The sequence below is a fragment of the Ceratotherium simum genome, chromosome 36 (genome assembly GCF_057802395.1).
Source record: "Ceratotherium simum simum isolate JZ-2026a chromosome 36, ASM5780239v1, whole genome shotgun sequence".
Classification (NCBI taxonomy): domain Eukaryota; kingdom Metazoa; phylum Chordata; class Mammalia; order Perissodactyla; family Rhinocerotidae; genus Ceratotherium; species Ceratotherium simum.
Genome location: NC_141935.1, coordinates 23,949,063 through 24,079,397, shown reverse-complemented (window position 1 = coordinate 24,079,397; position 130,335 = coordinate 23,949,063). Strand labels below are relative to the sequence as shown.

At 40.6% G+C, this 130,335-nt stretch overlaps 2 protein-coding genes, 1 non-coding gene and 1 pseudogene across 3 annotated transcripts; 3 read left to right on the top strand and 1 right to left on the bottom strand.

The window, feature by feature from the left end:
- The first annotated feature begins 17,408 nt into the window (after positions 1-17,408).
- Positions 17,409-18,495, top strand: LOC101399078 (isopentenyl-diphosphate Delta-isomerase 1 pseudogene; annotated as a pseudogene).
- Positions 18,496-29,224: 10,729 nt separating this feature from the next.
- LIN9 (lin-9 DREAM MuvB core complex component) lies at positions 29,225-112,710 on the top strand. Its single transcript, XM_087424427.1, has 15 exons — positions 29,225-29,352; positions 36,270-36,302; positions 37,876-37,970; positions 39,732-39,836; positions 48,299-48,432; positions 49,925-50,050; positions 53,441-53,598; positions 71,278-71,411; positions 73,059-73,178; positions 73,473-73,574; positions 77,425-77,505; positions 106,324-106,449; positions 110,308-110,487; positions 110,642-110,739; positions 111,226-112,710. The coding sequence occupies exons 1-15, from the start codon at positions 29,274-29,276 to the stop codon at positions 111,329-111,331; spliced, it is 1,677 nt and encodes a 558-aa protein (XP_087280553.1). The 5' UTR covers positions 29,225-29,273; the 3' UTR covers positions 111,332-112,710.
- On the top strand, positions 37,642-37,789 carry LOC147912368 (small nucleolar RNA SNORA57). Its single transcript, XR_015550039.1, has one exon. It is a non-coding gene; the product is annotated as a small nucleolar RNA SNORA57 (small nucleolar RNA).
- A 3,342-nt stretch (positions 112,711-116,052) lies between the features above and the next one.
- On the bottom strand, positions 116,053-119,155 carry MIXL1 (Mix paired-like homeobox). The gene is made up of 2 exons (XM_004439557.2): positions 118,559-119,155; positions 116,053-117,366 (listed from the first exon to the last, which is right to left on the bottom strand). The coding sequence occupies exons 1-2, from the start codon at positions 118,979-118,981 to the stop codon at positions 117,061-117,063; spliced, it is 729 nt and encodes a 242-aa protein (XP_004439614.2). The 5' UTR covers positions 118,982-119,155; the 3' UTR covers positions 116,053-117,060.
- Between the last annotated feature and the right edge of the window lie 11,180 nt (positions 119,156-130,335).

Below are 130,335 nucleotides of genomic sequence, written 5' to 3'. Positions count from 1 at the left end.
CCCTTCGTAGGGGAAGACGACGGGCCCTTGGCACAGCCTTCCTCTAAGACAGCCTCCTTATGAAATGCTCTCTCTGCACGCTGACCCCCTTGTATATCCCCGACCTGGCCAAAGGTTCTAAGAGTCATAGAACTCTTCTCAGACTGTTTCCTTTTCACACTATTGAATTTTGAAGTCTCCATCAGAACTTCAATCTTAACATCCATTTGCACACTCATTTTACCCTCACACCAACCCTATGAGATAGATATTATTATCCATAGTCTACATATGGGAAACTGAGGCACACTAAGGCTAAGTGACTTGCCCAAGGCCATAGAGCTAGTAGACGACTATTCTAGATGTGGCTTTCATTGCCTGAGTTCTGCACAAATCCTCTGAATGAGTGGACTGAATATAAACCCCCTTCACCTAACCCAAGGCCAGTGGCAGATGACCAATGTGTTCAGTAATTTGTACAAAGAAAAAAATCATTGCACCTCCAAGGAATCTTTTGGGAGTGATGGAAACGTGTATCTTGAGTGAAGTCAAAGTCATTGAGTTGCACACTTTAAATAGATGTAGTTTATTTTAAGTTACATTTCAGTAAAGTTGATTTTAAAATACCAACAGATTAAATAATAATTATAACCCCTTGCGCCTCAGTGGTGAAAACTAGAGCTGAGATGTCATTACGTAGACCTGGAATTGGGGCCACGTTGGACTCTGCATGATGAGCTGCGTGATGAGTCATTAAAGGGAAGAGAGGTGCCTAGCAGATTTCCAGACAAGCTAAGAAGAGGAGACCATGGGGCCCCCACCCCAAGGGGAAGAGAAGACTTCAGCTCCTGACTTCCTCCTACGTCCCACTTCCTATTTCCCACAGGGCCTGATCCTATTTCCTTCCATTGGATCCCCAAGGTCTCCATAACTTTATCCTAAGGCTCCTCTTTTCTTGAGCCATTCCAAGTGGGCATCTGTTCCTCAATCCAAGAGCCTTGACAACACGTGCAGCTGGGAGACCCAAGTTCAGGCTCTTGGGCCCGAATCTCTGCTTGTGTTCCTGTCACGTTTTTGCTGGGCTGGTAGATGGGGCATGAGGCTGTCCCTCTTTTTCTGGAGCCTGTATACACATCCAGGAACCCTGATATCTGACAAGCTCACCCTCACATCCCTACAAACAGCCACCAGGGACTCTTGGGAAAAGGGGCAGTGAACAGGGAAGTTTATGATGGCCATCTGAGGCCAGACACACTCAGCAGACAAGTGTGCTTCTGCTCAGACAAATGAGGCAGAGAGAAGCCACAGAGACTAACAAAGCAGGTGGGAGCATCTGAGCCTGCTCTGAACCAGGGGACAAGAGGGACAGAGCCACTGACACCTCTGAATGAAGCAAGCCGAACATGGTGAGCCCACAATCCGAAGCCCAAGGGGTGAGAACATGGACCCGAGCCAGACTGCCTGGGCTTGAATCCTGGCTCTTCCAGCTGTGAGACCTTGGACAGGTTACTGAACCTCTCTGTGTCTCTTATTCTCTATCTAGAAAGTGGGGATTGCAGGACCTACTCATGGAGTTGTACTGAGGACTTATGGGTAATTGCTATCTCTTTAGTTTTCATGAGTTAATAGGTGTGAAGTACTTAGGTCAGTGCCTGGTGCACAGTTGGTGACCTGTGTGGCCACAGCTGCAAGGACCACACGGCTTTGGAAAGTCTGACGGTCAACCCTGAGCTCTTCCCACCCCAGCCCCAAACACCCCTCCTCTCAGCTCCTCTGTCGATTTTTTTTTTCCTGAGCAAGATTGGCCCTGAGCTAACATCTGTTGCCAATCTTCCTCTTTTTGCTTCAGGAAGATTCACCCTGAGCTAACATCTGTGCCAGTCTTCCTCTGTTTTGTATGTGGGTCGCCACCACAGCATGGCTGATGCGTGGTGTAGGTCCACCCTACACGCTTTTCTGACTGGGAAGTTGGGTTTTGTAGAGGAAAAGTTCCACTTGGTCAAAGGTAGATTCTGAGGGGAGGGAATCAGTGAGTCTGCCGGCTGATTAAGGATAAGGGAGAAGGATCTGTGGAGCCGGCGTCCCTGCTATGAGAACGTGGTAAAGTTCTGGAACCTCGGGAACTTCCCCACGTTGGCCCTGACTGTTAACAGTTGCCTGCTCCCATAACGATTAGCAGGAAAACTCTTGCAATGCAAAAGGGTCTATTTGTTTGCCTTTAAGAGCAGCGAGAAAGAGGGAAGCACGGCAGCCTGGGCTCCGTCCTCATCCTCCAAGGGGTAGAGGGGCAAAGCCGGCTCAAGGCCTCCCGCAGAGGGGAGAAGGCTGGGGGCGGGCCTGACCCACGAGGCTGTGGGCCTGAGCAGTGGGAAGCCCAGGACGGCGTCTCCAGCAAAACTGCCCTTCACATTATAAATCCCACGTCCTAAGTGACCCCCGAGAAGGCTGGTTAAAACCCAGGATCTCCCCCTTTAGGGTGCCATGTGTCCAGTTAACCCGCCAGGCCCCACGGTGCTCCCTCCTTCTCTCTCCCGTTCAGTGATGAATGGTCTCCGCCGCGAGGACACACAGAGGTTAATTTCCCGTGTATGAGGGGTCAACGGGTGGTACCTGCTCCCCAGGAGTGGGCTCATCGTTCATTTTCCATGGCGCCTTCATGCCACAAACGCTGTCCACTCCCATCCACAGAGGGCCTGTGGAGGGAGGCCCCTCCAACAGACAGGCAGACAGATGCGGTTTTGCCAGCACCTCCCATTAACACTCAGCTCTCTGCTGGCGGTGCCTGAGCCTGAGTGCTCTCTCCCCAGCCCTGCCTGTTCCAAAGGAGATCAAAGGGGCGGCAAGAAGTAAAATCAGGAGCATTTCCAGGCCAGGAGAAACACCTGGACCCTGTTTTTAAAAACCCTTTGCTCCGCTGATAATTTGCCCCAAGTGCTCAGCTGAGGCATTTCAAGGGCGGGTAACCAAGCACATTAGAATTTTTCACCTTTGATCCATCAAAGCACTAGGTTGAGAAAGCCATTTTATATCCAGAAGCCTGTGAGCACTTCCCTCTCTGTTTTAAAAACAGAAAATCATTACCAAGAAAAACCATTTTGTAGAAAATCTTGAAAAACACCTAAGTAAAAAAATTAAATATATTCTGTTCTTTCTCGTTCCAAGAACCCTCTTGGAACCACCATCTTGGAAATTGCTGGTATTTAATGGAAAGCAAATAAATTAATGGACTGAACTTAAATAGGGTGTCAGGGAATGGGTGAATGGATCTGAGCACATGCCCTAACCCGCTGTCCTTCATTTTCTCTGACTGGACAGTGAGAACCTCCTTTACTCGCAACATTAACAGTCCTGCTTGTATTATGTCTCATGGTGAGGGAGGTCTTGAGACCTCAGCCAGTCTTTCCCTTGAGGTGGAGTCTCAACTTGCCAGTCTGTAAATATCAGTGGCTCGGCACCTCCGTTCTGCTCTAGAATGAAACACAGGGACACAGTAAGTTGCAAGGATCTTGGACTGAAAACCCAGAAGGAGGTAAGGAAAGGGATAATGTGAAAGCAGCGGCTTGAACTACAGTTGGGGTGGAATCCTGAGGTTTTTGTTGTTTTGTGGTGTTGCTGGTTTTTACCTGTCCTGGCAGATTTGCTGATCATGAGTTATTACATTACACCTGTTGGAGCTGGGAGGAACCGGAGGGGGCTACTGAACTTAGGGATTCCATGGAGGGGCTGCAGAATCTGTGAAACCTCAGCTTTGACATGTAAAATTTTGTTGAACGTGGGTGTGTCGGTTTTAAAATACGTCCACAAATTCTTGGATAATTCTCCCCTCAAAGAGTGGAAGCAAATTCCTCTCCCTTTTGGTTTAGACTGTATTCAGTGACTGGCTTCTAGCAAATAGGTCATAAAAGGCATTGTGGCTTCCTCCTTGCCCTCTCTAGTTTGCTCTGGGGGAAGCCAGCTGCTGTATTGTGAGGACACCAGGAGCCCTCACCAGCCACATGAATGAGCCATCTCGGCAAGAGATCCTCCAAACCCAGTCAGGCCTGTGGGTCAGAGTTTCTCAACCTGGGCGCTGTTAACATTTGGGGCTGGATCATTTGGGGGCGGGGGGCTCTCCGGTGCACTGTGGGAGATTTAACAGCATCCCTGGCCTCCAATCACTAGACGCCAATAGCACACACACACACACCCTTAGTGACAATCAAAAATGTCTCCAGACGTTGCCAAATGTCCCCTGGGGGGCAAAGTCATCCCCAGTTGCGTTACATCCCCTGCGTTACATGACTACAACCCTGCTCGACATCTTAACTTTAACCTCATGAGCCAGAATCACCCAGCTAAGCTGCTTCCGTATCCCTGACCCACAGAAACTGTGAGGTAATAAGCCACTAAGTTCTTGGGGTGATTTATTACGCAGCCATAAATAATCAATTCAATGGGCGTGTGAATTTTTCAGAGGAAAAGAAGAGTCCTTACCTTTCTTCAGATTCTCAAGGAATTCCTGACCCTAAAAGGCTTAAGAACCCTGGATCTAGCCCAGCCTCCTAGCCAATGTAAAATCCTTTCCACAACATCCTGGAGTGTTATTCAAATCAACACTGCTTGACTGTTTCCAGCATTCCTACCTCATAAGGTCGCTCAGTTCATTATTAAAAAATTTGACTTGTACTGAGCCAAAATCTGCTACCTAACTCCCGCCTGTGTGGCTGGGGCCTGTGTTTGTTCGGATTTCCCTTCCCGGCTCCTCAATCCCTATCAAAATGTAGCTTTTCTGTGCCCTTCTTCTTCTTTTTTTTTTTCTTCTTTAAGATCCTTGTTAACTAGTGAACTTGCTATTCTGAAAATTATCAGCTAGCAAGAGAATGCATATTCTGTTTGGCACTTCTGGAAATACAAGTGTCAGGCTAATTGGTGCCATGAGTGGTCCCTGCTGGTGGAGGTCCCCACGTGTGTTCAGGGCTTTAGCCAATTGCTGCTCCGTTCTCTCCAGATCCCTTGAGGTCACGGACGGGCTTCAACCAACTGACTGTTTGTTCCTGTCAGTCAGCTCCCTTGGGCTGCAATGATGTTTATGATTTCCTTCACAAAGTCAGAGGACTCCCACCAACCCCTGACCCACCTGTTGATCCTCCTTTCCTGGACTGTTCCTTGGAGGCCTCTTTAGTCTCTGTTGAAATCCAACATGATATTTTTCCTTTGCTACTTTGAAATGGATCCAGCCCTATTACTTCTAAAGCCAGCCATTGGGGGTCAGAACTACTTGCCAGAAACAAAATCGATGCAGAAAGAAAGGCCATGGAGGAATGAACCTCACTCTTTCCAGAAGTCACTCCACAAAGGAGAATGCATAGGATACTCATTGGCTGAGAGCTTATGGAGTAGAAGGCACTTGCTCATGCTCATTGGCTCAGGGTGCACAGCACAGCTTGTCTCACTAGCTCTCATTGGCTGAGAGCTTATGGAGTAGAAGGCACTTGCTGGTGCTCATTGGCTCAGGGTGCACAGCACAGCTTGCCTCACTAGATCTCATTGGCTGAGAGCTCATTCAGTAGAAGGAACTTGCTCGTGCTCATTGGCTCAGGGTTCACAGTACAGCCTTCTCTCATTGGCTAAAACTGCATGCATGAACAGTACTCTCAACAGAGGAAAGAAAGTTATTAACAAAGTACTGTAAAGAATTGTGTTGGTTTTCTTCTTCTTTTAAAGAAAAAGCTTTCTAAAGTCAAATAACCTTAAAATAAATTAGTGCCAGGCAGGCTGCTGTTATATAAGGGTATGCACAAATATTCCCTTTCCTAGTTAGACAATAGACTAACCAAATTAAAAGCATTTGTCTCCTGGAAAGCCATAAAGATTTAATCTAATGATAGAACTTTTAGATGCCTTCTACTGTTTTTGGCCACCCCTGATAAACTTCATAAACTATTAAAAGCAGTTGGTATGTTTACCTGTGCGTTTCCCTCTTTCAGACTGAGGTCCTGGTAAGTAGGACCCATGTCCTGTTTATCTTTGTATTCTTCAGGCCTCCATGTACAGTTAAAGAGTTTGTACACTGCACAAGGATACCCAGCCAAGGGAGTGAATGAGAGCTAGAATCCAGCCTGCTCTTTCCTAATCAAGCTCCATGCCCTGGGGTTGTGCCTGCCCAGAGGAGGATACTTCTATTTTATCTGAACTACAACTGCTTCTCATTCCCTAGCAGTGCCCTCTGACTTCTCACCTCCTGAACACTGTGGGAGCCCAATAAATGTTTGTTGAAAGAGGAAATGAATCAAGGAAAGAACGGACATACTTTGCTTTCAATGGAGGTGAATGGGCGAGGCGGCGCTATTTTTTTTGCCAGCCGAGTAATCATTCCTCTCCTTCAGGGCCCCATATTTTTTTCTGATAATCATCCCTCTCTCACTCCCCCTCACTCAACTCGGGGTAGATCCTGAGGAGTCTAAGCCAGTGTTTCTCAATCTTGGCTACACATTAGAAGCACCTGGGGAGATTTTAAAAGTCCTACGCCCAGGGCTCATCCCAGACCAATTCAAGTGGACGGTGAGGGGGTGGGCATCAGCTGTCAGCGGTTTTTAAGCTTGCCAGGTGATTGCACATACACGTGGCAGCTGGTTGATAACCTGACACCACTGGTCTAAGCCGATCATGGTGGTTCCATTCCCCTCGCTGGCACATCGGTTGGGAAAGAGCACGTGGCCCAATTCCGGCCAATGAGGCATGAGGGGAAGTCTGCCGTGGGCTTTTGGAAAAGAGATCCTCACTGATAAGAAGTAAAAGTGGCTCTTTCCCCTGGGCGTTCTGCTGTCTGGATGCCCAGACGTGCTGTAACCCTCAGTCACCATGAAAGGAGCTCTCTCCAGGATAAGCTGCTGTGCTGAGAAAGGCGGGGTGAGGAGAGAGAAGGGACCCAGGTCCCTGATTGCCTCCCTGAACTGCACATCCACCAGCCTGAAGCTGCCCCCCTCCGGGAGTCTCATTACCTGAGATGATACCTTTTTTTTTTTTTTTTTTGGTGAGGAAGATTGGCCCTGAGCTAACATCTGTGCCAGTCCTCCTCTATTTTTTATATATGGGACGCCGCCACAGCATGGCTTGACAAGCAGTGTGTAGGTCCATGCCCAGGATACGAACCCACGAACCCTGGGCCGCAGAAGTGGGGCATGCAAACTTAACCACTACACCACTGGCCAGCCCCCCGATACCATTTCTTTAGTGTTTAAACTCATTCAAGTGAAGGTATTCTATTACTCAGTTTATTACCATCATAACTGATACAGTTAAGAATTCTCAATATATAAAGGACTCAATACATAAAGGACTTTTAAAAGATTTTGCTTATTGGAGGGAAAATTCAGTGAGAGAGAGAGAGTGTGTGTGTGTGTGTGTGTGTGTGTGTGTGTGTGTGTGTGTTTTCCCTTAAAGGAACAGTGACATGTGAGGAGCAAGTGAAACAGAACGTGAGAACAGAGGAGGAGAGCGGAATAAAAAGCCAAGAGCTAAAAATAGACAAAAATCCATATACACAATCTGGGAGGAAATTATGCTTTAGAAGACGAATTAGAATGATACAGGAAGAAATTAAGAGGAGGTGCTAAATAACTTTGAGAAGTAAAAAATGCTGATGATTCATGGAGAGGTAATATGATGGGCTGAACACAGAGGCCCAGGGGAAGGATTAGAATTAAAGAACTAAGGTAGTGGGAGAGGAACGAGTTCCAGGGCCAGGGTGGAAGCCAGTGAATACATGAATAGTTATTAAATACTCAAATAGTTATTAAATACCACTCTGTGTTTGCTCATGCTGGTGACCCAATAAATCCAAGAACGTTTGCAAGGAAAGGACACGATTTGCTCTCAAAAAAGCAATTGGAGAGCAGTCTATCCCACACGTGAGACGCACACAATAAATATTGGTTGAATCAACTACGGACAATATATGATCAAGAAGCAGATTGCTGGGTCAGACTATTGCTGACTACTGTTGGGTCAGTCTTTAGAGTGTGGAGAGAGGAAAATCAGCAGTCGCTAGAGTGATTCTGGAAGGGACTGTGGAATACAGGAGCTGGGTCTTGAAATTTACAGAGGACTTATTTGGGCATAGAAAATGCAGAGAGACTTATAACATCATGGTGGGTGAATTCTCAATCACAGATCCCTGCAGTAGCTGCAGGCCAAATAATTCCTATTATTATGATCCAGGGACGAGGACATTATCGAGGCGGTAGAATTTGATGTGTGACTAATTGTTTTTAATTTGAAAAATGCAAAGTATTCCATTCAAACAGAAAAATGTATGAAAAAGCTTGAGGGTAACTAATATAATCCTTGTGCCACTCTTTCCAACGTAAGCAGTTTTTATATTTTTTAATTAATAAATGGGCACCATGTCGAAGCTTAACTGAAAGGGGCTTTGTGAAGCTTGGTGCTCATGTTGTTGAGAAATTGGAGCTGTCATGGTCACTCCGTGGTGAGGAGCATAAGCTGCCTGGCTCTGCCACTTGTTAGCCGTGTGACCCTGGGAAGTCTCCAACTCTTGGAACATCAGTAAAATGACGATAATAATGGTGTCTCTCTCAATAGGTTGTGAGAATTTACTAAGAAAAATGCAGGTAGTGTTAACTAGTGACTGGTCTGTAGTGGGTATTGTGTAAATGGTAACTACTAGTTATTTGTATAAATGCAAAATATTAATTACCACAGGCATGCAAAATCGTCTAAGGCCTAAAATCAAATAAGCCAGGAAAAAGAATAACCAAGAATTGCAAAATAATAACCAATAACCAAACCTAGCTACTATTAACATTTTGGTATATTTCTTTCCAGTTTTTTTCTATATGGAATGTTTTGGTTGTAACCCTACTGTATATTTTGCATCCCACTTTTCTGGAAGGAATTTCTTACAATCCACCACCTTCAAATCAATCTACAATGTATTTTGAGGTCTGTCAGTTTTCTTTTTTTTTTTTTTTATAACACTCTTGGTTTTGCAGAAATGCCCATGTCACTGGGGACTCCGAAGTGTCCGTTTGCCTCAGGTTCTGCGACTTCTCTACCCTGTTCTGTGATTCTGGAGGCAGTGGGCACCACCTGATTCAACTTTGCACTCCCAGCTCCAAGCAAGTGCCTGGCTTCTGGGCAGGACTGAGGACATGTTAGCTGAATGCATGAATGAGGAGATGTGTTCACAGGGGTGGGGGTTGCTTGAAGCTCATTTAAAGACTAAGGATACCATTTTAAGGTCAGCCTGCTTTGTTCTGAATTGGATAATCTTATTCTTCCTCTCTCTCTGTCTCTCGCTCTCCAAGGGAAATCTCTCTCTCTCTCGGTGTCTCTCTCTCTGTCTCTGTCTGTCTGTCTCTCTGTTGTTGCTTATGCACATGAAGCAAAACAGAATCATGCCTAGATTATGACACTCATTTTTACATGACTTTGGCTCTTTTCCCCCAAATGGACATTTTGGGTGCTCAACAGATGCACACCAGGGATCAGAAGGCCTGGTTTGGGATCCCAGGTCAGCGCCGACGAGCCGTGCCATTTCATCCCTCTTTCCCTTAGCCTGGAGTGCACGTCCCAGCTGCGTTGACTAGATAAATCATCCTTTACAATTCAGCTTAAGTATCATCCCTTCCAGAAGCCTTTCCTGACCCCAAATACACCCCCCACCCTGCACTGCACCCATTGCATCCTATACTGATTACATCCTGTCTGTCACTAGATTGAAAACCTCTAGCAGAAAGGGACTTCTGTCCTCTCAGTGCCTTGTACTTAGGAGATGCTCAATACACGTTCCTTGAATAAAAATGGATGTGATCTTGGACAAGTTACTAAAACTTTCTGAGCCTCAGTTCCTTCATCTATAAAGTGGTGATAATAATGAGATGATGGATGTGAGTGTACTTAACATAAAATGTAAATTAGCTCGTAAAACATGAGAACTTCTGTTACGTAGTGCCAGCATCATCTGGATCCAGAATTACTATCTTTCTCTCAGTGGTATTTACTGAGGGGGCAAGAGTGTCAGACAGTTACCTGAAACAGATGAGACCGTAGAGAAGTCCTGTACATTGGCTAATACAACCATCCACCATTTATAGGAGATATAAGCCAGGCACTGTGCGAGATGCCTTAGGTATCTTACTTTTCTATTTTGATTACAGTCCAATAAGGTGGGTTAAATTATAACCATCACTTAGCGTGAGGAAACTGAGGCACATAGAGGTAAAGTTGCTTGTCCAAGGTGACTGTGGTAGTCTGTTATATTGGTGGCCCCCAATGAACCAGGCCTCCCAGATGTACTCCCTTCCTCTTGCATCTGAGCTGGCCCATGGCTCGCTTTAGCCAATAGCATGTGGCAGAAGGGACACTGGGGCAGTGCCAGGCCTGAGACTCAGGAGGACAGGTAGCTTCCACTTTTTTGCTCTTGGAAGCCCTGAGGCACCACATAAGAAATCTGGCTATTCTGCTGGAGAGGTCAGGTGGGAGGCTACCTGGAGGAGGAGAGGCCCTGAGCCTACATGGAGAGACAGAGAAGGGCTCTGATAATTTGATAATCAAATGTATCACAACATAATTTTACTTAATTCTACTGGAAACATCTACTTAAAATCCTCAACTCTGAATTACAAAGAAACCAAGAGGGAAGACCATCATTTTACTCTATCAGTGAACCGAGGATTGTCCAGTTCACCTGCCAGTTTGGAAGCAGGTGTATCTGCCTTGGGTACAGTGAATTATGGATATGGTCAGTATTTATTCAAGGATAAACATGATTACTCAAAAGCAAAATTGAGATCTGACACATTTTGGAAAAGGTAATCTCGAAGAAAACAAAGTAGTGTTTACTCCAGTTGTCTTTTGTTTTATTCACTAATCAAGTGTTTAGGAAAAATAAGTACTAAAGAACCAAAGGAAGGAAAGCTAACATCAACAGGGAGTGTTAGTAGATGAAATGTTTAAAATTTTAATTATTGAAGGGGACTTTTTGTTTCTAGCCATGACAGAGTAACAGGTACCAGACGTGCTCTCCTTCTATAATGAAAATGGGCCAAATATGTGAAACAAATATTCTTAGACATTGTAGAGCAGACAACGCAAGACTGTGATCCTTGGGGCCGTCAGGTGGCATAGTGGTTAAGTGCACGCACTCCACTTTGGTGGGCCAAGGTTCACAAGTTCGGATCCCAGGGGCGCACCAACGCGCTGCTTGTCAGGCCATGCTGTGGCGGCGTCCCATATAAAGTAGAGGAAGATGGACATGGATGTTAGCCCAGGGCCAGTCTTTCTCAGCAAAAAGAGGAGGATTGGCAGATGTAGGTCAGGGCTAATATTCCTCACAAAAAAAAAAAAAAAGACTGTGATCCTTGAGAAGGGGAAGGGATGAAATGAGCCCAGGGTTCACCTAGACTTTCTGCCTGGAGGTACTTGCCAGACTGCTGTGGTGAAGAAGAGACCTAAGCAGAGTGGCAGTTTCACTGAGTTGAAGGACAGAGATCGGTTTCAGGAGGCTAAGGTGGCTGGTATTTGCAAGGCAGAGTAACAGAGAGAAAAGAGCTCAGAGAAAGAGCTCAAGAAATATGTATGGGGTCCCTTTGAGTCTTGTGCTGAATACTAAGCTGCGTATATCTAACATGAAACTCTACAAAGCCAGGTGAAAAATAATCATGGGAAATGTAAGTTGGACAATTCCCAGAGCTCACACTGTGCTGAGAGTTGTTTGAGTTCTGTCTTACTCCATTCGTGCTGCTATAACAAAATACCAGAGACCGGGAGGCTTATAAACAACAGAAATTTGTTTCTCACAGCTCTGGAAGCTGGGAAGTCTGAAATCAGGGTGCCAGCAGATTCCTTGTCTGGTGAGGACTCACTTCCTATTTCATAGATGGCTGTCTTTTCACTGTGTCATCACATGGCGGAAAGGGCAAGGGAGTGCCCCAGGGTCTCTTTTATAAGGGCACTAATCTCATTCATGAGGGGTCTGCCCTCATCACCTAATCACCTCCCAAAGGCCATCTCCAAATACCATCACATTTGGGATTAGGTTTCAACATTTGAATTTTGAGGAGACACAAACATTTAATCTATGGCAAATTCCGACAATCAGAGTGAAGAGACCTGATTAAACATCCAGGATATTCAGTAGAGATCATAGAAGGGTCACAACTTAGGAGTAGAGCTCAAATAGTCCTTAGAGCAGTGGTTCTCAACTAGGGGTGATTTTGTTCCCCTGGGGACATTTTGCAATGTCTGGAAACAGTTTTTATCATCATGACTGGGAAGATGCTACTGGTATCTAGAATATAGAGGCCAGGGATGCTGCTAAACATGCTATAATACACAGGACAGCCCCATAACAAAGAATTATCCAGTCCAAAATGTCAAAAGTGCCGAGGTTGAGAAACTCTGACCTAGAGTAAAGATTTCTCTAGAGCGACCCTAAGGAAGCTTAAAAACAAGACCTGAAAGGATCAAACAAGCCCACAAGTAATACAACTTCTTATCAAAACAAAATATAACATTGTTTAAAGAAGATGAAGATCCATATGCTCAACAATATAATATTTACAATGACCAGCATTCAATAAAAATTACTAGACGAGCAACGAGACAGGAACATGTGACCCATAACCAGGGGAAAAGTCAATCATTAGAAACAAACCCAGAAATGACAGGGACAAATGAATTAAACAAGGACATTTAAAAAGCTATTACCTGGGGCTGGCCCCGTGGCTTAGCGGTTAAGTGCGCGCGCTCCGCTACTGGCGGCCTGGGTTTGGACCCCAGGCGCGCACCGACGCACTGCTTATCTGGCTATGCTGAGGCCGTGTCCCACATACAGCAACTAGAAAGATGTGCAACTATGACATACACCTATCTACTGGGGTTTGGGGGAGAACAAGGAGGAGGATTGGCAATAGATGTTAGCTCAGAGCCGGTCTTCCTCAGCAAAAAGAAGAGGATTGGCGTGGATGTTAGCTCAGGGCTGATCTTCCTCAAAAAAAAAAAAAAAAAGCTATTACAGGGGCCAGCCCGGTGGCACAAGCAGTTAAGTGCGCGCACTCCGCTGCGGCGGCCCGGGGTTCACCGGTTCGGATCCCAGGCGCGCACCAACGCACCACTTGTCAAGCCATGCTGTGGCGGCATCCCATATAAAGTGGAGGAAGATGGGCACGGATGTTAGCCCAGGGCCAGTCTTCCTCAGGAAAAAAAGAGGAGGATTGGCAGATGTTAGCTCAGGGCCGATCTTCCTCACAAAAAAATTAATTAGTTAAAAAATAAAAAAGTAAAAAGCTACTACAAATATGTGCAAAGATTTAAAGGAAAACATAGACATCATGCAGAGAACAATGGAAAATATAAAAAACAACCAAATGGAATTTCTAGGGCTGAAAAATACAATATCTACTGAAGAAAGATCAGGTAACTTGAAGATACAGCAATAAAAACCAAAAAAATTAAAGCACGGAGAGAAATTACTGAAAACATGAACAGAAACGTAGTGACTTGTGGTACAATATCATGCGGTCTAACATGTGTATAATTGGGGTCTGAAGTGGAGGGTGGGGGGCAAAAAATATTTAAAGAAATAGTAACCAAAACTTTTACAAATTTGATAAACCATAAACCCATAGATCCAAGAGGTTCAACAAACCCAAAACAGGAAAAACACAAACAACACCATACCAAAGCACATTATAATCACATTGCTGAAAACTAGTGATAAAGAGAAAAATCTTACAAGCTGACAAGAGACATATTACATATCGGAGAACAAAGAGTTTTCATCAGAAACAACGCAAGCCAGAAAAAAAGGAATGTCATCTTTAAAGTGCTGAAAGAAAAATAGTTACCACTCGCATGAAATAAAGACATTTTTAGAAAAAAAAAGCAGAGAGGTTCATTTCCAGCAGACTTGTATTATAAAAAATGTTTAAAAAAGAGTTTCTCAGGTTGAAGAAAAATGATACTAGATAGAAAAATCAGACCTATACAAAGAAATGAAGAGTGCCCAAAATGGTAAATACAGGGGTATTTAATGGGACTTTAAAAAAATGTCTCTAAAAGACAACTGACCATTTAAAGAAAAATAAAATATTTGGGGGGCTTTATAACATACATGGAAATAAAATGTATTAAAACAATAGCACAGAGGTTGAGAAGGGAAAATGGAGATATACTATTAAAAGATTCTTACATTATATGTGAAGTAGCATAACCATATTTAAAGATATGTGATAAGTTATAGACTTATATTGTAAACCCTAGAGTGGACATTAAAAAAGAAGAAGAGGGCCGGCTCCATGGCTTAGTGGTTAAGTGCGCGCGCTCCGCTGCTGGCGGCCCGGGTTCGGATCCCGGACGCGCACCGATGCACCGCTTCTCCGGCCATGCTGAGGCCACGTCCCACATACAGCAACTAGAAGGATGTGCAGCTATGACATACAACTATCTACTGGGGCTTTGGGGGAAAAAAGGAGGAGGATTGGCAATAGATGTTAGCTCAGAGCTGGTCTTCCTCAGCAAAAAGAGGAGGATTAGCACGGATGTTAGCTCAGGGCTGATCTTCCTCACAAAAAATAAAATAAAATAATAATAATAATAAAAGAAGAAGAAAAAGAAACAAGTGGTATAGCTAATAATAGAGAAGAAAAAATGGAATCCTAAAAGATACTCAATCAAAGGAAGAAAACAAAAAATAAGAAAAGAAAAATAAAGAATAGATGAGACAAACAGAAAACAACTGCAAGTGGCAGACTAAAATTCAACCACACTGATAGTTACATTAAATATAAATGATCTAAATATTTCAATTAAAGGCAGAGATTGTCAGACTGATTAAAATGATTAAAGGAGTAAGACCAAATTATATACTGTCTAAAGAAATGTACTTTGAATATAAAGACACAGACAGATTAAGAATGAATGGATGAAAAAAAGACATAATATGCAAACACTGATCATAAGCAGTCTATATTAATGTTAGACAAAGTAAACTTCAGAATAAGGAATACCACCAGAGATTTTAAAAAAACATTTAATAATGATAAAAGGGGCAATTCATCACAAACATAAAAATCCTAAGTATGTGTATACTTGATAACAGAGGTTCAAAATACAAGAAGCTAAAACTGACAGAACTGAAAGGAGAAATAGACAAATTCACAATTATAGGTGTAAATTTCAACAATCCTCTCTCAGTAATTGATAGAACAAGTAGAAAGAAAATTGACAGGCACAGATTTGAGTACTATCAATCAACTTGACCTAATTGATATTTATAGAACACTGCACCAAACAACTGCAAAATACACATTCTTTTCACGTGCAAATGTAACGTTCACCATGATAGTCCATGTCCTGGGCATAAAACAAGTCTCACATTTAAAAGGACTGAAAAAATATAGAGTATGTTCTTTGACCACAAGATAATCTAGAAATCAATATCACTACACACCCATCAGAATGGCAAAAAAAATTTTGTGTGTGTGTGAGGAGATCAGCCCTGTGCTAACATCTGCCAATCCTCCTCTTTTCTTGCTGAGGAAGACTGGCCCCACGGCAACACCCATGCACATCTTCCTCCACTTTATATGGGATGCAGCCACAGCATGGCTTGCCAAGCAGTGCGTCAGTGTGCGCCCAGGATCCAAACTGGCGAACCCTGGGCCAGACAGCAGAGTGCATGCACCTAACTGCTTGCACCACCAGGCTGGCCCCCCCAAAATTTTTTTAAGCAAAAAAACCGACAATACCAAGTGCTGACAAGGATGCAGAGCAACTGGAACTCTCATACATGGCTGGTAGAAATGTCAAATAGTACAATCACTTTGGAAAACTATTTGGCAGATTCTTATCAAGTTAAGCATACACCTACCATATAACCCAGACATTCCACTCCTAGGTATTTACCCAAAAGAAATGAAAACACATGACCACAAAATCACTTGTATACACATATTCATGGCAGCTTTATTTATAGTAGCCCCAAACTGGAAACAAACCATATATGCATCTACATGCAAATAGATAAGCAAACTGTGATATTTCCATACATTGGAATACTACTCAGCAATAAGAAGGACAAAATACTGATACATGCAAAAGCATAGATGAATTTCAAAACCATTATTGCTGAGCTAAATAATCCAGACCTAAAAAAGTATGTCTGTGTGTGTGTGTGTGTATATATATATATATTTATATAAATGTGTATATAAATAAATAAATATAATAAATAAATTAAATAAATAAAAAATAAAAATAAATAAATATATTTATTTATTTATATAAAGTTCTAGAACAGGCAAAACAGTGACAGAAAACAGATCACTGGTTGCCTAGCACTGGAAGGGGGTGGGATTGACTGCAAAGGAGTATGAGAGAAATTTTTTGGTAATGGAAATGTTGTGTTTCTTAATTTTGGTGATGTTTACACACGTACGGAAATTCATCAAAGTGTACACTTAAAATGGGTCCATTTTATTATATACAACCTTTACCTCAATAAAGTTGATTTAAAAAGAAAAAAATTGTTGGGGCCTGCCCGGTGGCGTGGTGGTTGGGTTTCGTTGGCCTGGGGTTCATGGGTTTGAATGCTAGGTGCCAAGCGACACACTGTTCATCGGGCCATGCTGTGGTGGCATCCCACATATAAAAGAGAGGAAGATGGGCACAGATGTTAGCTCAGGGCCAATCGGATCCCGGGTGCACACCGACGCACGACTTGTCAAGCTGTGCTGTGGCGGCGTCCCATATAAAGTGGAGGAAGATGGGCACGGATGTTAGCCCAGGGCCAATCTTCCTCAGCAAAAAAGAGGAAGATTGGCATCAGATGTTAGCTCAGGGCTGGTCTTCCTCACACACGCACAAAAAAAGTATTTTAAAAAAAATGCACTTTACTAAATATATGTTATGCTTCAATTTTAAAAATTCTTAAAATTGGTTGTGGTGCAAACTATTTGTAGAATTAAAAATAAGGAACAACATTCACCCATGATCCCACCCCTGCCCCCAATATATTAAGCTGTTTTCATTTTTCGTCTTTGCCTCCCATCGTTTGCACATATGCAGTTTCATTTAACTACAGCATAGAAATATAGGTAGTGAGGCCTCAGGTTGCAAGTAACCCCGGGGGCAGGAGTGCAGCCAGGCCTCAGGAAGGCGGGAAATGGAACCAGGCCTGGGGACCCTGCGGGGGCTCTCTCCGCCTCCTCTCTCTGGGCCTCCTGTGAGTCCACTGCTTTCTTTTCTTTGTAGACTGGCTTTTTCTGCTGTTTCTAGTCACAGACAAAAGACATAGGCAGAGGAAAGGACGAGTTTCTGCCTTACTGTGTAGCCGCTTGGAAAGTGACTAAATCTATGCTGGATCCCATTCCACAATCCCTACAGAAGAGACTCGTAGATTTAGTTTCCCACCCTTGAACCAATCAGCTATGGCAAAGTGTGAGAAGAAAACCTTGGGTAGGAGTTACCCCTGAGCCGATCGATTGTGACCCGCCAGCCCTGGAGGAGACACATTTTAAGCCTCACAGCATTTGCTTAATTCTTGCTGTCTGACAGTGCCATGGGACCCTCTGCTACAACCAAAACAAGGATATGTAGGACAGAACAGACATATGTTACCAATTAATTACCTGATTACCTGAAATTAATACTGACAATTTTTTTTTTTTTTTTTTTGTGAGGACATCAGCCCTGTGCTAACGTCTGCCAATCCTCCTCTTTTTTGCTGAGGAAGACTGGCCCTGGGCTAACATCCATGTCCATCTTCCTCCACTTTATATGGGACGCCGCCATAGCATGGCTTGCCAAGCAGCGTGTCGGTGCGCACCCAGGATCTGAACCGGTGAACCCCAGGCCGCCGCAGCGGAGCGTGCTCACTTAACCGTTTGTGCCACGGGGCCGGCCCCAATACTGACAATTTTGATGAGCAACAGTTTCAGTTTCTGGCAGCGATGTGTACTCTTATTGATGAAAATGACCATAAAATTGGACGTAGAACCAAAATGAATTGTCACTTTAATGAAGACATCGAGAAAGGACTATTGCATCGAACCTTGAGTGTCATCTTACTCAACACAGAAAATAAGCTACTACTACAGCAGAGGTCAGATGCTAAAATTTCCTTTCCGTTTTTTTTTTTTTTTTACCAATACTTGTAGTTATCCGTTAAGTCATTCGGGAGAACCTGAAGAAAATGATGCAACTGAAGTGAAAAGGACAGCACAGAAGCCTGTAAAAGCTGAATTAGGAATTTCCATGGAACAGGTTTCCCCAGAAGATGTTAATGATTTAACATGAATTCATTCGATCTGATGATATTTGGGGTGAACATGAAATTGATTACATTTCGTTTGTGAAGAAGAATGTAACTTTGGATCCAGATCCCCATGAGATGAAGAGCTTTCGTTATGTATCAAAGGAAGAACTAGAAAAACTTCTGAGAAAAAAGCCAATAGTGAGATCAAGATACGTCCCTGGTGTAAAATGATTGCACAGACATTTCTCTTTACGTGGTGAGATACTGTACTTGAATCAATTTGTTGAAAAAACATGAACATGAAAGCATGGCTGAGTGATTTCACAAGTATGAACAACTCGTCCGTATTAAACTTAGAAAGATTGAAAAAAATCAAATCCGAGACCCAACGTCCTTTAAATCTTTAATGGTGGCACTAATCGTCACCATCTGCACCCCAGGATTTGATTTTGGTTTTGATCTAATATCTTGTGGGGGAGGCAGAGGGAAGTCTCAGAGCTTCCCCTTAGCCTTTTAACCTTCCCCACTCCGGCAGCTCTTACCCCACAGGCCAAGGACCCAATGAGGGGACTTACTCTAGCTGCCCAGTTCTGCTCTCGGGGTCTGGGGAACTGACCACGAAGCACGTCCACAGACCCACTGGATTCACTGTAAGCCAGACTCGAGTCAGGACTCCATTTATCACCTCCTGCCTCCACCCTGTATGCCTCAACTTTAAAGGGGGTTTATGATGACTTCAGGCCTGTGACTATCAGTGTCAACTCAGACCCTGTGTTCAATGGTCCTTGAAATGTCTGGGTATTCCTCGTTCCTCAGTGTACAGTCACCTGAATAAATGGTCCCTTCAAGGAATGACTAGGAATCAGTACAGTGTACACTGGCCAGAGTGTTGCAGGGTCCTTCCTCCTAGGGACCTGGCCATCTCTTCAATCAGTGAGTTTCAGATCTGAAATTTGGCTCAGGTCTAGGAACTGAGCAAGGCATCTTGATTTTTTATTGGGGTGACTGCCCTCACCCTCCTACTCCTCCAATCTTGCTACCCTTCTTCTTCTTCTTTTTTTTTTTTTTGCTGAGGAAGAATAGCCCTGAGCTAACATCTGTGGCCAATCTTCCTCATTTTTTCTTTCTTTTTTAATTTATTTTTTTTGTGAGAAAGATCAGCCCTGAGCTAACATCTGATGCCAATCCTCCTCTTTTTGCTGAGGAAGGTTGGCCCTGAGCTAACATCCGTGCCCATCTTCCTCCACTTTATATGGGATGCCACCACAGCATGGCTTTGACAAGCGGTGTGTCAGTGTGTGCCCGGGATCCAAACCTGCGCACCCCGGACCACTGAAGCAGAGCACGCGCTCTTAACTGCTTGTGCCACCGGGCCGGCCCCCCTTGTTTTATTCTTGAGGAAGATTAGCCCTGAGCTAACATCCATGCCAATCTTCCTCTACTTTATATATGGGTCACCGCCACAGCATGGCTGATGAGTGGTGCAGGTCCACGCCTGGGATCCGAACCTGTAAACCCTGGCTGCAGAGGGGGAACACACTCAACTTAACCACTACGCCGCGGGGCTGGCCCCAAATCTTGCCTTCTTTTGATTGTAGATATTAAGCAGTAGCTTTGTTGGCTGCCCGTCTAGTTTGCCCCTAGAGACACCATGTTCTGTTAACCATTTCCATTTCCACATGTCCCTCTGGGTCAACCTCCCTTGGCTGTCCCACAACCTTGCCAATTTTCACGATAAATGCAGCCTCCTGCTTTCCCATGATTAAGCACTGCCACCTGACCTCTATTACTTTCAGTGGAGCCCCCATCATCCCCATCACTCTTAAGGAGCCCAGCCTGTGACTGCCTCTCCTGCTGTCACCCCTGGCCTGTAGAAGAGGGCCACTACTGAATTTCTCCCTGATGCTGGTGTCCTCACCAGCATGATCCTGCTGGCCTTGCTGAATGATGTTCCTCTGAGCCTTCCTGAGTAACATCATCAATTGCTGGGTCTTCTGGCCTCCTATGATGTATCCATTCCAGTCTGTCACCTCCCTGAGCCTTTTTATTTCTTCCTCTACCACCTGCCACAGCAACTCAGGAATTTCCACTTCATTCAGTGTGGCTCATTGCTTTCTGCAGGTCTCTCAGTGACACTCTGGCATCCCTTGAGACCATTCCAGGCATTAAATCCTATGTCCCAAGAAAGCATCCCCAAGTCAATGAATTCTTCCTTATCCATTTTTATATTCTGGTCTTCTTGATCAACAACCCTCGAAATCCAATCCCAGGGGTACTTCTCTGGCTCCTACCAGTACATGCTACAATTCTGGAAGCTCCATTGGAGTGTAATATCCCTCCTTCCTTATCAGGCCCAACATGTCCTCAGCCAGGTTGGGCTGAGATTTAACCCTGGTTAACATGCTGGGATTTAACCCTGGTTATCAGCCTGGCAGCCAAGAGAGAAGGTAGAGCAGCTCCTGCAGGGAGCACCTGTTGTTTTGTCAGAGAGAAGATTCTGCAGTGTCTTCCGGCATGGGGGGAGTGCTAACTTTTAATCGAGGCCCAGACACCTCTGCAACTCTGGGGTTTCAGGAGAGTCTGCAGAACCAAATCCTTGGGGGCATCCCCCTAGATGTCTCCTTCCCATGTGTCATGGTCCCAGGTTTTCTCAACGAGGACCTTAGCATAACAAAGCTGCCTTGACTAAGTGTTTAAATGTCTCTGGAGCTTTGACTCTAATTACTAAGTCCTGTGATGACCCCTCAGCTGTGTCCACTCTTCGTGGAGGCAATAAGGGCCTCTTTGGTAGCTTATAAAGAGGCCCTCTGGCTCTCCACTTAGCTTTTAGGCGTTTGTTAACTCCTCCTTCATCATTCCTATACAGGGCATCAGCACAGCTTAGTAATAACCAGCCAACTCCACTGTCCTCGTAAGCATTGTTTCTCCCTTTCAATGCCTGAACCATCCATCGCACCAGCAAAGGTGCTGCCCTCAGGATAGTTTCCCAGGACACCACACGTGGAATCTTCAGTCACTTTGTGCCAGGCATTATCCATGCCCCACATTCCACTTGGGATGGGATGATCCCTGCCAGCCAGGTGTTGAATTATCCAGTCTGAAACCCCATCGTGCCACCTGCTTTTCCAGACTATTTCCAAATACCAAGAGTTCCAGCTCAGGTTCCTTGAGAAGCAGACGCTAGGACAGAATCACATATGCAGAAGATTTATTTGGGGAAACATGTTTTGAAAGACAAAGTAGAGAGGGAGCAAGAGAATGTGGGGAGAGCTCAGACCAGAGCGCAGGTCTGACCCCTGTAAGAGCAGAGAAAGGGCAGGAAGGGGCATTGGCTAAGAGCAGCCTCAGGCTGCACTGCGGCTCTCAGGAGATCTTGGCCAGGCTGGGGTTGGGGGGGAGGCTGTACTAATTATGCTTTAATCACCTCACATGATTGCTGAAAGGACTCACAGGACTCTAACAGTTTAGACTCATAGTTTTGTTTTGGGGGGGGTATGCAGATTTTTTTTTTTTTTTTGTGAGGAAGATTAGCCCTGAGCTAACATCCATGCTAATCCTCTTCTTTTTGCTGAGGAAGACCAGCCCTGAGCTAACATCTGTTGCCAGTCCTCCTCCTTTTTCTCCCCAAAGCCCCAGTAGATAGTTGTATGTCATAGTTGCACATCCTTCTAGTTGCTGTATGTGGGACGCGGCCTCTGCATGGCGGGACAAGTGGTGCGTCAGTGCGCACCCGGGATCCGAACCCGGGCCGCCAGTAGCGGAGTGCGCTCACTTCACCACTAAGCCACGGGGCCGGCCCTTAGACTCATAGTTTTTTTGTTTCTTTTTGTTTTTAGATTTTATTTTTTCGAGCAGTTTTAGGTTCATGGCAGAATTGAGCAGAAGGTACAGAGATCTCCTATATACCCGCTCCCCGCACACGTGCACAGCCTCCTCATATCAACATCCCCCACCAGAGTGTTACACTTGTTACAACTGATGAACCTACACTGACACATCATGATCACCCAAAGTCCAGGGTTTACGTTAGGGTTCACTCTTAGCACAGAACAGTTTTTTATAGGCAAAGGATATAGTACAGTACAGTAACAGCAGAAGTGATGCAAGGAAGGGGGCTGGAGCTCTCAGGCCCGGGCTTCTTGGTCCTCCCCTGCTGGATCTCACAGGATGCGCTTTGTCTCCAGGTCTCAAACCATCATCGACTACGTACCGAGAAGCCCAAAACCGATTCAAGGTGGGGGATCTCTTGGAGTGAGCCGACCATGTGAGCATATTCCTGCTCCAGGACCAGCCTTGACGGTTGAAATCCCCGAGGTTCCATCAAAGAAACAATTATTAAACAATGCTGACAAGCTGTTGTGTCCTGCTCCCTGAACAATCCACAGACCAACAGTCATAGAACATCATTTAATATCTTCCATAGTGTTGGCCGAGGGTCACCATCGTGCTCCAGGCAGCCCTTTAGATAAGCATTCCAGACCATGCCATGCAGGAGCCCCAGAACAAACAATGCCCGTCATAGGAGGCCCGTGTTGGGTGGAAATGGCCTGGCTCTAGCAGTTCTGTCACGCTTAGTTATTGGCTAGGAGCAGCCTGGGAAGAGCATGACATCAGCATGAACGCTGTGGTGCAGCAGTTGGAGGCTGTCAGCCAACCATGCTCCTTACAGCTGGAGATCTGAGAGGCATACCTCCATAGCTACCAAAACGCACTTCAGGAAAAGTTTATAAAAGCTCCCCCCAACTCTTGTGGGCCCCTGTTATCTCTCTAGCCTTACCTCTTGCCATAGCTTAAACTCTCCAGCCATCCTGAACTACTTAAAGTTCCTGGAATAAAAGTCATGTTCTTTCTCACCTCTGGACCTTTGCACATGACCTTCAGCCAGTAATACGACCTTTTCTTCCACTTCCTCTCCCTAACTTCTACTCATTCTTCAGGTCTCAGTTCAGAAACCACTTCCCTGAGAAATCTTTCTTGTTCCCCATTTCCAACTCTGTGCTCCTCTGGCATCCTGGCCTCAACCCCATGGTAGCACTCATCCCACTATTGTAATTGCCTATAGACTTTGTCTGTGTCTTCCATTGGGCCACAAAGTCTGTAAGGGTAGGCACTATGTGACATTGAATTTTGCCTAGTACCTGCCACATAGTAGGTGCCTAATAAATATTTGCTGACCAACTACTGGATAATTGTACCCTATTGAATTGCTTAGAATACTGGGGGTTAATAAGAGAAAGCAAAATCAACGATTATCCCACTCAATGTTTCCTTACATCCCATGGAACCATACATGTCCTGAAGGGACAATCTTTCTGGGTTGGAATCCACAAACCTACTACATCGAGCAGTCCAATCTTTCTGGTTTAGGCAGCTCTGATGACAAGGCGCTCCTGCTTGGGTAGCCTGGTCTCATGTGCTCCCGGGTTAATGTGTCCCAATTCATTGAGGAAATTCCGAACAATGATTGAGGTGTGGGGGGAATATGTCTTTCTACTTTTCTTCCCTTGGGATAATCTATCGTAACTTTTTCAAAGCTCGTTATGCAAGATATCTGGGGAAAGAGGTTGCTATTGCTTTTTCAAGGAAGTGTTGTTCTTCATTACCTTTAGCTCCATTTTGCAGACTGAGAAACAAAGAAAGCTCCGTAAATAACCTGGGATACACCAGCAAATTTTGCTGAGCATGTCTTTAGAAGTCGTGTCTCAGAAATACAATTAACAACATTTAGCTCCTTCAGGGTACAATTTAGGGAAACAGGATATAGGAAAGAGTGGCAGGGAGCTGGTATTTATGGGCTGGGATGTGGCCAGCTGTTTTACATAGTGATCTCATTTTATTCTTCCTACAACCCTAGGAAATAGGTTTAATGATCCCCACCTCTGTCGGTTTTTTTTTTTTTTTTTTAAACCAGATGATACTTTTACCTGGGTCTCAGGAGAAACAGGTACTTGATGACTCTCCTAGGGGTCATTCTAAAGAAACAGGATCTGTCAAGAATTCAATTTGCATCTTCTTGTAGCCACTCGGGTAAAACAGGAAAAGCAGCTTCTCTTTCTAGCATAGTTTGCAGAATAGTGAGTAGAACATTTGGCAGAAAAGACAGAGCAGAAAGAAAAAGCAGTTTGATATTGGGCTTTTGTTTAGAGCTATCATTTCAAATTGCCCAGCAGAGGGCTTCAAATTTGCATCTTCCTTAGTGGCTTAGGAAAAGATTCTGTAAAAGGTGACTACCAAAGATTTTAGATTGAGAAAAAACCCCAAAAGTCTGAAAATAAGATTTTTCTTGTAACAGCTTTATTGAGATATAATTCGTACATCATACAATTCACCTATTTAAAATGTACACTTCAGGGGCTGGCCTGGTGGCATGGAGGTTAAATTCTCAGGCTCTGCTTCGGCGGCCCAGGGATTCGCAGGCCTGGATCCCAGGTGCAGACCTATGCACGGCTCATGAAGCCATGCTGTGGCAGCATCCCACATAAAATAGAGGAAGATGGGCACAGATGTTAGCTCAGGGCTAATCTTCCTCACCAAAAAAATAAATAAATAAAATAAACGTACAATTCAGTGGTTTTTAGTATATAAACAGAGTTGTGCAGCCGTCACTACAGTCAATCAATTTTAGAACATTTTCATCAGTCCACAAAGAAACCCTTGTACCCTTTAGCAGTTACTCCCAATTCCTGCCCCCCCGCCCCCCTTCTGGGCAACCACTTTCTGTCTTTGTGGATTTGCCTATTCTGGACAATTCATATAAATGGAATCATACAATATGTGGTCTTCTGTGACTGGCTTCTTTCACTTAGCGTAATGTTTTCAAGGTTCATCTATGTTGTAGCATGTATCAATACTTCATTTCTTTTTATGGCTGAATAATATTCCATTATATGGACATACCTTTTTTATAAAAGTAATAAAAACTTTACTACAGAAAAATGATAAATACAAAGAAAATAAAAATCACCCATAATCCCACCACACAGGGATAGCCACCGTTGTATACCATTTGTTCTGGATTTTAGTCTATGCATTATGTACAATCACATTGCTGTGCAACCATGACCACCATTCATCTCCAGAACTTTTTCATCTATACAAACTGAAACGGTGTACCCACTAAACAGTAACTCTCCGTTCCTTCCGCCCACAGCCCCTGGCAACCACCATTCTACTTTCTGTCTCTATGAATTTGACTACTCCAGATACCTCATATAAGTAGAATCATACAATATTTGTCTTTTTGTGATTTTATTTTATTTAGTAGATTGTCTTCAAAGTTCATCCCTGTTGTAGCATATGTGAGAATTTCCTTCCTTTTTAAGGCTAATATTCCATCGTATGTGTATACCACATTTTGTTTATTCATCCATCGTTGGACACTTGGGTTGCTTCCACCTCTTGACTACTGTGAATGCTGCTGCTATGAACCCGGGTGTACAAATATTCTTCAAGACTCTGCTTTCAATTCTTTTGGGTATACACTCAGAAGTGGAATCACTAGATCATACAGTAATTCTGTTTCTTTTGTTGAGGAACCACCATAGCAGCTGTACCATTTTACATTCCCACCAGCTGTGGACAAGGGTTCCAATTTCTCCACAACTTTTCCAACATTTGTTACTATCTCTCTTTTTTATTATAGCCACTCTAGTGAGTGTGTGAAGTGGTATCTCATTGTGGTTTTGATTTGCATCTCCCTAATGACTAATGACGTTGAGCATCTTTTCACACGCTTATTGGTTTAGTATATCTTTTTGGTGTCCTTTGCCCATTTTTGAATTGGGTTATCTTTTTATTATCAAGTTGTAAGACTTTTTTTTTTTTGCTGAGGAAGATTCACCCTGAGCTAACATCTGTTGCCAATCCTCCTCTTCTTTTCACTTGAGGAAGATCAGCCCTGAGCTAACATCTGTGCCAATCTTCCTCTATTTTGTATGTGGGTCGCCACCACAGCATGGCTGACGAGTGGTGTAGGTCCACACCTGGAATCCGAACCCGTGAACCCTAGGCCACCAAAGCGGAGTGCTCCAGACTCAACCAATACGCCACAGGGAGGGCCCTCAAGACTTCTTTATATATTTTGGATATAAGTCCCTTATCAATATATGATTTGCAAATATTTCCTCCCATTCTGAGGGTTGTCTTTTTACCTTCTTGATAGTGTCCTTTAAAGCATGCAAGTTTGCACAGAAATAACTCAATATCTGATAAATGGGCAATGGGACTGGAAATGATCAAACCTGATATGCTCAAAATGTGGCAATGTTTGTTTTTCTTATGGTGTATTTTATCTAGATTCTTCATGAGTTAACGCCCTTGTCCAAATTTTGTTAGTTTTTTTTGTTTGTTTGTTTTTTGTTTTTTTTTGTGAGGAGATCAGCCCTGTGCTAACATCCGCCAATCCTCCTCTTTTTTTGCTGAGGAAGACGGCCCTGGGCTAACATCTGTGCCCATCTTCCTCCACTTTATATGGGACGCCGCCACAGCATGGCTTGCCAAGCAGTGCGTCGGTGCGCGCCCGGGATCCGAACCAGCGAACCCCGGGCCGCCGCAGCGGAGCGTGCGCACTCAACCGCCTGTGCCACCGGGCTGGCCCCTGTTAGTTTTTTTTTTTAAAGCAATGACTCTTATAAATCATGTCATTTTAAATTGAAATACACAATTTAAAATTTACCAGTCCTCTGATAGATGTTATCCTCACATCACAGAGGGGGAAACTGAGGCACTGAGAGTGGCCCAGATTCCCAATTCTATCACCTGGTCGATGTTGCCCTTGAACAAGTTATCAGGTTGTTGGGAGAATCAAGTAAACCAATGAATATAAAACCTGTGTCATAAATATTCAGTAAGGAACCTCACTGCAAATAATAGTGAAAGGCCTTGTTCACAGTCACACAGCTAATCAGTGGTAGATCTGGGGCTGGGATATAGCTTTCGGCTTCAGAATGTAAGACTCATTTAGGGTTTTTGTTCAAAATTCAGATTATCAGAGGAAGGGCCTAAAAACACTTATTTAAACAGCAGACCTGCTGTTGTGAGTGTGTGAAAACTGCCTTAGGATAAAACTTGGCTCCCGTGGGTCTCATGATACACTGACCACGGGTTACAGTCACAAAATGTCAACTTCTCCCACTCCGCTAACCTACCTACCTACCCTAACTTGGTTGTTTATTTCTATCCTTTCATTCTCAAAGGTTGACCTTTCCTTGAACTCATCTCCAGATTGATAGTGACCTACCCCGCAGGTGTCGACAACAGATCAGTTGTTTTTCGTCTTCTCAGAAGGTAGATCAGTGAAGGAAGGATTACTTTGTAAGATTACTTTGCCTACACCCTCCTCCCCCGCCTACTTCAAAAGTGGCAGCACCCAATTATCCAAGGCACAAAGTTGGCATCACCAATGACATGAGAGACCAAGTCACAGAGAATTAAGTTAAGAAATCAACTTGCCTGAGGGGCCGGCCTGGTGGCGCAGCAGTTAAGTGGGCATGCTCCGCTTCAGCTGCCCTGGGGTCCCATCCCGGGTGTGCAGGACGCACTGCTTGTCAGGCCATGCTGTAGCAGTGTCCCATATAAAATGGAGGAAGATGGGCACCGATGTTAGCCCAGGGCCAATCTTCCTCAGCAAAACGAGGAGGATTGGTGATGGATGTTAGCTCAGGGCTGATCTTCCTCATAAAAAAAAGAAAAAAGAAATCAACTTGCCTGAGATGATACAACCAGCAGCCAGAATCCTAACCAGGCCTTGGGGCACCAGAGCCCACCCTCTGAACCTCTAGGGTGGCTAGTGCAGACACCTCTCTCCTCGCTTTTGCCTGCCTGCCCCAACAAGCTTTCTCCTAATTTCCAGGATTCTCCTCTTGTCACACTCCAATCCGTTTCCCACATTTTTGTTCTACAACAAAGGGAAACATGCCATCCGCATTATGTAAAACCCAACTTCTCCATTCTCCCACGCTCTTAGCAAGTCCAACTCGTTAGCCTGGGCTGGCCTCTGTGTACTGCTCTGTCCTCATCTGCGTCTACCACCTTTCAACTTTTCAGCTCCTGGAATTCACCCATGTTGTATTGTCATTGACTAACTATCCCATCTCCCGACCCCTCATAAATTCCTGGAGAGCAAGGACTGGAGCTCAGTAACATTTGTTAAATGCATTATTGAAAAGCAACAGTGGTTTATTACTGGACAGCGTTACAGACAGGAATTGTGACATCTTTCCCCAGGCTTCTTTCAAAACGGGATGAATTCTCATCTAGCGTTCTCGTAACATTTCGATGGCGGTACTTGACCCTCTTGTCGAGTCACCGTCGATTTTTGTCTGTATCCTCCAGGGACTGGGTCTGCAATTCTCTCCCAGCTCGCTACCTGGTCGAAGTGTCGAAGGGACGGAAGAGCTGAGCCCAACAGTTCAGCTGCCGACCTAAATGACTAACTTCGCGACCTCTCAAGGTCCCCCTTCCAGGCTCCACGCAGCCCGGGTTCCGACACTCGGGAGGGGGTCCCCGGCTGGGGAACCCCGAGTGATGGACGGAGAGGCGGCGTCCCGACCCTGCTCCCCGCTCCCTCCGCCAGCTCTCAGCGCACGGAGGGGAGGGGCTCGCCGGGGATACGTGGGTTTGGGAACCGTGAGAAATTGCCTGGAAGCAGAGCCCCCCGGGTAACGTGACCACGAAGCCAGGGCTTCCCCCCCGCGCCGGGCCCACCGGTGCCGCCTCCCGCCGTCCCGCCCTCTCCCCGCTCGGAACAGACGGCCTGCAGCGCCCGCAGCTGCAGCGCGGGCCGCCCAGCGCGCGCCGGGAGGGGGCCGGCCGGACTCGGGAGCCCGCGCTGCGCCCCCGCGCTCCGGCGCCGGGCCGGGCAGGGCCGGCGCGAGACGGGCCTCGCTCGGCGGGCCGGCCGGGGCGGAGGGGCGCGGCGCGGCCCCCTCCCCGGGCGGGCGGACGGGCGGGGCCGGGCCCGCCTCAGCCGGCCGCGCCGCGGCGGGAGCGCCGAGCTCCGCATTCGAACCTCCCTCGCAAAGACAGTCTCCGCCCCACAATGCACCGCGGCGGGCAGCCTTTGAAAAAGCGGCGCGGCTCGTTCAAGATGGCGGAGCTCGACCAGTTGCCTGACGAGAGTGAGTAGCGGCTCCCAGCACCCCCCCTCTCCCCGCCGGCCGCCTGCCCCCGGGCTGCCGCGGCCGGGACGGGCGGCCGTGCCCTCCGCCGAGCGGGCGGGCCGACTGCCAGCGCCGCCGGGGCCCCCCGGTCCTCGCACCCGGCGGTTGCCGCCGCGTCGCCGCCTTTGTTATGGTGTCGATGTGCTGGTTTCTGGGGTTGTGGGAGCGCCAGGGCCGGAAACCGAAAGCCCGGGGGCCCGGGCCGGGCCGGGCGGAGGCGGGGGCCGCTCCCGGGCCCGACTCGGGGCCCGGCGAGGTGGGGAGGAGCGGCCCCGGCCGCGGGGGCCGTGCGCCCGCCTGCCCGCTCGCCCGGCGCGCGGGGCGCCCGGCGGGCTTATGTAACTCGCCGGGCCGGGGGAGGCCGGGCCGGGCCGGGCCGGGGGGCAGCGCCTGCTTCGGCCCCGGCCTCCGGCCTCCGGTGTCGTCCTGTCGGTTCCTGCCTCCGCAGGCTCCTGCGATCTGCACGTCCTCCCCCTCCTCCGGCGTGTCCAGCCCGGGAAGTGTTTCCGTGTCAGAGGGCTGGCCCCTTCCCCTGGGACCACAGGTGGCCGTGGACCTTCCCGGAGAGAATCCAGGCGGGGGGCACAGTGTCGAGGGGGCCCCCAGCCCGCAGACCCCCCTTCTGTGCGGGCGCGTCCTCAGCATCGCGGGGGGGCCTTGATAGCCGGGTGTGACCCTCGCAGGACGCGCGTACTGTCCCCTCCCTGACACCCTCCTGTCACTCACCCTGCCGTCTCGCACAGGTGTGCTCACTGGTGTTGTCAGTAAAAGCACGGAGGTCGTAGTCTCGGCACAAGAGAACTTACTGCTGTCATTTACAAGATTGTGTAAGGTGTGCAAAAAGGCGGATCTCCTAGTTAATGACAGAAGGGTCCTGATCCACACTCGCTCTTCAGTTTATGGATACGTGCCATGTGTGAGAGTTTGAGGATAAAAAAAAAAAAAGGCCCAATGGCTGTGAAATCTGTCTGTGCCAGAGGCAGATAGACGCTCAAAATGAGAGCCAGAGACAGCCGATTCCGTTTCCTCTGTGGGGTCATAGACTCTTAATGTGTTATAAAGTTGCACTAAAAGTTCCAGCTGGTGAAAAGTTGGATTGAAAGAGTTTATGTTTCAGATTTGCTCTAGACCAACGCTAAATTCCAATGGAACTTTCTCAGGGACGGGAATGTTCTATTTTGCAGTGTCCAGTAGGGTAGCCCCTAGCCACACGCGCTGTGGAACTCTTCCGGTGAGGCCAGAGTGGCTGAGGACCCAAATCATAAAGATCACGTAATTTTTGTTAATTTAAATAGTCACGTGTGGCTGGTGGCTACTGTATGAGACAGGCCACAACTGTAGACCATGCGTGAGTTTTCTTGTTTCTTGTTTGGAGAATACAGTTGACTGGTTTAAGATGCTCCTAGATGAGGGTGGGCCTACTTACTAAGCACAAGGTGCTTGTCATCGGAAAAGGCTCACTCTCTTTATCATGAAGATGTGTTATCACCTCGTAAAAGTCACAGCCACTAGAGCTGTTATTTTGGTTACCGTAGTCACGCTGGTGAAATGAGAGGTGTTTTAAGTGGCTTTCTTATAACTGTCATTTAGAATATCGGCTCATCATCATTAAGCGTTAATTGAGGACTTACTATGGTTCTTTGTAGAGACTTTGGGCTCATCCTAGGGTTCTAATTCCAGCTCCACTCGCAAACTATATAATAATCATTGATATTGCTTTGTGACATCTCTGGTAGGTTGGGGGGGTGTGGGCGTGCGTGTTTGTGTGCTGTGTGTCTCGACCTTGACCACAGCTCATAGAAAGCAGGGATCGCCTTACCTGGTTTGTCACACAGTGCCACAAATCAGGTATACGGAAATGCTTGATTATATGAAATTGCACGTAGGGTAAGAGGCATTATGAATGAAACTGGAGCAGAGTCCTGAAAAGGGAAAGTGATTTCAATTTGATATTGGAAATAGCTATATGTTTCTTTGCCAGTTTTAGTCAAGGGGGCTAGCTAATAAATTAGCCAATAGCCAGTATAAGATTATCAATAATAAAAGGTACCGTTTATTGAGTACTTACTATGAACCAGATGCTATGCAAAGCGTCTTACATACATTTGCTTGTTTAATCCTCATTTCAATTGAGGAAAGTCGTCGTGTTAGTTTGATTTTATATATGAGGACACTGAGGCTGTCTTCAGCCCAGGTCTTTCCTCAGAGCTCCTGTACCTGATATCTCTTGCCTATTTCACATCTCCTCTAGGCACCTCAGAGGCCCCTCAAACTTCCTGGGTTCAAGATCTACCTCATAATCCCAGCCCAGGACAGAGACACTCCCAGGGGGCCCCGTCTTAATGAATGGCTCCACTGCATTCAGCTGAGACCTAGAAGTTATCTTCAGCACTTCCCTCTTTTTCACTTCCCGTATTTAAGCCTTTACTAAATCTTGTCACTTTTACCTTCTGAATGTCTCTCAGCTCTGCCTACTTCTCACCATCACCCTGGCCCAAGCTGTCACCATCTCTTCTGCACTTCAGCCTCCCATTGACCCACCACCCCTCGCCTACCTCCCCCCCTCCAACCTACACACAGCCGGAGTGATCCTCTCAGAATGTGTGTGTGTCATCTTGCTGCTTAAAACACTTCGGTAGCTACAAGACCCTTTGTGGCCTGGCCACTCCCCCACTCCAGCTCCATTTTGTACCACTCTCCCTCTCGTTCTGTCCCTTTGAGCTAAACTTGACCTTTTTCATTCCCTGCACTTAGCAGGCTTTCTTTGTTGCAGGGCCTTTGCACATGCTGTTCTCGCTGCCTGGAGGGCTCTTCCTTCCTCTCACTGCCAGTTAACTTCCGCTTATCCTTTATTTTTTTATTTTTATTTTTTATTTATTTATTTATTTTAAAGATTTTATTTATTTATTTTTCCCCCAAAGCCCCAGTACATAGTTGTCTGTCATAGCTGCACATCCTTCTAGTTGCTGTATGTGGGACGCGGCCTCAGCATGGCTGGAGGAGTGGTGCCTCGGTGCGCACCTGGGATCCGAACCTGGGCCGCCGGCAGCGGAGCGCACGCACTTAACCGCTAAGCCATGGGGCCGGCCCCCGCTTATCCTTTAGATCCCATTTTAAGCTTCTTCAGAGAGCCATGTTCTGTCCTCCTTGATAACGATGACACACTCTTGTTAAATCTGTTCGTACCACTCTCTAACTTCTCAGTGGCAGCCGACACAATGCAGCCTTGCATTTGTTAATGTGTGTGTGTGGTTAGCTTTGGTTAGAAGCCCCACCAGAGAAGTTCCATTTCTTTGTCTTCGTGCTTCATTCCAGTTCCATGCATAACACCTGGCTTACTTCTCTGACTTGTTCAGACCACTCTTCCCTTGCTAGCTACTCCCCGCACCCCCTTCCTTGAGTAGTCTAAATGTTCTCCCTCGGGGCTTTTTTACCTACTCTTCTGCCCAGGCTCGTTGCTCTGACCTGCTCGCTCACACCTGGTCCTTTCCAGGTGTTACCTCCTCAGAGAAGCCTCCCCCACCACCGTGTGTAAAGTTACTCCCCCAGGCTGACATCACCTTGCTTGTCTCCTTTATAGCGACTGCCAGGAGCATAGTTCTCGTGTTATGACTTGTTTATTGTGTGTCTCCTCCCACTAGACTGTCAGCTCCCTGAGAGCAGAGGCTTTGTCTGTCTTTTCCTTCAGTAACCCCAGCCCCTAGAATAGTGCTGTGGAGGCATTCAGTGAATATTTGTTGAATGAATGAATGAGCATACCCAGTTAAAGCAGGATTCTAACTTAATCAAATTCACTGGTCTGTAAAATCCATGTTCTTAGCAGTTTTTTTGATTGATCACAGTAATACAGTGAGCATGATATAAAAATTAGCCATGTGCTATGTGCATTGTTCTCTAAGCACTTTTACATATATTAACTCATTTAATCTCCATTTTACAAATGAATCAGCACAGAGAGGTTAAGTGACTTGCTTAAGGTAACACAGCAAGAAAGTGGCAGAGCCAAGATTCAGACACAGTTAGGCTCCATCTGTGCTCTTAACCACTATACTATACTCTCTCTCAAAAAAGGAAGAAAGTTAAAGGTAGTAGGTCAGAATCTCCAAGATGTAGTTCCTGCCTTCATGGAACAGGAATGGATATGCTTGCAGCTCACACCTCTTCCTTCAGATCTCTGCTCAAGTATCACCTTTCAGAGACGCTAATCATGAGCTTCTTAATCATGAAAAAAAATAGTCTTCCCTCCCTCAGCCCCCACCCCACATTCCATATCCTTATTACCCTGCTTTATTTTTTTTCTGGTAGTGCTTATCATCACTTGACGTGTGTGTGTGTGTGTGTGTGTGTGTGTGTGTGTGTCCGTGTCCCCGTCCGTCCCCGTGTCCAATAGAATGTAAGTTCCAGGAGAGCGGGGACTTGGGCTGTTTTGCATGCTGTCGTATGCCCGGTGCCCGGAGCAGGGACTGGGATGCAATCAGCCCTCTATACGCACTCACTGAAAGAGTGGATGGTTACTGCTTTTTCTCAGATGAGCCGTACTTCTCTTGGTAGCTGCATCGATATGTGCCCTGTGAACTGATGCTTCCCGGTTGTGTTGTGTTGTCTTGTTTGAGGCCTTTTAGCAAGACTTCGTAGCATCTCTGCCCCACTTCTCCCCACCAATTTTACTGCCTTTGGTCATTAAACTTCAGTTTGCCATGTAGAAGCTAAGGTGTCCCGTTTGCCATGTAAAAGGCAAGGCGTCCCGTTACCCGTTCTCCACTCTAGGCAAGAGAGTAGGGTGAGCCCATCAGGAATGGCTTTGATGTTGATGGATGTCTGCTCTCCAAACCTCTCACTGCCCTGCGGAGGGAAAGTCAGTTGAGGTCTAGGGATCTGAGATACTTAAAAATGTTTCACAGCCAGAGCCAAGATACTTCGTGTTACTTCTCATTTGAAGTCCGTTGTTCATTTATAAAGGAGAATTAACGTCTTCTCTGATTTTTGTACCTGGTTCATGTGCTTCTTTCTTATCCCCTGAGATCATTCTTTCTTTATGTATTTTTGTGTAATGGCATAATGGACTGGCTCCTTAAGATATTTACACACATTTTGAACATGCCATTTAAAAGTTTGTCTTTTCTCAATGCAAGTAAACCAGCCTTTCAAATAACATCACAACTGCCTGATCTTAGATTATATTCTTTCAAACATAAGTGGATGTCACAGTAACTGAGATGAAAAGTAGTAGCTGGTTCTAAAATAAAACAAATTTCACAATGAAGAATGATAAGAAGTAATACATTGACTATAGTAAAAGAAGAAAAGGTGTTCTAAACAGTTTTTTTAAAGTTAAAAGAGGGAGATTTTGCTCATCTATAATTCTATGACTAATTTTTTTTTGTGAGGAAGATCAGCCCTGAGCTAACATCTGCCAGTCCTCCTCTTTGCTGAGGAAGACTGGCCCTGAGCTAACATCCCTGCCGATCTTCCTCCACTTTATATGGGACGCTGCCACAGCATGGCCTGGCGAGCGGTGCATCAATGCGCACCGGGATCCGAACCTGGGCCACCAGCAGCAGAGCGCGGGCACTTAACCACTACACCATGGGTCGGCCCCTATTTTGGAGCATAGAAAGGGTTTTTTTTCTGTTAATTTTTTAGATATAATTAACATATAACATTGTGTTAGTTTTAGGTGTACAGCATGATTTGATATATGTATATATTGCAAAACGATTACCACAATAAGTTTATTTAACACCCATCACGACACGTAGTTACGTTACAAGTTTCTTTTTCTTGTGATGAGAACTTTTAAGATCTAGTCTTTTAGCAGGTTTCAAGTATACGATTCAGTATTGTTACCTATAGTACCATGCTGTATATCACATCCCCAGGACTGACTTATGACTGGAAGTTTGTACCTTTTGAGCACCTTCACCTGTTTCGCAGCCCCCCCTTTACCCGCCTCTGGCAACAACCAATTTGTTGTCTGTATCGATGAGTTCGTTTTTTTTTTTATGCCACATATAAGGGAGAGAGATCATTCTTTATTATTTTTCAAATGACTTGAACTTCTTTGCAACATACATGTCCAATTCTGAGATTTTCAATTTCGTGTTCTCGTTCTCTCTAAAAACTTCTTTCCCTATCCATTCTCTGCCTTCCCCTCACCCGTAGATCCTATCCTTTATTCACACCAGAACCTGTAGCCCAGTGTTTCTCCAAGTGGACCTGAGGGTTACTTGCAACAGAATCTCCTGGGGAGCTTTATTAATCATACGGATTCTTTGTGTATGAGGAGCTTCTGGTTATTCTAATCCACAGGAAGGTTTGTTTTATCGGTGAATCTCTTCAGCTTTGTGCCAGCCCTTCTTGCTGTTCTGAACCCCCCTTTCCGGCTTGGATCTTTAAGTGTTGCATATACCTGCATTCTTGACTTCTAGGGGATCTAGCGCCTGCTGTGACGGCCCCTGGATCATTTCCATTCTCTGTTTTCCCCACTCTATTTCCACTTCTCATCTTGCCCTACTAAATGTCAGTTCCCTTTCTCTTTTCCTTCTCCAGCACCAGCACACTTCTGGATGAGGATCTAAAATTGCTTCTGGCCCTTACTCTTCCTCTTTCCTCTCTTTCTACATTTTTCTCTCGTGGGAAGGTCTCCAAGTCTCACAACTTCAGCAGGACTCCCAAATGTCTCTCTCCAGGCCTTCTTTACCGTATCTGAGTTCTAGTCTGTAGCTTGAATTGTCTGCTAATTATTTCTAATTGCACATCCCACTATCACTTCAAACTCAGCCTTGCTAAAACTAAATGGATCACTTTTACCTCTAAACCAAGTTCTTTTGTTCTCACTTTGATTATGAAATAATATTGATTTGTTTTAATTGCAGGCTCTTCAGCAAAAGCCCTTGTCAGTTTAAAAGGTAAGAATCATAGCATGATTCTTTAGGTATGGCATAAGTTAGAAACTTAATTCATTATATTAATTTGAATATAGTGTTTCTCTTTCTAAGTTATGCTTCATTATATCTGTTAAGTATTGGTTTTCACTGATGATAACTTTAAATGCATATGGAGAATTGGCCTTTGGTTTTTTTCCCTAGAATTATTGATTAAAGAACTTTCTCACTAAACATTTCTGACAGATCTTACTAGATTTAAAGCATTTATTAAACAACTGTGCAATGCTGTATTTTTGCATAATCATTTATTTTTTAAGAATCTTGCCTTCTAAGTAATCATGCAAGTCTCTTGAAATAAAAGAATGATAGTACTTTTCTTTTTCTGTGAAAAAAGTTAGACGTGTTCCTTGGCCTTGCTGTGTTTCTTTCTATAAGTACATTAGACCAACTCTCTTAATATAATTAATTTTGAAATTTTACCTCTTGAGCAGAATGCTCCTGGGTAAGTAAATTTAGAACCAATCTAGAAATTCTCAAAGATTCGTTAGTACTTTTAGTTTTTAGAGCTACTGTGTTGTGCTTTGAATGGGTGATTTACCAAATTAAGTTCTTCTGATTTGAGAATGCTTATCTTCCAGAATTACCCTACTTTATTTGCCTAGCAAGATCAACCCCATCTCACCTCTTTTCTTTTGTACTTCTTAAAATGTGTCTGAAAAAGTATTCTGTTATTCTTTTGCTTCCCAAATTAAAACCATTTCTCTTTTTTAAAAAATATATACAAGTGATATAAATTTCTTATAGAAAATAGGAAATGCTGATGAGCAACTAGAAGGAAATAAAAATAACTACTTTTGTATATTTAGCCCAGTTTTCTATGTCTCTCTCTATATAAACATATCCTTTTTGTAAAAATTAAACTCACCCTTCTTTATTTTCATAATATGTCTAATCAGTTACTTGATTGGATTTTTTCTGGTTGCATACAACTCTGAAGACATTTCTTTGAATTAAGGAAAACAAAAACACCACATATTTCATTTTTGGATATCAAGGGTTTCACATATTAAAGCAGAAAACATTTAGAAATGTGCTCTAAATTCAAGGTTAAAAGGAGCTTTTTCCATTGCCCTGCTTTCAGTCAGATTGTTCTTATGAGATAGTTCTTGGCAAAGTAGAATAGAAGAATTATTGAAAACCAAAAAGAAAGAAGCCACATGTTTTAATATGAAAATTTGGTACTTTCAAGATGCATTGCCTTGTCACATTATTTGGAGAGTTTGACCAAAAAATACGGAAGAGATTTTTATGTTAGAAGCTAAAATTATTGGTCAGTGTATTTTTTCCATATTGGTAAATATTTCAGATACATTGCTGTTATGAAAAAGGCACTGTTCTCCCCGTAATGTACGGAGGCAGAGGGAAAGGGCTCCGGCCCCCTCAGCGTCACGTCTTCGGTGCCGGAGGCTTCCAGTCCGCCGGTTCTATCCTCAAGCGCCCGGACACGGGGCCAAAAAAAAAAAAAGGCACTGTTCATACTATGAAATACTTTGAGCTAAACTTAAATCTCATTAGTAATAATTATTTATTACAGAGGGAAGCTTATCTAACACATGGAATGAAAAGTACAATTCTTTACAAAAAACACCTGTTTGGAAAGGCAGGAATACAGGCTCTGCTGTGGAAATGGTAAGGAATTAGTTTTTTTTTTACACTTTAGAATATGATAGCTAAATTCTCTGTATTATTGTTATGTGCAAGTTCTTACAGCACAGGAAAAATTTTCCAAGATTTTTCCCCAGCTCCAAGCATTTGAATCAAGTGTCATTGAGCAGTATTTGATCATATTTAGATAAATAATCTGTAGCCTGTAGAATCTAATCATTATTAAGCATTTGTTGAGTAACTGTAGTTTCTTTTTTTTTTGTGAGGAAGACTAGCCCTGAGCTAACATCTGATGCTAGTCCTCCTCTTTTTGCTGAGGAAGATTGGCCCTGGACTAACATCTGTGCCCATCTCCCTCTACTTTATATGGGATCCCGCCAAAGCATGGCTTGACAAGCAGTGCATTGGTGCGCGCCTGGGATCCGAACTTGCGAACCCCAGGCCACCGAAGCGGAGCGCCCAAACTTAACCGCTGCGCCACCAGGCCAGCCCCTGTAGTTTCTTAAAATAGGCAAAAACAAAAAACAACAACAATCCAAAATCTTACTTTTATTAGAATGTAAAAAATTTTACATTGCTCTAGTCCCTGCAAAAAGATATATAAATAAGTGGTAAGATATAAAATCTTGTGTAGGTCAAGGGTAAGTGCATTTAGGGGTGGGAAGTAGAGATGAGTATATAATTGGCATGACTAATGATTTGGGGGGATTCTGTGCTCCTCCCCTGCCCTGCCAAGTAGCCAGGAAGTTTTAGGGGTCAGTCATGGAACAAGCCTGGAGCTGGGAGAGACAGCAGCTGTCACAGTAGCCTGGGCAGCTGGCCACAGTGAGTGTGCAGGACTTTCCACACGCTGTCAATTCCAACCCAGCCATTCTCTTCCTTCTCTCTGACTGTGGTCAGGGGAGGGGAGCAGGATAGAGGGACTTCCTGTCAGGGCTGTGGAGTATTCAGACTCTTAATGGGTGTAATTTCAACGGTCCATACCTCTAGCCTTCACCTAATTGGGTGCTGGCGCTATGCTGCTAGCCCTCTGCACCTGCTTCCCTTCCAACTAGCCTGAAACTCCGTCGTGAATGATGGGAGAAAGATTTGAAAGAGGATCTGGGTGCTATTTGGATATTATTTCTGTTGTTCTTTATTAATTGAAGCCTCTGAACCTAGGATGAAGTGTAAACTTTATATTATAGACCCTTAAGTGTATGATGTACTGTGGGTACTTAAAAAAAATTTAGTCCTACAGGCATTTGTTAAGTACCAATTATAGGTATCTTCTGGTTTTATTTACAAATGGAAATTTGGGTAACGGTTTTTGACGGCAGATCTAGTATAATATTATATACATTTAGGTTTCCTCTCTAGCGTGATCTAGTAACTTCCTCCCAGCCCAGCCCAGCCCAGCCCAACCCTATACAGCAGACGTGTCATATGATACACCCGACTGGTATTAATCCAAGCGCCAACATAATGAGAACTGGAATTTCCAGAACTTATTTTTCTATCTTCACCATTCAAGGCTGCTAGTGTACTAAGGAGACTTGGGTTCTAGTTTTAATCATCAGCCAGGTATTTCATTTGTAAACGTATTGCATAAATATGTATCTTACTACTTTCTAAATCTGAGATTATTTTTATTTGACTTTGTGTGCTTTGTATTACCCATACTTCATCCTCCCGTACTGCTGATAATCCAGAGTTAGCTGTGTTTTCCAAATATAGAATTGTATTTTGGAACAAAAATGGGAAATGTTCAGCCTTTTCATTCAATAAAAAAAATTTCTATCATAGCCTTTTAGAAATTCAAAACGAAGTCGACTCTTTTCTGATGAAGATGACAGACAAATAAATACAAGGTCACCTAAAAGGAACCAGAGAGTTGCAATGATTCCACAGGTATGTGTGTGCTAAAATTTTGTTGCATTGAAAGAAAGTGAGCAACTGCTCAGCATATAAGTTTATATTTATTATTCTATTACATTTTGAGTAACAGGTTGTTTTCTTTAAATCAGTACTCCAGCTCAGCTCCTATTTTAGTTACCTAGAAAAGGCCATTGTTTTATTGATGGACTTAAACCAGAGTAGAAAGCCAGTCCTCAGTCTTACAAATGCACACTTTTAAGCATGGAGATAGTGGGCGTTAAGCAAATGGATTTGGCAATAAGAAATCAGTTTGGAGTTTTTCGTGGAAATGAGAGGGGCAAAATCGTTTTACTTTATCACTAGGGGAAGTATGTCAAAGACTTTCTTTATCGAAAAGAAGAAAACATATAGCATGGTATCGTATCTCCTTTTTCATTTTTGGTTTCTTTTTTAAAAAAATCATAGTGGACATGTGAGAATCAAAGGAATGAATGAAAATTGGACAAGGAAATATTAACTTTAAAAATAATGTGATTTTTCTATCAAATTTGTAATTTTTGATATAATTATTCCCTACTTCCTTTTCATTTTTTTCCAAAAGTGTTATAAGATTTTCCAGTAGGATGGGTCATAGTAGAGGTGATTTTGTCAACCAAGGATTTGGCATCAAATAAATTAAAGGTATGACCAGCAATATGCCCTACCAAAAACAAAAAAACTCTTACATACCTTTATGATCATTTCAAATAGTAAAATATGTTCATTTTCTGTAAAACAAACAAAAATGTATTTTGAGCTTTTTAACATCATGGACAAGTGTACATAAGTATCTAAAATTCAGTTTAAAAATTTGACCCCATTGTAACTAACACACAGTGTGCATTGCTTGGCTTGATAGGTGTTGGATACAAGGTTGAATGAATACAAGAAATAGTTAAATAACAAGAAATAATTGTATTGACTTTATTTATTTATTTATTTATTTTTGTAAGGAAGATCAGCCCTGAGCTAAGATCCATGCTAATCCTCCTCTTTTTGCTGAGGAAGACCGGCTCTGAGCTAACATCTGTTGCCAATCCTCCTCCTTGTTCCTTCCCAAAGCTGCAGTAGATAGTTGTGTGTCATAGTTGCACATCCTTCTAGTTGCTGTATGTGGGACGCGGCCTCAGCATGGCCGGACAAGTGGTGCATCGGTGTGTGCCCAGGATCCGAACCCGGGCCACCAGTAGCGGAGCACACGCACTTAACTGCTAAGCCACAGGGCCAGCGTCTGTATTGACTTTAGAAGAGCTGTGTTATGAGGATAATTTGGATGACTTAACTCTGTTTAGATTATTTAAATTTCCAAATGTGTGGTTTTTTTAAAAGTTCTTTTTTTTTGTATACATATATATATATATATATTTTTTTTTTTTTTTGGCTGAGGAAGATTAGCCCTGAGCTAACATCTGTGCTGGCCTTCCTCTACTTTATATGTGGGTCGTTGCCACAGTGTGGCTGACAAGTGGTGTCGGTCCACGTCAGGGATCCGAACCCAGGAACCTGGGCCGCCAAGGCAGAATGCGCCAAACTTAACCACTACGCCACGGGGCCAGTCCTAAAAGTTCTTTTTTTTTTTCCCTCCAACTATTTATTGGGAAGATTTTCAAACATACAGAAAACTCGGGTCTTTATGGCTGTGACACCATCCTGCCCCAACTCGATCCACTGCCCTTCTTCTCAGGCACATCATTCCTTCTAGGACTATTTTTACCAAGTCCTTCCTACTTCTGAGCAATTCAGAGCAACTATAACATAAGACACACAAGATATGAGACTTCTTCAAATACGTGAAAAGTTTTTATGTCCTCTGAGTTTTCTCTTTTCTAGTCTTAACATGCCTAGTTCTTTCAATCTTCATTTACATGATATGGCTTGTTCCCTTACCCTTGTAGTCACATCCTCTAAATCTGTTGTATTCTGTCTGTCTGTTTCTTTAAGGAGTACTATCCAGAGCTGAAAAATTATAAAAACCAACTTTTATTGAGTACTTAGATATACCAGATCCTGTTCTAAGCACTTTATATCTATTACTTTGACTTAATCTTTGACAACCCCAGTGAAATAGGTTACTGTTATTTCCCATTTTTCAGATGAGAAAACAGACACAGAAAAATATCTTGCCCCAGATCACAAAGGTAGGAAGTGAAGGCTGATACTAAAATGGCAGGCAGCCTGTCTCCGGAGCCCTCCTTTCTGTTGTTGTTTTAACAAATTTATTGAGATAGTTCACATATCATACAATTCACCTATTTAAAGCATACAGTTTAGTGGTTTTAATATATGCACAGAGTTGCGCAACCATCACCACAACCAATTTTAGGACATTTTCATCATCTCAAAAGAAACCCTGTACCCAGTAGCAGTCATTCTCCATTTCCCATTTGTTGAATAAACCCCCAGAAGTGTAATTGCTACAAGAATATTTACATTTAAACTTTGGAAGATACTACCAAATAATCTATTCATAAAAGTTTTAATAATTTATATTTCCACTAACAGTTTGAATATATTCCCCTACACTTGACAGAGGGATCTTTAATATAGTTTTATATCCAATGAGCCACCAGTACCCTATTTAAAAATCTGGGAAAATAACTCAATAGAATGCAAAATAGCACTTTTTCTGATAATAATGTTTTATAGTAATTTGGTTATTATTTATGCTAAACAACTCCTGGCATACAAAATTTTTTTTTACATTAAAAAGTTAATTTTCTAAATGCAATATGGTATCCTTAATTGGATTCTGGGAAAGAAAAGACATTAGTGGAAAAACTGGAAAAATTCAAATAAGGTCTGTAGTTTAGTTAATAGTATTATACCAATGTTAATTTCTTTGTTTTGACAAACCACAATTATGTAAGATGTTAACATTAGAAAAAGCTGGGTGAAGGGCACATGGGAACTCTACTATCTTTGCAATGGTTGTATAAATCTACAATTTTGCAAAGTGAAAAGTTTATAATAAAAAATAAAAAGTTAATTTTGACCTCTGCCTACCCTCCAGATCTACTTCCCTCATTCACTGGTAACTGCTGTAATTAGTTTGATTATCCTTTTAGACCTTTTTAATACTTCTAAAACTTTATATATGTATTTGTAGAAAATACATGGTATTGTTTAATATATGTAGTTTTAGAATTACATTTATAGTATTATTTTCATGATACTGTATCATGCATCATTCTGTAATTTTCACTCAACAGCCTGTTTTTGAGATCTGGCCATGCTGGTTGATTTAGATAGATAGATAGATAGATAGATAGGCAGGCTTCAATATTTCATTTCTTTTTACTGTTATATCGTATTCAATCTTATGATACCATAATTTATTTATAAATTCTCCTATTTATAGGCATTTAAGTGGTTTCTGCATTTTTACTATTACAAACAATGCTGTAGTGAGCATCCCAAGCATGTTTGTATATATTTGCAAGTGTTTTTCTAGGACAGATGCCTTAAATGTGGAATTGCTGGATCATAGGATATGCACATTTAAAATTTTTTAAATAGTGCCAAGTTATTCTCCAAAGAAATTGTACTGGTTTATACTTTCTACCAACCCTATATCATAGTGCCTATTTTCCCAAATGCTTGCCAACTGAGTATATAACCAAACATCTAGATTTTTGCTAATCTGATAATAGCATCTCACTTGTTTTAATTGGCATTTCATCTGTGAATGATGTTGAGATACTTTTCATATGTTTAAAAACTATTTCTTTCCTGTAAGCTGTTGTCTTTTTTCCAATTTTCTGTTAGATTGTTGATCATTTTATTACTAGTTTGTAAGAATTTTGTATATATTAAGAATATTAGCCCTTTGGCTGTTTATATTGGTTTTATTTTTTTTCAGAGTTTGTAGTTTTCTTTTGACTTTGTTTCTGTATTTTTCAGCATGCAGGATTGAAAAAAGTTTCAAGGGTCAAATATAATTGTCTTTCCTTTTTATGACTTCTTGAGTTTATGCTCAGCATGCCCTTCCCTAGTCTAAAATTTATCATTTTAGAATTCTCTTATATTTCTTCTTTTTCATTTTTTTTTTTAATGTTTAAATCTTCAGTCCATCTGGAATTTATTTTGGAGTAAGGAATGAGGCAAGACTGCAGCCTAATTTTTTTCCCAGAGGACTACTTAGTTGTCCTGGTAACATTTACTGAGGAATCCATCTTTTTATACATTGATTATGTATTAAAATGCTGCCTGCATCACAAACTAAATTCTTGTATGTATTTGGGATTATTTTTAGGCTTTCTGTCTCTTTAGGTCTAGTATATCTCTGTATGTGCTAGTGTCATATTGTTTTAATGTGACTTTATATTGTGTTTTAATATCTGGTAAGACATTATTCTTTTTTTAGATTTTCCTAAGTATTCTTGCACATTTATTTTTCTGTATGAACTTTAGAATCAACTTGACTAGGAAAAAAGTCCTGTTGCAATTTTTATTGGTATTGCACATGTGTAATTTTGAGACGGCCTATTCAAGAACTACCTTAATGTCTCTCAGTAGACTTCAGAAATTTTTTCCATGTCAATCTTGCGCATTTCTTGAGTGTATTCCTAGGTATTTAACACTTTTGTTCTTGTCATTTTTGCTGTCATAAACAGGATATTTCTTCTGTTTTATTTCCTCACCAGTTCTCATTTATGTATAGAAAAGGTAATTATTTTTTTAAGATACTGATTTTTGTATATCAACTTTGTATTTGCCCACTTTATTAAATTCTCTTATTCTTTTTAATGGCTATAGTTGATTTTCTTGAGTTTTCTCGAGCAGTCATATCACCTGCAAATAATGGTAGTTTTATCTTCTCCTTTACAATTTTTATTCCTCTTATCTAATTGGCTAATGTGATCAAAACAATGTTAAAAAAATAGTGGTGATACTCAACATCTTTGTCATATTCCTCATTTTAATGAGAATGTTTTTAGTATTTTAACATTGAATATGATACTGGGGAGAAATGTGTTTTACAGGTTAAGAATGTATCCATCTATTTTTATTTTTTTGGTCAGTCTAGCTAAAGGTTTGTCAATTTTTGTTGATGTTTTCAAAGAACTTTTGGTTTCATTGATTTTTACTATTGTTTTTCTATTTTCTGTTTCATTTATTTCTGCTCTAATCTTTATTATTTTTCTTCCTTCTGCTTACCTTGGGTTTTCTTTGCTCTTCTTTTTTGTTGTTTCCTGAGGTGAAAGGATAGGTTATTTTTTTTTGAGATCTTTTTTTCTTTTCTAATATAGGCATTTACCCTATAAATTAAATTTCCCCCAAGCACTACTTTAGCCATATCATTTAACTTTTGGTATATTATGTTGTTTTATTTATTTCTATTCTATTAAGAGTTTTTTTTTTTTTTTTTTTTTTTAATTTATTTTTCCCCCAAAGCCCCAGTAGATAGTTGTATGTCATAGCTGCACATCCCTCTAGTTGCTGTATGTGGGACGCGGCCTCAGCGCGGCTGGAGAAGCGGTGCGTTGGTGCAATGCCCAGGATCCGAACCTGGGCCGCCAGCAGCGGAGCGCATGTGCTTAACCACTAAGCCACAGGGCCGGCCCGTATTAAGAGTTTCTTTTTTAATGGATATTAAATTTTATCAAATGCCTTTAACATCAGAGGAGGTGATCATATGTTTTCTGTTGTTTTGATTTATTAATAATGGCAGATTATATTGATAGTTCTCTAATACTGGACCATCTTTGCATTCTTGACGTGAATTCCACTTGGTTGTGTTGTATTCTTTTGATGTTCTGATGGTGTTTATCTGGTAACTTTTTTTTTTAATTGAGATATAATTGACATATAACATTGTATTAATTTCAGGTGTACAACATAATGGTTCGATATTTGTATATATTGTGAAATGATCACCACAATAAGTCTAGTCTAGTTAGCATTCATCACCATAGTTAAAAACATTTTTTTTTGTGATGAGAACTTTTAAAATTTACTCTTAGCAACTTTCAAATATACAATACAGTATTATTAACTATAGTCACCATGCTATATATTACATCCCCAGGACTTACTTATTTTGTAAAAACCTTTTCAGTCATTTTGTCTACCCCCCATCCCTGTCTCTGGCGACCACCAATCTGTTCTCTGTATTATGAGTTCAGTTTTTTGGTTTTTTTTGTTTTTAGTTTATAGATATAAGTGACCTCATACCATGTTTGTCTTTCTGTGTCCCACTTATTCCATTTAACATAATGCCCTCAGGGTCCATCCATGTTGCCACAAATGGCAAGATTTCCTTCCTTTTGGTGGCTGAATAATATTCCGTTGTGTATATGTACCACATTTTCTTTATCCATTCATCCATCAGTGAACACTTAGGTGTCTTGGCTGTTGTCAATAATGCTGCAGGGCCGGCCCCGTGGCTTAGTGGTTAAATGCAGTCGGAACCCCGGGCATGCACCGACGCACCGCTTCTCCAGCCATGCTGAGGCCGCGTCCACATACAGCAACTAGAAGGATGTGCAACTATGACGTACAACTATCTACTGGGGCTTTGGGGAAAAAAAAAAGGAGGAGGATTGGCAATAGATGTTAGCTCAGAGCCGGTCTTTCTCAGCAAAAAGAGGAGGATTAGCATGGATGTTAGCTCAGGGCTGATCTTCCTCACAAAAAAAAAAAAAATGCTACAGTGAGCATGAGGTTGCATATGTCTTTTCGAGTTAGTGTTTTTTTCTTTGGATACCCAAAAGTGGAATTGCTGGATCATATGATAGTTCTATTTTTAATTTTTTGAGGAATCTCCATACTGTTTTCCATATTGCTATACCAGTTTACATTTCCACCAACAGTGCACAAGGGTTCCCTTTTCTCCACGTCCTCACCAACACTTGTTAAATCTCTTATCTTTTTAATAATAGCCATTCTAACAGGTGTGAGTGCTGTCTCTTTGTGGTTTTGATTTGCCTTTCCCTGATGAGTAATGATGTTGAGCATCTTTTCATGTACTTGTTGGCCATTTGTATGTCTTCTTTGGGAAAACGTCTATTCAGATCCTCTGCCCATTTTTTAATCGGATTGTTTAATCAGATTTTTTTTTCACTGAGTTGATTGAATTCTTGACATATTTTAGATATTAACTCCTTACCAAATGTATGATTTGCAAATATTTTCTCCCATTCTATAGGTTGCCTTTTCATTTTGTTGATGGTTTCCTGTGCTGTCAAAAGCTTTTTAGTTTGATGTAGTCCCACTTGTTAATTTTTGCTTTTGATGCCTTTGCTTTTCAAAGGTATCAAATCCAAGAAGTCATCGCCGAGACCAATGACAAGGAGCTTACCGATAGTTCCTTGTTATGTTGATATGTTTTCTTCTAGGCATTTTATGGTGTCAGTTTTTATGTTCAAGTTTTTAATCCATTTTGAGTTAGTTTTTGTGTATAGTATAAGATAGTGGTCCAGTTTCATTCTTTTGCATGTGACTGCCCAGTTTTCCTAACACCATTTATTGAAGAGACTTCCCTTTCTCCGTTATTGACTCCTTTGTCATAAATTAATTGACCATATGTGCGTGAGTTTATTTCTAGGCTCTCTATTCTGTTCCATTGATCTATGTGTCTATTTTTATGGCAATACAATAGTATTTTGATTACTGTAGCTTTGAAATATAGTTTGAAATCAGGGAGTGTGAGGCCTCTAGCTTCGTTCTTTTTTCTTAAAATTGCTTTGGCTATTCAAGGTCTTTTGTGGTTCCATACAAATTTTAGGATTGTTTGTTCTATTTCTGTGAAAAATGCCATTAGAATTTTAATAGGGATTGCATTGAATCTGTAGATTTCTTTGAGTAGTATGGATATTTTAGCAATATTAATTCTTCCAATCCATGAGTATGAAATATCTTTCCAAGTATTTTTAAAATTCATACAAATGAGTGGTATTTTCTGAGGTTTTCTTTTATTATACATCTATGGAAGACTTTGTTATCTATGTTATGCTGTCTTTATAAAAATGGCTGGGAAGCTTTTTTTTTCTTTTTTAGTGATTTGAAGCACTTTAGTGGGATTGGAGACCTCTGGTTTGATATAGAATTCACTAGTGAAACCTTCTGAGCCTGGGGCTTGCTTGCATGTTCTTTCACTCTCTCTCTCAATAGTAGCAGAGTTCTTAGTGGTCTTTTCTGGCCTAAGAACTCTAGGAATATTTTTTACCAGTATCTTCTTCCTGCATATTTAAATTAAAATTGTACTGCAGTGCAAACATGGGGGGAAATATTTCACCTTTCTTGTCAGAGTTTGTTTATGAAACTGAAGGCTTTAACTTTGTAAGAAATAATCACAATGCTTATTTGTTAAATAATGAGAAAAAATTCCATGTTGAATATTGTTGAATCTTTTTGAGTACTTGACCATAATCAGTCTTTTTACAAATGTGTTCAGTGTTATAGATGTTCATTTTTACTTAATGAAACCGTAATTAATCTCTTTTTTTACTGTATAGAAATTTACAGCAACAATGTCAACACCGGATAAGAAAGCCTCACAGAAGATTGGTTTTCGATTACGTAACCTACTCAAGCTTCCCAAAGCACATAAATGGTGCATATATGAGTGGTTCTACTCAAATATAGATAAGTATGTATCATCGCTGATATCATAAATCACTTGAACCAGAAATTTAGGGTTTTCAAATGTTATAAACCTCAACCTCTTCTAGAGATCTATTTTGATTCTATTTTTTTTCCTGAATTTCTTTTTCTATTCTTCATTCAAGTTTGATCCGTTTCCTTTTCTCATAGTTTTCTTCCCCCTTCCCCCTTTTGGGGAAGAAGTTGTTATACATTTTTGTGAAAAATCAAATGAAAGTATAATCTCTATATTATAATTTACAAAGACTATGGAGTGGAAATACCCTGAAACAAAGCACCATTATTTGCAGTGAATGAGACTTGTTTTATAAATCTTGGGATTTTAAATGCTAGTATAATAGTAGAGAAACAGTTACTAATGGTAAAAATGATTCATTAAGATTTTTAGGAGGATAGTCTTTCTATTTGGGGGTAGAAATGCACTTTAGTTATATGTAAATGGTTAAATAGAACATAGTGGGCCGGCCCTGTGGCTTAGTCGTTAAGTGCGCGAGCTCTGCTATTGGCGGCCTGGGTTCGGAACCCCGGGCGTGCACCAACGCACCGCTTCTCCGGCCATGCTGAGGCCGCGTCCCACATACAGCAACTAGAAGGATGTGCAGCTATGACATACGACTATCTACTGGGGCTTTGGGGGAAAAATAAATAAATAAAAAAAAAATTAAAAAAGAACATAGTAAGAGATTGGGTGAAATCCAATTATTCAGCAACAGAATTTACTGAGGAAAAATTTTTATTTCTGATACCTCCTAATCTAATCCATGCCAGTCATTGGTGCTTGCTTTTCTGGCTGCTTATCTTTACTTCCCTTCTCTGCTTTCCAAACCAATTGCCTACTCTGAAGCTTGTGAATCTCATGAATATTCATATTTAAGCCCAAGACATTCACATGTCATTGCTAAGACTGGTTCTTGGTTTCCCAAACTCATGAATAAAATTGTTTTATTTTTGTCCACAGATTTTTTCCATAAGCTTCAGAGAGCTCTCAGGGTGTCCTAGTGTGATCTGAGTTCTTCTGGAATTCCCAAGAACTAATCTAACCCTCTAGAGTCCTCCAGTTTTCTAAAACTGATTTAATCTCAAAGAAGACTCCTTGGTGATGGTATTACCTTTGGGACAAAGATACTTTGTAGCTAACATTGTTTATCCTCACCAGATAAAATGACAGTGCTAGGATAGCCTCCCAAAGGGTATACTTGTAGAGGAGATTTAACAAAAATCAGTGTCTCCTGGAATCTCAAGCACAGACAATGTTTCCTAAGTAATTTTTACACATTATTTGTTTCACAAACGCCAAGAATTTAGTTTAGTTTTAGCACTTTGAATCTGTGCCTGTTTTGTATATGTTTTGGGTAGGAGTGAAAGTTTGGCATTTTGTGATTAGTATGATATTGAAAATTGGATGCATTTTTTGAATTTTGTGTCTCTTAAGTAACACATTGTACATTAACCATTAAAATACCATTTCTATTTTACAGACCACTTTTTGAAGGCGATAATGACTTCTGTGTATGTCTAAAGGAATCTTTCCCTAATTTGAAAACAAGAAAGTTAACAAGAGTAGAATGGGGAAAAATCAGGCGCCTTATGGGAAAACCTCGGAGGTAAAAATCATGGTTTTTTTTTTAAATAAAATCAGTAGACTAGTTGGTAGTACCATTACTACATTGATTTTTTTCATCTTTAAAAGGAATAGTACCAAACTTTTCAGAATAATTAATTATATGTTAAACCAAATTTAATATAGGTGCTTTTTATACTTATGCATCTTCTAATTAAATAATTTCATTTTTGTTCAGATCATAGGCCTTGAACATAATTTTTTGTATTGTCTGTGCCCTGCTTTGTTCCAAAATATATTTAAGAATGCACTAAAAAGTATTTAATGAATTTAATAAGGTTAATAAGGTTTTATAAGTATTTAATAAGGTTTAGTAAGTATTTAATAAGGTTAGACATACATTATTGTTATTTTCTTTTGTAAAACTCTTCTTATCAGCTCAAGAGCCTTCCCACAAGTGCATATTTTACTTTATATAAAAACAGAAGTTGAGCCAGCCCCGATGGCCTAGCGGTTAAAGTTCAGCACGCTCCACTTCAGCGGCCTGGGTTTGGTTCCTGGATCTTCCTACTTGAATTCTCCTCTCTTAAATGTGAATTTTAGTTAAAAAAAAAAAGTCTACTGATATTTTTATTGGGACAGATTTTAATTTACAGGTTAACTTAGGATGCTGAATCTTCTTATCCAAGATCATGGAAGTTTTCCTTATTATTAACAAATAAACATTCTGATTATTTCTTACAAAGTTAAAGCCTTCAGTTTCATAATAAACTCTGACAATGAAGGTGAAATATTTGTCCCCACCATTTTTGCGCTGCAGTACAATTTCAATTTAGGTATGCAGAAAGAAGATACTGGTGAAAAATATTCCTAGAGTTCTTAGGCCAGAAAAGACCAGTAAGAACTCTGCTACTATTGAGAGAAAGTGTGAGAGAAAGAACATGCAAGCAAGCCCTAGGCTCAGAAGGTTTCACCAGTGAAATCTGTATCAAACCAGAGGACTCCAATGCTATTAAAATGTTTCAAATCACTAAAAGGAAGATATTCAACGTAGTTAGTCATTAGGAAAGTGCAAATTAAATCCACAGTGTCTGAAGTTTATAAGACTAAGCATACAAAGTGTTGGTGAGGCTATGGGGAAACTTGAACTCTTGTATGCCGCTGATGGGAATATAAAATGGTACAACCGGGACCGGCCCCGTGGTGTAGCAGTTAAGTGCGTGCGCTCTGCTGCTGGCGGCTTGGGTTTGGATCCCGGGCGCACACCGATGCACCGCTTGTCAGGTCATGCTGTGGTGGCATCATATATAAAGTGGAGGAAGATGGGCACGGATGTTAGCCCAGGGCCAGTCTTCCTCAGCAAAAAGAGGAGGATTGGCATGGATGTTAGCTCAGGGCTGATCTTCCTCACAAAAAATAAATGAATAAATAAATAAAATGGTACACCCACTTTGGATAACTGTTTGGCAGTTTCTTTTTTTAAAGACTCAGTTTTAGGTTCACAACAAAGTTGAGAGGAAGGTACAGAGATTTCCCATATACTCTCCACCCACACACATACATAGCCTTCCCCATATCAATATCCTCCACCAGAGTGGTGCGTTTGTGAAAACTGATGAACCTGCATCAATACATCATTATTACACAAAGTCCTTACTTTACATTAGGGTTCACTCTTGGTGTTGTACATTCCATGGGTTTTGACAAATGTATAATGACATATATCCACCGTTATTATAATGTCATACAGAGTATTTTCACTGCCCTAAAAATCCTCTGTGCTCTACCTATTCATCCCTCTCCCCACCCCTCCAACCCCTGGCAACCACCGACCTTTTTATTGTCTTCATAGTTTTGCATTTTCCAGAATCTCATATATTGGAATCATATAGCACATAGACTTTTCAGATTGGCTTCTTTTGCTTAGTAGTATGCGTTTAAGTTTCGTCCATGTCTTTTCACAGCTTGATACCTCATTCCTTTTAGCGCTGACTAATATTCCATTCTATAGATGTATGACAGTTTATTTATCCATTCACCTACTGAAAGACATCTCAGTTGATTCCAATTTTAGCAATTATCAGTAAAGCTGCTGTAAACTTCCATGTGCAGGTTTTTGTGTGGACATAAGTTTTCTACTCATTTGGGTAAATACCAAGGAGTGTGATTCCTGGATTGTATGGTAAGAGTATGTTTAGTTTTGTAAGAAACCACCAGATTCTTCCAAAGTCTTCCAAAGTGGCTGTATCATTTTGCATTCCCATCAGCAGTGTACAAGAGTTCAAGTTTCCCCATAGCCTCACCATTGTTGTTTAATTTGTGTTTCCCTGATGATATATGATGTTGAGTATCTTTTCGTATGCTTATTTGCCATCTGTATATCTTCTTTGGTGACATTTGGATTCTTTGTTTTCTTGAAAAGATTAAACATACACTGACAAAATGACTTAGCCATTCCACTCCTAGGTATTTAGTCAAGAGAAATAAAAGAATATGTTTATACAAAAACCTATGCACAAATGTTCATATCAACTTTGTTGTAGCAGCCGAAAATATATGTCCACCAACAGGTGAATAGATAAATTGTGACACATCCATAGAATAGGATACTGTTCTCCAGTTTAAAAAGGAATGAACCATTGATAAACATGGATCTTAGAATAATTATGCTGAATGAAAGAAGCCTGACAAAAGAGTACATACTCGATGATTCCATTTATATAAAATTTTAGAAGATAGAAACTGTAATGACAGAAACAACTTAGTGATTACTTGAAAAGTGAGGGTATAGAAGTGGGAGGAATGCAAAAGAGGGATAATAAAGTGGCACAAGGAAACTTTGGGGGATGATTTATGTCTTCATGTGTTTGTTACATGGTGATGGTTTTACTGATATATATTTCTTGTGGCATGAAAACTATGTTTAAATATCTTTGGTTCATCCTAGAATTTGAAAAAAGAAGAAGACCCTAAGGATGAGAGTAGATTCAGTATTCATACTTCAAGGCAGGAATTATATTAAAAGTTTACACAGTGGTAGATCTCATCTTTAATTCCTATATTGATATGCTCACTGGGTCACAGGGAAAATATCATGTTTTTCTGAATAGAATATTGAAATCAAACTTTGTCCTTAAGAGGAGACCTGGGATCCAAATGCAGTTTTGTCAAAGGATGGTGAACAAATCCTCCTGCTTTGTAGGAAGGAATAATCTGGTCTTGCTTATATATCTTTGAGTCTTGCAAGGTCCTATTTATAAAAAGATATAAAGGTAATTTACTTTGAAGAGAAAGAATTATTATTTCTAAGAACCCATTGTTAAATACAGTACTCAAAAGAATGAGAGGAAAAAGAACAGTGAGATGGATGGTCTGATTTGAATTTTTGTATAGGATAGTTACCAGTTTATATGATTTTTATAATTTATTCTAGATGTTCTTCTGCATTTTTTGAGGAAGAGAGATCAGCATTAAAACAGAAACGGCAGAAAATAAGGCTCTTACAACAAAGGAAAGTTGCAGATGTTTCACAGTTCAAAGATCTCCCGGATGAAATTCCTTTGCCTCTAGTTATTGGAACCAAAGTCACAGGTAAGTGAAGATAAACTTATTACTATTCTGACTTGTGATTTTTCACCCAGAAAACCTCTATTAGAGAAATGGGTTCTCAATTTAGAAAGCTTAAAGTATAGTTCTACAGCAGTATACTGTAGAGGTTACTTTTCCTTCATCTGTGAAGTCTGTTTTTTAAAATAGTTGGAAAAAAGTGTACTGGTTCAAAGCAATGTCTACTACAATGTAAACTAAAGCAAACTGCCACAGAGATGAAATTTAAAATTCCCTGGAGTAAGTATAGCTATGTATTGTTTAAATTTTTAGAATTTGAAATTATTCTGTCTTTTGATTCCACATCATTTATTTTCCTTTCTAACCGGTCTTAGTTAGTTAGTTCACAAACACCATTGTTCTTGTGATCTTAGGTCTAGAAATAGTCCATTTCTAATTACCGAATAAACTAAATTATTCAGTAGATAGTTTGCTCAAAATTTTGTAAGGGTGTAAATTCTGCCAATTTGTAGATGTGATTCTATGTATTCACTTCAGTTATAACATGGGGGGAAAGTACCACCAAAACCTCAAGTTTAAGTTAATCCTTAATAATTTGGTGAACTAAAATTACAATTTATGTAATACAAGAAATAACAAGTTGTTAAGTGGGTAGGTAGAGTAGTAATTGTACTAAAAGAGTTTGAAAAATGGTTGGATTAATCGAGGAATATTTTCTGGAGGAAAGGGAGCTTTGAGTTACATATTTATGTCATTTTTTTCTGATTAGAGAAGTGGTACATGTTTGCATTGTATTGTAAAAATGGGTAATTAAGAGGAAAAGTCAATAATAGGGAAGAGACTGTGTCATGCATATGGAATGCAGATGGAAAAGAGAAGAACGGATTTAGGCATAACTTACCACACATAGAAGTTACAAATGATACGGTCTTTCTCTTAACAGCAGTAGTCTGGGAGTGGGAGTGGAGATGGAGTAAGGGAGAGACAACATTCGTGAAAAAAATATGTTAGTTGTAAAAGCCCCCATAAATAAGTACAGCTATACACTCTGCAGTATAACTACTAATCAGAGAAATTCTGGCACGAATAGAGTGACACACAGACCCAATTAGGAAATCCTTAAAAGTTAATTGCTCCAGAATTTTAAGGACTGGCAATATTATGTGATCAGACTGAAAATTTTATAGAGGATCTATAAGTATGTACTCTTGTTACAATGGAGAATAGGTCAGACTGGATGTATCAAGATATGAGAAAAATGTATAGGAATCAACTACTAGAGATTTTTAAAGTTCTGTGTGGTCTAGAGTAGGGCTCAGCAAACTATGGCCCATGGGCCAAATCTAATTTGCCACCTATTTCTATATGGTCTGTAAAATAGAATGATATTTACATTTTTAAATAGTTGAAGAAAGCAAAAGAATAATATTTTGTGACACATGAAAATAGTATGAGATTCGAAGAGTCTCTTTTACGAGTAAAGATGCTCTAAATTAAGTTCATAACTGAAACAGACTAACCCTAGCAATAAGAGCAAGCATGATAGGGCCAGAAAGATTTGCCAGTAATTTTTTGTCTACCAGAAAAAGTCCAATGTACAATAAAAAATTACTAGACCCATGAAGCATGAAATCAGGTTCTGTAGTCAAGAGAAAAAGCCATCGATAGAACTAGATGCTGGGATGACTCAGATATTGGAATTAGCAGGCCGAGACTTCAAAATATCTGTTATAAAACATGTTCAAGAACTTAAATGTAAATATGGTCATAATGAATGGGGAAATCTCAATAGATAAATGAAGATTATTTAGATAAAACAAATTTAGAACTGAAAAGTACAATTTCTGAAAAGAAAAATTTGGTGAATGGGCTTAAAAGATTGGAAAAAGAAAAAGCAAGAGTCAGTGAGCTTGAGAGTATATAAGTTAGCCACTATGAAAACAGGGAGAAAAAAATGGAGAAATCAGTAATAGAGCCTCGGAGACCTGTGGGACAATATTAAGCAATATAGTATATGTGTGATTGGAGTCCCTAAAAGGAGAGGAGAGACACAATGGCACAGGAAAAAAAAAAACAGTCAAAATTAAGGATAGAATGTTCCCAAATTTGATTTTGAAAAACAGTATAGGTCCAAGATACTCTGAACTCCAAGCCATATAACCCACATGTATACAAAACTCATAATTAGAGACAATACAGAAAAACTACAGAGAAAATCTTGAAAGCAGTCATAGAAAAACAGCATGTTACATGAGGAATGATGATATGAATGACAGCTGACTTCACGTGAGAAAAAAATGCTACAAGTAATGCCAAATAAAATTCTTCAGGTTGAAGGAACCTAAAATCTACAGAAAGGAACAGAGAGCACCAGAAATGGTAAATATATGTGTAAAATGGAACTATTGTGTTGCAAGGTTCTTAAATTTATGAGAGCATACAGTATTAACTCTAAGTTAGTCTAATAAAGACTAAAGAGGTAATATTGTAATCCCTAGAGTATTGAGGTTCATCAGAATCAGAATCACCTGGAGGGCTTGATAAAACACGGATTACTAGACCTGACCCCAGAATTTCTGATTCAGAAGTTCGGGGTGGGGCCTGAAAATTTGCATTTTTAAGAAGTTTCCAAGTGATGTTGATGCTGCTGGTGTGGGACTGTACTTTGAGAACTAATAAAGGAATTACATTTTAAAAAATGCTAAGAGTGGAGCCGGCCCGGTGACGAGAGGAGTTAAGTGCGTGTGCTCTGCTGCGGCGGCCTGGGGTTCGCCGGTTCGGATCCTGGGTGCGCACCGACGCGTCATTTGTCAAGCCATGCTGTGGCGGCGTCCCATATAAAATGGAGGAGGATGGGCATGGATGTTAGCCCAGGATGTTAGCCCAGGGTCTTCCTCAGCAAAAAAAGAGGAGGATTGGCAGATGTTAGCACAGGGCTGATCTCCTCACCAAAAAAAAAATGCTAAGAGGTATACCCAAAAAGCCAGTAGAGACATTAATTTTCAAATACTAGCAAATAATTAAGTGAAAAGATGACAGGAAAGAAAGAACAGAAGAACAAAAAACAGATGGAATAGTAGAAAATAAATAGCAAGATGATGGACTTATGTCTAGCCATATTTAAATTATTTTTTATATTAATTAAATTTAAATAGTTTAATTTGAATAATTAAATTATATTTTAATTATATTAAATGTCAGTGAACCAAACACTACACTTAAAACGTAGAGACTATCAGACTAGATTGGGGAAGAAAAAAAAAAAAAGACCCACTATATGCTGTCTTCAAGAGTTGTACTTAAAATATAAAATCACAGATAGATTAAAAGCAAAAAGGTGAAAAAGATATGCCATAGAAATAGTTTCCATAGAAAGTTGAAGTGGCTGTGTTAATATTAGATAAAATAGATTTCAAGATGAGGAGTATTACCAGAGAAGGAAGAATATTTGATAATGATAAAAAGGTCAATTCATTAGAAACACACAACAATCCTAATATGTATTTATTAGTAAGCCCTTAATAACAGAACTTCAAAATACTTAAAGCAAAAACTAAGACAACTAAAGGAAGAAATATACAAATCGACAATCACAGTTGTAGATTTTAACAACTCTCTACCAGTAATTGAGAACAGGGGCAAAAAGTCAGTACAGATATAAAGAATCTGAATAACACCACCAATCATGATAATCTAATTGATATTTTTAGAACACTGTACCCCAAAACTGCAGAATACATATTCTTTGCACATGCACTTGCTTTGTTTATCAAGATAGACCATATGCTGGCCCATTAACAAGTGTCAATTTTAAAAGAATGAAATCATACACAGAATTTCTCCAAGCACAACATAATTTAATTAGAAATTGAAGCTGTAAGATCCCTGAAAACACTCAAATATTTGGAGTTAAACATCATACTTCTAAATAACTTATAAGTGAAAGGAAAATTCTCAAGGGAAAATAGAAACTATTTCTAATTGAAAGATAATAAACATACAATATATAAAAATTTGTGGGGTGCACCCTATGCTCATCGCAGCATTATTCACTATAGCCAAGACATGGAAGCAACCCAAGTGTCCCTCAACTGATGATTGGATAAAGATGTGGTATATATATACAATGGAATGCTACTCAGCCATAAAAAAAGACAAAATCGTCCCATTTGCAACAGCATGGATGGACCTGGAGGGTATTATGTTAAGCGAAATAAGCCAGGAAGAGAAAGACAAACACTGCATGATTTCACTCATATGTGGAAGATAAACCAACACACGGACACATAGAACTGTTTGGTGGTTACCAAGGGCAAGGGGGTGGGAGGTGGGCACAAGGGGTAAATGGATGCATTTATATGGTGACTGACAAATAATAATGTACAACAAAAATTTCACACACAAAAACATTTGTGGGATGCAGCTAAAGCAGTACTTACAGGGAAATTTACAGTTTTAAATACTTATATCAGAAAAAAAATGTTTATATATTTTTTAAAGGTTTAAATTTTCCCCTTAGTAAGCTAAAGAACAAGCCCACAGCTAACATCATACTCAACAGGGAAAAGTTGAAAGCTTTTCCTCTAAGATCAGGAACAAGACAAGCGTGACCACTCTCACCAACATAGTGCTGAAGTCCTAGCCAGAGCAGTCCGGCAAGAAAAAGAAATAAAAGGCATCCAAATCAGAAAGGAAGAAGTAAAATTGTCTCTGCAGTTGACATGATCTTATATATAGAAAACCCTAAAGGCTCCATCAGAAACTGTTATAACTAATAAACAAATTCAGTCAAGTTGCAGGATACAAAATCAACATACAATAATCAGTTGTGTTTTTATAACCTAGTGAGGAAATATCTGACAAAATAAGAAAACAGTCCCATTCATGATGACATCCAAAACAATAAAATACTTAGGAATAAATTTAGCAAAGGAGGTGAAAGATCTGTACACTGAAAACTATAAGACGTTGATGAAAGAAATTGAAGAAAACACAAATAAATTGAAAGCTATTCCATGTTCATGGATTGGAATACTTAATATTGTTAAAATGTCCATACTACCCCAAGCCATCTATAGATTCAGTGCAATCCCTATGAAAATTCCAATGGCATTTTTTACAGAAACAGAAAAACAATGCTAAAATCCATATGGAACCACAAAATACCCTGATAGCTAAAACAATCCTGAGAAAGAAGAACAAAGCTGGAGGACTCACACTTCTTGACTTCAAACTATGTTACAAAGCTGTAGTGTTTAAAACAATATGGGACTAGCATAAAAACAGACATAGAACATAGACCAATGGAACAGAATTGGGAGCCCAGAAATAAATCCATGTATATACGGTCAACTGGTATTTGACAAGGGAACCAAGAATGGGGTTCAATGGGGAAAAGATAGTCTCTTCAATAAAGGGTGTTGGGAAAACTAGATATCCACATGCAAAAGAATAAAGCTGGACTCCCAATTTACACCACCCACAAAAGTTAACTCAAAGTGAATTAAAGACTTAAGATCTGCAACTGTAAAATTTCTAGAACAAAACATAGGGAAAAAGCTCCTTGACGTTGGTCTTGGCAGTGATTTTTTGGGTATGACACCGAAAGTAAAGGCAAGAGAAGCAACAATCAACAAGTGGGACTATGTCAAACTAAAAAGCTTCTGCACAGCCAAAGAAATGGTCAACAGAATGAAAAGACAGCCTACAGAATGGGAGAAAATATTTTCAAATCATATACTTGATAAGGAGTTAATATCTAAAATATATAAGGAACTCATACAACTCAATAGCAAAAAAACCCAAATAATCTGATTAAAAGATGGACAAAGGACCTGAATAGACATTTTTCCAAAGAAGATATACAAGTGGCCAACAGGTACATGAAAAGATGCACAGCATCACTAATCATCAGGGAAATGCAAATGAAAACCACAGTGAGATAGCATCTCACAATTGTTAGAATGACTATTATCAAAAGGACAGGAAGTAAATAAGTGTTGGTGAGGATGTGGAGAAAAGGGAACCCTCATGCATTGTTGGTAGGAATGTAAATTGCTGCAGCCACTACGGAAAACAGTATGGAGGTTCCTCAAAAAATTAAAAATAGAACTACCATACGATCCAGCAATTCCACTTCTGGGTATTTATTTGAAGGAAACAAAATCACTATCTCGAAAAGATATACACACCCACATGTTCATTGCAGCAGCGTTTACAATAGCAAAGACATGGAAACAACCTAAGTGTCCATTGATGGATGAATGGATAAAGAAAATGTGGTATATATGTACAGAGGAATATTATTCAGCCATAAAAAAGAAAGACATCCTGCCCTTTGTGACAACATGGGTGCACCTCGAGGACATTATGCTAAGTGAAATAAGCCAGTCACAAAAAGACAAATATTCTGTGATTCCACTTACATGAGCTACTTACAGTAGTCACAGTCATAGAGACAGAAAGTAGTATAGTGGTTTCCAGGGGCTGGGAGGAGAGATGAATGGTGAGTTATTGTTTAATGGGTGTAGAGTTTCAGTTTTACAAGATGAAAAGAGTTATGGATATGGGTGATGGTTGCACAACATTACGAATATTTATTATCAGTGAACTGTACACTTAAGAATGGTTAAGATGGTAACATTTATGTGTATTTTACCACAATAAAATAATTGAAAAAATAATGTCAAGAGAATGAGAAGACAAACCACAGACTAGGGGAAAATATGTGCAAAAGACATGTCTGATAAAGAACTGCTATCCAAAATATACAAAGAATCCTTAAAACTCAATAATAGGAAAACTGACAACTTGGTTAAAAAATGGGGAAAATATTTGAACAGATACCTCACCAAAGTAGATATACAAAGGGCAAATAAGTGTATAAAAAGATGTTCCACGTCATATGTCACCAGGGAAATGCAAATTACAACAATAAAATACCATTATACACCTATTAGAATGGCCAAAATCTGGAACACTGACAATATCAAATGCTGACGAGGGTGTGGAGCAGCAGGAACTCTTATTTCTGGTGGAAATGCAAAATGGTACAGCCACTTTGGAAGACAATTTGGCAGTTTTTTAGAAAACTAAACATATTCTTAGCATACAATCCAGGAATCACACTCCTTGGTGTTTATCCAAATGAGCTGAAAACTTATTTCTAAACAAAAACCTGCACATAGATGTTTATAGCAGCTTTCTATTCATAAAAGCCAAAACTTGGAAGCAACCACTATGTCCTTCAGTAGGTGAATGGATGAACAAACTGGTTCATCCAGACCATGGAATATTATTCAGCGCTAAAATAAAATGAGCTATCAAGCCCTGAAAAGACTTGGAGGAACCTGAAATGCATATTACTAAGTGAATAAAGCAAATCTGAAGAAGTTACATACTGAATGATTCCAACTATATGACATTCTGGAAAAGACAAAACTATGGAGACAATGAAAAGATCAGTTGTTACTGGGGGTCAAGGAGGAGGAGGATGAATAGATGGAGCACAGAGGTTTTTAGGGCAGTGAAACTATTCTGAATGATACTGTAATGGTGGGCCCATGCCGTTATACATTTGTCAAAACTCATGGAATGTACCACACCAAGAGTGAACCCTAGTGTAAACTATAGACTTTGGGTGATAATTATGTGTCAGTGTAGGTTCATCACCTGTAACAAATGTGCCACTCTGGTATGGAATATTGATAGTGGGAGAGCCTGTGTGTAAGTCATGGGGGAGCTATATGGGTTGATGATAGCTGGGGAGGCTCTTAGGAAGAGGAGAGGTAGGCTATACGTGGGAACTCCATACTTTCCAGTGAATTTTGATGTGTACCTAAAACTGCTCTAAAAAAGTCTATTTTTAAAAATCACCTAATGTAATTTACCATATTTAGTGCATAAAGGGGAAAAAACTCACATGGTCCTATCAGTAGAAAAGCAAAAATCATTTGACAGTAGTATTGCCCACTCATGATAAAACTCGCAATAAACTTGAAATAGAAGGGAACTTCCTCAACCTGACAAAGTTTATATATGAAAAAACACGTGTCCAGCTACATACGTAATGGTGAAATTTTGAATGCTTTGCCATAAGATGAGAAACTATGCAAGGACACACTCACCATTTGTATTCAACATTCTGCTAGAGTGTAATAAGACAAGAAAAAGAAATAAAAGTCAAAAGATTGGAAGAAGTAAAACTGTCTCTTTTCACAGATGACATGATCACCTACAAGAAAATCCTAAGGAATCTGCAAATCAACTGGTAGAATCAATAAATGAATTTTTTTTGCAGGGTCTTTGGATATAAAGTCAACATGAAAATTAGCTCTATTTCTGTATAATATAAGGAAACAACTGGAAAATGACATTTTAAAAAATGATTCTATTGATAATAGTGTAAAAAACCTAAATAATTGGAGAGAGAAAGCATGTTTATGGATTGGAAAACTCAGTATAGTTAAAAATGTTAGTTATGCCAAGATCTGTAGAGGTAAACAGTCCAAATCACAGCAGGTGTCTTTTTTTTAAAATGAAATTGACATGCTTATTGTAATGTTTATATGGAGGTGGGAAGGATAGCCTAATCCAGAAATAGACCCAGACATATGTGAGGTTGACTTCCTAAAGGCACCAAAGCATTTCAATGGGAAGGAAGGGCATTTCAATAAATAATGATTGAACAACTAGATATCCATATGGAAAGAAAATGAACCTTGACCCTTCCTCATACTACACAAAAAACTTAATCTAAGATGGACCAAAGGGCTAAACATAAAGGCTAAAATTATAAAGCGTCCATGAGTAAATACAGGAAAATATCCTTATGATCTGTAAGTAGGCAGAAATTTCTTGGATCTATCAAAGAAAATAATTATCAAAAAAGAAAAATAAAGATGATTTTTAGGTTTAACTTAAATTAAAAAGAACTTCTCATTAAAAGCCACCATTAAGAAAATAAATAGCAAGCCATATACTAGGGAAAAATATTTCTATAACATATCTGAAAGAGGACATAATTAGAAAATATAAAGAACTATGTTAGTAATAAAAAGATAATCCAATTAAAAAAAAAAAACACTTGAATAGACACTTCCAAAAGGAATATATATGAATGGCCAATAAGCACATGAAGAAGTACTCAACATCATTAGTTATCAGGGAAATGCAAATTAAAAACATAATGAGATACCACTATACACACGCCAAAATGGCTAAAATTGAAACAACTGATAACACCAAATGTTGGCAAGGATATGGAGATACCATAATTCCTGTACGTTGTTTGTGGGATTGTAAAATGCACTTTGGAGAAAAGCATAGCAGTTTTCTAGAAAGTTAAACATATGCCTGCCCTGTGATCCAGCAGTTCTTCTCCAAGACATTTACCTAAGAGAAGTGAAAACAGCTGTCCACAGAAGGATATGTATAAGAGTGCTCATAGCATCTTTGTAATTTTGTAACCAAAACCCAGAATCAACCCAACAACAGGAGGATGGATAAACGTAACATGATATTTTCTTACAATAGAATACAAATCAGCAATAAAAAGGAACTAACTATTGATGTATAGATTAACTTCAGACAATATGCTGAGCAAAAGAAGCTGAAAACTAAAGAACGTATATTGTATGGTTCCATTTATATGAAGTTGTAGAACAGGCAAAATTAATTCATGGTGGAAAAATATCAGAAAAGTGGTTGCTTCTGAAGAAAGGATTGACTGGGAAGGGGGCACTTTCTGGGATGATAGGAATATTCTGTGACTTGATAAAGGTGTGTTTTACATGGATGTATTCATTTATCAAAACTTAGAGAATTACACTTAATTACACTTAATTTTTCATTTTACTGTATGTAAATTTTACCTAGAAAGAAAAAGTACTACTGACAAAATTCTACGTTCCTTACTGGGAAAAACTGTTTAGTAAACAGGGAGTAGTAGACAAATTCTTCCTCAAAAACAACAACAAAAGGAATTTTAAAAGTAACTATATTAGGGATTTTGCAGTAGGAGCAAAGAAGGCAGGTAAAAGGTAACTGTAAATGATTCTTCGGTACAGAGTTAAGAGCACAAAAGTTTTGACAAACATCAAAATGATGGAAAATTTGAATCGTGGAGAAGTTTTGGGGAAACGTCCAGACATGATACTTTAGCCACATTGTACAGGAAGGGGTTCATCAAGTGTCCGTTACTCTGAATAGTTCTAGAACTCTGTGTAGTCAGAGAAGTCAGGGTATAATAAGAGATTTTAAAATCATTGGTTTGTTAAGAAATTGTAAGAATCTGAACTGCCCTAAAAGTAACACAGGTTGTCTAAGTCAAAGGGGAAAAGGGAAAAGAAATCACCAAGAGACTGAAAGATGTGATTTATAGAAGTAAATGTAGAGTTAAGATTTGACAGCTGCTGGTTAACCCAGACTGAATCCTAGCCCATAGCTCGGGCTCTGACCAGTAATCTTTAAGGCTGTCCCTTGATGTTTATAATGAAATTACTTTCTAGATTTGGATTTTTTGGATGCCATTATGTGTGTTCACCACATTCCCAGCAAACCATCTATTGTGGTTGAAAAAGTGTATCTTTTTCTTGCATTGTGTATTTGACCTTATAAACAGTCAGAGAAGTAGAGCGAGCATATAATTTATCACCCAAATAGGCGTACTTTTGAGAGTAAAAGAGAAGGTGCATGCTGTTAATGATTGAACTAGGATAACAGGTGTAAATGGACATTGTCCTGGGCTAATCAGCTAGTAAGGATTTATGGTCACCCTACTTGAAGGATGCCAGCTCTGATGGTCTAGTGCTTAAGACTCGGCTCTCACCCAGGCGTGGGTTCATTTCCTGGTCAGAGAACCACACAACCCATCTGTCAGTTGTCACACTGTGGCAGCTATGAAGTGTTGCTGGGATGCTGAAAGCTGTGCTACTGAGATTTCATATACCAGCGGGGTCACCCGTGGTGGACAGGTTTCAGCAGAGCTTCCAGACTAAGACAGACTAGGAAGAAGGACCTCGCCACCCACTTTCGAAAAAATTGGACACGAAAACCCTGTGAATAGCAGCGGAGCATTGTCTGATACAGCACCAGAAGGGAAGAGGATGGCGCAAAAAGACCGGGCAGGGTTCCACTCTGCTGTCCACAGGGGTGCTAGGAGTCGGAATCCACTCGATGGCACTAACAATAACAAACTTAAAGGATGTTTTTGAGATTTATTTCTTATTATAAAATGATCTCAAAGCCTTAGGATAATGCGGATAGCTATAATGTGTTTTTTTCTTGCTTTCCTAAACTTGGCATTCTGACCCAGAATCTGCTTTTTTTTCCCTGAATGATCATGTATACTGACTTAGGTTGCTGCTTTTGTTTTTGTTTTTTTAGCTTTGTATTGTCAGCACAAGTAATCCAATACAGAAATGGCTGTTAAGGAGAAGGCTACATTAGAGACAAAGAAGTTTAAGTATTTTTTTAGTCTTTGAACCAGTTCAGTAAAACGGAACAGAATTTAGTCGTCACTTGAACAGACAGATACTCCTGTAATGCTAGGGGAACCTGACTTATACTTCAAATATAGATCTGTGGAGGAGAGACATAAATGTCATCCACAAATAATCTATTAAAAATGTGGAAATATCTTTTTTTTCTTGATTTGTAAAGCAATACATACTCAAAAAGACCCTCACAGAAGTGTAAAAAGTGAGTATTCCCTGAAATTTTATACTTCTGACTCTATGTTTGGTATATTTAAGCATAGAGTATATGCCAGAACATAAAATGGTCCTCCCTCCAAATTTTCCTTCAGAAAAAAGGGGAGTTAGCTGCTTTTTATTCAAGTTCTTGCATTTTTCCTGTTATGAGTATTCTCGGTTTATTTTGCATAACCAAAGACTCACTGATGCCTAATTTAGTTTTGCTGTGGCTGGAGAATGTACTTTGTATGGTTTCAGTTCTTTTGGAGTTACTGAGACTTGTTTTATGGCCTAGCAGATGGTCTGTCTTAGAGAGTGTCGCATGTGTGTTTCAAAAGACTGTGTAAAATTTTGAAACCCAAATAATAGTGGTCTAAACAGGGTGAAGCTTGTGTGTGTCCCACATGACAGTGAGGCAGGCAGTCCAGGGCCGCTGGGGGCCGCTGCACCACGAGGTTGTCCAGGCATCCGGGTTCCTATGACCTTCCTTCTCTGCTGTCCCTGGAGTGCTGCCCTTATTAGCATGACTGAAGATACCTAAGACCATGTCATGGTCCATGAGCAGGCAAGGAAAGCAGGGAAAGAGGTAAGGTGTCCTTCCCTTAAGGATAAGACCTACAACTTCACATCTTCATCTAATTGGCCAGAACTTAGGTGAACATTACTAGCCTCAAGGGAAGCTGGAGAATGAATGCAGTTTTTGATCTGCATGGCCCTGTGCCCAGACAAAATTCTATTACCATGGAATAGGATGATTTATGCTATACTTAGTAAATTTTTAAAAATCAGGAGTGACAGAATTGTCATTATCAGTACCTTAAACTGAACCAGACTTCTTTGTAAAAAAATGAAATAGTCTCAGAGTATATTGTTAATTGATAACAAAGATGCAAATAGAATGTGGTAAAATACCACCTGATAAAAGGAGAAATCTCTCTCTATAATACTGTGGAAACTGGTAACAGTCATTATGTCCAGGCAGAAAATTTCGAAGACTTGTGGATGAGATAGAGGAGGAAATTTACTTTTTACTGTAAACTCTTTTATGTTATATGAATTTTTAAAACACTGTGCATGTATTACTCATGCAAAATAAATTTTGAATTACCACAAAAAACAGCCTGTGTATTTTGCTATTGGGTTGAGTGTTCTCTATACGTTAGTTAGGTCAAATAGATTGATAGTGTTGTTCATGTCTTCTATATTCTTATTGATTTTCTGTCTTATTGAGAGAGGAATATTAAAATCTCCAACTATAATTGTTGAACTATTTCTTTTTACCATTCCATCAGATTTTGCTTCATGTCTTTTGGTGCTCTGTTAAGGTGCATGTACATTTATATTTGTCATATTTTCCTGATATATTGACCTTTTTGTCATTATGAAATGTCCCTCTTTGTTTCTAGTAATAGTCCTTATTTTAAATTTTTGTCTGTTATTAATAAAGCATTCCAGTAATCTTATGATTATTGTTACTGTAGTATATATTTTTTCATCCTTTTACTTTCAACCTATTTATGTCTTTGAATCTAAAGTGTGTCTCAGACACATGTAGAAATATATAGACAGCATATAGTTGTCTTGTTTTTTTATTTTAGCTAATCTGCAAACCTCTGCCTTTTTTTTTTTTTTTACAGTTTTTTAATTTTTATTTTTTTATTGAGGTATAATTGACATATTAGTTTCAGATGTACAACATAATGATTCAATATTTGTATAAATTGTGAAATGATCACCACAATAAGTCTGGTTAACGTCCATTACCACACAGTCACAAAAAATTTTTTTTCTTGTGATGATGACTTTTAAGATCTACTCTTTTAGCAACTTTCAAATATACAATATTATTAACTGTAGTCACCATGCGGTACATTACATCCCCAGGACTTATTTATTTTATAGCTGGAGGTTTGTACCTTTTGACCCCCTTCACCCTCTGCTTTTTGATCAGTGTGTAGTCCGTTCACATTTAATGTAATTATTGATATGATTGTATTTGTGTCCCTCGTTTTGCTATTTGTTTACGATATGTCATGTCTTTTTTTTTTTTTTAATAATTTTATTTATTTATTTTTCCCCCAAAGCCCCAGTAGATAGTTGTATGTCATAGCTGCACATCCTTCTAGTTGCTGTATGTGGGACGTGGCCTCAGCATGGCCGGACAAGTGGCGCGTCGGTGCGCGCCCGGGATCCGAACCCAGGCCGCCAGTAGCGGAGCGCACGCACTTAACCGCTAAGCCACGAGGCTGGCCCACGATATGTCATGTCTTTTATGTTCTTCTGTACCTCCTTTGCTGCCTTTTGTGTTAAACAAATATTTTTTAGTATAGAAATTTTAGTATAGTTAGTATTTGTATATTAGTATACAATTTTAATTTTTCTATTGTTATTTTTAGGTATGTTTTGAGGGGGATGTGTGTGTGTGAGTTGCTCCAGGAAATACAATGTGCATTTTTAACATATCACAACCTAGTTAAGATTAATTAATTAATTCTGATAAAATATAGCAACTTTACTCCAGTATAGCTACATTTTCTCCCATTTCCTTTTTACTGTCCTCATATATGTTACATTTATATCTGTGATAAACCTGAGAATACAGAATTATAATTATTGCTTTAAATAATCTTACTTTTTTTAATGAAATGAGAATAGAAAAAATGTGTTTGTATTGTGTACACACATGCAATGTTTTACATGCACCCACATATTTACCATTTCTGGTGCTCTTTCCTTTTGTGTGGATCTTAGTTACTGTCTGGTATTATTTCCTTCTGTCTGAAAGGATGTTTTTTAGTATTTCTAAATACTAGTATTTAGTATTTAGAATATCTTGTCTACTATCAACAGATTCTCTGTTTTTGTTTATCTGAGAATGTCTTTGTTTCTCCTGCATTTGTGAAGAATAGGTTCACAGGATACAGAATCCTTACCTGGCAGTCTTTTTTTGTTAGCACATTGAATGTGTCCCTTTACTGCCTTCAAACCTTCATTGTTTCTGATGAGATGTACCTGTTAATTGTATTGCTGTTCTCCTGTATGTGAAGAGTCATTTTTCCCTTGATGCTGTCAGTATTCTTGCTTTGTCCTTGGATTTTGGAAGTTTCACAATGATGTGTCCAGGTGTGATACTCTATACTTATCCTACCTGGGATTCATTGAGCTTCTTGGATTGGTAGGTTAATTTTTTAATCAAATATGGAAGGTTTTCAGCCATTATTTCTTCCAGTATTTTTTTTTTTGCTTCTTTCCTTCCTTTAGGACTCTCATTACAAATATGTTAGTACACTTGACATCTTCCTACAGGTCTCTGAGTCTCTGTTCATTTTTCTTCAATCTTTTTTTCTCTCTGTTCTTTGGATTGGGTAATTTCTACTGATCTCTCTTTAAAAGGTCAGAATCCAGGCTTGCTACAATGTTCAATTGTATGTTCAATGCTAAAGTGTTCACTGATTCTTCTGCTATCTCAAATCTGCTCTTTAACTGTATAGAGTTTCCATTTGTATAGTTTTCTTTTGTATAGTTTCTGTGAGATTCCCTATTGAGTCATTGTCTTTCCTTTAATTCTCTAAACATATTTATAATATCTACTTTTGAAGTCTTTGCTAAATCTATCATCTCTGTCAGTTTCTACTTACTACACTTTTATCCTGAGTAAGAGTCATGCTTTTTTATTTAATTACTTGTCTAGTAATTGTTGGTTGAAAACTAGATATTTTTGATAATATATTCTAGCAACTCTGTAGTCTAATTTTTTTTGAGTTGTGTTTGCTTTAGTAACTTGCCTATGCAACCGCTGATGTCTCTGCTCAGGTTTTTTATTCTTATACAGTCATGTGCCACATAACAATGTTTTGGTTGGTGACAGACTGCATATACGACAGTGGTCCCATAAGATTAGTGGCGTATAGCCTAGATGTATGGTAGGCTGTACCATCTCGGTTTGTGTAAGTGCACTCTGTCATGTTTGCACAACAACAAAATTGCCTAATGACACATTTCTCAGAATGTATCCCTGTCATTAAGCGATGCATGACTGTATTTATTTTTAAGCTTGGCTTCCTGGGGGTTGCCCCTGTGTTTGCATAACTTAGTGGTCAGGCGATGACTTGGCAGAGATTGTGCTCACACATCTTAATTCAAAAAGGCCTCAGACTTATCTGTGTGTGGATTGGGAAATACCGAGTTGCTGTGAGTTTTCAAGTCATTCTTAGCTTTCACTTTTTACCAGACTCTTAGATCTTCCCCATCCATTCACATAGTTTTCCAGTTACCCAAGGAGTTATGGAGAGCTTATTTCAGCCCTTTTATGGCTCTTTTTTTTTTTTTTTTTATGGCTCTCTCGTTTCCAGGATCTCCGTGTTAAATTTCTGGCTATTCTGCCACTCATCTCAGCCAGGACTACGCCTTGAGCTTACCAAGTTGCAGATTTTTCTTATTCTTTCCTGATTGAGTTCACCACTTTTAACTGGCACAGTCACAGGTTTTTACCCACTGTCCACATCAGGTCTATCCCCTCTGGCAATGAGACTGCTGGTTTTTGTGACCAGCCGTACACTAGAAAAACCATTCTCACCAACCAAGTTGGTGGTGATGGTGGGGATGTGAATAGCCTCATGAAAAAGGGCACTAACTTCACCTGTCCTTACCTGAAGTTTTAGCAGTTTTTCAACAGTAGACGTTTCTTAATTGTTTTCTGCATTTGGTCCATTTCTAGTACCCTGAAATGGTTGTCTTGGACAGTCTTGTACAGGTTTATATTTGTCTTTTGCAGAGAAGAATCACCAACCTCTTCACTCTGCCATAACTGAAAGTCCTTTTCTATATATGTATATGTTTGTTTATTCAACTTTATTTATTACTCATATCTTCTATATACCTGTTTAATTTTCCCTAAATTGATCTGGCAAAGACTGAGAATATTTGAGTCTCCTACAATTGTGTTTTTATCAATTAATCCTTTTAAACAGTTTTTGTGCTGAATATCTGTGTTCTGTTAAAATGATAGTGTGTATTGTACTTTTTTGTCTGTATATAATGTGTCACTTTGCCTAGTTTAATGCCTTAAATGCTACTATTATATTTTTCACTCTTGCTGGGTGTTTGCTTGGATTTTCCTGATGTTATTTCAGACTGGATTTAAATAATAGAGGCACAAGAATTCATCTGTGTGAGAGGTCCCCAAGACCACCTCTAGGTTTGGTGATTCACTAGAAAGACTCAGAGTACCCAGCACATAGTTGTACTCATCACCATGGCTTATTACAGAGAAGAATACAAAACAAAATTAGCGAAGGGAAAAGGTACATGGGGCCAAAGTCCAGAGGAAACCAGGTACAAGCTTCCAAGAGTCCTTCCCTGTAGTGTCACTCCACACTTGCTTAATTCCTCCAGCAACAAGTTGTAACAACACTCGTGAAATGTTGTCTACCAGAGAAGCTCTTCAGAGACTCAGTACCCAAGATTTTTATAGGGGGCTGGTCACATAGGCACCCTCTGCCTAGCATATACAGGAATTGGAAAGCAGGTCTCCAACCTAAACCACATTATTTGCACAAACAGTGTAGGCACGGTAAACCACCTTTATTAGTATGGGAACACTGGGACCACTCTCGAATTCAACTTCCCAGTTGCCAGTCTTATAGGCAGGCTTTTCTAAGGATAGTAGTCTCAGACCTAATATATTAATTCTTTTCTGCACAGCACCCTTGTTTGTTTGTTTGTTTTTTAGTTGAACTAAGGATTTAAAACAATACCCCTTGGTTTGGTAGATATATGATTTCATTCATATATCGAATTAGGTATCAGCATTTATAGTTTCGATTTTTGTTTCAAAAAAATTTTTTGTTGTGTCTCTAAACCTAAAGTAAAGTGCATTCTCTTTTTGAAACTACTGTAGACAACAATACTGTACTTTCTACATTTTAAATCACATGCTTGGAGCAGTTTTGTATTTGACAATTCTTTGTATCTCCCAAACATCATAATGCCTTTTTGTTTCTTTTCTCAGCACGATTGCGTGGTGTTCATGATGGTCTGTTCACTGGACAAATAGATGCTGTAGATACTCTTAATGCTACTTATAGAGTGACTTTTGATAGGGCAGGGCTTGGAACTCATACCATCCCTGACTATGAAGTTCTTGTAAGTATTATTTCATAAGACATATGTGTTTTATGCCTATTAAATATGTTTTGTAGAGTTTTCTAGGAGGTTGTAACTTATGACAGAATCAGAATTTCGGGTTACAGAGGAAGAGATCCTTAGGGGTTCCCAGCCCTGCCTGCTAGACCCCTGGAGCAGAACTATACTGAAGTCTTCCACGTTTTCCAGAAGCTAGCATCCCGCTATTGTACCTCAGCCACACAGCCCTTAGTGTGACAGAACTGATCACTCCTAACTAAATAATCCGGTGGAGTAAGCTACACGACACTTTCATTCCAGCTGTTTGTGTAGTTCTCTTGCAAAATGATTTGAACAGTATGAAGTAACATAACATCTTGTGCTTCAAAATATATGTTTCCATATGTTCCTATTTTATCCTCAGAATTCTGCAGAGTGAATGTTAATTACCCCTACTTTTTGCATGATGAAACTGAGACATAAGTACGTTAAGTAATTTATTCCAGGCTCTCAAGCTGGTTTCCTGCCAGGCTGAGACTAGAATCCAGATCTTTTGAATTTCTGATATAGTCCATTAAACTACTGGACCATTATTTCATGATCTTGCTTGGTTTAGCAGTGTCATGGAAATTAAACACTTTTCTAATAAGTTAAAATAATTTTAAGAACTAATATAACTCTCTAATAAAGTTTTTAAAAAGTGAATAATGAACTTTTTATAACAAAATTATTTGCCTCTAAGCATCATGGAAATTAAATTGTTCACTTTTAGCCTCCCTTTTTTCATTTCCTTGTTATAAACTTGATTTTTTAAGGATTATGATCTTACAATTAAAAATTTCTCAGGCCAGCCTTGGTGGTTCATGGTTAAAGTTGGGTGCGCTCCACTTTGGCGGCCTGTGTTCAGTTCCTGGGCACAGAACCACACTTGTCTGTCAGTGGCCATGCTGTGGCGGTGGCTCACATAAAAAAGGAGAAAGTTTGGCAACAGATGTTAGCTCAGGGCAAATATTCCCCAGGGAAAAAAAAAAATCAAAATTTCTTTATCTCTTTAGTGTAAAAATAGGAGAATCTTCCTTTTCTGATCTGTTTAAAAACTGAGTCTTTGTTTATTGTGAGGGTTTCCTTATCAAACATACTTTTTAGAGGAGAGAAAGAAAATTTGGACTAAATATAGAGCAAAGTACACCAACCTTGTTTTTTCATTAAAGGATAAAATCTTTAAACCTCTCCTTTCAAAAAAGGAAGATTACTTTTTCTGTTTCATTAATGTGATTTCTTTTATGAGATCACCCGAATATTTCTCCCTGGCCAGATAAGAGTTGACTTTAATTACAGGAGGTGTATTCGGATAGTCTTGAACACACAGACAACCAAAGGGGGCTGTAGAACACTTGAATATTAATCTTTGATCCTCTAACTGTTTTGATCCTTTTGTCTTTTTCTTAATTCTTCTGTTTTGTGGGTTCATTATTTTCCTAGCAAAGTAGTATCTTCATACTCTGACTTAAGTTGTAGCCCTTTGATCTTTTTAGGATAATATATCCTATGATAAATCATGTCATATGAGCTAATGTATATATATCTCAAGCTGAAATATAATGTTTATAAGGCTAAAATGATTGATAAAGCTCTTCAAGTCTTGTGAACTATTCTCTTTTCCCAAAGAGTAACGAGCCTCATGAGACAATGCCAATTGCTGCCTTTGGACAAAAACAGCGGCCTTCTCGGTTTTTTATGACTCCACCACGGTTACATTATACTCCTCCTCTCCAGTCACCGATTACGGTGAGTAATAGTTTTTAAATGTCATCAGTAATTTAAATGATTATAATGAAGGTGAACTATGTTCTTTCTTATGAAGTACTCATCTATTACAGCAACTTCATGAAGTACCCACACTATTTTGAGTTGTCAGATACCAAATAAAATAAGTAAATAGTTACTTCAACTCTGGAAATATTTTCCTTTTTGTAGGATTTTTAATATAATATTAATTATAATAGAATTTGCTCTTTATCTAAAAAAAAGATACTTCTTTTGAACAGTCAATGGTTAAATGATTCCCTTTTATTCCCATAGGATAATGATCCTTTGTTAGGACAGTCACCTTGGAGAAGTAAAATTTCTGGCTCTGACACTGAAACGTTAGGTGGTTTTCCAGTAGAATTCCTTATCCAAGTGGTAAGAATTGCTCTATCTTGGCTGTTTGTTAAGAAATTCAATGTCTTTTGTGTTATTAAAGTTGAAAAGTTTTCTAGGACCAAATATTTTTACTTTTTTTTCTTTTATTGTTGTTTTTAAGAACTCTGTTTTTGGTGCCGGCCCAGTGGCGCAAGGAGTTAAGTGTGCTCGCTCCGCTTCGGCGGCCCGGGGTTTGCAGGTTCGGATCCCCTACGCGCCACTTGTCAAAGCCATGCTGTGGCGGCATCCCATATAAAGTGGAGTAAGTTGGGCACGGATGTTAGCTCAGGGCCAACCTTCCTCAGCAAAAAAAGAGGAGGATTGGCATCGGATGTTAGCTCAGGGCTGATCTTCCTCACACACACAAAAAAAGAACTCTGTTATTGCCAACAAAGCTTGAAAATAAAAACTATAACAGCCGAAAAAGACTTAGAGGTCTTTTTTGTTGGGCTTTTCTTGGATTTGGTTCTTATTATTTTGCTATGTTAAGGACTAACATTGGGGGGACTGGTGCAGTGGCATAGTGGTTAAGTTCGCGCACTGTGCTTCGGCAGCCCGGGGTTCGCAGGTTCGGATCCCAGGCGCAGACCTACACACTACTTATCACGCCATGCTGTGGCAGTGTCCCACATATAAAGTAGAGGAAGATGGGTATGGATGTTAGCCCAGGGCCAATCTTCCTCAGCAAAAAGAGGAGGATGGGCAACAGATGTTAGCTCATGGCCAATCTTCCTCACCAAAAAAAAAAAAAAAAAAGACTAACGTTGTAGCATATGCTCTGTGAAACTCTGAATCGTTAGCTGTTATAACTTACATAAGTGTAAAGGCTTTTATTTAGTAACCTCAGTGTGTCCTGCCATTATCAGTCAACTCCACAGATATGATGTGTTGGCCAGCTCTGTGGTTAGAAGGAACTTTATTTCTCTTCTGAGACTAGAAATAGCTATTCACTTGCTAAGTACTTAGTGATTAGACACTAAAAAATCTAAGCCTAAATTTAAACAAGTGTAGTATTATTATATAGAACAATTTTCCTGAATAGCCTGACTCTTAAGAATGTAATGAGCTGTTTGTTTTGAAAGTTAAATAATTTTGTTCAAATCATAGTATAATAATGTTTGCTTCATTTCCTTTCTTTTCTTTTTTTTGAAAAGAAAAACTACTTTGGTTTGGGACAGAGTCTTTATAAATAAAAATGTTTATAACATAATCTACTAAAATATTCACAGTGTTACCTTTTGCAATTGATGTTATTTTGAGGAAACGTCTTACTTATCATTTGTGTGCATGTGTGTAGCATTTTGTATTCCTCAATCATGTATGGTTAATTATCCTTGGAATGCAGAATTTCTTATGCCTTTTGGCTTCCAAAGTTAGATATTTTTATATGAAAAGTTGAAATTATGAAAAGAGCCAAGGCTTATTCCTTTTCACAAATAGGATACTTGTTTTTTGGAGTTTTTTGGGAGAGGTTTTGTTTTGTTTTGGTGAGGAAGATTGGCCCTGAGCTAACATCCATGCCCGTCCTCCTCCACTTTATATGTGGGTGACCCACCACAGCATGGCTTGATAAGCAGTGCATAGGTCTGCACCTGGGATCTGAACCTGCGAACTCTGGGCCGCCGAAGGGGAGCGTGTGAACTCAACCACTACTACACCACCAGGCCAGCCCCTGTTTTTTTGTTTTTAAAGAAATTCTTTCTTTTAAGTAGTGGAAGTAAAAACGAACCTAGTATGTCGTATTTAGACAAGTCTCTCTCTCTCTCTCTCCCCCTCCTTTCTCTCTCTCTCTCTTTCTCTCTCTCTCTCTCTGCGCACTCACGCCTGTGTGTGTGTGTGTGTGTGTGTGTGTGTGTGTGTGAGTGTGTGAGAGAGAGAGAGAGAGTGGGAGATATCCACCAGCAGAGGGAGCCAGAAGCTAAACACTACCTCACTACTTCTAAAGTATTGATATTTTTATTGATGCTTAGATGTTTGATTTCAGTGCTTAATTTTAACTTCAAAATCTATGTGTAGTGCCTAGTTGAAACACTGCTTTCATTATTATTTTAAACTAAGAGGTAAAAATAAGTCCCTTTATGTACTTCTTTTGTAATATGTAAGGTTTTATAAAACTCAGGTTTGCTCTTGTTAATATTAAGCTTTGAAGTAGATGGATATGTTTTTATCTTTTTCTGTTGCTAATTTTTTTTCTTATGACTATTAAACATCATTAAAATCATTTTGCAAGTTTCATACTTCGTAGTTTATGATGAATTTTCTTTTTGTGGGAACTTTTTATTTCCTAGGGTTAGGGATTTTGAAGAATCTAGAAAGACTGATCTACCTTCTTAGACAGGACTCAGTTTTGAAAATAATTAAAATGAAAAAGCAACACAAAACTGAAATAGAAACAAAGAAATGGGAGAGATCCTGTTGCCTTCATCTCATCTTTTACTGCTTCTAACTCTAAAGAATCACACAAATTTCCATAAAAACCCAACAACTTAGAGGAGAAGGGAGACCAGTGCAGAGCTCTGGACCTACTGAGCACTCAATAAAGTCTGTGTGAAAAAGTATGTAACATATCTCACCGGGCCCTCTGCCTGTATCAACTTAGGTTAATTTTTTGGACTTTTTTATTTAAAATTTAAGGCATGTAAAAGCAGATAGAATTGTATAATACACCTCTGTGTATCCATCATCCAGCTATAACGGTATCAACGGCTCCTGGCCACTCCTATTTCATCTATACTCCTACCCACTCTCTCCCTTTTGTGTTATTTGGAAGCAAATACCAGACATCACATCATTTATCTGTAAATATTTTATTGGATATTTCTAAGATATCAGGGCTCTTTTTTTTTTAAAGAAACATAACTGTAACACCATTTTTACATCTAAAAAGTTAACAAAAATGTTCTAATATCATCAAATATCCAGTCAGCATTCAGATTTTTTAGTTGTCTGTTACATATTGAATGCTATCTTTCCCCATTCAACTTATTAGTTGAAGAAACTGGATTATTTGTCCATAGAGTCTCCCACAGTCTGGATTTGCTGATTGACTCCTTGTGGTATCATTGAACGTGGTCTTCTGTCTTTTGTATTTCATTTAAATTGCTCAATGTTTTCATTTAAATTGCTCATAAAGAGGTTTGATTAGATTTGGATTTTTTATTTGGTTGGTTTACTTGTTATTATGTGACTACTGTTGTAGATGGTTTTGTGTTCTGGTAGACCCATACTATTTTCTCTTTTTTTGTATAATTATAAAATTAGCTGCCACTGATTATCAGTGTCTATATCCATTCATTCATTAAGATTGCAAATGGTGCTATTCTTGTTCTATCATTCCTTCTTCGTTTATTAGCTAAAATTCCCTTAATCTATTTATTTGGTTACCCGATGGTATAGTTTGTATAGAAAAGGCAGGATAAATGCTTGCCTCTTTCGTTTTCCAGTCTATAAAATAATGAGTTTGGTCACTAGGATTCTTCAACAATGGTTAGTTTTTTTAAAGTATCTATGAACGCATAGATTTTAACATACGTGTGCTTCAGTCCATTGCAGTTATTATTCTTATTGGTCCACAGTTTCCCATTTGGGGCCAGTGAAAACTTCACGACTAGCATTGTCAGACACACAGGTTGACTCCTTAGTTCTTTTGACATGTCCTGGTTCCAGTGGATTTTAAAATAGTATTTTCCTGTCAGCCAGTCAGACTTAGGAAAGAAAATGCCTATGCTATATTTATATTGAAACACTAAAATCTACTGCTAAAATATTTTAGTGAAAAATTAGAAATTGTTGTCTGATATACTTCAATGCCTCTGTTTATTCCCAAACATCTCTTCTTCTTTGTCTGTAGACCAAATTATCAAAAATTCTCATGATTAAAAAGGAACATATCAAGAAATTAAGGGAAATGAACACAGAAGCAGAAAAATTGGTAAGGTTTTTCTTTTTTCTTTGTTTACTTGTCTAATTTTAAAGTGGTGGGGAGGGCCAGTCCCAGTGGCCTAATGGTTAAGTTTGGTGCACTCTGCTTCGGCGGCCTGGGTTTGGTTCCCAGGCGCAGAGCTACACCACTTGGCTGTCAGCGGCCGTGCTGTGACAGTGGCTCACATACAAAATAGAGGAAGATTGGCAACAGATGTTAGCTCAGAGTGAAGCTTCCTCAGCACAAATGAATGAATGAATGAATGGTGGGGACTTCTATATCTAAGGATTTAAAAATATTTTATGGAAGGAAACCGTGAGATAAATGTTATTTTTTAAATCCTCATTTGCTGTCACTATCTCTTTATACCAAACACACATTAAGTAAATTAGCAGTGCATTGCAGTTCATTACCCTAGACCCCATTATGCCACTGACTGTACAGTTGAATAGGATTAATGGATATATGAGGTCTTTGACAGTTTGTGCAGGTGTAGAATCCCTAGCATTGGTACCTCTGACTAAGGAAGACATATTAACAGAAGTTATTAAAAGTGATTCTGAATAAATAAATCAGGAAATATATAAGTTGGCATCTTCAAATTATGTTGACAGTTTATATCCTGTTTTATTTGATGAGTCCAAAAATATGAGTTAATTTTATTCATAGGAGAGTATTATCAGAGTTTAAAAAAATGTAAAAAAATATTTATTAAGAAAGTTTTTGAATTGTGTTGAAAGTCATAACTTGCTTATGGATTTGTAGGATGGCGAATAGATTTCATCTCAACTACCATATCCAATTGATTGACAATGGCTGCATGGAAGTATGAACGTAAGGGAGAGCTCAGTGACTGGGCTCGGGGGGGGGGGGGGGGTGGGTGGCGAAGTGCTGCAGCTAATTACTAATACCTGTCAGGAGTGCAGGAGTAGAGAGTCATAGCATTAGTCATCTCTGATAGGGAATGGTTTAAGGGCTAGGTGTGGGTAAACAGCTGGACAAGTAGATACCTGACTGAATGAAGAATGATCCTGTTTTAGAATTCTGGAATTTTTTATCTGAACATGACTTTGAATTATTTAATTTGAGCCCATCATTTTATAGAATTGGAAACGGAAGACAAAAGATGTCAAGGGATTTCAGTCTAAGATCATACTGCTATTTTTAGTAGTACAGATACCAAAACAGCCTTCTTAGTCCCAGTTTAACTCATTTAGGCATGATACGAAATTAGTATTGTCAGATACACAGCTATCAAAGATTGGAAAAAAATTAGCCATAACATTGCCATTACGTATCCTAAACATAAAAATGTATGTGTTTGGTTCTTTCCTACTGGACTATAATTCTTTTTTTTTTTTTTTTTTGTGAGGAAGATCAGCCCTGAGCTAACATCCATGCTAATCCTCCTCTTTTTTGCTGAGGAAGACTGGCTCTGAGCTAACATCTATTGCCAATCCTCTTCCTTTTTTTCCCCAAAGCCCAAGTAGATAGTTGTATGTCATAGTTGCACATCCTTCTAGTTGCTGTACATGGGACTCAGCCTCAGCATGGCCGGAGAAGCAGTGCATCGGTGCGCGCCCGGGATCTGAACGCAGGCCGCCGGTAGCGGAGCACGTGCACTTAACCGCTAAGCCACGGGACCGGCCCTGGACTATAATTCTTATCTTGGTTTCTATCAGTTCTGCTTCTACCCTTTTTTCTATGCCTTTTCAATGCTCTCCCACTACATTTCCTCTGATCACTTTATCATCTCTTCCATCTTTATGCATAATCAAATTATTTCACTTTCATATCACTAGCTAGGACTTTTCTCTGTGTCTGAGTTCCACGCCTTGAAGTATTGGGCTTGCCTTAGCCTGCACAGTGTTACCTACTTTTAAATAGAGGGTTGTTTTGATGTTGGCTTGGCATCTTGGCATGCGAGAACTCTGCAGAAGTCTAGTTGGCTTGATATGTTTTATCACTTGTTTTGTTTTATTTATGATTAAAAATAATTCCCATTGTAAAGATTCAAATAGGGACCGGCACGCTGGCGCAGCAGTTAAGTGCGTGTGCTCCGCTTGGGCAGCCTCAGGGTTTGCAGGTTTGGGTCCTGGGTGTGCACTGATGCACCGCTTGTCAGGCCATGCTGTGGTGGCGTCACATATAAAGTAGAGGAAGATGGGCACGGATTAGTTAGTCCAGGGCCAATGTTCCTCAGCAAAGAAGAGGAGGATTGGCATCGGATGTTAGCTCAGGGCTGATCTTCCTCACAAAAAATAAACAAATAAATAAATAAATAAAAATTCAAATATTGTAAAACTATTTAATGAGGAAAACGGTAGTTCTTTATAATGCCTCCCCCATAGATAAATATTATTTAGTTTAGCATTTGCTATAAATATGTTTATATGTTTAGCATACTGATTTCTTCTTCTATGCATATACTATCATGTGATTTTGGAAATTATTTTCTAACAAAAATGGAATCTCAGTCTTTTAAAATTTCTGTATTGTACCATAATTTAAATAATCTATTAATGGATATACGGTTTTTCCATTATTTTACTAAGATAGTGCCACAGTGAATATCCTTGTCCATGTAGTTTTGTATGTTTGTTCATGTCTATCTGTAAGATAAAGTCTTAGAAAGTGGAGCGGCTGGGCCAAAGTGTATGAACATTTTAAAGATTTAATGAAACTTCTAATTTAAGATGGAAGGCTGAACACATATTTTCTTCCTATCCCTCATAATTCCACACAAAATAAGAAGTGCAAAAAAAAAATAAATAGAATAAATGGAAGCAGACCACTTAACAATGTATGAAAGATTTTTTAAAATTTCACGATGTGTTTTTGGATGAAACAAAAACCTTGTCTAAAAGAGGCTGCATGTTGGAACCCTGAAGAAGCTCTAGGCCTGGAGTTGCAACTATGCTGGAGGAGTGCAGAAGTGAGATGCAGTATAAAAAAGGACTCAATTCGGAGTGACATCAGCATTGTGGCGGAGTGAGCTTTCCCATTAACTCTTCCCCTGATAAGATACAACAAAAGGAACAGTCACAGACCAAGAATGGAATCCCAGACAGTGAAAAGCTAGATCGGAAAGATCCACACTGCCACACATCTGAGAGTGGAACTGCTGGGCCCCCGGAGGAAGTGGGAAGAGGTAAGGAGAACTCCTCTCCCTCCCCATCAGATCAGCGATCCTGGGCCTCTCGGCTCCCAGAGAGCGGGGAGGGGCGGCCCTTGGCGGGTAAACCGTAGCTCTTCGGGCTCTCTCAGCCAGTGGGAAATTCCCACACAGAGGACTCAGAAGAGCCACAGGGCTGCCATCAACATCTGAGCACCCCAGAGAGCGGATAACGAGGGGTGAACGAGAAGCCCCCCACACCAGGGACCCAGAGGGCAAAAGAGAGAGCTCCCCCCTCCCCGCAAACCGGACCCTGCAGCTCAGCCGACCAGACTACACCAAGCTATCTGCGGCAGACCAGATCAAGCGATCCGACCCGCGAATCGCAGCAGAAAAACCGAGGATCGCAGCGGAAAAACCGCGGCAGAGTGCAGGGGGCTTAGATTACACAGCCCTTTACCACCACACAGTGGCAGCGGGTGGAAATTGCAACCAGAGATTTCCAGGATGAGGAAAAACAAAGCCAACGCAGGAACCACGATGCAAAGATATATGAAATCACCAGACCAGAAACAAAATGACAAGCACCCAGAAACCAACCCCGAAGACACAGAAATCCATAATCTGAACGACAGAGATTTGAAAATAGCTATCATAAAAACACTCAACGAAATACGAGACAACACAGACAATTCAATGAGATTAGGAGTTTCTTCACAAAAGAGATTGAAATCATAAAGAAAAACCAATCAGTGCTGATGGAGATGAAGAACACAATGGAGGAGATAAAGGAGGATCTGGAATCTTTAAAGAACAGAGCTGACAATATGGAGGAAAGAATTAGCATTTTAGAGGATAGGAATACAGATATGCTCCAGATGGAAGAGGAGAGAGAAGTAAGACTAAAAAGAAATGAAGAAAGTATCCGAGAGATATCTGACTCTATTAGGAAATGTAACATAAGAATTGTAGGTATTCCTGAGGGAGAAGAGAGGGAAAGAGGAACAGAGGGCCTATTCAAGGAAATAATAGCTGAGAATTTCTCAAATCTGGGGAAGGAGCAGGAAATACCAGTAAGTGAAGCCAACAGGTCACCTAAATATATTAACAGACAAAGGCCCTCTCCACGACACCTAGTGGTAAGGCTAGCCAGGGTCAACGACAAAGAAACAATTTTAAGGGCAGCTAGACAAAAACAAAAAATAACGTACAAAGGAACTCCCATCAGGCTCTCAGTGGATTTCTCAACAGAAACTTTACAGGCTAGGAGAGACTGGAATGATATATTCAAAATACTGAAAGACAAAAACTTTCAGCCAAGAATACTCTATCCAGCAAAAATATCCTTCAAATATGATGGAGAAATAGTAACTCTCCCAGATAAACAAAAGCTAAGGGAGTTCATGGCCACGAGACCCCCACTACAAGAAATACTCAAGAAGGCCCTCAGGCCTGAAAAAAAGAAGAGAAAGGGAATACAAAGCTTGGAGCAAGGAGAAAAATAGGTAGATAAACTCAGAAAAATAGTATATCTTTACTGGAATAGGTTAGCAACCACTTAAATACTAAATTCAAAGATCAAAGGAAGGAATTCACCAAAAATAAATTTAACCTCCACTATAAACACACACCCGCAACACAAGATAGAATAAGGTATAACAAGAACGACTTAGAAGGGGAAGAGGAAAGTGATTGAATTGACTTCATATAAGGAAATAGGAGGCCATCAGATAATGGAATATCTCATACACAAGATTTTTTACGCAAACCTCAAGGTAACCACTAAACAAATAATCAAAACAAAACCACATATGATAAACAAAGAGAAAACTAGAAGAGTCATAAGACAGAACAACCAAACTGAATTGGCAGTCGGAAACAAATGGGACAAGAAACAAAGGAAACGCAAAAGAACCAGAAAATAAGTGACAAAACAGCAACATTAAGCCCTCATATATCAATAATTACCCTAAATGTAAATGGATTGAACTCTCCAATCAAAAGATACAGAGTGGCAGGATGGATTAAAAAGCAAGACCCAACAATATGCTGCCTCCAGGAAAAACGCCTCAGCACTAAAGACAAGCACAGGCTCAGAGTGAAAGATTGGAAGACAGTACTCCAAGCTAATGGCAAACAAAAGAAAGCAGGTGTTGCCATACTCATATCAGACAAAGTAGACTTCAAGATAAAACAGGTTAAGAAAGACAAAGAAGGGAAATTATAATGATAAAAGGGACACTCCATCAAGAAGACATATCACTTATAAATATATATGCACCCAACATAGGAGCACCAATGTACATTAAGCAACTATTAACAAACCTAAAAGGAGACATTAACAACAACACGATAATAGTAGGGGATCTTAATACCCCACTTACATCAATGGATAGATCATTCAGACAAAAAGTCAATGAAGAAACAGTAGATTTAAGTGAAAAACTGGACGAGATGGACCTAGTAGACATATACAGAGCACTCCGTCCAAAAACAGCTGACTACACATTCTTCTCAAGTGCGCATGGAACATTCTCTAGGATAGACCATATGTTGGGAAACAAAGCAAGCCTCAATAAATTTAAGAAGATTGAAATCATAACAAGCATCTTTTCAGACCATAAGGCTATGAAACTGGAAATGAACCATGAAAAAAAAACTGGGAAAGTGACAGAAATGTAGAGATTAAACAACATGCTACTGAACAACCAATGGATCATTGATGAAATTAAAGGAGAAATCAAAAACTATCTGGAAACAAATGAAAATGATAATATGCCATATCAAACCATATGGGATGCAGCAAAAGTGGTCCTGAGAGGGAAACTCATAGCGATACAAGCCCACCTTAACAAACAAGAAAAAGCCCAAATAGGCAACCTTAAATTACACCTAACAGAACTAGAAAAAGAAGAACAAACAAAGCCCAAAGCCAGCAGAAGGAGAGAAATAATAAAAATCAGAGCAGAAATAAATGCAATTGAGACCAAAAAAACAGTAGAAAGGATTAATGAAGCAAAGAGTTGGTTCTTCGAGAAGATAAACAAAATCAACAAACCCTTAGCCAGGCTTACTAAGAAAAAAAGAGAAAAGGCTCAAGTAATGAAAGAGGAGAAATTACAAGGGATACCATGGAAATACAGAGGATTATAAGAATACTATGAGAAATTATATGCCTACAAATTGGGCAATCTAGAAGAAATGGATAAATTCTTAGACTTATACAACCTCCCAAAACTGAACCAAGAAGAAATGGAGAATCTGAGTAGACCAATAACAAGTAAAGAGAGTGAAATAGTAATCAAAAACCTCCCAAAAAATAAAAGTCCAGGACCAGACGGCTTCTCCAGTGAATTTTACCAAACATTCAAATAAGATTTAATACCCATCCTTCTCAAACTATTCCAAAAAATAGAGGAAGATGGAACACTTCCTGAATCATTCTACGAGGCCAATATCACCCTGATACCAAAGCCAGACAAACACAATACAAAGAAAGAAAATTACAGGCCAATATCGCTGATGAACATTGATGCAAAAATTCTCAACAAAATATTGGCAAACCAAATACAACAATACATTAAAAAGATCATACACCATGATCAAGTGGGATTTATACCAGGGATGCAGGGATGGTTCAGCATCCGCAAATCAATCAATGTGATACATCACATCAACAAAACAAAGAAGAAAAACCACATGGTCATCTCAATAGATGCAGAGAAGGCATTTGACAAGATACAACATCCATTTATGATAAAAACTCTCAACAAAATGGGAATAGAAGGAAAGTACCTCCACATAATAAAGGCTATTTATGACAAACCCACAGCCAACATCATACTCAATGGGGAAAGACTGAAAGCCATTCCTCTGGGAACAGTAACGAGGCAGGGCTGATCACTCTCACCACTCCTGTTCAACATAGTACTGGAGGTTTTGGCCAGAGCAGTTAGGCAAGAAAAAGGAATAAAAGGAATCCAAATAGGTAACAAAGAAGTGAAACTCTCACTATTTGCAGATGACATGATTGTATATGTAGAAAACCCTAAAGAATCTGTTGGAAAACTATTAGAAACAATCAACAACTACAGCAAAGTTGCAGGGTACAAAATCAATCTACAAAAATCAGTTGCATTTCTGTATGCTAATAATGAACTAACATAAAGAGAGCTCAAAAAGATAATACCATTTACAATTGCATCAAAAAGAATAAAATACCTAGGAATAAATCTTACCAAGGAGGTGAAGGACCTATACAATGAGAACTACAAGACATTATTGAAAGAAATCCATGACGACATAAAGAAATGGAAAGATATCCCATGTACGTGGATTGGAAGAATAAACATAGTTAAAATGTCTATATTACCTAAAGCAATCTACAGATTCAATGCAATCCCAATCAGAATCCCAATGACATTCTTCACAGAAATAGAAAAAAGAATACTAAAATTTATATGGGGCAACAAAAGACCCCGAATGGCTAAAGAAATCCTAAGAAAAAAGAACAGAGCAGGAGGCATCACAATCCCTGACTTCAAAACATACTACAAAGCAATAGTAATCAAAACAGCATGGTACTGGTACAAAAACAGACACACAGATCAATGGAACAGAATTGAAAGCCCAGACATAAAACCACACATATACGGACAGCTAATTTTCGACAAAGGAGCTAAGAACATACAATGGAGAAAGGAAAGTCTCTTCAATAAATGGTGTTGGGAAAACTGGACAACCACATGCAAAAGAATGAAAGTGGACCATCTGCTATCGCCATTCACAAAAATTAACTCAAAATGGATCAAAGACCTGAAGGTGAGACCTGAAACTATAAAACTCATAGAAGAAAATATAGGCAACACACTATTTGACATTGGTCATAAAGGAATCTTTTCGGATGACATGCCTACCCAGACTAGGGAAACTAAAGAAAAAATAAACAAGTGGGACTTTATCAGATTAAAGAGCTTTTATAAGACAAATGAAACCAGAATCAAGATGAACAGACAACCAACCAGCTGGGAGAGAATATTTGCAAAACATACATCTGACAAGGGGTTGATCTCCATAATATATAAAGAACTTACACAACTGAACAACAAAAAACCAAACAACCCAATCAAAAAATGGGCAGAGGAAATGAACAGACACTTCTCCAAGGAAGATATATAGATGGTCAATAGGCACATGAAACGATGCTCAACATCACTACTCATCAGGGAAATGCAAATCAAAGCAACACTAAGATACCACGTCACGCCCGTTAGAATGGCTATAATCACCAAGACAAAAAAACAAGTGTTGAGAGGATGTGGAGAAACAGAAACCCTCATACACAGCTGGTGGGAATGCAAACTGGTGCAGCCTCTATGGAAAACGGTATGGAGATTCCTCAAAGAATTAAAAATAGAGATGCCCTATGACCCAGCCATCCCACTACTGGGAATCTATCCAATGAACCTGAAATCAACAATCCAAAGAGGCTCATGCACCCCTATGTTCATTGCAGCATTATTCACCATAGCCAAGAAGCGGAAGCAACCTAAGTGTCACTCGTCTGACGATTGGATTAAGAAAATGTGGTGTATATATACAATGGAATACTACTCAGCCATAAAAAAAGACAAAATCGTCCCATTTGCAACAACATAGATGGGCCTGGAGCGTATTATGTTAAGTGAAATAAGCCAGAAAGAGAAAGACAAACACGGTATGATCTCACTCATATGTGAAATATAAACCAACACATGGACAGAGAAAACTGTACTGTGGTTACCAGGGGCATTGGGGGTGGAGGGTGGGCACAAGGGGTGAAGGGAGTCATATATATGGTGATGGACAAACAAAAATGCACAACCCAAAATTTCACAATGTTAAAAACCATTAAAACATCAATAAAAAAAATTACCCACTTCAATTTGGTAACAAACTCAAAATACAAAAAAGGATAATTTGTGACAACAAAAACATAGAAGGGGAAGAGGAAAATGATCAAACCTGCATAGGCTAATGAACATAAGATGCTATCAGCAGAAAAAAGATTATCTCATCTATGAGATCTTTTATTTTTTTTATTGCGGTAACATTGGTTTATAACATGAGATCTTTTATACAAACTTCATGGTAACCACAAAACAAAAAATCAGAGTCACAAAACGTAAAAAAAGAGGAAACTCAGAAACACATCACAGAAAACCACCAAACTGAAATGCCAGACAGAAATACAAGGAAAAAGAAACAATGGAAATATAGAACAAGCAGAAAACAAAAGGTAAATGGCAATATTAAGCCTTCATATGTTAATTATCACTCTAAACGTAAATGGATTGAATTCACCCATCAAAAAACACAGGCTGGATGGATTAAAAAACAAGACCCAACAATATGCTGCCTCCAAGAGACCCATCTCAACTCTAAAGACAAACATTGGCTCAGAGTCAAGGGATGGCAGATGATACTCCAAGCAAATGGCAACCAAAAGAAAGCGGGTGTAGCTAAACTAGTATCAGACAAAATAGACTTCACACCAAAAAAGGTAATGAGAAACATCGATAGACATTATATAATGATAAAAGGGACATTCCACTAAGAAGACATAACATTTATAAATATATTTACACCTAAATAGGAGCACCAAAGTATATGAAGCAACTATTAACAGACCTAAAGGGAGAAATTGACAACAACACAATAATAGTAGGGGACTTTAACAGCCCACTTACATCAGTGAATAGATCAATCAGACAGAAAGTCAACAAGGAAACAGTGGCCTTAAATGAAACATGAGACCAGATGGACTTAATAGATCTGTATAGAGCATTCCATCCAAAAGCAGCAGAATACACATTCTTCTCAAGTGCACAGGGAACATTCTCAAAGATAGACCATATGTTGGGAAACAAAACAAGCCTCAATAAATTTAAGAAGTTTGAAATCATATCAGGAAGCTTTTCCGATCACAGTGATAGATCAGAATCAACTACAAGAAGAAAGCTGTGGGGCCGGCCCAGTGGCGCAAGCGGTTAAGTGCGCACACTTTGCTGTGGCAGCCCGGGGTTTGCCGGTTCAGATCCTGGGCACGCACCAACGCACCGCTTGTCAAGCCATACTGTGGTGGCGTTCCGTATAAAATGGAGGAAGATGAGCATGGATGTTAGCCCAGGGCCAGTCTTCCTCAGCAAAAAGAGGAGGATTGGCAGATGTTAGCTCAGGGCTGATCTTCCTCACACAAAAAAAAGAAAGCTGGAAGAGTCACAAATATGTGGAGACTAAACAACATGCTCCTGAACAACTATTGGACCAATGAAGAAATCAAAAGAGAAATAAAGAAAATACTTGGAGACAGATGAAAATGAAAACACAACATGCCAAACCTTTATGGGCATAGCAAAAGTGGTACAATTCAGGCCTACCTGAAGAAACAAGAAAAATCTCAAATAAACAATCTAACATTATACCTAAAAGAACTAGAAAAAAGAACAAATGAAGCCCAAAATCAGTAGAAGGAAGGAAATAATAAAAATCAGGGTGGAAATAAATGAAATAGAGACTAAAAAGACAATAGAAAGGATCAGTGAAACTAAGAGCTGGTTCTTTGATAGGATAAACAAAATTGACAAACCCTTAGCTAGACTCACAGAAAAAAAGAGAAGGCTCCAATAGATAAAATCAGAAATGAAAGAGGAGAAATTACAACGGATACCACAGAAATACGAAGGATTATAAGAGAATATTCTGAAAAGCTATACACCAACAAATTGGATAACCTAGAAGAAATGGATAAATTCTGAGAATCATATACAACCTCCCAAAACTGCATCAAGAAGAAACAGAATCTGAATAGACTATTCACAAGTAAAGAGATTGAAACAGTAATCAAAAACTGCCCAAAAAACAAGTCCAGGACCAGACAGCTTCTCTGGTGAATTCTTCCAAACATTTAAAGAAGATTTAATGCCCATCCTTCTCAAACTTCCAAAAAATTGAAGAGGACAGGACACTTCCTAACTCATTTTACAAGGCCAATATTACCCTGATACCAAAACCAGACAAGGACAACACAAAAAGGGAAAATTACAGTCCAGTGTTGCTGTTAAACATAAGTGCAAAAATCCTCAACAAAATATTAGCAAATCAAATACAACAATACATTAAAAGGATCATATACTACAATCCAGTGGGATTTATTCCAGGGATGCAAGGATGGTTCGACATCTGCAAATCAATCAGTGTGATACACCACATTAATAAAATGAAGAATAAAAATCACATGATCATCTCAATAGATGCAGAGAAAGCATTTGACAAGATTCAGCATCCATTTATGATAAAAACTCGCAATAGAATGGGTACAGAAGGAAAGTACCTCAACGTAATAAAGGCCATATATGACAAACCCACAGCCAACATCATACTCAACGGTGAAAAACTAAAAGCTGTTCCTCTAAGAACAAGACCAAGACAAAGATGCCTACTCTCGCCACTCTTATTCAACATAGTATGGGAAGTTCTAACCAGAGCAATTAGGCAAGAAAAAAAAATAAAAGTTATCCAAATTGGAAAGGAAGAAGTAAAACTGTCACTGTTTGCAGATGACATGATTCTATATATAGAAAACCCTAAAGAATCCACCAAAAAACTATTAGAAATAATTGACGAATACAATAAAGTTACAGGGTACAAAATCAACATGCAAAAATCTGTAACATTTCTATACACTAACAACAAACTAGCAGAAAGAGAAATCACGAATACAATCCCATTTAGAATCGCAACAAAAAGAATAAAATACCTAGGAATAAATTTAACCAAGGAGGTGAAAGCCTGTGTACTGAAAACTATAAGACATTATTGAAACAAGTTGAAAAAGACATGAAGAAATGGAAAGATAGTCCGTGCTTTTGGATAGGAGGAATTAACATAGTTAAAATGTCCATATTACCTGAAGCAATCTACAGATTCAGTGCAATCCCAATCATATTCAGCAATCCCAATACTATTCAGCTATAAAAAAAAAGATGAAATCTTGCCATTTTCGACAGCATGGATGGGCCTTGAGGGTATTATGCTAAGCGAAATAAGTCAGACGGAGAAAGACAGTTACCATATGACTTCACTCATGTGGAAGATAAACAGACACACAGGGAGAACAGATTGCTGGTTACCATAGGGGAAGGGGCTAGGGGAGGGTGAAAGGGGTAAAAGAGCACATGTGTATGGCAATAGATGGAAACTAGACTTTTGGTGATGAACAAGATGAAGTCTATACAGAAGTCGAAATATAATGATGTACACCTGAAATTTATATAATGTTATAAACCAGTGTTACCTCAATAAAACAATTTTTTTTAAGTAATAGGAATCAAAAATAAAAATAAAACTTGACCACAAAAAAACTACAACTCCAGATGAATTCTTCCAAACCAATGAATTCAACCAAGTGTTTACTGTTAACGTCAACTCTCAAAAACCTCTTCTAGGGAATAGAAAAAAACTAGAACACTTTCCAATTAAGTTTATAATGCTTGTACAATTTGATATAAAAACCTAACGAAGATGTTTTAAAGATTTTATTTATTCATTTTTTTCCCCCCAAAGCCCCAGCAGATAGTTGCATGTCATAGGTTCACATCCTTCCAGTTGCTGTACGTGGGACTCGGCCTCGCGCTGGACGGAGAAATGGTGCCTTGGGGCGCGCCCGGGATCCGAACCCAGGCCGCCAGCATCAGAGCGCGCGCACTTAACCGCTAAGCCACAGAGCCAGCCCCGAAGATGTTTTAAAAGAGAAGAATTACTAGCCAATCTCATTCATGAACATAGGCAGGAATCCTAAACAAAATATTAACAAATGAGAATGTTAGTATATATTAAAAAAGGGACATCATCACAGCCGAATAGAGTTTATTCCAGGAATGTAAGGGTGGTTTTACATTCAGAAATAATAAATGGAGTCCAGAGACACAGAAGATGATGATGGTCTCCACAGACAAATTACAAAAACAGAATATAAAGCCTGGCAACTAGAATGACCTAAATATCCAGAAGCTCCTCCATTAGTTAGATTTGTAAGAAATTTTAATATAGATAGAATATTTCCAGTGAGATGGTGGATTCACAGACCATAGCAGTGTTAGCAACATGGCAACTTCATACAGCATTAAAACATTACTTCAAGAGCTAGGAAGTCTAATGACATCCAAAGAAAATATGAAACTTCCACAGGCATCAAAAGAACAAACATACAACAAGTGATTTTAGAGGATCTCCAACTTGTCTCAAATCAGTAACCTTCTACTCATTCATGTTAATATCTTGATTGAGTATTACAGTACAAAACAGTCAAACATTTAATAAAATAATTCCAACTGGTAAATATGACCTGGTCATTAGTAATAAAATATTTAAAACATGTACACTTATTATGTTTTCAGACAGCAGGAGGAAAAATATACCACAATATTTTTTCTCACATCAAGGCACTGTCATTTAAACATAAACCTGGAATTCAGGTTTACATGATAGGATCAAGGCAAGAAGTATCAGATTGCTATGGAATAATATATGTTTTCAAAAGAAGGAAAAGCATAAATCACATGCTCGCTTAGTCAAAGAGTTGAAATTTTGGGGCCAGCCGGGTGGCGCAAGTGGTTGAGTGCACGTGCTCTGCTGCAGCGGCCCGGGGTTTGCCAGTTTGGATCCCAGGTGTGCACCGATGCACCGCTTGTCGAGCCATGCTGTGGCAGCGTCCCATATAAAGTGGAGGAGGATGGGCATGGATGTTAGCCCAGGGCCAGTCTTCCTCAGCAAAAAGAGGAGGATTGGCAGGTGTTAGCTCAGGGCTGATCTTCCTCACAAAAAAAAGGGGGGCGGGGTTGAAATTTTAATTGTTTAAAGTAGCAAGTAAAATGAACGCTATTGCTAACCATGTTGATTTTTGAAAAGATGCTAACTTCTAATCAAGAGTATGTTCAGGATTGTTTCGATGCCTGTATTTATTAAAAACAAATGGTGAGGGCTGGCCCGGTGGCATAGTGGTTAAGTTTGTGCACTCTGCTTTGGCAGCTCGGGGTTCACGGGTTTGGATCCTGGGCGCAAACCTACACAGTGCTTGTCAAGACATGCTATGGCAGCGTCCCACATACAAAATGGAGGAAGACTGGCAACAAATGTTAGCTCAGGGCCAGTCTTCCTCAGCCAAAAAATGAAAATAAAAACAAACAAATGGTGGATGACTTCACTTATATATGGAATCTAAAAGACAAAACAAATAAACAGACAAAGGAAAACAGAGACAGGCTTATAGATACAGAGAACAAACTGATGGTTGCCAGAGGGGAGGGGACTTGGGGGTGTCAGGCAAAATAGGTGAAGGAGATTAAGAAGTACAAACTTCCAGGTATAAACAAGACGTGGGGATGTCATGTACGGCATAGGGAATATAGTCAATAATATTGTAATACCTTTGTATGGTGACAGATGGTAACTGGACTTATTGTGATCATTTCGTAATGTATGTAAATATCAAATCACTATGATGTATACTTGAAACTAATGTGATATTGTATGTCAGTTATACTTCAATAAGAAAAAGTTTAAAATAAAAAAATAGTGGAGAGGGATGGATTTCTATTCAGAGTAGCTCCTTTGTATTACATGTAACAAACATGGTAAATATTTGTTTATAACCTTTGTTTGACAAACCATACCCTTAAGTTTAAGTGGAATCATCAAAAAGGAAATAGTTGTATGATACGTAATTTTGAGATTTGTCTTAAAATGAAAATAAAATGTAGAAAGTATCCTCAGAGACTGTGCCATTTCTATTATATCGCTGTAATATGTGTACAATGCGTTGTAGAGGTAGTAAAAATCAAATTATGTTTTTTAATCTTAACACACCTATTATTTATCCTATTTTGTATATTACTTGTGAATTGGAAGTTTGCAAAATATTTCAGGGACAAAAACAACTTATTCAATTAGTTTAATTCCTTCTTTGCAGAATGAAGAATCCAGGTATTATAGTGTGAGATTTTATTTTTAATATCTTCAGAACTATTATTAAAAAAAACCTTCATAGCAATTCTTTCATATTTCTGGATTACCAGTTTTCTTGGTATACATTCCATTTGTTCCTTATCACATCTTTTCCCTTATTTTTTTGCGAAGCTTCAGATTAATGACATTGAACTAACTGAACATTTACATTGTTAATCCCAAGTGTTTTTAGCACTAACTAGGAGTAATTTTATCTACTCTATCCACTTGGCCTCTGTCCTAATAAATATTTCATTTTATTTAATTAATTTAACTTAATTTTGAAGTTGAAAGCTAATTTATGTTCTCTTTTTACCAAAATGACCTGAGTAGTTCCTTGGTTTTGACCCCAAAGGACTGGACATACTTCTTTGCTCAAAGTATATTTTCTTATGGAATTTATAAAGAAAATAGAACCTTGGTCTGATAAAGTCTCCTTTAATTTTGGAAAGCTTAATTGTTTATCTCATACTTTACCCACCAAAAGCAAACTAAAGCCAAAGTAGTCAAAATATGAAATTAGATGTTCAGACTTTCAATTTGTAAAGTGAAGGTGGGGGGACTACTTTAGATTATATTAAAATACTTTAGTCACTTTTATGATACAACAAGGACAAATTTCTCAATCGTATACCTGAGAAGTCTGTATTAAGTTCATTCAGACTTAAAGCTTTGAGCTACCTTTTCTTGGTCAAATTATATGCTATATTAAAGTCAATGAAAGTTTGTCTAAGCTTATTAATTTCAATCTGCCTTTTCTATTTTGGATTATTCAAATATTTTTAAGATACATATACAGAGCATTCACATACAAATGAATAGTGCATGTGGATTAATATAGATTTGAATTGCCTCAGCACTATATAAAAGTAGATATTGAACTGTCAGTCTCTAATAATTGCTTTTCCACTTTGAAAATTTGTCTTGTCATACGTGGACATTAATAATAATTCAAGAATAGGAAAGGGGATTTATCCCTGAGAGTTCTGTCTTACCCATTTTTAAGACCATGTATTAGTAATTCTGGGAAACTCTGGATACTGTGCTCTCTGTGCTCCTTGCTTCTCTCATATCCACCACCATGAAAGTTTGTCTTTTCTTGCCCTGAATATGTTGTCAGAATTGTCCTCATCATGTTTGTTAGACTTCTTTTATTTTTGGGATTATGGATCTCTGCGGAACTCTACTTACCAGTTAACCAGTCTTCAAAGTAGAATCCATTTTGTGTGTCACACTCAACCTGTATGTGGCAACTTAAAGCACACTAGTTGATTACAAGGGGAATTGGTAGAAAACCATGCTTACTTATAGTAACATATTTAAAAGGACAGGTTCTTTTTATAGCACCTTTATTGTGATATTATTCACATACCATACAATTCACCCATTTATAATAAGTGGACAATTTTAGTTTACAGTTCAATTCACAGCTGTGCAGCCACCATTACAATCAATTTTAAAGCATTTTCGTCATCCCCCAAAGAAACCCTGTATCTTTTAGCAGTCACTCCTCATTTCCCCTCATCCTCCCCTAACTAGGCAACCACTGATCTAATTTCTGTCCACCTATTCTGGACATTTAATGTAAATAGAATCCTGCAATATGTGATCCTTTGTGACAATTCTTTCATGTAGCATAATGTTTTGAAGACCTATCCATGTTGTATCATGTATCAGTACTTCTTTTTATTGCCAAATAGTATTCTATTGTATGGATATACCACATTTTATCCATTCATTAGTTGATAGGAATTTGGGTTGCTTCCACTTTTTGGCTGTTATGAGTAAGGCTACTATGAAGGTTTGTGTACAAGTTTTTGTGTAGACATATGTTTTCATTTCTCTTGAGTATATACCTAGAAGTGAACTTGCTGAGTCGTATGGTAACTCTATGTTTAACCTTTTGAGGAACTGCGAGGCTACTGTCTAAAAAGAAAACAGATCTGATGCAATTTTTATCTGTTTTGTAAAGTGGCCAAGCTTGTAAAAGTGTAGATTATTAACCTTTAAATTAACTAAAAAATTGCCTTAGATATTTGTTTAAAAGACCAGCAGGTAAGACTCTTGAAGATAATCATGTATTAATGAAAAAAAATTTTAAATGTAATTTACCACATTAAGAAAGTAAAGACAATCCACAAGATCATCTTAATAGATGCAGAAAACCATCTTACAAAATTGAACATCCCTTCGTGGTGGAAAAGCAAATACTCTTATCAAACTACGACTAGAAATGAATTTTTTTAATCCAATAGAGAATATTTACCAAAAACCTTACAAGAGATATCATACTTCTTAGTGAAGTGTTAAAAACTTGAAGATGGGGAATGAGATAAGAGTGCCTTCTATCACAGTTTCTGTTCAGCGTATACTGGAGGTCCTTGCCAGTGTAATAAAGCAAGAAGAAGAAGTAAGAGCTGTAAAGATTGGAAAGGAAGAGTAAAACTGTTTCATTCACAGATGATGTGGAGATATACCTAGAAAAATGTAAAAGAATCTGCAGATAACTTTTATTTTTTTATTTTATTTTTTTTATAATTTTATTTATTTATTTATTTTTTCCCCCAAAGCCCCAGTGGATAGTTGTATGTCATAGCTGTACATCCTTCTAGTTGCTGTATATGGGACACGGCCCCAGCGTGGCCAGAGAAGCGGTGCACCAGTGCGCGCCCGGGACCCGAACCCGGGCCGCCAGCAGCGGAGCACGCGCACCCAACCGCTAAGCCACAGGGCCAGCCCCTGCAGATAACTTTTAAAATTAATAAGTGAGTTTAGCAAAGTTGCTGGATTGAAGGTCAGTTTTTTTTAAAAAGCAGTTTTGTTTCTATATATCAGCAATAAGCAGTTAGAAAATGAAATTCTAAAAAAATACCACTTTGGGCAGGCCCCGTGGCTTAGCATTTAAGTGCACGCGCTCCGCTGCTGGCGGCCTGGGTTCGGATCCTGGGGGCGCACCGACACACCGCTTCTCCGGCCATGCTGAGGCCATGTCCCACATACAGCAACTAGAAGGATGTGCAGCTATGACATACAACTATCTACTGGGGCTTTGGGGGGAAAATAAATAAATAAATAAAATTATTAAAAAAAATACCACTTAAAATTACATACTTTGATATAAGTATAACGTTAAGATGTATTAAACTTCTATATAGAAAACTATTAAATGTTGAGAAAAAGATCTAAATAAAAAGAGAGAGATATCGTGTTCATGATTTCAGACACAATATTGTAAAGGTGTCAGTTTCCTCCAAATTTATCCATAGATTGAATGTAATCTCAATCAAAGTCCCACTGGGTTGTGTGTGTATGTGTGTGCATGCATAAGTGCATACAAATTGACAAGCTGATTCTAAAATTTATGTGGAACTGCAAAGAGCCATGATCTCCAAAGTATTCTTTTGCTGAGGAAGACCGGCCCTGAGCCAACATCCATGCCCATCTTCCTCCACTCCATATGGGACACCACCACAGCATGGCCTGACAAGCAGTGCGTCGGTGCGCGCCCGGGATCCAAACCCCGGGCCGCCAGCAGCAGAGCACGCGCACTTAACTGCTACACCACGGGGCCAGCCCCTCCAAAGTATTCTTGAAGAACAAGGTGGGATGACTTAGTGCTGGATATCAAGACTTATTACAAAGCTAGAGTTATTAAGGACTGTGTGGTACTGGCAAAACAGATAAATAGATCGTGGAACAGAATAAAGAGCCGAGGAATAGACTTACACACGTATGGACACTTGATCTATGCATAACAAAGGTGGTTCTGCAGAGCAGTGAGGAAAGAAAGGTCTTTGAAATAATGGTGCTCAGGCAATTGGATCTCAGTATGGGGTGGGGGGAATCTCGACCCCCTACCTCACACCATAGTCAAAATGACTGGTATTTTAGATCTAAATCTGAAAGGCAAAACTATAAATCTTCTAGAAGATACTATAGAATATTTTTAAGACCTTGGGGTAAAGCTTTCTAAATGAGATGAATAGAATATAGAAAGTAATAACCATAAAGGAAAAGACTGATAAATTGAAAGAAAAGATTGATAAATTGAACTACATTAAAATTAAGAACCTCTGGGGGCCGGCTCCGTGGCACAAGCGGTTAAGTGCGAGCGCTCTGCTTTGGTGGCCCAGGGTTCGCAGGTTCTGATCCTGGGCATGCCCTGAGGCACTGCTTGTCAAGCCATGCTATGTCGGCGTTCCATATAAAGTAGAGGAAGATGGGCACGGATGTTAGCTCAGGCTGATCTTCCTCACAATAAAAATATACATATATATTAAAAAAAAACTAAGAACCTCTGTTCATCAAAAGATATGACTATAAGAAAATTAAAGGCAAGCCACAGAATGGAAGGAGATATTTACAGCAAATATAATTAACAAAAAGCTTGCATCGAGAAGATATAAGAAATAAGAAATAAGAAAAGGATATACAACCCAGTAGAAAACAGTAAAGAGAATTGAACAGATAATTTTTAAAAAGAGGATATTCAAATGTACAAAAAATTTTTTTTGAAAGATACCCAAGGTCGTTAGTAATCAGAGAACTGCAGATTGTTACCACAATGAGATACCACTCACATGCTCTAAAGTAACTAATATTCAGAGACTTACGGTATCAAAGATTGGCAAAGCATGAAGCAGCCAGAACTTTCTTTTTCTGTCACTTTGGGAATCTGTTCAGCTCTATCTACTAAAACTAAACAAAGTACAAAATGTCATAGCAGCACTATTCATATTGGCCAAAAACTAGAAGCAGCCCAAATGCACAGCAACGAATACAGTAGAATGGCTGAATATATCATATTTCTACAAAGGAATATTATACAGCAATGAATGAATTAACTACAGATACACACAACAGTGTAGAAGAATCTCACCAACTCAATATTAATGGAAAGAAGCCAATACCAAAAGAATATATCCTGTATAATTGCATTTCATATAAAGTTCAAAAACTAAACTATCATGTCTGATGTCAGGATAGTGGTTACTTTGGAGAGAAAAGAGAGAGATGATTGTAAGGTAGGAAGGCTTCTGGGGTGCTAACAATGTTCTATTGTTTGATCTGGGTGGGTTTTTCCCATTATTTTCCCCAACTTTGTTGAGGTATAATTGATGTACAATAAACTACACCTGTTTAAAATGTACAGTTTGATCAGGTATATATGTATATGTATGTATACACATATGCACCCATGAAACCATTACCATAAGCTAGATTAAAAATGTTTCTGTCTTCTCCCCTTCCCCCCAAATCTCCCCAAGCCCTTTCTAATCCATCCTTCCCTCTACCCTAGGCTCCAGGGAACCACTGATCTGCTTTCTGTCATTATAGATTAGTTTGTATTTTCTAGAATTTTATATAAATGGAATCATACAGTAAATACTCTTTTTTTGCCTGGCTTCTTGCAGTATAATGATTCATCCACTTGGTTGTGTGTTTCAGAGTTCACACAACATAGTTCCTTCCTTTTTATTGCTAAGTAGTATCTCATTGTATGGATGTACCGCAATTTGTTTATCCATTCACCTGTTGATGGACATTTGGGTTGTTTACAGTTTTTAGCTATTACAAATAAACTTGCTATGAACATTCATGTACAAGTCTTTGAATGGACATGTGTTTTCATTTCTCTTGGATCATATGGTAGGTGTGTTTAACTTTTTAAGAACTGTTGTTTTTATACAAGTGTTTACTTTTGATAATTCATTGACTTGTACATTTATATTTTGTGCACTTTTCTCCATGTATGTAATACTTATCAATGAAAAAAAATAAAATACTAAGTTTTCTAGCATGAAGTTATACCAGAATGAGAGGTCTCATTCTGGTCTCATTTAGGGAGCCCACAGCCTGGCAGGTACCCCTTCTCCACTCACCCTAAAGCACAACCTGACAGTTGACGTATCTCATTGTATACATAGTTACACTTGCCTCTCACAAGGACCTAGAGAGAGAGCAATACTAGGGAAACCCATAGAGGCTACCCATTCCTTTAGTAAATATGAATAAACAACCAGAGATTACTGGCCATTCAAGGAAAGTAGCATGAAAGAGAAAACCAACACCTAAGGAAACATAATTCAGGGAATAGAAGATAAATTTTAAAAACTAATATATTCAGAGATTAAAGAAAATATTGAGTCCGTAAATGGGATGCTATTAAAAGAAGCAAAGAACCAAAAAGAGCTTACAGATTTAAAGAATACGAAAACTTTCTAAGCATGACACAAAATCCAGACGTCATAAAAGATTGATAAATTTGCCTACATAAAAGTAAAAATTTCTGCATGGCAAGAATCACCATGTAAGTAAAATCAAAAGACAACAAATTGAGGAAAGATTTTGCGACTCGTATCACAAAGGGCTGATTTCTCTAAGATAGAAAATGCTCCCTCAAAGCAATAAGATAAAGATCACCCAGGGGCCAGCCCAGTGGCATAGCGGTTAAGTGCGGCGGCCCGGGGTTTGCAGGTTCCGCCCCGGGCGTGCACCGACGCACCGCTTGTCAAGCCATGCTGTGGCGGCGTCCCATATAAAGTGGAAGAAGATGGGCACGGTTGTTAGCCCAGGGCCAATCTTTCTTGGCAAATAAAAAAGAGGAGTATTGGCATCAGATGTTAGCTCAGGGCTGATCTTCCTCACAAAAATAAAAATGATTACCCAGAAGACAGTGAGCAAAGGCTGTGGATAGACAGTTCATAGGGAAAAAAATACAAATGACTCTTGAATGTGTGAAAAAGTGGTCAAAGTCAATCATAATTAAGAGAAATGATTAAAAATATACCAACATCCTACTTTTCACCCATGAGACTGGCAAAAATAAAAAGTTGGAACAAACATTATTGGTGAGGATGTGGGGAAATAGGCATTCTTACATGTGAGTTAGTACATCTTCTACGAAGGGCGTTTTGGCAATATCTATCAAGATTAAAAATGCACGAGCCCTTTGATTTAGCAATTGCACTTCTAGGAGCTTCTCCTACAGTGATATTTGCCCTTGTCCAAAATGCATACACAGTTACTTATTGCTGTATTGTTGACAGTGCCTAAAGACTGGAAACAACCTGAATACCCATCAGTAAGGAACTGGTTAAATTTGTAATTCAGTGTACAGTGTAACACCATGCAACTCTAACAAACAGGGAAAGTCTTTTTAAAATACTTGATATAGAACAATCCTCAAGATACGATGTCTAGAGAGAAAAGCAGAGTGCTGAGTATGTATATGACATGTTCCCATCTGTTTGAAAAAAAGAGTGGGGTCAGGAGAGCAAAAATATATATATATTTTTTCTTTGAGGTTGTTTAGACTCTCGCTGGAAAGATGCTGAAGAAACTGATAATATTGGTTGCTTCCGAAGAGAAGAAAGTGAGCGGCTTTCTAGAGGGCTGAGTTTAGGGGGAAACTTAACTTTTAAATTTTAAAACATGCAAATGTGTTTTCTATTCCAAGAAAATTTTAAATATTTTCAATAGAAGGTTAAGAAGAAAAAGTTGAAGAATTCTCCCAAAATGTATGATTGAAAAATAGAAATGGAAAGTATGAGAGAAAAATTGAGAGAAAGTATAAGAGCAAAATTAAAATTGAGAGAGAATTAAGATTAAGGACCAATCCCAAAAGGTCCAATAGGATACCCAGAAGGAGAGGGCAGAGAAAATGGAGAAGAGGGAGTTATCAAAACAATAATAGAAGAAAATTTCCCAAAACGGAAGAAGAAAGTGGCCTAATTCATTGTTAGTTCTTTATGTTGATTCAGTAACTCTCCTCCGTTAGTGCTAGTTTTACCCTCTGCAGGTATGAACATCTTCTGTGTGGTAACTTAAAATATTTGAAGACGCCTTACACCTCTGCCATCCTCGATTCCTTTTCAGATTAACTATTCCTAGTCCTCCCATCAGTTTTGTAAATATTTCAAATAAAGCGTTAGTGAATGTGTGCAGAAATGGGCACACTCATACACTATAGGTGGGCATGTAAGTGATTACAGTCTTTCTGGAAGGCACCTTGGCCGTATTGATGAGCCAGCAATTCTTCTAGGGTGTCATTCTGGAGAATTAATCATGGATATGCACAAAGATTTGCATACAGGAATGTTCATCACAGCATTGTTTGTAATAGCAAAAAGAATAAAAGGAAACAAATGTCCATCTAAAGAGGACCAGTCAAATAAATCATGGCTGTAGCCGTTTTGTTGGAGCCCTTGGAGTTCCTCAAGGAAACAACCTTGATCTCACTCAACACGGAAAGCGCTCCAAAACACATTAAGTGAATTGGACAAATTGTAGAACGATATTTACAGCAGGATCCCATTTTTATAGAAAGCTGTATGTATATGTGTATGAAGTGCCTCAAAAAAGAGACTGGAAGGCTGCACAGCAAACTTGACAATGCTCACCTTGGAGGGGCAGTGTGTTGGGCACAGATAGGTGACTGGGGACTTTCTTGTTATGCTCTGTTTTTATATTGTTTTATTCTGTCACAGTGGGAATATATTCAAGAACTACTTGTGTAATAAATATTTCCCAATTTTTTAATTTTTTAAAAGATCCCTTTCCCTTGAGTTACTTTTTATATTATGTGATTTTGAATCCCTTTACAATTCTACTTCCTCTCCTCTGGATGTTATTTTGATTTGTCTTAAAACGTGGAGCCCAGGTTGGATATAGTAATGCAGATTAGGTCAGACTAATACTTCATACGGTGGAATTAGTATTATCCAATATTTGGGTACTGTACGCTTGCTGTGTCGGTTGACATTGGCCTTATTGAAATGGTGGCTTATAGAAATTTATGGCCAGCTAAAACCCCCACACCCTTACACATGAACTGCTAAGCCTGGCATTTTCCATCTTATCCCCTAAAAGCACGTCTGTAGAGTGTTTGCCTTCAGGATCCCCTTATAAGCCACACAAGAAAATTATTGATTACTTTGCTATCATACCTTGTTTCTGACCAAAAGTTGTCTTAAGTATTAAATTATTGCATATGGTTCAACCTAATATCTGACTTTATGGCTCACTTTATTCATGCAGACCTAACTCAATGTTGTATTTTTTGCTTTTAAAAAACATTTATACATGTAAAACCTGAATGTATTGTAAAAAATTATCATTCTTATTGAATTTGATGTGTATTTTTTCTTCCTTCTATTCACTTTTGTACGTATAAGTACCTATAGAATATATACTGTTGGGGTTTTCTTGGGTGGGGATACATTTTTAAAATAATTGTTATACTAAGTTGTATTCTTCTTTTCACTTCACAATATCAGTAAATGTAGATCATCCTCTTCAATCCTAGGTATTATAAGATTCTTAAATTGTTAACAGTTGTGGGTGAAAACCAAATCGCTCATTGATTTATTTTTTCATTTCTAAGGCTACTAGTAGAATTGAACATCTTTTTTTTTGGGCTAAGGAAGATTCACCCTGAGCTAACACCTGTGCCAGTCTTCCTCTATTTCGTATGTGGGTTGCTGCCACTGCGTGGCCGCCAACATGTGGTGTAGGTCCACGCCAGGTACTGAACCCGGGCAGCCGAAGCGCGGCATGCCAAACTTAACCACTAGGCCATGGGGCTGGCCCCTGAACATCTTTTTATATGTTTGTTGGCCATGTATTTTTTTTTTTTTAACTTTGTTCATGATGTTGTAGTACAGAAAATTTAAATTTTGATGTAGTCAATATATCAATATTTTCCCTTTTCTAGTTTTTGGTTTTCGTGTTTTGTTAAAAATAGCTTCTGGGGGCTGGCCGGATGGCGTAGTGGTTAAGTGCGTGCGCTCCACTGCTGGCAGCCTGGGTTCGGATCCCGGGAGCGCACTAATGCACTGCTTGTCGGGCCATGCTGTGGCGGCACCCCATATAAAGTGGAAGAAGATGGGCACAGATGTTAGCCCAGGGCCAGTCTTCCTCAGCAAAAAGAGGAGGATTGGCATGGATGTTAGCTCAGGGCTGATCTTCCTCACAAAAAAAGAAAGAAAATAGCTTCTCTACCTCTTGTTCATAAACATATTCTTCTGTATTTTCTTGCAATACTTTTATAGTGGTTTATTTTAATTTAGATATTCAATCCATCCTCAAATTACTTTTCTGAATGATGTGAGTTAGAGATCTAACTTTATTTTTTTCCCAAATAGCTAATAGTCCCGATTTATTAATAGTTCATCTTTTTCCACTGATTTGAAAGGACAACTTTATTATATACTAAATTCCTAAGATTTATATATACACATATACAACATATATATATAACATATATATATAAACACATAAACACATATATATATAAACAACATATATATACACACACACACAAGCATATGTGCCAGGCATACATATACATATATATGGGCGTTTACTGTATAAAGACTGCCTGCTGTTCTGTTCATTGATATATTTGTCATCCGTGCCACTACCACACTATTTAGTCTGTCTACCAGTACAAGTTCCCTGTTTGTCCTCCTTTTTCAAAATTGGTTTGGTCATTCTTTTACGTTTATTTTTACAGATTAATACTTCATAGTTTGAATATTTAAAGACATAGGGGAAAACGTTTGCCATCATTAGGGATATTCAGGAAGATGTGCAAGGCCGGCCCAGTGGTGTAGCGGTTAAGTTTATGTGCTCTGTTGCAGCGGCCCGGGGTTCACCAGTTCGGATCCTGGGCATGGACCTAATCACCGCTCATCAAGCCATGCTGAGGCGGTATCCCACATAGAAGAGCTACAACTCTACAACTATGATACACAGCTATGTGCTGGGGCTTTGGGGAGAAAAAAGAAAAAGGAAGATTGGCAACAGATGTTAGTGCAGGGCCAATCTTCCTCAAAAAAAAAGAGAAAACATGCTGAGACTTTGAGAACAGTGTTAGAAAGACTTTTCAGCAAGAAAAACATGCTGAAGACTTTGAGAACAGTTTTAGAAAGGGGGGCTCCAGGCTGGCCTGGTGGCGTAGTGGTTAAGTTCATGCACTCTGCTTAGGCAGTCAAGGGTTTGCAGGTTCGGATCCTGGGTGCAGATCTACTCACCACTCATCAAGCCATGCTGTGATGGCGTCCCACATACAAAATGAAGGAAGATGGGCACAGATGTTAGCTCAGAGACAATCTTCCTCAGCAAAAAAAGGACGATTGGCAACAGATGTTATCTCAGGGCCAATCTTCCTCACCAAAAAAAAAGGGGGGGGGCTGGCCCCGTGGCTTAGTGGTTAAGTGCGCGCGCTCTGCTACTGGCGGCCCGGGTTCAGATCCCGGGCGCACACTGACGCACCACTTCTCCGGCCATGCTGAGGCCGCGTTCCACATACAGCAACTAGAAGGATGTGCAACTATGACATACAACTATCTACTGGGGCTTTGGGGAAAAAAACGGAGGAGGATTGGCAATAGATGTTAGCTCAGAGCTGGTGTTCCTCAGCAAAAAGAGGAGGATTAGCATGGATGTTAACTCAGAGCTGATCTTCCTCACAAAAAAAAGAAAGAAAAGAAAGGGGGGCTCCAAAAGTATTTTGAGAAATTAGAGATATAACCTGATGATAATTTTGAAGGGGATGATATCCATTTCATTTTAGGCTTGTTTTTTTTTTTAATCGTTCATTTGTCACCTCACTCTATTATCTAACAAATTAGCCATCTCCTAACTTTGTACATTTTGATGTACAAGTGTAAAGTCCTTGTATGCCTTGTTTAAATAACTCATAAGTACGTTGAACACAAAAGTTGAGGATCAAGGCTTTTGACCCCCTCTTCTGAATTCTATGCAGGATGATACAGAGCCTTTAATCATTTTGATTTTGAATAACTAGTTCTGAATCTGCCAAAATATACACATATCCTCAAGGAAAGACTTGATCAAATGCTTAAACTCAACACCATGTCCTCAGTAATCCCTAATCCAGCCCAACAGGGAAATGAAGTTAAATTCACCTTGTCCTGTTTATTGCATTCATGCATTCTTATAAAATACTAACCCTTTGGTTAGTGCAGTGGGCTTAACTCCACAGAAACTGAGCCTTAGGAAGGGGAAAACAACTCAGGAAACACCAACAGTAAACTAAAAAGTAGGATGTCCTGGATGATTCCAGGCTTGTACAGAACTTATCCCTTCCCTAATCTCCCTGTGACATTCTTTCCCCTCCTCCTCTTTCACTGCGTCAGACCCACAGTGGGGGAGGAATTCTGACTGATGCAGTCTGGCTTCAGATCCCACGTGCTTATTGGCTGTCGTGCATGGGCCTCTGATTCCTCCATATGCAAAATGGGGATAATGACGTATGGTACCCTCCTCATGGGCTTGTTGCGAGGATTCACTAAGATCCCATCAACAGCGCCTGGCACGTTAATCAGCCCTAGTCACTACGTTAGCCATCTTCATCATTAAGTCGTCAACACGTTATTAATGGTGTGTGCTGTTCAACAAGACATCGAGTTCTGCCTTGTCAGAACTCGATGATCTCGAAGGTTTCTGTTAGTTCAAACAGTTATAATTCTGTGATTTGGAACTGGTGTAAGCAGTTTCTCCCTATACAGTCTAGGTACACTTTCCTTCCTTAACTGTACCTCCTAGAAGGAGCAGTTGTGCTTCCCCAGTATATGATGATCCACCTTCTCAGAAGTCCTCTGGAAAAAGAAATGTGAAATTTGGCCTGACTGGAGAAGTCTCATTGCAGCATTTGTAGCTGGAGTGGAATGGATAGTGTAATTTATTGGCGGTATTGTGAAGAGAGGCAAGCACACCAAACCCAAGTCCATTTACACTTTCTGGTAGGAAGCGAATATGGAATGGTGGTGGCAGTGATGATAACAGTTAACATTTATTGAGCATTTTCCATGTGGCAGGCAGTATGCTAGTATGTATTATTTCGTTTACTCTTTGCCATAATCTCATTAGGTATATATTCTTATTATCCCCATTTTGCAGATGAGGAAACTGAAGCACAGAGATTAAGGAACTTGCTTCAAGTCACGCAGCTAGTAGGTGATCGAGTTGGGATTTGAACATATATAATCTGATTCTGGAACCCATGCTCTTAACCATTATGCTGTATTGGATTGATTCCAGATAGAGAATCAGTTGAGTCTAAATGAGCACATACAATTTTATACCAACTTTTTATTTTGAAAAATGACAAACTTATGAAAGAATTGAAAGACTAATATAAGGAACATGTCTATAGATTCAACAATTTTGCTTCATTTAATTTCTCTCTATATATAACATCTCTTTTAAAAAAAGTAAATGGCAGACATCACAACGCTCCTAAGAACAAAGACAATCTCATAAATAATCATAATACTGTTATCACATACAAGAAGTATCATATTGAGTATAGACAATTTCAGTAACCTTTAGTTTGTTTTCAGTAAGATCTCGGGCCGGCCCCGTGGCTTAGTGGTTAAGTGCGCGCGCTCTGCTGCTGGCGGCCCAGGTTCGGATCCCAGGCACGCACTGACGCAGTGCTTCTCCGGCCATGCTGAGGCCACGTCCCACATACAGCATCTAGAAGGATGTGCAGCTGTGACATACAACTATCTACTGGGGCTTTGGGGGAAAAATAAATAAATAAAATTAAAAAAAATAAATAAGTCAAATCTCCTGTTAGATAACTGAAATTGCACTGCTCAAAAAAACCCTGATCAAAATCTGATTTTTTTCCTTCTCAGAAGTCATATTCCATGACCATTGGCATTGAATTTCAGCGGAGATATGCGACAATTGTTCTGGAGCTTGAACAACTGAACAAGGACCTAAACAAAGTTTTGCATAAAGTTCAGCAGTACTGCTATGAGGTAGGTCATCTGTATGCATTTCCCTCGGGGGCTGCGCCCTCCACTCTTATTTGAAGCTTAATACTGTTACCTTCACAGTTTAGAAAACTTAAACTAAGCGAATATATGTATGAGGTCCTTTAGCAGAACCATATTTTATATATATTTTTACTTCTTACAGCATCAGTGTTGAAGAATGATTTTCACACAGTAAGCTATCAATCCTGTTGATTTTTTATTTGAATTACAAATGATACAGCTCTCCAAAAACATTTAGAAAAATCTGGAAAAATATTTACTCTTATTTCCACTACCCTAAAGACTATATTTTGATTTATTTCACCTCAGCTTTTTTTTTTTAAATACATGCTTTTTCTCACAAAGTTATGACCATGCTGTATATACAATTTTGTTTGCTCTTTCTTTAAACTTTACATTAGAACTATGGCTTCTTGAACTTCAAACACATAGATCATAGGCTTATTTGTGAATTATCATTATCATGCACATAAAATGATACATATGAAGGTGGTTTAACCATTTCACCGAAAATTGAAGTTTCTTACTACTTAAGAAATTCTTACTACAAGGTCAGAATTAAATGATTGAGATGAGTTTAGAATGCCCCTGCATTTGCATTCTTAGAGGTTTATGTTTCCAGTAAAACCACCACTATGTGTGATAGGAGATTCTTAAACAGTTAGCTTTTTATGATAACTAGCCTCATAGATAAATCTCAAAGATCTGCCATAGGTGATGTTCTCAATCCACTTGAATTGAACTGAGGGAAATGAACTGTGGTTACTTATAACTAAACTCTGAGTATATTTTGCTCATTCCTCTAGCCATCCATTATCATTTATTTTTATTTTCCTGGTAGTTGTCACTTACCTACATAGCAAATGTGTTCAAGCTGATGATAGGTGCAGAAGTGGGTTGCTCATCGATCTTTTTGTATATATAATTTCATTATGTACACAAGGCCTTTTGTGATAGGCTCATTTTCTAAAATAAAACGATTTAATTTTCACAAACCTCTCATGGAAGTACAATATTGATTTTAAAATAAGAACATCTCAGAGAGAACACTCTGACTAAGCAGTTCTACTCTTAAGAATATACCAAGCAGATATGTGAACACGTATTTACCAAAAAACATACACTGGAATGTTCATAGCATCACTGTTTATTATAGCCAAAAATTAGAAATTAGCCAAATGCCCATCAGTACTAGAATGAATCAGTAAACTGTCATATAATTATATAATGGAAGACTGCTCAGCAGTGAGGATGAGTGAACTCAACTACGTGGAGCACTGTGGATGAAATCACAGATATAATGTTGAACAGATGGAGTCAGACACAGAATATATAATGCATGCTTCCATTTATATACAGCTCAGAAGCCAGCAGAAGCTAATGTATGATGCTGGAAGTCAGGAAGGTGGTTACCCTTAGGGTATTACACTGGAAGGTGGCATTATGGGGGACCTCTGAGGGGCTGGTAATAAATGTTTCGTTTCATAATCGAGATGCTGATTTCTCAGGCATGTTTGATTTGTGAAAATTCATTAACCCATACACTTTATGCTTTGTAACTTTTATGTATTTATGTATACTTCAATTAAAATTTTTTAACAAGTGTTAGAGGACAAGGTTATTCATTGCAGCTTTACTGGTAATTGCAAAATATTAGGAAAAACCTGAATGCCCATACATAGGGAATTGGGTAAATAACTTATGGTGCATCGACACAGTGGACTGCTGTGCTGCTAGAAGAACAAATGAGGAAGCTCTCTGTTTACTGGTATGGAGTGATTTCCAGGATATGTTAAGTGAAAAAAGTAAAGTACAAAAAAGGATGTATAGTATGTTACCTTTTGGGTAAGCAGAAATAAAATATACATGTGTCTACTTAGTCTTTCAAAAATAAACACAGGAAGGATAAACCAGAAACTAATTTGGGAATGGGGTGGGGACTGGGGAGCAAGGAGGAGTGACGTTTCTCTGAGTGTCTGTTTCCCCAACAAATACAGGTAAAATGGAATCCAAACAGAAATAAATGAACCTAACTATATTTCAAAGGAATAATATAAACACACTGAAGGGGGCAAAAACTAATCCAAGTAACTGGAACATAGTATTGACTATATACCCTTGGTCTAAAGGTAAATGAAACTTGAAACAAATACTGAACTCTAGTTAGTAGGACTTTTTCTCATAGTGGTATGGATTAGCAGTTCTGAAACTCTGCGTATTCTAGGATGGGGCACATGAGTAAATAAGTTTATTGAAGATAATGGGAGCCAGGTCTCTCACCTTTGGAGTAGGGAGTTATGGAGAAGAGGAAGACTAGAACAAACCCTGTGGTGTTAGATTAGAATAGGAAGAATCAGTATGAACTCATGGTTCATCTTATTTTTATAATACAGATGTAAGTAAGGTGTGTATCTGTAGAGAGAGCCTAGAAGCAGTGACACCCTGATAGCAATGAATACACCCAGCACCAGATCTTAGTTTCTAAACACTGTTCTCCAGTAAAAGGAGACAGGGCTTCTTGAAAAAGAGACTGATTCCAGAGGTAGCACAGAGAAAGTGGAAGATGAGCCTGGACCATCTTATTGTGCAAGGGAAGTGAAATGTGCCCTAAAAATTATGGGGTCAGGTCAAAAGGATCCAGCTTGACAGGGGTCCCACTGGCCAAATCTGGGACAATTTGAGCTTCAGCATAAGTAATTACAGTAAGAGATCATAACCCATTGAATAAAATAATCCATCAGTCCATAATATTAATTAACTAATTAATTTTTAAGGAAAAGTTCTAATTGTAAAATGCCAGCTAATAAATGTAGAAAGAATGGTAAGTGAGTAAAACAGCATTTGGCAACCATCATAATAATAACTGGTAAGGGCAAGAATCATCAATAGATGCTAAAACTGGTGGGTAAAAGTTTGGTGAGGAACAGAATCTTTACATAGCCTCAAAATATCCCTTCACAAATACTTATCAGTTACATAGGGAAAATCTTTTACTGTGGGGAAATCTGGAAGACACTTAACTACCTTAACCAAGTGATCAAAGATAACATCACCAGTAATGTGACAGATCAACATCATGTACCTCCTAATCACAATGCACTGGGAACTCAGCATCACTTTTGTGGTATTCCTGCCAAAAATGCATAACCTCAGTCTAACCATGAGGGAACAGACAAACCCACATTGAGGGACGTTATACAAAATAATTGGCTGGTACTCTTCAAAAATATCAAGGTCATGAAAGACTGAGGAACTGTTCCAGAATAAAGGAATCTAAACAGACATGACAGCCAAATGCATTCAGGGGAAAATAGCTATGTCTAGGACATTATTGGGACATTTATGAAATCTGAATATGGACTGTTAGAAAATGGTGTTATATCAATGTTAAATTTCCTGATTGTGATAACTGCACTATGGTTATGTAAGAGAATATCCTTGTATTTAGGAAATACAAACTGGAGTATTTAGGGGTAAGAGGCAACTTATTCTCAAATAGTTAACGGGAAAAAAATTATATACACACAGAGATCAAATGTTAAATAAGACAAATGGAGTAAACCATAAATAGTGAATCTGGGTGAAAGGTTATCAAGAGTTTTTTGTTCTATTCTTTTTTAGAAGTTTCAAATTATATCAAAATTAAAAGTTACCAAAAAAATAAAACAAATCAGAAAAAAAAAAACTGTTAGAGGAGAAAAAATTTCTAAGGTAAGAGTTAACATTTTTGTTATAAATAATAGTTTTGTAAAAATCCAAATCTGAAGACAGGGCACAAACACACAGAAATTATCATGGCCTTATGAATGTACGTCATATGTTTCAATCATCTGTATTCAGCTTGCTCCAGACCAGGGGCTGCAGCCTGCAGATCAGCCGACAGACATGAGACGAAGGTGCGAGGAAGAAGCGCAGGAAATTGTTCGGCATGCAAATTCCTCAACAGGACAGCCCTGTGTTGAAAACGAAAACCTGACAGACTTAATCTCCAAGCTTACAGCTATTTTATTACAAATTAAGGTAAATTTCAGAGAAAATATTTTCTTAATTTTGACACTTAAACAATCTATGCTAATTTGATACTAAAAAATTATAATCCATAGATTATATCAGATATTTTTGTCTGTATTTGAACTATACTTCAATTAAAGTTTGAAATTTTTTTTTCCTTTAGTGTCTAGCAGAAGGAGGAGACCTGAATTCCTTTGAATTCAAATCACTTACAGATTCATTAAATGATATCAAAAGTACAATAGATGCTTCTAATATCAGGTAATTCATAAGTTGTACCCTAGTCATTTTTATATTAAATTCATAGTGATTTCCAGCACAAGTTTTAAGACTTACGCATATTTGTGAAGCATTCATGTAATTTTTATCCTTTAAATTATAAAAGAGCCTTTCAGTTATATCCAGTCTGTTGACAGAATACAGATTTCACATGGATTTTTTATATTTCTGATATAAAGGAATGAGAAGACACAGTATTTAGGTTTGGGTTTGGCATGAAACTTGAACTTGGAAACAGAGCTTCCCCCGTCTTTCCAGCACTCCTGTGGCTCCTTGGCTTCTTCTGAGCATACTATTTAAATCAGTACTGAAGTAGAATTATGGCTAATGGAAAGAGCAGATTTATTCCTCCCCTGGGGTCATTGTCTTAGCTATTCCCTAACTACAATTCAGCTCTTCCTTTTTTAAAACTCGTTTTTCTTAATTTTGTGAAATAAAGTTGTTAACCATGTTTTCTTCTTTCTTTAGTTGCTTTCAGAATAATGTAGAAATCCATGTTGCACATATTCAGAGCGGCCTAAGCCAGATGGGAAACTTACATGCCTTTGCAGCAAATAACACCAACAGAGACTGAATAGAAGATTTAATTACTCCAACTGCTTAGGACATTGTTTTTGAGAAGTTCTTTTCCTTTACATAGGCTTCCAACACCAAATAACCTAACTGCTGGAAAATAAAGAGAAATTTAAGTCTCCAAATAAGGCATTTTAATATACTGTACTGCTTCTTAAACCAGCATTGCTGACCAGCATTATATTTATTTTTCTTTTATTATTCAGCTGCAGTAGCATTGCTTATGTTACAGGTTTATTAGCAAGTTATTTTTAAACTGAAAATGTCTGAACATAATATAATTTCATGGAAGAATATGTTGACCATTTTTTAACGTGCATGAATTCAACCCAACACATACAGACAACTACTGCAATGGAGAACATGAAGAAACATGGTCTTTTTGTGCATACGCGTGCCAATGTGGAAATTCCATCTAGAAAATTACAACTCCAGTTTATTTAGTTGATCGCCATCTCAGTCTTCAAAAGATAACATCATGCGATATGAGAAGTCCTAGTATTAAGGAAGCCACTGGAATATAGATGGGAAATATGGACTTTACAAGTATATATGATATATACTTGTGATGTGACATGGTTCTATAAATCATTTTATAATAATAAATATTTTAATTTATCATAATTTATAAAAGAAACCTTTGTTGTTTGTTGAAAGAAAATGAAGGAGCAGGAAAAAAACATTACTGCAAAATGCTAAATTTCAGCAAGTGGATTTGGCATGTCTTTTCCCATCAATTCAGGGCAAAAAGTGCTATTGTTATGAGATTTATTAAAAAAAAAAAGACTGATACACTATTTTCTTATTTTTTTGTTTATTTGCACAACTTTTGAACCAGATTACTGGTTAAAATCCAACAGTACACAATTTATAAAGTAAAAAGATTTTATAAGGAAAACAAATATAATAACCAGTGCTGTGAAATGCAGAAAAAAGGTTTGTATTCGGTTGTGGGGGGTTTTTTGTTTTTGATTTCTGTTTTTTTCAGGAAAACCCTGCCTAAAATGTTAATCTTGTAAAAAGTGTGTATTTGGAATTTCCTTTGTTTTAATATAGAATATTATAAAGTCAAAATATAATAAATTGTTTTCAGATTTGGAGTTTAAGATATAGCTGTAGAAGTGGCTTTGATTCTTTTAGATGTCTCATAAAATGAGACTTTTTATATGTTAATGTATAATAAAACTGAAATAAGATTATTTTCCATTTGAAATTTTTGTATAGTTTAAAAATGCTTCCATATTCTTTGTTGGTATTGTGCCACTGCAAAACTTTAGTGCAGAGTTTATATTTAGCTAAACTGTTATGTTAATTAAGAAATGCATAAATCTTTTATTCTTAATATTTGTAATTTTAAATAAATTGATCTATGAAAATTAATATTGTCTACATTTTCATTTAATATAAGTTAGTAAGTATTCCCTCTATTAAAAAAGTTTTAAAGAATTGCAATTTCCACTAAATTATATTCTGAGGGGAAATGGCACAGATTAATTACCAAGTCATTTTGAATTATGATACCATCCAATATTATTTTAGGGAGGGTTTTTTTTTCCATCTGAGTAAATCACTGTGGAAAACGCTAAGCAAGTAAGTTACTTGGCTTACTATAGACCTAGTGAAATGTTGCTTTTAATATATTCTGCCTAGAAATTAGGTAAGCATTATTTCTTTTCCATTTCTTAAGGCTTACTCGTCTCACTTAAATTATACGTACCTCCGTTTGCACATACGGTCGGCCCTCTGTATCCGCAGGTTCCGCACCCACGGCTTCAACCAACCGCAGATGGGTCCGTGTAATATGTTTACAATCCACAGTTAGTTGAATCCACGGAGGCAGAACCGGCCCATTCAGAGGGCCAGCTAAGGGACTGGAGCATCTGCACAGGGCGTCCTGGAACCAATCCCCCGCGGATACCGAGGGACAGCTGTTTTTTAATCAAGCACTGTGTCTTTCAGTGGTATCATGTGTTGATGGTAGTAACTGTGCCTAAGATTATGTTGGAGTTTTATTTTAGGAAGAAGAAAGCTATATATTCAAAGTAGTCGCTTTGGGTCAGCTGTACATTAATTTGAATGATGCTGCTACTGGTTAACACATTTTTGGAGCTCTAAAGGGAGCCATCAAAGCCAGATTGAGCAAAAACAAACAAGCACACCACGTGTTGTGTAGATTTGGTTCTGAATTACTTTAAGTTAGTTCCAAAAGTCAGCCTCACTTGCTCACCATTGAGAATCGACCAAAAAATCTGCCTGTTACATTTTTTCTCTTGAATTCACGCACGTTCTCCATCTTCATCACCACCACTACTCTCAGCCCAGCTTCCGTCATCACTAGCCTGGAGCATGGCAGTCATCTCCTAACTTATCTCCAGTATCCACTCAGCCCTCCTCAAAGGCAGCCAGAGTGATATTCTTAAGATGCAGATCTGGTCACGTTGTCCCCATCTACAGTCTATGGCTGTCAGAACAAATTCAGAACTCTTTTACAAGACCTACAAAGCCATGCATGGTCTGGCCTCCCCTACCAATTTCTGCATCCTGCTCCGTACTCCACAGGGCCTTTGCACATGCAGTGCCCTCTGTGTTCCCTCTCCTCTTCACTTTGGTAACTCCTGACCATCCTACAGACCTTACCTTCAGCATCACTTTCTGGTGAAGCTTTCCTGGACCACATCATCTCCAGGTGCTCGTGTACCTCTCCTTCCAGCAGTTGTCACATCTGTAATTTTATGTATCTTCTTTTGTTTCCATACTGGCCTCTTCGCTCCATGAGGAGAGAGACCGTTTCTGGTTTTGCTCACCATTTTACTTCCAGGCCCTGGTAAAGCGCCTATTTAGAGGCACCAAATATTTGTGGACTCAACAAAGAAGAGTTTCAAAAGAGCGCTGAGCGACATTAGTGTCCCTGCAATAAGAGTCCAGTCTCCCATGATGATTGCTCTGAAAGATGAGACAGTACTCACCTGGAGGTAGAAATTCCAATTCAGGGGGTGTCTTTAAAGCCATCACACTATCGTTAGTCCTGACTACAAAGGCCAGGCCAAAATAGAAGGCATTATATGGGGGATAAATGGATGGACTGGGTTAGTCCTAGGTTGAGTCCCAGCTGTCGTTTATTAGCTGTTTGATTGTGAACCACTAAATTTTTATTTATTTATTTTTTTTTGCTGAGGAAGATTCACCCTGTTAACATCTGTGCCAGTGTTCCTCTGTTTATTTCTTATGTGGGTCACTGCCACAGCATGGCTGCCAACAAGTGGTGTAGGTCCACGCCTGGGAACCGAACCCTGGGCTGCCGAAGCAGAGTGTTCTGAACTTAATCACTATGCCAGTGGGCTGGCCCCAAATTAAGTTTCTTGATCTTTAAAATGATAGTAGTCCCTACATCCTATGGCAGTTGTGAGGATTAAACATATAATACTTGTAACACATTTAGCAGTTAGGGTCTCAAGAGTTTGAGAGAGGTGCAGTCTACTGTTCTTAGACGATCCCACAATTTTTAGAAATTAAAAATGTGACGAGATTTAAATATCTGTAGATTTTCAAATTGTTCACTGGGGAAAACAACACAACATAAATGCAATAGTACAATTAATAAGCTAATACAAGGGCCGGCCCTGTGGCTTGGCGGTTAAGTGCTCGCGCTCCGCTACTGGCAGCCCGGGTTCAGATCCCGGGCGCGCACTGACGCACCGCTTCTCCAGCCATGCTGAGGCCGTGTCCCACATACAGCAACTAGAAGGATGTGCAACTATGACATACAACTATCTACTGGGGATTTGGGGAAAAAAAAGGAGGAGGATTGGCAATAGATGTTAGCTCAGAGCCGGTCTTCCTCAGCAAAAAGAGGAGGATTAGCACGGATGTTAGCTCAGGGCTGATCTTCCTCACAATAAATAAATAAATAAATAAGCTAATACAAGATTTACTCGAAAATGTGATCCTTAGTGAACGGTAAGTTTGTGAATGTATCATATCATTTGGCCACGTCACAAGTCTAAATGAGATAGAAAATGATTGTGAGACCTCCTGGCCACCCCCACAGTAGGCCCTGAGCACAAGGTTTGGCACATAGTAAAAACAATGATAGCTAATGTTTATCATCTCATTTTTGGTTTCAGACAGTTTTGACAGGTTCAGAAGTCAGGTCTGCTACTAAAGCCTGAACTATGTCCTGGTTGCTTTTAATAGCGGATTTGCTACTCTACAAGCCATCTGAATAACACCTCTATGAAAATTACGACAGCTGGCGTGGATGATCTCTAAGCCATTCAACGCAGGTTGGACTCTTCTAGAACCATCAAGACGTGAGTCCTGGCCTCGCCATGAGCCTCCTCCAAAGTGCAGTTTACAAAGGAACTTCACCTCTGGTTACCTCATATACAAACAGTTTCCTTCGGTCCTCAGGAGTTTGGGATCCCTCAACATATCAAAACAATAATTTATCTCAGGCTAATTTAGAAACGGTAATTTACATACATTCTTCATGTATAAATTGAGAAAGAGACATCTCCTGAAACCAAAAGACTCACGTTGCTAAACTTTGAACAAGCCAAAGATATGCTTCTAACTAAGTTAAATTTCTCAGCACAGTGGCCTGCTGATATAATGATTACTGGCTATAAACTACATTTGCAGAAACTTGTTTCTTTTAGCAATGTTTTTCACGGCCACATCATATGTCCTGAGCAATCATGGAATGAAGCACTGTGCTAAGTGCTGTAGGGCAGAATTCATTTCAACAGAATTACAATGAAACATTTGTGGAAACCATTTAATAACCCACTCAAGTTGCACGGAAGTACAATAACAAGTGCTAAGGGTGATGTTGGGGTGACTGAAGTAACGCGCACAAAATCGGGATTAGAGAAAGCTTCAGACTTCAGAAAGAGGGAGCTCTCGAGTGTTCTGAGATAGAGAGGTATTCATTTGGTTCCAAAACTGAAAGGAATGGCTTTGAGACAGAGGCACAGAGTGGGGATGGGTGAGGCACAGAGTGGGGATGGGTGACCTTAAGATCTGCATAACTGTCCTGTACGCTACAGATGTTAGTTATCTGGGAGAGTCACCAAAAGGTTCTTGTAATTTGGTAGCAATTAGAGGCTACTATGGATTTCTAAAGAGAGTCATTTTTAAAAAGTTGAGAAGCTAGAGGCAGGGAGCTCTTGAAATAAATAATTTGGATGCAGAATCACTGGAGGTACAAATGAGTGTCAGGATGACAGGCCAAATGTAAAAAGTGTTAAATCTCCGGGAGAGGATGAGGATCGAAGGAGATGGGTTAGAGTGAGTGTAGGGTTAGAAGCCTTGGAGGAACTCTGAGAAGACGGCAGCTTGTCAAGCACGAGAGAAACTCAGTCAAGCTGAGGAATTCTTGTGAACAAGATAGTGAGTTCCGAAAAACTAGTCCAAAAAATAAGAACAGGACTAGCAAGAAAGAGCAGGGACGCAGACTGAACTGAATGTGCAAATTTGGAGATATGTAGGTAAAAATGAATGCCAGCACTCCTAGGGGGTGTGGGCTACAGAGAGAGAACTGGGCATGGGTAAAGGTTCATAGGTGAAAGGGCAGGGAGCTTCACAGGTGAGAGATGACTCAAAACCATCAGCAAGGTTGACATGGATGTGTCCTTAACATGGAAGCAAGAAAGGACAGTATCCTGATGTGTGTCTCCCTGGCTGTCAGTCACGGCTCCTCTGAGCTTATCCTGAATTCTCCCAGAATCCTCAAGAGTTACCAAAAGCAGAAAAGATGTGTTCCTCCCAGGAGTCCAGCTTTGAACCAAGGTCTTCAGAGAGAGGAGAATAGGTTTCAAACCGGTGACCTCGGGAGCCAGGGTCAGAGATGCCCCCTCCAACCCTGTTGGGATCAGGCAGGCAGCTCGCGTCTACCTCAAGAGGCAGCTGGGGCTTCAAACATTTCTGGTGGGTCCCACGAGCAGCGTGGTGGAGGAAAAGCTCGGGCCTGGCTGAAGGCTGAAAGGATTTCCCACTCTGCCGCCGTGACTTGGCCCTCCTGTTCTGGAACCACACCTGGAAGAGGGCAGAGAAAAACGGTTGGAGTCCTTATGCTAGTTCATAATAAGTTCCAGTTTCACAGGCCTGGGCTCTCCACTCCAGAACATTATGGTTTTAAGAAAGCTCTCGTATGCTGATGGTTAGAAGTTCAGAGCACCTGGCTTCCTCTGCCTCACCATCCCCAGGGGCAAACCTGGAATAATGCCTGGTTCTATCTAGGCATTATATAGGGATATTTGTAATGAAAGACAGCGTCACAGAACTAGCACTTAGAATTTGAGGGGAAAATGCTGCTATGCTGAAGGAGGATAGGTGTTAAAATTAATTAGAAAGTCAGTTTTTGAAAGTGTACTCCCTTCTCAAATTAATCAAGGAGATGTTTTGCTCAGTGGACTTCACTTCTGTGAATACATTTTTCTATTTCCCCACCAATCCTGAGGGGGTCCACCTAGGAAGACTCCCCGCCAGCTGCTGAAACTGACAGATGCTTGCCACCAGGGATGTGCGGAAAAGCAAGCCCTCTCTCCCAGGGTTAAAATGACGGCTCCTACTTAAAACTGCACTTGGACACAGACCAAGGCGCCACAGACGAACAGGCAAAGAGGCTGGCTTCTTATTACCGCCAAGCTGCAGGATTCTGATTTAAGCTACTTTGGGCAATACACGCACCTTGCACTCGATTTTTCAAGCTGTGACAAGGAGCTCCATATGTTTCAGGCTTTACCCCAAGATGCTACATCCTTTCCAACCGAAATTCCAGACCCAATACCTGCCAAGAGAGTGGCCTCGGGGCCCAGGGCACTTGGGGAGGCAGCCCTGCCCTGTCTCGGCTACCATTCTCGTGCCAGGGAAAACACCAACTGTGCCTCATCTCTCTCTTCTTCCTGGATAAGGGCACAGTGTGCAAGACTTCCTATCCCCTTCCTGCTGAGGATGCCCTTTCTGACCGTTTCAAGGGACCAGCGAGCCTCCTCGGAGGGGCCCTGATACTTAACAACAGAGACCGAAGTCGCTGAGCGCGTGCCTGAATTATGTCAGCTAAGCCTCACAATGACCCTAGGCAGCAGGTACTGATATTATCCCTATTTTACAGCCTAGGACACCGAAGCTCAAGGGAAGCGACTTGCCCAACGTCAGGCAAGTAAGCGGGCCCCGGGTGCTGCCCCCGGCCCAGGGCGCACAGACGAGCGCGCCGCGCTGGACTCACCTGGATCCGGGACTCGGGCAGCAGGGTGAGCGCGGCCAGGCGCTCGCGCAGGTGGATGTCGGGGTACATGGTCCGGCGGAAGACGAGCTCCAGCAGCCGCAGCTGCTCCGCGCTGAACGACGTGCGCTTGCGGCGCTGCGACGCCGACGGGGCGGCCGCGCCTCTGGGGGGCGCCGGCGGGCCCAGGCCGGCGGGGGGCGGCGCGGCGGGCCCGGGGCCCCTCCCGAGCAAGCCCGCGAAGGCGGCGGGGGCGCCGCGCTCGGGGCCGGGGCCGGGGCCGGGGCCGGGGCCGGAGGGCGCGGGGAGCAGCGCGGCGGCGGGGCTGGGGGGCGGCGGGAACGCCCCCCCGGCGCGCGCGGGCCGGTACGCGGGGAAGGCGGCGCCCTCCCCGAACGGGAGCTGGCCGGGCTCCGCTGCGGCCATCGCTGCGCGACCCCGGTGCGCCGCCCGGAGGGCGCGGGCCCCAGTTATACGGCCCGCGGCCGAGGGAGGGGGCCCAGGCGGCGGCGCGATCAAAGGGGGGACGGGGGGAGGCCCGTGTCTCTTGGGGTGCGAGCCCGCCCCCGGCCCCGCCAGACGCCGGTGGGGAATAATCGCTTCCGCTGCCCGTGGGACGGAGGGAGGGAGGCGTGAACTCGGGCCGGGGCCCCTCCCGCCCCCTCCCCCGTGCATCCGCCCGCCAGCCCCGCCGCCGCAATCCACATCCCGAGAGGAGGTGTGCGCCTCCCGGGTGCGCGGGCGGAGTGCGGGCAGGACCGCCCTCCTCTGGGGTCAGGTCACCGCTCCGGGCGGCGAGGGCCTGGGGCCGCGCATCTCTCCATGACCAGGGCGGGGAGCCTTGCCCGCTATCCCGCCTTCCTCATCAAAGGAATTTATTTATCCCCCCCTGCTATGTGCTAGACCCTGTACCAGGTTGGTCAAACAGCCCAGCCCCTGGCCTCCCAACGCCTCCCTAACACATCCTGAATCAGAAGGAGGGGGCAGATAAGGGGACCTCAGAGGGAGGCAGTAAACTCACCCTGAGGAAGGGGGTGTGTGTAGGGGTGTGGACCCTTGGTCAGGACTGTCCGTGTGGGCCCAGGAATAAGGGTATCGTAGGCAGGACAGCGTTGAAACTGTGCCCACATCAACAGACGCCTCATTGGGCCTTTCTAGAGATACCCAACAACGCTCAAGACCCGTCTAGCTGGAAGGGAGGAGATGAGAGGGGCTCGTGGAGTTTCTACTCCCTCTTGCCTCGGTCCTTTGGGCCTCATTTAAGATTCCCATTTTATCCTGATTTGTGCTATGTTTATTGTTATGTATCTAAGATTATAAAGTCTTAACAGGAACCTGTTTCTCTTATTCAAGTCTATTGAGTGTCTACTTTGTACATCTATGCATAAGGCACTGTGCTGGACCCTCAGTGAACCTCTGTTGAATCGGATGTCACTGGATTCACTTCATGGAAAGAGAAACTCGTGGTCCATTATGGGGACTGCTCCACCACAGTGCGGGTCCTCAGGAGGCCCAGGTCTTCCTGCTCCCAGATCCGGAGCCCTGATGTCACCAGGAGCATTCACTGTGGATGACTCAAAGGGGGCTCTCTCTGTTGGGAGGATCTTGCAGGGACAGACAGTCCCTCTCCTGTTGCTCTCCATTCTAGGATGCTACAAGACGACCTCAGGAAGAGCCTGGAGATTTTCATCCTGAGTGGACTTGCCAGCTGTCGCAGCAGAAAGGATTCTTGGGGCTGCTGCAAGGACTTGTGTGCTTGATTCTCTCCTGGTTGGGGTGGGGATGGGGGTGTCAGGGACTGTGTCCCAGACCCCCTGCACAGCCCCTGAGGCTCTTCTAGGCAGCCTGACAATACTCACCACCTGCTCCTCTATCATCTACTCCCACCCCCACCCCTCTTTCCTTTCCCTTCCTCCCTTCCTCCCTTTTTCCTTAGACCCAACATTGGGGTTTTCAGGTAGAGGATGGATGGAATGGGAGGTCAGACCCTCTGTTTTTCTGTGCTCATTCATTCTTTCACTAACTCAAAAACCATCATGAAGTGTCACTGTGCTAGGTCGTGCTTTATGTGTGTCCCTATGAGGCAGGTATTCCTATCCCAATTTTCCAGATCAGGAAATACTCCCCAATCTAGACGCGGCCCAAATGATTCCAAATCCGCTGTGCCAAGCTGGCCTCCCGACATGACTCCGCGCTCACTGCCGGGTCTCCCTGCCACCCTCAGGAGGAGGGTGAAGCCCCTGCCCCTCTCCAGTCTCGGGGGTCGTTGTCTTGCAGGCACACCGGGCTCATTAGATTCCCCAGTTGCAGGCGGTGGTGAGGAAGCCAGATCTATGTGGACTGACTTCCGTTGCTGCGGCTGTGGGGACCAGGAGGCCAACCTCGGGAGGAAACCAGAGGTTTGCTGGCTGCTGGCTGCCAGCTGAGGTTTAACAGCCAGAGATGGCCCGGCAACCCAGAAACTCTGCCCGGGGGTCAAGGGTCATAGGAAGTCTGCAGCCTGTGTGGAAATTCCCCCGAGGCCTCTGTGCAAGCCTCATCCTTCTGCTGCCGTCTGCTCCCTTTAAGGGGCGCCCCAGCCTGCCTGTTTTGCCGTGGGCCAGGAAAATGGGCTGCAGGGACAGAGTGCCTGGTCCTAAGTGGAAACTGGTGATGGTTTGATGAAGCAATTAAACATGTAAGACCATCCTTCTCTGTCTTTTAAACTGGTAAGAAATTCCAGGATTCAACTTGCAGCTTGATAATCCTCCGACCGGACTAAACAAGCATGATCTTCTCAGGGCATTTCCTGAGAGTGTGTGGGGTGTTATAATCTTCCATATTGAAACAAGATTTCAGCCTTCCCTTCTCTCCTCCTTTTGCTCTCAAATGAAGTTTTACTTGTGTGTGCTTGTATGTACCTAAAAAATAACCTGGGTGAGGATTCCGTGGAAACCCAGGGAGGGAACTTGGAGTGAAGGGTTAGAGAGGGAGACCTTACTTTATACCCTTCGGTGCTGCTTTGTTCTTTTTTTAATCATGTGCACGTATTCTTGTTATAAGTACATGTTTAAAACCTAGTTTTTTGACGACAAAATGCCCTCTGGTATTCTGAGTTGGATCCTGGAAAAGAAAGAGGACATTAGTGGGAAAACTGGTGAAATCTGAATCTTTTAAAAAAACTAATTTTAAACAGCTGTAGCAGAGGATGCAGTCATGCATCTGGAAAGAGATACTACTTCACTGTGGGAATGGACTTCCCCGGTCTCTTGGGATTTTCATTGACGGGGGTTAGCAAGGTGTCAGCTTCTAAGGAGTCTCTACAGAAGCTCCAAGGTGTGCAAAGTTAGTTATTTTCTGCTTCTGCTTGACAGACACCTATAAAATCGGAAGTGGCTTTTGCTAAATCCAAGTTCTAGATTCCTTACTCAATTACCGTGCTGCAGACGTACAATGAATATTTGTGAATTCTTCTACACCCATTTCCCCAAATGGAAAGAGCCTGATCCTTGGCAATATCTTAAAAAATAATTATTGCAAGTTATTTTTCCCGAATAGATAATCTGTGGAATTTAAGTACATTTTGAATAGGATCCATAAAGTACTTTCTTCTCCGGAAGCAAGTCAGTTTACCGGTTTCAGAATAATGAACTGAAGTTCAGGGTTAGCTGAAGACACCAGTCACTGGTAAGCGGTCAGATTCCCCCTCCCCAACACCTGGGCTCCAATCTCTCATCACTTGATCTGCTGAGAGCTTTTGGCCATTATTTATATTTGTTCTGTCAGTAATATCTGTTGAAATAGACACAAGGGAGGGCAAGGTGAAACAGAAGACAGTCCTCAGAGACGCTTCCTGTATAGTAGGAAGGCCAGTAAATACAAGTAAAAACACAGTAGAAAAGTGATGAGTTAAAAAATCATTTTCCGGAGCAGCCCAGACTGGGGAGGATGGAGCCATTGGGGTCGCCGTCCTGTTCTGCGTCCTCAACATTTCCCGCCACAGTGGCTGTCACTGACTCCCCCCAAAAATATCACAGAGGCCTGCCTTTCCTCTCCAAGTGCTAAGTACTCTCTTCCCGGCCCCCTTTGTTGTTCAGGTTGGGCCCTCTGCGCGGCCCTAAGACCTGGCTCCGGAGCCCTGGGTGTTTATTAGAGAGAGAACCAGGAAAAGGCAGCCGAGGGGGTCAATGGCTCTACTTCCACCTTGAGATCCGCACTTTGATCCTGACCTCACTTTGATTTCATCTCCTCTGCGGCCCAGGCCTCGTCTGTTTCTGAAGTTTATTTCAGAGCCAGTGGTTACAAGAGATTGAGACAACACCCCCAAAAGGCATTAATGTGCCAGGAAAGTGATAAAATGTTAAGAAGCTTCTTTTGTTGTTTAGTTGGCACCATATAAATTCAAATAAACACAAAATAGCTTTAGAACCCAACATGTTGAGTTTTTTAAAATGAGGATTCCTTTTCTTCTCTCAGTTATTTCTACCCAAAGCCTCTGAGCAGGAAAGCCTCCTCTGTCTTTCCCGACCGCATTCACATAGCTGACCAATAAGGTTAAAAGAACATTGCAACCTCAGAGAAAGGAAACCATAAATTTTCCAAGCTTATGGTCTACACACTTGACAGGAAGAACTAGCAGAATATTTGATCTTCAAACTCATTTGTCTGAACTAGCAGAATATTTGATCCTCAAACCCATTTGTCTGACATTTCTTTCTGCAGTGTGCCTTTTGAGCATTTTAAATGGGGTTAATGCGACCGAGCAGCTGAATTTTTTATTTTATTTCATTTTAATTGATTTAAATTTAAATAGCCATATGTGGCTGGTGGCTATCATACGGAACAGCACAGCTCTATATCATCATCCAGCAAATCATTTCTTTGATAATTTTTTATATATAGATACAAAGAGGTATTCAGTTGGTGCAGAATCATGCACTAGATTTGGATTCTAGACTCTCATTTTTATTGTTTAAACAGAACTCTGGATCATCAAAATGATTCCCTCATTTTCAAACCAGTCTCATACAGATTTGGCTAAACAGTGTGTTAAATATTACTGTAGCATTCATCTATGGTCTTTCTTCAAAAGTGACAGTCAGAATACTTGCTGGTTAAAGGTTTATGATACAAGTTTCTTTAACTTTGTCATTTGACTTAAACCACATTTTGATCATTTTGTTCTCTTCTACGTATAATGAAACTGCTGCAGAAGCTCTCCGGCTCTCGGTGGCATGTGACACGCTGTTGCATATCACCTATCTTGCGTGAGCTCTCAGTGAACAAGGACAAGTAAAGCGAGAGGCATCAGGAGAACACGGAATCTGCCAATCCCTGTCTTTTCTGCCCCCAAATAATTGATTAAAGTGTTAGCAGATACCCAGAGTAACCCAAGATCACTTCTAAGCTCTGTGTCCCAGCCAGCATGTATGGGTGTGTATTTCCAAAATATTGCCTTTTCCTGGATGTTAGAAGCCTATAACAGCTGGGAGGGCCGGCCCTGTGGCTTAGCGGTTAAGTGCGCGCGCTCTGCTGCTGGTGGCCCGGGTTCGGAACCCCGGGCACGCACCACTTCTCCGGCCATGCTGAGGCCGCGTCCCACATACAGCAACTAGAAAGATGTGCAGCTATGACATATAACTATCTACTGGGGCTTTGGGGGGAAAAAATAAATAAATAAAATCTTTAAAAAAAAAAAAACAGCTGGGAGACATCTGTGCAGGTAAAATACTACCCTCAGTTGGTCCGATCAAACACAGATTCTTGGTGAATATAGGGTATAATAAGGCACTTGCAAGTAGATTCTAATGCATTTTAGTGTGCACTAGGAAGTGTGGTTTTAAATAAATGGTTCCACTCTTTCAGGCAGTTGGACATTTAGCTCTCGTGGTAACCTGAACTTTCGGCACTCATTTGGATGGAAGAGGAAGTGACACTGGCCTCCTGGTCTTTCAATTGCCCTCATGTGCTCCGAGCGCAAACCCCACGCCAGGCACCATGCTGCACGGCAAGGAGAATCTCCCTACTGCTGGGCCTTCGGTTCAGCAGCCTGGCTTCCTGGGTGAGTGGCCATCTGCGTTAATGAAGCCCACTCCCCGCAGCTGACCCAGCACTCTGGGGAGCCGGCTGTAGACCCGGACTCGGTCCCCTCCCATATATTGCCCCAAATAGGCTTTCCTTTGGGTTCATCCCTTGTACAAATAGTGCCAAGGGGGGCCCTGCTTTTAATTTGGTTGCTTATTCTGGGATTATTTAAACTCATTAGCACTTAGATTTTGGTATCTACCTACCATTTCCCATTAAAAGGGGAAAAAAATGCTCCTTTGAGAAATAGTTCATTCTAGGGCCGGCCCCGTGGCTTAGCGGTTAAGTGCTCGCGCTCCGCTGCTGGCGGCCCGGGTTCGGATCCGGGGCGCGCACCGATGCACCGCTTCTCCGGCCATGCTGAGGCTGCGTCCCACATACAGCAACTAGAAGGATGTGCAGCTATGACATACAACTATCTACTGGGGCTTTGGGGGAATAAATAAAAAAAAAAATTATAAAAAAAAAAAAAAGAAATAGTTCATTCTAGGCCTGGACAGCAAATGTACAAGTCTGGAATATTTAGTCATATCTGAAAATGACAAAACTATTAAACACTATTGAGAAAGTACTCTCAAGAAGTAATTTGAAGAGGCTCTCACTAGCCAAATTCAGGGCAATTTGAGCATCGATAAGAATAATAAAAGCAATAGACTGAAACACATCAATTATATTAAAATCCATTATTTCAAAATGATCATAAAAACCAAAAATTGATCATCTTTGGAGGGTCCTAGGGAACAAACCCTTTATTCCTGAAAACTGATAAACAAAGAGAAAGAAGCAAGTATATAATCCTGCCTTTTCTATACGACTAACTCAAGGAAACTATTGATAAAGAAAAGTTTCTCCTTATAGAAGTGTTCTGCTGATAAATGAAGACGGAATGATAGAATATCCCCATTTTGCAACTTCTAATGAAATAATAAACCTAAGCAATGATCATGGTGGCTGCTAAATCTACTTCCTTGTAGAAATACACATCACTGCCTCTGAGTCATTCTTACCAAAATATAGAAGCAGTATCTAATCCAGCCATTAGAGCTCACTACCGGTTCAAAAGAGGTACAAGGAACAGCAACAGGTCACACACCACCACAGGGATACAATCCACAAAACCCAGATCTTGGGAAATTCTACAGGACAAACAGCCGGCTGCTTCATCAAAAAAATTGCGGGAAGAGAGAGAGAAAAAAAAAAAACCTATAGACTGAAAGAGACCAAAGAGATGTATCAACCCAATGTTTGGATCTTGAGGCGAACAAATTAGCTGTAAAAATTCATTTCTAAGACAAGTTGGGATATTTAAACATTAGATATGAGATAATATTAGGAAATTGTGATTAATATTTTATTACGATAGTGATGTGTTATATTTTTTTAAAGACATTGTCTTTTAGAGATACATGGAAATATTGGCAGATGAAATAAGATGTTTGGGATTTGCTTCAAAATAATCTAGTTTGGGGGTAAAAGGCAGAGTGGGGAAATACAGAAGCAGCAAGATTGGGTATGAATTGATAACAGTTGAAGCTGGGTCATTATCGTTCACTATACTAGTCTCTCTACTTTTGTGTATGTTAGAGATTTTTCCAGAATAAAAGTTAAAAAAAAAAAAAAAAGCAATAGGCAGTATCTTGGAAATAAGTTGAAGATGCTGAGCGTGAGAACAGAAATACCACTTTGGGAAGGTAGCGTCTGCTGGCCTGGGTCGAACTGGGTTTGTGAACCCAGAGCAGAGGAGCGGGCCTCCGTCCCTCGGTTTGGAGCTGGGGGCTGGAGGAGGGCAGTGCAGGAAATGAACGTGATCGGTAGCTGGGGAATCTGCCACAGCCAGGCTGCACAAATCACAGCCACTCAGTCAGTCCAGTCGGCCCTTCCTCCGTATCCGCGGGTCTCGCCTCCGCGGATTCGACCAACCGCGGATGCGACACCCGCGGATACCGAGGGCCAACTGTATTCATTGTACTAGGCCATTTTATACAAGCGGCTTGAGCATGCGCGGATACCGGGGACGGCTGTATTGACTGCGCCCCCCCGGCCCCCCGGCAGTGCTCCGTGCCGCGGAGGAGGGGAGGAGGAGAGGTGTGGGCGGGGAGGGGGCGGGCTTGGCGAGCGCAGGGACGCTTCCCGGCTGAGGCGCGGCCGGGCTGAGTCTTGCAGGGAGGCGGGTTTAGGCAGGTTGTGAGAAGCGCCTTGGGAGAAGAGGGATGAACAAAGCTACAAAGGCAGGAGCATGCAAGGTCTACCGGAGAGCCAGCCCAGCGGGTAGGCTGGCGCCGTGCGGGGACTGAACTTTATCCCCAGCGCCGGGCATTAGCGGGGGCAGGGACCCCGAGGGCCGAGAACTCCAGAGCAGGATCTGGGACCCCGAAGAGGGAAAATCAACGTTCTGATTCCTCTGTTCTTGGAGAACTCCTTCTCCTTCCGCAGACAACCTTCGCCCAGGAGGTCCTTTTCATCCCGCCCCCCGCCCCCACACCGTCCTGTGCAAGTTTCTGGGGGCGCTGCGTTGAGTTCTGGGGCGTCTGGAGAACAGTGACTTATCTGTTGTTGTCTCCCCCAGATGAAGAGGTGCCAGAAGTCGTGTCAGTAAAGGTGCAAAGAGCCAGAGGGTCAGCTTAGTACTGTTCCCTCCTAAGTCTGGGAGACTCCCCGGGTGCAACCACAGTCCTAAAAATGACCCTGCGTGGGCTTTAAGAAACCTGTCCACTACGGGGTGGGCCCCACTCCTGCCTCGGACACAGGGGGCGCATCCCCTTGGGCAGCCCTGTCTGGGATGGGGTGCGCTTTGGGGGTGCACGCTGCTGGGGGGCCCACCCCCACCTCCTGCGCGCTTGGTCCTGGGCCGCTGGGCAGGAGCTGGGTGAAGGCGACAGGGGACCTCTCCCGGGGGGTGCTGAACTGAAGAGCCCACCCCAGGAGCTTTCCAGAATAGGAAAGACGGCCTTTGGTTCACAGCAGCCGAGACCCTGTTGCAAGTTCTGCACGTTGCCTCTTGTAAGCCTGATGGAAGGTTTCCCAGGCGGTGCCCAGCCTGGAGGTCCCCGCGTGGCCCTCCGACGGCGCCCTCCTTGGCACTTGTGATTTCTTGGAGCCTTTCCTCCCGCGGCTCCGTGGGGTGAGGGGTGACTGAGCAGGAAACAGGCCCAGGAGGCCCCAGGTCGTTGGAATCAGAGCCCAGCTGACCAAATCCAGGGGGTGTGCCACCTGCTCCCCCTTTAGGCTATCCCTCCTCACCTCTCCAATCCCACTAGTCCCCTCCCAGCTCCTTCTCGACGGTACCTTGTTCCTCTTCCTGATACTCGGTCCACATCCCACCTACCTTGCAAGACCCGCTTCAGTCCTTCTCCCCCTGGAAGCCACAGGTTCCTCCCTCAGGGCCTGCCCTGAGCCGCCCACGGCACAGATCCTGGGTTAATTATGCGGTGTTCTCCAGTCATTTCATGTGAGTTTCTGCAGAAATCAAACGTGAACGTGCGGAATCAAACAGAGAAAACGAAAGACCCCCATAAATAAATCTATCTGTGGGCAGCCACTATCAAGCCTTTCATGTAAAACCTTTGCTATGTGTTTACATGTATGTGTGGGTCCACCCATCCATGTGGGTGTGTGTTATATATATAAAAATATATAAAAATATATAAATATATATAAAATAAATACATATTAATTATATATAATATATATAAATTTCATGTATAGTTTTTATGTAGACTAATTTTGTTTCCCTAACCCAAATATAATTTCTTTGTGGGCATGAATGTATAATATTATGTTGTCCCACGTGGGCCTAGCACACTATAAAACCTGTACTGTAATAGGCTCTCAATGTGTATTTGATTGATTCATTGAAAGAAATGTCAGAGCTCGCAATCCAAAATGTGTGTGTATGCCCATCTGTGGGGGGGCGGGGGTTGAATGGGGAAGGGGGACTGCCACGCTTTACCTTACATGCATTTAAAGCATCTGCATTTATTGTACAGCAATCATTCCAAAACTCTTGTAATCTCCCATGTGTTCTAGTTTTGGGAGTTCTCAGGATATGCCCAGGATGCCCCAGGGGAAATCCCTGGACGCTCCAGTTCTGGGAAGACCCTGCTTTCCTGGAGCCAGGCCTGCTTAGAAAGCGTCTGACGCTGGCTCTGGGGGTGGGAGAACGTAATTTACTTCCCTCCGAGAAGGGCCTGAGTGAGATCTGGTCTGAGCTGGCGCCTTTGTCTTGACCCAAAGATTGAAAACTGTTAGGTCAGGAGAGGATCAGAAACGCGAGCACACCTCCGCCCCCTGGGACGTCCAGAAAGAGAATGAGGCTGAGTGGAGAGGATGGTTGGAGGACTAGGCTGCATCTCTGACTTGGGGGTCCATGAGGCATCCTTGAGTCTGAGGGCTGAAGGGGTGGAGTCTGCCGGGGCCTGGATGAGGGGGGCTGGCCGAGGCTGTTTGGGAGCACCCATCTCAGAGAAAGCCTCTCCCTGTTTGAGCCCCACAGCTTTTCCTCATGCACAGGTCTGTTCAGGTATGATCCTGAACTGTGCCCAGGTGTCTGTCCAGAGCCTGGAGCCAGACAGGGGAACCCTCCCCACACACAGCCCCATCCGAGTGACTCTCCCTTCCTCCACACAGTCGCCGAAGTTCCAGACCTGAGCTAGATGGCCTGGGGTTCTGTCCCATGCCGAAGTGTGGGTGCGGACACTCAAAGAGAGCGCTGACCCTGAGACCAGGCCTCAGCCCTCCTGTCTGTACGCCCATCTCACTGAGGGGGGATCCTTGTGTAATTGTCTGCCTTCCCGGAGAGACTGTCAGAAGCTGGATCTGACTTGTTCTCCACTCCCACCAACGCCAGCTCAGTGAACAGTTCATCATGAATAAAGTGCCTCTGTGGCTGGCACACTGCATGAGCGCGGTCAGTTCCCACCCTCTCCGGATCAAGACTCCAACACCACGGGCCGGCCCCGTGGCTTGGCGGTTAAGTTCACGCACTCCGCTGCTGGTGGCCCGGGGTTTGGATCCCGGGCGCGCACCGACGCACTGCTTCTCCAGCCATGCTGAGGCCGCGTCCCATATACAGCAACTAGAAGGATGTGCAGCTATGACATACAACTATCTACTGGGGCTTTGGGGGAAAAAATAAGTAAATAAGAGTAAAAAAAAAAAAAAAAGACTCCAACACCAGGAAGGTGCCGATTCTTGCTGTTGGACCTCAGGCAAGTCTTTTAACCGCTCTGAGCTTTGCTCTTCCCACCTGCAAAACGTGCCTTCGAGGAGCAGAGGAGCTCACCCACGCGAGGGCTTTTTAGGCTGGACAGCCCAGGCCAGGTGCAAGCCGTGGCTGACGTGCGTGGTGCATAGGGGGCGTGGAGGTGAACGCGCCACAGAACCCGGCCCGGGGGGCATCGCGGTGATCCCACCGCATTGTGGGCGGCCCTGCGGGCTGAGTGCGGCGGCGGGACGTCGGCTCTGCCCACCCGCTCCCGGCCCGTCTCCCGGCGGGCGCCCGCACTGCCCGTCTGTCACATCCCACGCACTGCATTGCAAAGTCAGTGTTTTCTCAGGTGTGCTCGTCTTGGCTCCCATCTGGCCTGTGAGCTCCTGGTGGGCAGGGCCCCAGGTGGGTGCTGAACTCCGGCGCCAGCTCAGACGGTGGCTGCGGGGGCAGTGGTTGCGCAAAACGCCGGGCTGTGAGCTGCTGCAGAGGGTGCAGAGGAAGGGGCGCA

Excerpts from the sequence above, each read along its gene's own strand:
- LIN9 (XM_087424427.1), top strand. The coding sequence starts at position 29,274 with ATGCACCGCGGCGGGCAGCCTTTGAAAAAGCGGCGCGGCTCGTTCAAG. Across the intron at positions 39,837-48,298 it reads GAGTTGCAATGATTCCACAG|AAATTTACAGCAACAATGTC; the intron begins GTATGTGTGTGC and ends TTTACTGTATAG. Across the intron at positions 106,450-110,307 it reads TTCAGCAGTACTGCTATGAG|CTTGCTCCAGACCAGGGGCT; the intron begins GTAGGTCATCTG and ends ATCTGTATTCAG.
- MIXL1 (XM_004439557.2), bottom strand. The coding sequence starts at position 118,981 with ATGGCCGCAGCGGAGCCCGGCCAGCTCCCGTTCGGGGAGGGCGCCGCC. Across the intron at positions 117,367-118,558 it reads TGCCCGAGTCCCGGATCCAG|GTGTGGTTCCAGAACAGGAG; the intron begins GTGAGTCCAGCG and ends GCCCTCTTCCAG.